This window comes from Urocitellus parryii, chromosome 9, assembly GCF_045843805.1.
Source record: "Urocitellus parryii isolate mUroPar1 chromosome 9, mUroPar1.hap1, whole genome shotgun sequence".
NCBI lineage: Eukaryota > Metazoa > Chordata > Mammalia > Rodentia > Sciuridae > Urocitellus > Urocitellus parryii.
This window is the reverse complement of record NC_135539.1, coordinates 141,515,305-141,659,483: the sequence shown is the minus strand read 5'-3', so window position 1 is coordinate 141,659,483 and position 144,179 is coordinate 141,515,305. Positions and strand designations below refer to the sequence as shown.

The 144,179-nt window shown below is 43.5% G+C and overlaps 2 protein-coding genes and 1 long non-coding RNA gene across 5 annotated transcripts in view; 2 read left to right on the top strand and 1 right to left on the bottom strand.

Moving 5' to 3' along the window:
- Gorab (golgin, RAB6 interacting) overlaps positions 1 to 4,533 on the top strand; it is an 18,173-nt gene extending 13,640 nt beyond the window's left edge. For both annotated transcript variants that reach the window (XM_026405255.2, XM_026405256.2), the window contains one exon: positions 2,387 to 4,533. In XM_026405255.2, the coding sequence (XP_026261040.1) occupies positions 2,387 to 2,834 (448 nt within the window). In that variant the 3' untranslated portion in view covers positions 2,835 to 4,533. The remainder of the gene's footprint in view (positions 1 to 2,386) is intronic.
- Positions 4,534 to 40,085: 35,552 nt separating this feature from the next.
- On the bottom strand, positions 40,086 to 59,596 carry LOC113194221 (uncharacterized). Its single transcript, XR_003302253.1, has 3 exons — positions 59,519 to 59,596; positions 57,973 to 58,071; positions 40,086 to 40,475 (listed from the first exon to the last, which is right to left on the bottom strand). It is a non-coding gene; the product is annotated as an uncharacterized LOC113194221 (long non-coding RNA).
- Positions 59,597 to 63,081: 3,485 nt separating this feature from the next.
- Positions 63,082 to 131,953, top strand: Prrx1 (paired related homeobox 1). 2 transcript variants are annotated; one of them, XM_026405223.2, is made up of 5 exons: positions 63,084 to 64,548; positions 113,905 to 114,080; positions 118,819 to 119,000; positions 122,625 to 122,696; positions 128,706 to 128,791. In XM_026405223.2, the coding sequence occupies exons 1-4, from the start codon at positions 64,308 to 64,310 to the stop codon at positions 122,677 to 122,679; spliced, it is 654 nt and encodes a 217-aa protein (XP_026261008.1). In that variant the 5' UTR covers positions 63,084 to 64,307; the 3' UTR covers positions 122,680 to 122,696; positions 128,706 to 128,791. The 2 variants fall into 2 exon arrangements, with proteins under 2 accessions (XP_026261007.1, XP_026261008.1); XM_026405222.2 differs by lacking the exon at positions 122,625 to 122,696 and having other exon boundaries at positions 63,082 to 64,548; positions 128,706 to 131,953.
- The last annotated feature ends 12,226 nt before the right edge of the window (positions 131,954 to 144,179 follow it).

Here is a 144,179-nt window from a genome sequence, read left to right as displayed (position 1 = left end):
TCTGTAAATCTCTGCTAACTGACTTAGGCTGAGGGAGACCAAAGACTCATAGAAGGGAATTTTGAGTGGGGGAAAGGGCAGTTCTCTATGGAGAATGTTGTCAGGGCTGCCTCTTGCCTTGATGACATTTATAAACAGGATATGTTATAAAATATGGAAATAAGGGACCCAGGTGTTCAACAGAGCTCCTTTAGAATAGTTCTTTTAACTCAGGGGGTACTGAAACACAAATGATTCTCTCATGTTAACTAGGTAATAGTAAAAAAAAAAAAAAAAAGAAATATGATAAGTGAACATTATATAAATAAGAATTTAAAGTGTAAATACTGGGTTCCTAAATTTTTCACAATCTTAATTTTAGATACATGTTTACTAGTACAATAATGATGCTTTTCAATTCTGGTGCTGTGAAGGAAGCTCTGTTTCTTGGGCACTGGGCTAGATGCTTGGTCTATTTGTGCTGTTGAATTTTCAATCATTCCTGTGAGATACTTCATTCCATCACTGCTCTGCAGATAGACCAGGATTCACCAGGGAACTACCCAGAGTCGCTGTGCTGGAGCTGTCAGTCCCTATGTGCCTCCTGCCCAGCCCCTTCCACAGGAATCTGACTGCTTTTCACTGCAGATGCTGAGCTTGAAGCTCCTCTGATTAGAACAAAGATGGGCTGCTGCCTCCAACATGTTAATCCATAGGCCAGACAGTGGCTCGTGGCCACAAACATTAAGAACTCTAAACTGAGATGAATGAGGCCAACCCAGGTTCTCCTGGCATTTACAGAACAGGATCACCGACAGATTGAGTGGAGTGTGATAGGAAAGCTCTAGTGAGAGAAATGGTGTGGCTTCTAAGCTCTGAGGAGAGTAAGAAGCCTTTGATTCTTAGGATTTGTCTGTGAAATTGCCTCTTGTATTCTACAATAAAATTCATTTCCCCCTCATATTAGTTTGGATAACTATTCTTTGTATCCAAAGACCAAAGCAAGTGACACACAGTCAATGGCAGAAGAAAGTTTCAAACCCTGGATTTCTAAAATCAAAGCCTTTATGATTCTCACTATATGTCCTTCCAAGACAGAGAATTGTACACTAGGAGACATAACTGGTTTTTGCTATGACTCTTTCACTAAAAAGTACTCCTTACATTGAGTTAGTCATGACTGGAAAGCCAAAATAGTCTGCACTAGTGCTAGTGGCAATTATTTGAAGAACTAGTTGGGAATCAATGTCTTTTTTTCGAAGATAGGAGGAAACCTCTTTCCTTATTATAAAAAGAAGAGTAATACATTTTATACGTTATGTAGAAAAAGCAAAAGACAGTGAACAAAGATATGACTTTTCTTTTTTACCGTTGTGTTGCAAAAAAAAAAAATAAAAGAATATTTTAGGGTGACTGGCTTCCCTGCTTGAACTACCCTACCTCGAGTAAGACTGGCACTGCCCATCTGTAGGGTGTACATAAGTGTGAACGCCAAAGAGTGTGATAGTAGTCTTGCTGCTGAGTGAGGAGAGAGAACAGCTCAACCCAGGGATTCTTCCCCGGGGACAGTCTTGCCCTTTACAAGATGCTCAGCAGTGTTTGGAGACTGTCCTGGTTGTCCTAAGCAGTGAGTGGTACTGGCAGCTAGTGAGTGGAGCATCCCACAGTATACAGGGTGGCTTTTCACAATGAAGACTTAAAAATGGCCAATAGTACCAAGTGTGAGAGATCCTGCTTAAACCTGCCTTGTTTTCTTTTCTACTGGTTTTTTCTTCTTGCCCTCACCTAGTATTTTGTTGGGTGAACTCTGTTACATATGTTTACCTCCCAACCACCATCCATATCCTCCATCAAATTGTTTTCTACCTTTTATAATTCATTAATTAAAAGATACAGATTTTCTGCTTTATCCAACTCTTGTTTTATTTCTTATAAATTATAACCAGTTCTGTGCTGGAGCTAGCTTGTGCTAGTTCATAAGAGCAGATTTTGTTCATCTCTTCCCAAATCCATATTTAGTGATATCACATTGGTAGCTTAAAATTGGTGGCAGTAGTAGATACATACTGGCAAAGCTACAAGTCAGAGCTCTCCACCTCCCCCACCCCCACAGACACACATTTCAGAGCTTGCACACCACAGAATTAACAGTCTAAGCCTGCCCTCACTCAAGCACAGCTTCGGAAAGAAGAAGAGAGCCCAGAAGGGTGTTGTTAAAGAATGTTGTGAAAGTTTCTGCATCCATTCCTCAGTTCATCTAACATGTAGACAGGTATCTGTGAAGTGTTAATATCCATCTTCATCATACATGCCTTGCCCAATTTTGGAGTTTATTGTTTCTGGCCTTTTTAAAAATATCTTCTTCAATGGAAAACTAATGGCTCAATCTTTGTCCCTGTCCTGACAGGAAACGATTTGACAGGGCTGAAGCTGAGTATATTACAGCAAAGCTAGATCTGCAGCGAAAGACTGAGATAAAAGAGCAACTCACTGAGCACCTTTGTACAATCATACAGCAAAATGAGCTTCGGAAGGCCAAAAAGTTGGAGGAGCTGATGCAGCAGCTGGATGTGCAAGCTGATGAGGAAACCTTGGAACTTGAGGTGGAGGTGGAAAGACTGCTCCGGGAACAGGAAGCAGAAGCAGGGAAACGAGTGGCTTTTGGAGAAAGACCATGTCAGTCTGCTGAGGAGAGTGCGACATTACAATTTGTAAAAGAGGACAGAAAACCACAAGAACAGTCTGCTTCCCTAGAGGTAGGCGAACAGTGTGGAAGTTCCAGCAGGATCCCCTGTGTGAGTCCAGACTGCCCCAACCAAGGAGTTAATGACATGTCAGCTGCTATGGCCACCTGAAGTGCCAGTGTTCTTTTCAGCTAATATCATGTTCAGTGAAGTGTACTCTCTGTTGTAGATTACACCCTGTCTCTAGAAAGAGCCTCTTTAAAACTTGGTTTTTGAATATGTGATTAGTTTTAAGTAGATTAACATGTTTGGCCATTCCAGAGTCCCAAATGATAATAATTTTATATCAGGGGGCATTTTTAAAAAATATTTTTCACTTGTCAATGAACCTTTCTTTTATTTATTTATAAGTGGTGCTGAGAATTGAACTCAGTGCCTCACACATGTAGGCAAACACACTACCACTGAGCCACAAGGCCAGCTCCTCAAGGGACATATTTCACCCTGTTTCAGTCCACTATTCTTTTAACCATTATTACTGGGTTAAAATAAGTGACTTAAAGGATGAAGAATATGAGACCCTTGGCTCGAGTTCCAGCACCACATAAAGAAGAAAAGGGTGGAAGAAAAAATACATGGAGTATTTAGAGTATTACTCTAGAGTAGTATCTAGAGTAATTTTAGACCAAGGAAATACAGAAAGTAAAATAAAAATGACACTCACTACCTAATCCCACTTGTTTAACTTCTCCTGGGAGAAGTGTTGAAAATGGAAGTCTTGTTTTATGTAATCAATTAAAAGACACAAAAATTAATGTGTCCATAGAGGAAGATCAGGTCGAATTATATATATGGATCTTACTAGAGTTGCAAAATACAACTTGGAAATAGTAGTTTATACACCAAACTACATATGGTATAGTATAGTATAGTTTATACTATAATGTAGTAGTTTTATATAAAGAACCAAACAGCTTCAGGCAACATTACTTTTACTTTTAATTTGCCTTTAAATGGTTTTAGTTTACCATTTTAATATTTGTTTGTTGGTTTTGTTGTTTTATATACGTGTGTGTATATAAAAATTCTTTGTATGTGTAACTTTATTTTTAATGTATGCTTTTTTAAAATGACACATTGATCAGTTTAATTTAGAAAAACATTTCTAACATAAGGCTGAAAATAATACAGAAAATCTTATTGCTACTCCTGATTTTCAAAAAAAAATTGATGTATTTTCTTTCTAAACTTTCTTGTAAATGTGTGTTTTGTATGTTGGACATAAATTATCCTGGCATAAATCATTTTATTATTTTAATATAGTTAGTTAATTAATACTTGACCACTACATTCATTGTGCTATATGTGAAGGGGGTGTATAAACATATTGTAGTTTCGTCCTGAAATCTGTGACTATTATATTAAATGATGATCTATTTATCAGAAATTCCAGAAAATAAAAATAATTGCATTTTAAGTCTTTAAAAAAAGGAACTATTATAAAAAGATAAGAAAGAATATAGTGTCATTTTTAAGTGGGTTTGATTGAGGATACAGTCTTTTGGTAATATGGATGATCTTTGTACTTGCATATAATTTAGTTAATAGTATAATTTTCATTACTGACCTCTCTCAATAGATACATTTATATAGGAGTTGTGTTTTATTTATGGATAACATACACAAAAATTGAAACTTCATTGCCCAAGACACTTTTATTTTTCTAAGGAATAAAGCAGTCTGATATATTTATAATGTGGCTTTTTATTTACCTAAAAACACAAGTTTCAAAGAGATAACTGTTTGGGGAAGTGTGTGTCAGTTATGCATTTTGGATTTCCTTGAGGTAGATATAGTAATTCAATTTTGTATGAGAAAATTTATTAACAAATAAAGTTCTATAATATTGTTTAAATATGGCTATGTGCACTGTTAATTTTCAGGCTGACTACTTATAAGCTGAATGGAGAAGCGAGAATCATGAAAGAAATTAATCTGATCTTCTGATCATCTTATTTTACGATGAGGAATGTAAGGGCCAGAAGTTTGACAGTGGCTGATTGGCCAACTGGCTCATTTTAAAGTGCCAGTAAAGTTCTGTACTCCTCATGTATTTATTACATACATCACCTGGTGATGTGCAGCACATCCTTCTGCTTAACAATCTTGCTTTATAATCCATTCAGGGTATGTGTGTGTGTGTGTGTGTGTGTGTGTGTGTGTGTGTGTGATGCCTTTCAAATATGACTATACAAAAAAAAATTAAAAAGGTTATCTTGCTTGGCTTTCCTGGGGTGGTATCTGAGTGCTCAGGTGATGATATAAGTGACAAAACTATATTGCATCAGTTTTATACAAAGGCAGCTGTATCCCATGTGTGGAAGGAACAGAGCAAATGAAGGAGAGCTGGGGGCTCCTTGATAAGAGGACCATATGCACTGGCTTTCTCAGGATAATCCTGATATGTACATCTTTTAAAATACATAGGAAAATTTTGTTAAAAAGATTCACAAGTACACAATAACTGGTAATTTCTGTAAAGGAAATTATTGGTCCAGAATTAATGCTGTGTGTTTATTGGGACACTTTGTAGAGCTGTCCTTCTTATGTTAAAACTTCTCAATTGGATGAAGTAGAAGACTGTTAGAGTTCTGAGCTTTGTGATGAGTAATTGAGGAGCAAACTACTTTGGGGATCTCACTTGTGCTCTTTAAAAGTCTTTTCCAAATTGTAGTAGTTTTCACTTATTAACTTGAAGCAAATTGTATTTGGTTCAACTTGACTTTCTGGATATAGGGCTCTTAAACCTTGATTCACTACTTAAAAATTAGTCATTTCAGAGAAGGCAAATGTTTGAAAATGTGGTTCTCATTGCAATGAAATAGTTCTTATTTTTTTCCTCAAAATTTTCACCTCTATATAATTATGCTGAATTCCAGCACTTGCAGGTGGTGGTCAATCTTTGTATCACTGAGGGTGTAGTGGTTTCCACGTCAGATGATAAAAATCTCTGATTGGAATTCCATGATCTTATTTTATTGCTGGATTGGCATTTGAATTACAGAGTACAGCTCAGCTATAAATGTCTCATTCTTTGGAATTAGCAATATAGGCTTGAGGAGCTTACCTAAGAATTCAGCCACAACCTCTTCTGTGGTGTTGGCACAAAACGGATTCTAGTTATTCTGGCCCAGGCCATTCCCATGACCTTTATAAATGTTTTGGGGTTTGTTTTTATAAGGAGCCAAGTAAGCATTTTAAAAGGCTCTGATAGATATAACTCAGTCTGCCAGACAAGACCTGAGGCCACTCTGGATCCGGGTAATTATATCTCTTCTCATCATAGATCTACCCGGGACCTGACTTGAACTGCTCTCTGGAGGGATGAAGCAGAACACTATTCTCCAGTCTGCCTTCAGTGTTAGGCTACTTTTGCAAGCTTCTAATATCAAACAGCTGTCTTAAAAATGCAGTGTCATCTCTTTATACAGTTGATCAGACAACTTCATGTAGCTACTTACATGGTGGTGATGTTTAAGAGGTATGTGATCTGGGCCTTTGTCCTTAAGCAGCTTATTGTCTAATTGAAGGAATAAGATTTAGACTCACAAAAGGCCAATGGAGGAAATGCTTTAATAATGGTAAGCGAAATAAGTGTTTGGAAAGCTAAATGTGAATATCCCTCCAGAACTCCCCAACCTTTCCAACACTCCTAATTTTAAATATTCTAGTTGTTTGGCAATATATGGAGGTGTCTATGACAGCCATATTTTTTAAGTTAACTTTTAGCACTGGGGAACAATATAAGTATAACCAAAATAAAACCAAAAATTCATGATGGACAACATGTACAGAGTTAAAAGTATAGTTACCAGAGCAAGAGTGAATTAGAAAAACAAAGTTATGTGCATGTTATCAATTTAAAATAGAGGACTCACTGGGATTCGCCAATGCAAACTCTATCAAGTGTTGGGGAAAAAAGTAGACCCTCCTGCAAAGAATTGATAGTACCTTATATGGAGATGAGCATAAAGCTCAGAACTCATGATTATTCCATGTGTTGTTGAACCAAGAAACCATAACTGCTGTCTAAGTCAGAACAGGTTAGAAATGGAACCATTTAAGTTCAAGGATAACTCAACATGGAGTCTTGTTCAAAGATCACACATGAGAGAGGGCTTTCCAAGTCCAATGACTCTAGAAGCCTAAAATAGAGACATAATTAAGCAGTGAGATGTGACAAGGATAATGTTTCTGAGTGGTTCTAGCATGCCTCGGATAAATCACTAGGCCAAAGATTTGTACGAGGAGTGAAATAATGACCTTGTAAGGTGTAGTGTCACTGCTGTTTCAGGGAAGAGGAGATGAATAGTTAGGAGAATCATTTCATGGGTATGTTCCATTGCTGGACAGTGCTGCTATGTGCAAGCACAGTGGCCAGTAGTGCTGTCTGTCCAGCATTTTGAAGCTGTATATTCATACCAGAGCTTTTGTTTAATTAAAAACTCCACAGAATTGGCCATCTCATTTACTCAGCTAAGCAAAACTGGGGAACTACAGTTTGGTAGAATTTTGGTTAGTTGCTTAGACTTGGATTTTATAATTGAAAAATAGCTGAAGCAATCACATTTTCCATATGTTGGCTGATTTACTTCCCATGTTCCCCTTAGAAGTTATTATAAGACATGGCCTCAGTGTCGCATAGATTCAGAAACATCTTGAGTCTTTCTGTCTGACCTATCCCTTCCCTACCCTAGGCTGCTGGCAGAAGATAGTGGGGCTCCTCAAGCTAGTGACAGCTGAACCCCACGCTATCGTGGCAGGTCTTGGTAGGTCTTTAACCAAGACGAGAGCTGAGATTCCCAGTGGCCACAGGGTGGAGTGAGAAATATCCAAACTCTGAAGGAGGCGCTGAAAAGCCCTGCAGATAGAAGCAGGTGTCTTATTGCTGGATTCCTCTGAGTCTGATCACTTCAGAAATTAGTTAAAAAATCTGGATAGAACTGAGGGCAAGGTTTTTCATGGTCCTTAATCTTTCCCATGGAACAGGGAAGTCTTCGTCCTGAACAGAAATCTGGGCAAATAATGACTTCTACAGAACCTAGCCCGTCTTATGAAAAGATCTAAAGAAGAATGTAGGAAAGTTCAGCTTTGAACATTATAGTGCATGAAATAAACTGGCAGTAGGCAGAGTAACAGGAAAAAGCAAAAATGTATTAACATGTCAAACACGGAAGATACTGTATGATTCAGAGGAGGTCAGATAATTGAAGCTTAGGTACTCTTCCTAGGGCAGAGAGGGTGGGGAAGTTTTAGAGGTGTAGTAAATTCTGTTTAGGGGAGACAAATGGACCCAGAAGAACAAGCAATAGCTGGGACAAGGTTCTTTGTGGGCTCTAGGTGTGGTGTACGACATTCAGTTTTCCTCCGTGCAATGAGCCGGCTTCTCTAGTCTGTGAAATTTCAGAAAAAGACTAAAGGTGACCCTGTTCCTCTTTGGGTAGATCTGGTCAAGTAGATAAGGAAACTCTACGGAAAGCCTCTCCCTGTGCTGGGAGGTGGGGTGGGACACGGAAAGCTCAGGGGAAGAGGCAGCTTCTGGGTCTCAGCATGTGGAAGCACCAGTCTTTTGAGGTGTCATTTTCTGAGCCCCAACAATCGTTACTCCATTCTTGGAGAAACTCTGAAGTTGGTAGATAACTTCTCCCTAGAGAACAGAACTATTCAGAGAAACATTTTGTGCAAATGGGAGAGTTGTAAGTCCAGCGAGCTCAGCAAGGGGAGCAGAGCTGCTTTTTATAGAATGGCAGAGTCCTCCGCGTGCCACAGGGTCTGGTTCTTGGTCCAGGCTGGCCTGTCATGAGCTACTACATACCCCTGCTGATGGTCCTCAATCCAAGGGTACTGTATCTTCATTGCCCTCTTGTAGACTGGACCGAATCTGGCTCCCTCCTGACCATATCTCCTCATCTTTCAGAGATATAAGTGTGGTGTACATCTGTTATAGCAGCTAATGGCTGAGGGAGGAGGACTGAAAGTTTGAGGCCTGCCGGGGCTGTGAGTATGTGTCTGTGGGGTGTGTGTGTATGAGTGTGTGTGTGTGTGTGTGTGTGTGTGTGTGTGTGTATGTGCACATGTTTGCTTCAAGTTTTTCAAATCAGTCCAGATCCCTAAAGCTGTATCTCTGTGAGGGTTACAGAGAATATTAGGCTCCCCTCCCTGACCTCTCTAGGACCATGGAAATTTCTCTGAGGCAACTCCAGACTCTTCTGCTCTGGTGCAATGTAAAGTCTAAGAGATCTCACTGAGGTTTGCCATATTTTGGATTCTAACTAGGAAATGAGGTGCAAGCCTCCTGGTTCTCAGACTCTGAAAGCCCACACTCTCCCCAGGGATCAGTGGGGGGGGGGGCCAGAAGAGTGCAGGAGCCCCTTCTCGGACTCAGCAGCATCTAACCCTCTGGCTTTGCTTTGGAATTGTCTCTTGTATCCCAGCCAGGGGAATTTTTATCTACGTGGGCAGGAAAAAAATTGGCTCAAATGGATCAGATATTCTTCCAAATCTTTTTTGTCTGAAGCCTGAAGCTCAGCTTTTTAAACTCCAAAGCCAAGAATTTGTCTCTTTTGTTCTCTGGTTCTGCTGTGACAACCCTCCCTTGAGGCAAGGAGTGACTCATGGTCTAGCTGCCCAGTGGGGGAGGGTCAAGGGTAACAGGAAATCATGGGGAAAACACACTGGTTAATCATCAAAATGTTTGCCTACTTCTTAAGGCCTCTCTTCTCCTTCCCATTCTCTTTTGAATGGAGATGATCCTCTCCTTCCTCCACAGCCTCCTGCATTTGAAGGTTTCTTTGGGATGCAAGTCACAGAAATCGACTCATTTCTGCTATCCTTTCCCCCAGAGAAAATGAAACGCAGGTGCTCCGAGAAAGCTGGGTGGCCAGAGTCAGAGGATGCACTGAAGACCTCAACTGCCCTCAGAACCCGCCTGCTCTTCACCTCCGTTGACTTGGCTCACCCTCTCTGTGGATTTCACTTCCCTTTTGACCACACTGAGACTGAAATCTCTTGCCTGGTAGCAGAACTCTAGTGGAAGGCCTTCTGAAAGGCCAGTGTGGTCAATGGTCACTCAACAGGAGCTGAAGGAGAGCCTGCAGAGAAGGACAGGACCCCTCTGACACTGTCTGTGGCGCACACACCATGAATGCAGGAAGGAAAAGTCTTGAAAAAGAAGAGGCTGGGGACAACCTCTTAGGTGCACAATCGCCCTCTCCAGAGGGGGAGGTGACTTCCCTGCATTGAGCCATCCTGGCATCTTGTATTCCTACCACCCAGTACCTGTACTGCTCATTTATAGAAATGTGTGCATGTGTCTCCTCCTTACAGACCACCAGCAAATTGTGTCCAAGAAGTCCTCTCCTCTTCCCACAAGGCACACACAATGCCCTGCACACACTTGGCATCCAAAAGTGTACATCGAATAATCAATGAATCGATGAACAGAAAAGAAGAAAAAGGTAATTGAACCTATAAATCCAAGCAATGGTTATTATACAAAGAGAAAGAAAAGGCATTTATATGATAGGTCTAATTTTGAAAAAATATCCAAATAAGCAGTGCTCCATTTTCTCCAGGGAGGGAAAGAGTTAAGCATTTTGCAGTGTTCCTGGACTCCTGACATGATATAAAACACTACAATTTTGGCTTTTCCAGTTTAGCTGACATAGTTTAAGTTGATGAATATTTTGATTTGTGCCAGTCTCAGGCTGTTTTAAATGCTATCCCTGTAGGAGTCAAGAAGTCCAGTCATAATCATAACAATATGCTTGTCAGTCAAAAGCACCGGAAGATTGTTTAGGTGCAAAGAAAGCATTTTCCCCTGAAAGGAAACAGGGCAATTGAAATCACCTACTTTTCAAGGCATTGAAGTCAAAACTGTTACCAGCTTCATGGTGTGAAAATCCAGGTCTCAGCACTCCCTGTCAGACTCCAGCATGTCCTGGGGCTATCTAGCCAAAAAACAAGTTACAGTCTAAAGTTCAGAAGAAAATTAGACTAAAGGGAAAGTAACAGCGATCAAGGTTGATTTCCCCATCATTATTTGCAGGTCACTATTTCAGCAGGGAATGTATAATGAATTCTCCTCCATCTTAGAGTCAGTGTACCTTGGGATAGATTTTCCTAGCCAAATAACTAGGAGAATTCATGCCATTACACAAGATCTGGGCAGAAAAAAGGGATTTTTTCCCCCCTGAACAGACTGAGCAAATAATACTTGGTGGAGTTGACATTAAGTTTAGACCATTGGAACTGTTTGCATTATAGCAGGCAAAAATTTTAAATCCACATGGAATTGGATTCATTATATGAAGAGGAAAGCCAAAAGCACTGTGGGAAAAGGGGAAGGAGATACAAAATCCCAGAGAAATGGATTTCCAAATTGAAGGCAGCCCCAAATTATCTAGGTCTTTGGGTATGTTGATGTCAGGACCTTGGTTTTTCACCGTTCGTGTGACCTTAACAATTCCAGCTGCTCAACAAATTTGCTCGGCAACTTTACCCCACCAGAGGAAAATTGAAACACAGACCTGGTGTGCCTCTTCGAATTTTATTACATCAGTTGCAGCTTTTGTATGGAAGGGAACTGGTTAAATAAAAAGTTACTATAATAGAAAGTACACCTTTCACCCCCAAAGAATTCCATACACCCCATGCTGATATCAAAAGAATCTCCTCATGGGAAAGAGCAATGTGGAAAGCAGAAAGGAACAAAAATCTGGTATTCAGAGTCCACTGGGAGCTTCAGACAAACACGAAACAATGACTTCATGCAGTAGATAAATTTCTCACATTCTTTGACCAGTTTTATTAGCTTAATATTCATGTATCCAGTTATATGAACACCAAGAGTACTCAAAGAAGAATCTGCTTGGCTATTAAAAATATATATCTGGGGGTAAAACTTAACATATGCTGGTCTTTTTCCAGTAGTTAACAGAGGTTTTTATGAGTTGGTGAGTCCTGAAGTCATCTAAACACTATCTGTGATTCTCCTGTGTTTCACAGGTAAGGACAGGACAGTGTTGAAAGGTAGACCTCAAAGGGCAGTCCCAGCAGGAGCACCTGCTGTCATGTCTCAGTCCCTTTGCACCCTCCACTGCCCCCAGAAAAGTACAGACACTGTATTTATAAGTTCAAGGCACTGGACTTTGTCCAGACCTTCCTCTTTGGCTCTGTCTTCCTGTGAGAATCATTCTTCTCTTTAAGCCACTTCTGCTCAAGGTCCCTGGACGGGCCACACGCACATCTGTCTCCACACCTCCTGTGCTGATTCCCTCCCATATCATCCCAACTCTAACCTTCCGACTCTGATCTGAGCCTCCACCTGCAGCTTCCCCGCCCCACCCACCTCCCTGCCTTTTGCCATCCTTCCCCCTCCGCAGTCTTCTCACTGGCCTTTGTTCCAGGCCTTCCCTGTGGTGTGTCCCTTAGTCTTTAAAGGCCTTGCCATGTGGTGGAAAATATAGGCATTGAAGTCAAACAGACTTACTGTTTGTAATCCAGGCTCTTTCTCTAATAAACTAAGGTGATTTAACCTCTCCGGGGTTTTGTTTTCTCAGGTGTAAACTGGGAATAATGTTATCCAGTTTGGAGAGTTCTTGGGAGCATCAAATAAGGTTATATACACAAGATGCCTAGTCCTTTACACTGCAAAGTAAACCAGCCTCAGCTTTATGTTTGCTGCTTTATCTTTGGCTCTTAGAGAACTGCCTAGTACAGAGTAGCTGTTCACTGAACACTTATTGGCTGAATTAATGAATAATTAATGCTCAGTAAATATTGGCTCTCTTTTATCTTATTATTATCATTAATTACTTTTATTCCAATAGCCTGTAATTCTTTGGAGGACAGAGCTTATGCAGACATCTCTTGGTACATTCACTGTGATTAGTTGTGATGATCTTCCTATTTATTAGAAAACACCCTGTGGCATATAAAAGTCCACTTATCTTGGCCGTTAATCCATTTGCCTGTGAAACTCAGTGCTACTCACACTGATGAAAGCAGCATTAGAGGAAAACTAAGAATAATTTCAGGAAAAACACGGAGCTGGAACACCGCAAACCTTATCCACCCACGCCAGCATGCTGAGCATCATAGAACTCCAAAGACAAGACAGAGCTGTGGCCTCAAGGCTGCTTGTCCTGTTCCCAGGCCTCTCTGGCTCAGGCTGCAGTGAAATCCCTGAAGGATAGTGGTATTTAAAGTCAGAAGTCTAAGACTCTGTCCTTCAGAGACCAGGCCAGGCTGCCAAATGAGCAGTGTCTTCCTGCTGTCTCTTGGAATGGAAAAGGGATCTGCCTGGATGACCCCCTCTTGATTTGGACCCAGGGGCTTCTCCGGCATGTAGGAGAGGCTGTGACGTCACACAGCAGCCCGGCAGCCGGGCACAGTCAGGACAGGCCTCCCTTGGCCTAATGGAGACCACATGCACCATTATGGATTTCCAGGGCTCCACGGAGGTGGGTACATGTGGCTTTGAAGAGAAGGAAGCCATTTCCACCCACATTTCTCCTGATTTATGCACCAGCCGCGGAAGGTCCAGACAAGTTGGAAAAGGTTTGGTAACTGGAGAACAGGGGTGCGAAAGTCTATTTTGTAAAAGACTGAAAACTTGACTCTCCCTCTAAATCCTGGCCTTGGGCAATGTGTGCCTTACAGAGTTTAAATCATGTTAGTAATTTCAGTCAGATTGAGGGTGAAAGATTACACAGCTCTTAGAATTAGGACTGGATTGTTTTAGTAAAAACATTTCTAAATTGGCCAAACATAAATCAATTCTAACGAGGCCCCTGTGATTACGGGCAGGTCTAATGGCCTCTCTATTCCTCATTCTCATTTTTTTTTTCCTATTTGCATTTTTTTCCAACCAGAAAAGCAGAAAGCAATGAAGATTTTTAAAAATATAAATAATTTTAAAAATGCACACACACTTGTTCTCAGCCTAAAAGAGAATGAAGGGATCTAGAGGGACATAGGGGCAGAGCGCAGGGCACAGGACATTGCAGGGGTTAGCAAGAAGGCAAGGGGTGGTGGCCCTGGACGAGCCTTTCTTGGAGAAGGAAAGGAAGTCCCAGGTTTCATTTGATGTCCAGAAGTTCCCATAAGCTGTCACCTGGCCCCTGCCTGTCCACTTTTCTGTTCCCACAGGGGCATGGCTCATCTTCCTCCTCCTCTTACTCTTTAAACTGTGCCAATCTTCTTGGTTCAACAGATTCTGGTTTCATCTTTTCAGGGGCTTCTACCAGTCTGTGGTAGATCTTCAGTTGTTTGCTATTAAGCCTTGAATTTTGATCTTATTGTTCTTCTTCATGATTGTGTAGTGATTGATAAAGATGGGATAATCATATCAGGGAGGAGGAGAAAGGAAAGCCCTGTGATACAGCAAAGCTATACATAATTTTTATTGAAACTAACTTTTATTATTATTGTTGTTGTTGTTATTTTGGTGCTGGGCATTGAACCCAGGGCCTTGCATGTGCTAAACACAAGTTACACCACTGAGTTACATCCCCAGCCCTTTTTGGTTTTGCTTTAAGACAGAGTCTTGCTCTGTAGCTGAAGTGGAACTTAAACTTGCACCCTCCTGCCTCAGCCTCCCCAGTTGCTGGAATTGCAGGTATGCACTACCATGCCTGGCCTGTTTATTTAATTTTTAATTGATAAAACTGTAGACCTTTATCATGTTAAACATAATGTTTTGATTAAGTGTACAGCGTGGAATGACTGAATCTAGCTAAGCAATTTGTGCATCCTTATCATATTTTGTGGTAAGAACACTGACAATCTGTTATCAATTTTTAAGGATTCAATACATTGCTGTTAGCTGTAATCACCATGTTATATAATAAATTTTCTAACTTATTTCTCCCATCTAACTGGCTAACATCATTTCAGCCTCTGGTAAGAACCATCTACTCTCTGCCTCTATGAGTTCAGCTTTTTATAGGTTCTGCCCATAACTTAGCTCACGTGGCATTTGTCTTTCTGTGTCTAGCTTGTTCTTGACATAGTGACCCCAGGTTCATCCATGCTATTGCAAATAATAGAATTTCCTTCTTTTCTAAGGCTCACTAGTTTTCCCTTGTGTATATGTGCCACATTTTCTTCACCAATTGATTGGTAGACACTTAAGTTAATTCCGTATCATGGCTAATGTAGTGAAGACAGGAGTGCAGCTATCTCTTTGACGTACTGATTTCATTTCCTGACTATGTACTGAATGTCAGTCATTTAACTCAACAACAGCTGAGTGATAAAAGTTGGCTTTGGTTCAATTTGTTTTTCAGAGTTGGTAACCCTCCCCTCAATCCTTTCCTCTTCCAAATTTCTAACTAGTTTTTAGAACTGTTAAGAGATGTATTTTAGTCAGTTTTCATTGCTATGACAAAATACATGAGATAATCAACATAAAGTTAAGGAGGAGACACTTATTTTGGCTCATGGATTCAGAGATTTCAATCCATGGTTGCTGGGTCCTGTTGTTCTGGAGCCACTGCAGCACATCATGGCAGAGGTACATGACAGAGGACACCTGTTCACCTCATGATGACTGGGAAGTGAAAATGGGAGAGGAGGAGCCAGGGTCCCAACGTGCCCTTCCTTACAGGAGGCCCCACTCCCCAAATGTCCCCCCCTCCCAATAGTGCACAGCTGGTGACTGAGCCTTCACACATGGCCTTTGGGGGACATTTAAGATCCAAACCATAAAAAGCTGCCTCTCAGGTTCCTCTGAACACGTTCTCTCTGCCACCGGCACCACCCTCATGCCCCTCCTGACATCCCTCTTGGAGGTTTTCCTCTGAAGATGTGGAGAGTCTCCACTGCAGCCGCCAAGGCCGGGTTACTTCCTGCTGCTGGAGTTGCCACGCCAGGCTCCCTGGAGGCCACCGTGGCCTGCAGGGGAGTGCTCTGAGGAACTAGGGGGACCTCTGGCCTTCTGTCCTGAGGGTGCATATTTGTGCCATGACCAGCATCTTAAAGGGGGCCTCTTGCATTTCTCGTTACTCAGGGGAGTGCTTATTGGCACGTCCTTTTTTTGAAGATTCAAACTACTTCATGCAGATGGTTAAACAGGCCAGTTTCTCTGAGGACTCATGCTTCCCTCTGTCCGATTCAGGCTGCCCAGGGAAATGGGTCCTGAGGAAAGAGCTGCTGGTGCTCCTCAGGAAGGCAGCTCAGAGAGGAAGAAGGGAGTGGGGGGCGGTGACGGGAGTGGCCGCAGTGTCCCACTGGCTACTGCCCCGCATGACCACAGGGTGCTTGCTAGGCGCGTAGGGGTGCATCCCGTAGGAGCAGCTGTGGACAGGCTCTGGTGTGAAGAAGGCTTGGTTTGGAAAAACGTCCCAGTGCACAGTGCCGAAGTCAACCACCATGCAGGCCTAGAAACGCTCCACTGAGTTTTTCCCATTTGTACAGGGCTAACGCGCCGTATTAAGTAAGGCCTTATCGATGTGGGTTTGATTTACAGAAACAAGTAAAGTATCCTCTAAATAATAAAAATAAATTTAAAAAGGAAAAAAGATAAATGATGTTTGGGCTGGGCGTATGGCTCCGTGGCAGAGCACTTGCCTGGCTGTACAGGCCCTGGGTTCCATCCCCAGCAGTGCATGCATACACACACACACACACACACAGAGACACACACATGTGCGCATGCATGAGCCTCAGAGTGGCCCAGGGATGAGGAAGAAGAGGACGTCCACCGGGGTCACGCACACCTGCTTCCCTCGCCCACTGTGGATGCTTGCCTCCTGGCTGGGGGATCCTGTCATCTTGAGGGCTGCAGGGAGGTCAGATCCTGGAGTCTGTTGCACACTTGTGCATGTTCTCCGAGTCAGTAAGTAATGGATGGCACAGACACCCAGGCATCTGCCGGTTGGCTGGGGGAGAGGACTTGGTGTCCACAAAGCAGAATCTGCCCACCCAGCAAAGGCCACTTGGTGGGCTGTGGCAAAACAGTGAGGGCCCCAGGGTGCTCTCCAGCGGCGCTTATGGCAGTGGGATGCCCCCTCACATCTCCACCCACTCTTCCCCCAGTTTCTGGTCATTTGAAATCCACCAAGAACTCCATGATTTGGCAGAGTTGGTTTACTAGAGGTTTGTGCTACATACATACAATCCATGAACTTTTAAGAAAGTTTCAGGTATGAATCAGTTACAAAGCTCTGGATCATGTCTTTTTTTTTTAAACTAAAGTACAGAAATGAACAGCTTTAATTGAATAATGTTTTGAGGGGTTTGTTACATACTTTAAAGATGAAAACAGAAGTATCTAGCCAGGCACAGTGGCACACACCTGTAATCCCAGTAGCTAGAGAGGCTAAGGCAGGAGGATTGCAGGTTGGAAGTCAGCCTCAGCAACTTAGTGAGGTTGTAAGCAACCCAGTGAGACCCTATCTCAAAAAATAAAAGGTTGGGGATGTGCCTCAGTGGTTAATCACTCTTGGACTTAATCCCAGGAAGGAAGGAAGGAAGGAAGGGAGGGAGGGAGGGAGGGAGGGAAGAAGAAAATATCCGATGTCTCACCTAACAATCAAGATGACACCATGAAAGCTTCTAACATAAATAACCTAGAAAAATTCATGTCCACCTTTAAAACGCCTCAGACTTTTTCAAAGAGAGGCAGAATGGATGCCAAAATGTAAACAAACTCAAATAAAAACCAATGTACCCTGAGGGATAAGATGGTTTAGCTCACACGGTGGAATGAAAAGTGGTTTTTGTTTGGGTCTTTCAGTTTGTTTTATTGTTATGGTTTTAAGTTCTCTGAGGTTAGAGCTCTAGTAATTTTCTCCTTTCCTACTTTAAAGAAGATGGTAAAGATTTGATTTCATTCTAATATTTGGAGAAAAAGATCTTCCTATTCCACATTCAGAGATAAAAATATCTCCCAGCTGAAGACTGAGGGGGCGGGGCCAGGTGCCTTCTCAGGAATTTCCTTCCTGAACTTGGCCCTTCAGCTTCTGAGATCATGATGGTTTTTCAGCTTTTAAAAAAATCAAAATATTTACCAATAGGGGTTTGTTTTCTGACACTGCTTGCCTTCTTCAGCCTGTTGTGACAGTTGTGTCAAACTGGCTGACGCTAAGAAGGCAAAGTGCCAGAAGAAAACCTCTGAGGGCAAAGGAAGAGGCAGAAGAGCACCAGGAGGGGCAGCCTGGGCCATCTGACGTGCAGAGGGACCTCATTGCGCCTGCCAGGCCCAGCCCACAGGGAGGAGTTCCCTCCGTTGAGACCCTGCCCTTCGTCTTCCTTAGAATCCATTCCTTTTGGCAAAGCCCTTTCTCTTTAATGCCCTTGATAGAAACTGACTGCTTGTTGCCGTTCATGAAGAACAAACAACAATATTGTAACACCTCCTGATACTGACAGAATAGCAATTGGTAATAAGTTCGACATAATCAACAGTAAATGTAGTATATAACAGCAATAGGACTGGTCACATGGCAGCACCTCCCAGGGGACTGCAGCTTACTGGTGCTGTCCGTACTGTTTTGGGCTTGGTTTCATATTTAAAAATGGATTTGGCAAAATAACTAAATGCTTCTGCCTACCTCCCTCTATCCCATCCAAGTCCTCTTCATTTTAATAAACCGAGATCAGAGAAATTTGGCAGGATACTTAATAATAGTCTGTCACATTTACACGTGAAGAAGGCGGACGTGGAGAACACCTCTGATGTTGGTCCCCAATACACTAACATTAAATACTTAGTAATGGCAGAGCTGGGCAGTGTTGGAGACCCACTGAGGCGGTTTGTGGTGGAGAGGGATCGCACTGTTTGGTGTGTACTTTTCAGATAAGGATAACATCCTTCAGGGCAGACATTCACAACAGGAGAGCATTTCATCTGTGGGCCAACCTCAGGGACAATCTAATACCCTTACATCTTCTTTCTTCTTTTGAAACCACCCTTAGACATAAAGAAGGGTGATTATTTGAAAGGAAGAGAAGGTAGAACTAAGGTTTAAAGAGAGCCCATTATACATCAGACACAGCTAGATGTTCTATGAATCTTATTTCTTTAGTCTTCACAACTTTACCTGGTTCTCTTATTTCTAAATTAGAAATGAGCAAAGTATAGGTTCAGAGGGCAATAATTATCTTGTCCAAGGTCATACATCTGGAAAGAGGGAAGGTACAATAATAACCTCAGAACCATCTTACATTTGCTTCCTGGTGGAAGGTGTGGTACTGCTGCTGCCCAGTTCCCCCTCGGCACTGATCACCCCTCCCCTAGCAAGAGAGTGGCCGTCCTGAAGGGCACCTGCAACCAAAGGCCAGTGGTTGTGAGGATACAATCCCCTCGCCTTGATGAGAGGAAAGGGTGTGTGGGTAGAAGGCCCCCCGGGATCTGCTGAGTCCTTTGGGGTATTTCCGCTCAATCTGCCCCTCTGCCCAGGGCTGCTTCCTTGGCCCTCCTGTAGCTGTGCTCAGACATACTCCCCAGGAAACTTCAGGACACACATCTCCATTTCAGAGTGTGTTTCTTTGAAAACCCTGATTCTCACAGCCTTCTGGGTCCAGAGCACACATCAAAACAAACAACAAATAAAAAGTCCAGATAACAATAAAAATCTAAATGTCAGGACATGAAAACAAGAAAAATAAAAATCACCTTTTCCATGATATCAGTATAGTGCTTCAGTACTGTACATAGGAATATCCAGAAATGACACCTATTTCAGGTAGAATTTCATAAATCATAGGTTTTACGCTTTTTAGATAAAAGAAGAATATCGGGTTCTTTGCTCCTATCCTACCCTCATCTGCCTCCACATCATCATTCAAAAAATAAATGAGGCTTGGGAAGTCATTGCTCCTGCTATGGTCACAGGGCCCTTGGTAGGTTAGGTTGGTAGGTTAGGACCCAGAGCTGTGTCTGAGACCTCACCGCAGAACAGCCAAGGTCATACAACATTTTAACTCAATTTCATTGAAAGGCTTTAATGCTAGATGTCCCATCCCAGTTACAGAGATACTGACACAGAGCTGTTATCAAAACCACAAATGATGGCCCCCTCCGTGTGTGGGAGTAGACGCGGCCATCCAGGACTTGGCGCAGACCTGCCCTGTTCACTGTGCTGAGCGGCCTTTGGTACGACACTCAAGACTGCCCTACTTCACACAGCTTTAGGTAACGCATTTCCTGAGCTAATTTTAATAGATTTCACCACATCAACGATTACTTGTTATCCTCCTCAGAGGGAGTGTGACCAGTGTGCCTCCCAGGGCCCTCGTGTTCCTTTCCCTTGGTTTATAAGCAGAGATCTCAAAACAGAAAGATTTGGTTCTGAGAGAAAACCTTCCCTCCAGGATTCTGCCTGGTGACTGCCACCTCCTCCTTAGACACAGGACCCGTTCTCCATCCCTCCATCATGAGAGGACGTGGCCTTTTGTTTCACAGTGTGGATTAGCACTGCTGCGTTGCTTGAAGGGAGAAAGGACTTTCCAAGCTGTAACATGCTGGACGTGTTGAGAGTGCGTGGTTATGTAACACCATATTTTTTAATACAACTGACAGTCTGTCTTGAGATTTAAGTGTTTTTTGACAGTTTTTATGCACCTGTTAATTCAAAGCTCTTAACATATGCCAGTTAAAAAGAGCCAGGCACTAAAACATCTAACTTTAGAGGCTAAATATGGCTCAGCTGCAGTCTCAGGCCGGCAGGCTGACGGAAACAGTTTCTTCCTCCAAGATGGAAATCAGCTGTAGCCTCCTCTGCGACCCAACAGGCCGTTTCTAGGTGTGAGTGTCTGTATGTGCGCCAGTGTGTGTGTGTGTGTGTGTGTGTGTGTGTGTGTGTGTGTGTGTGTGTTTGGGGGTGAATGCAACACCATTTGATTTCTTAAGAAACAGGCCTCAGGGGGCCAACTCAGGTCTTCAACATGGTAGGTGACTGGATAGTTCAGTGGTGTTCTGATGGCTAGTGAGGGGTTTGGAAAGACGTTAATGTTCCTGTGGATGCTCAGGGTGGTGCTTGAGCAACCCTGGCCCTAGCGTCTGTTCACTGCAGCTCTCTGTGGGTCACCCACTCTTCTGCTCCTCTCCCTACCCACTCACCCACACCGGTAAAACTGAAGGCAAATGCCTGATTTTTTTTTTTTTTAAGAAGTAAGGCCCTGCATTCACCCACAATATAAACTGCAGTATTTTCTGGTGTAAATAAATAGTTCTCATCGACCTTAAATGATTATGAGATATTCACTTTAGCGCCCACCACATATCAAAATATAATCTCTCCATACATACAAAGAACCTGTAAGTCAACAGACAAGAGCACTATAGGACAGAAGCTAAGTAAGCATTTGCTTCTATTGCTTCTGAGACAACCTGGAGCAAGGGGTGGACTTGACACATTGAACTTCTGAGATTCTGGATCAGTCTGGTCCAGCAGAAATACCATGCAAAAATGTAAATGTAAGCCAGGCGTGGTGGTGTAATCCCAGAGGCTCGGGAGGCTGAGGCAGGAGGATCATGAGTTCAAAGCCAGCTTCAGCAAAATCAAGGCACTAAGCAACTCAGTGAGATCCTGTCTCTAAATAAAGTAAAAAATAGGGCTGGGATGTGGCTCAGTGGTTGAGAGCCCCTGAGTTCAATTCCCAGTACCAAAAGAAAAAGCAAATGTGAGCCATGTATGTAATTTAAAATTTTTTAGCAGCCACATTTAAAAGAGTAAGAATGAACAAGTAGCTACTCAGGATGCTGAAGCAGGAGGATTGCAAATTCAAGGACAACTTCTTTGAGACCCTGTCTCAAAAAATAAAAAGGGCTGAGGATATAGCTTAGTGATACAGTGCCCCTGGGTTCCATCCCCAGTGCTGCAAAAATAAATAAATAAATAGGAAAAATAAGAAACAAGTGAAAAGATTTTGGATAATGTGTTTAACTCATATCTCAGATATTATCATTTTGATATGCAATAAATTAATTTTGAAGTTATATATATATATATATATATATATATATATATATATATATATATATACACACAGTTTTTTGTGCTGTCTTGAATCCAGTGTATGTTTTGCACATCTCAATGAAGAATAGTCACATTTCAGGTTCTTGACATTTCAAGTCACATGTAGCAAGTGTAGTTCTAATTTGTCTGCCATGAAAAATTTTCAACAGATAACATTTAATGACCCTGGATAATATTACTAGCAACAAGCTAGTGGCCAGGAAACCTAGAGAGTAATTTAGCAGCTTTTCTTTTTCACCCTATATTATAAACATTACTGTTCCATGTAGTTAATTGTTTCTTTTGCCTTCACAGTGATGGTCAGGATAGCATCTGAGCAGGGTTTTAGTGGTGATCGGCAGTGATGCTACAGTGGCTTTGTGCTGTGTTCAAGCTGCATCAGATCCAGGACACAGTATTTAAGAGCTTGGGGTTTCACCAAATAGATCTGGATTTGAATCTCAGACTTAGCCATCCACATCTGTGCCCCTGGTTTTCATCTGTGTAGAGGCAAAAATTTTTACCATTTTGAGGTCTCCATTTCCTATTTGCAAAATGGAAATAAATATTTCATAAAATTGTTAGAAGAAATAAGTGAAATAATTTATCTATAGCTCTCAACCTATGTTGCAAAAGATATATTATGATTATAATGCAAGCATCAGAAAACTACCTATGGATATTTGACACTAAAGGTAAATTCAGAGTATGTATGCCATTTAAGATATTATTCATTATGCCTCCTATAATGTTTTTCTCTACATGACCATCATGATCCTTTAGACCTAGTTAATGGTAGAGCACGATCGTCCTTTGTGAAGGAGAGTTGGTAACTAGACTTCAGGACAATTTGAACCAAAATGCTTCACTGCAAAATAATTAGTCTTATTTTCTTCATAGGGTGGAGGAAAGAACTAACTTTCATTGAGTGTTATGTTTTATTTCCATGGACCAAGCACTTTCTGGATTTTATCTTAAGAATCTCTGGATATGATGTTCATTTGAGGTGTAAAGAAATGAGGTTCAAGGAGCCAAGGCTCACACGTTCAGTGCATGTCATGGTTAGTGTGTGGATGCAAAGCTGTGGGAGTGGCAGGCTTTGGCCTCACTGATCTGGAGCCTCCAGTCAGTAGCAGAAACTGATAGAGTATTTCAATCAACACTGAAAAGCAAACATATGGTTGATTTTTTGACTGTGGTGAAAATCCTTGTCTCCTAGTCACCACTTTCTACCCCTAAAAGGGATTTGTGCTGCACCTATAGATCACCACTGCTGTCCACATCATGATCCGCTGGGACTTGGTCTCTTGGACTTGGTACAGTACCACTGAAAGTTTCAGCCTACGGAGGGGCTGATGTGGAGCATCCTGGAAATGCGGGCACATTGAGCAGAACAGGTATTTCATAAGACTTCTCTCAGAGGCGAAGGGAACTCTGGGGCAGGGTGGCTGCCTTAGAGGCAGCCTTCCTCTTGTGTCTGTCCCAGCACAACCTGAGTAAGGCTGGTGATGGGGCCGCCTGCAGGGGAGTGGAGTGTCAAGGGAGACCCATATGAAATAGATGCTTGAATGCCACCCCGGACAGTCGTCACTGTCGGCCTATGAGTAGTCACCGCTGGTGTCTTTGGAACATGTCTGTCTCAGAAGAAAACAGAAGTCTCCGGCAGCTGAGGATCTGCACTTCATCAGGTCTGGTCTCCGTGGCTTGCAGGGAAGGGCCAACAAGAAAGGCCTCAGTGTTGCCCTAGTTTTCAGAGAAGCCGAACTTCCCAGTGCTTTGATAACAAGGAAGAGGGGAATGATCCAGTTCAAACTGCATTTGTATTTCTTATCTGGAAAGTTTTCAATTTAGTTTAAACAAATTCCTGGAGCTGGGGGCTGCTCAGTGGCAGAACACTTGCCTAGCACGCATGAAGCCCTGGGTTCAACCCCAGCACTCAGGGGGAAATGTGTTTCCTTTATGTTTTCTCATTCCAGAAGAACTTTTTGCACAAATTATACATAATCACTGATCCTGGTCAAAGGTGAGAGTGGAATTAGCATCACAATGGGGAACTTTCTCTTTGGGTGTCCCAGCTTGCACAGTTCAGGGTGACTTGAGAGTGCTAAGCCTCCCTTGACAAACAGGAAAGTCCAGCAGAACCCATGAGGACAGCGTTAGAGATTCCTAATCACAGACAAGCATTTCAGACATTCATTACCACACAAACCATCAGTGGATTGGATCTAATAAGCCAAATACTTTCAACCCTCAGCCCAAGGCTGCCCAGCTACTCAAAGCAATGCAGAATCAAAACTGGCCCTCTTGCATCCGCCTTGTTTTGAAACAGCTATTCTTCCTTTGTTACAATGGCCTGGAAAAAAAGAAAAATCCAGTGGTCCCAACCTTCTCAAAAGGATTTGTTAGGAGACTAGTTGGAAGACAGTAAGCCCAGACATTGGGTTTTAGTACTTTATTTGGTTGGACACCCTAGGAAATGAAACACACACACACACACACACACACACACACACACACACACTTTAAAACTGTAGTAAATTAGAGGAGGTAGAATTGGGGGAATGTGGAGAAGATGGGGGTGGTCTATCCACTATTTTAAAGAAGAAAAACAAGCCATCTTTTTTATTAAGAAATTGCTAAATATTCTTCCAGAAATAAAAATTTTTATTTTTAAAAATAAAATACCTCTGAGATAGAGGCCAAGTCCCGCTCTGAAGCCATGTGACTCTTTCTCTCGTGCTTTTGTCAGACTGACTCCAAACCATTGTATTCTCTCCTCATTTCTGTCTCTGTTCAGTCTGTTTTGAGTTAGTCGCTTCTTGGCATGGCTTCCGTTGGAGCTGGACGTGCCTGTTCTTTCTTTTTTTTTCCCTCCTCCTCCTTTTTCTCTCTTTCATTTTCAAACATCTCTTTTGGTGTTTTTTCTTAAGAGCTCCACAGTGGCTTTGCAAAAGTTGCCAAGGCCAGAGTAGACAGTGTCTGGATGTCACACTGTCCACCTGCATCAGGCCTTCTCCCGGAACCCAAGGAGCAGCTCCCAGACGTGTCGGAGAAAGCAAACACCAGCTGCCTGGACCCACTGCTCCGCAAGTCTGCGCTCCCACAGCCCTGAGCAGGCCTGCTGCCATTTTGTGTGGAGGATTGCCTTCAGAGGAGCCTTTGACTCTCGGAAGAATTTTTTGGGGGGGAAACCCAGAGAGCAGAGGTTACTATGATCCTTATTTATAGGACTCCTTTATCTTTTATTGAAATGCCTTTTTTTTTTAACTGGGTATGTCACAATGTTTCAAGTTGTGGAAGAGTGGAAAATACCATCCTACTAGTCATATAACCACATATAGACCTGCAAAGAAGATATATATTTTTTAAAATTTAAGCAAACAAGTTTTGAACATATATGGAGTAAGTTTTGAAGAGCATCTTGAATACTATCCTGTAATGTGGAGTGAAACACGCTGCCAGGACACACCTTTGAGGTTTGGGAGCTAGTGTCGATTGTAGCTGGTGGTCAGACTTCAGAAAGTGCACTTAATTTCAGAGTACACTCATGTATGCTTCAGGTTAGCAAGTGAGGGGAAAAAAGCAAAGTTAATTCCTCCAACAAATCGAGAGTTACTTAAACTTGAATTTGATCTGGAGTCATAGGGTGCAGTAGAAACCAGACTGTGTCTGGCTACGTGGCCCCAAGTTCATGGACATTCTGCTTGTGGGGAAGAATGATGGTAAAGTAGGGATCCCCGCTGTGTTCCGGTAACCCTTGAAGTGAGGAGTCTTTCTCTCTAGCTCAATCGACAGATTTTTTTAAGAGATGGAGGAATTTTTAGCTTATGTGCATAGGACTTATAAGCAAGATCGAACCCCCCCCCATTGTATATAGATTTATGTTTTTTCAGGAACCCAAAATAAAGGAATTGATACACACAAATGCAAAGATGGATGGAGGAGAAAGTCCTGTCAGGGTTAGAAGAGAGAAATGTAAACTGGGATGATGAGGCTTGGCTACCTGCAAGAAACATTGTCCAAACCTCTCCCCTTTATTCGTGCAGCCTGGAGAATGTCACTTCAATCACTTTGCAACTGCTCCACCAAGGACTTTTGAAATGCCCTGCCTCTATGGATGCCAGGCCCCCTCAGAAGAGAGGGATCAGAGCCTGTGGCTGTGTCTGCATGATGCCTAACACCTGGATAAAAACTGAAAACACTAGGCCAATACCTTGGCTTCAGACTCGCAGGGCTTTGGCTCTGTAAAGGGAAACAATCCAGATAGCTGGCCACACTTCTCAGTTTTCATTCTGATATTTGTTGTTGTGTGGCTATATGCAGTGGTTTGGTAAGTGTATGTTTTCCCCAACCAAAAAAGAAAAAAGTTCTATATGCAATAGCTGGTCCAAGAGAAGTAAATGACAGAAAAGACAAAATAAGCAGCTCACCCATGGTGCCGAAGTCACTTCTGTGTCTTCATTATATGCAGAAACACACGCTGAAGATCAATAAACATACCCAAGCAGGCCAGAATTCCCCCTCTACCTATTTGATATGTTATTTTAGCCATGCTCATCCATAAGCCAGATAAAGCCTTTAAGCAGAATCCTGGGAAAGTACATGATTTCTGTTTGTAAATCTGTGAAACATTTTTCCTTCTACTACTTGAAATATTGTTGCTGTGGTTTTGGTTATGTGTGCAGTATAGTTTAAAGGCATGGTTCAAACCAGAATGCTCTGAATTGCTATGCTATTTTAGCGATCATATAGATATTGAAATGCAAAAGTTGATATACAGAAAAAAAATTTAGCTTTAATTCCTAAAAATATGCTTAATTTTTTTAATATTTCATTTTTTAGTGTAGATGGACACAATATCTTTATTGTATTTTTATGAGGTGCTGAGGATGGAACCTAGGGCCTTGCATGTGCTAGGCAAGCGCTCTACCGCTGAGCCACAACCCCAGCCCGTGCTCAATGTTTTTAGCAGAAATTTTTATCCAAAGAGTATGTGATTAATAATCTTAAATTAATGCATTTGAAATCAAGATGATGAGAATAAATATTTTGTGTTTTTGTGGCATAATGTATTTGTTAAAGGAGTTCCCTTAACTTACACTAATTAGAAAATGTATAAATGATGTGCTACATTTAAAGTGAAGAAACTCATTATGGTTGATTTTTTTTAAATGGAGTTTTAATGATTTGTAAAATAAATGGAAAGAAAATGTTTAAACTGTTTGATAAAAGTTGCTTTCCAGAGCCAAGTGGTGTTCCACCTACAGACCTTTCCCTGGCATTCCCCGGAGTTCTCCTGCGGAATCCTGTTCATAGCCTGGGCCTATGGGGACGTCCTCATCACACCCAACCTTGTGTTTCAGCCATTAATTTTTCAGGAATAATTCCTCCTCCTGTTTTCTCATTTTTAAGTGCTGTTGCCTGAAGGTCATATGTACATGAGGTGGCATTCATTTTCAAGATATTAAATAATTGAGGTCATTTTTAGATAAGAATCAGCATTTTCAAGACAATGCACTTGATGATCTGTGCAAAGACATATTGTGTGTCTTTAAATAAGGTTGGGATTGTGTGGGGTTATCTATAAAATTGTAAATTACAGTGCTTGAGAAAACAGTTGGAATGGGCACTGAGAAACCATATAATTAAATAAAAGAGGAAAGCTTTGAACATGTGAAGATTACTGTAAAAGGCTTCACAGACATAGATTTCATGTTTTAATTTTAATAGCAATAAAATATTTTGTGAATGTTTATTCACTTTACTCAATTTAGAAAGTATGGCATATAGAGCATTTATGAACATGTTTACCACATATTTAAAGACAGATTTTAATGAGGCATAGATAGAAATCCATTAAGGTTGGCATGTCAACACTGTTCTGTTGTAGAAAAGATTTTCCTTCCTCTATTTCATTTCTGAAAATATGAAATGTTTGAAGAGCAGGGCGAGCAGGAGGAAAGAGTGCTGTGATTCTGAAGGTGGGTCGGCTTCCCTTCTTTTTCTTCCCACTGGGAACAGAAATAAACGTATTTGTGCAGTGGTGGAATGACATAGAAAATGAGAAGTGAGATGCAGGGTTCCTACAGTGACAGTGACGACGGAGGGATATTATGGTGACAACGTTAGCAATCAGTCGTCCGTCCGGCATCACCCTGTATCTGCTGGGTCAGATAAACCTTGGGAGATCTGTTTGTCAGAATATCAACAGAGTTTCATGATTTTGAAGAAGGCAAATTAAAGTGATTGCAAGCAAAATGTTATTGTAGAAAATAGACTTTCAAAAATATCCAGAAAAGAGAAGAAAGAAAGAGAAAGACGCTATAACCTGGGAATGGTATGAGAACATGAGAACGGAGAAATGACTTAGAGGAAGGGCAAAAAAAAGGGGGGGGGATAAAGTTAAAAGCAGATCAAAAGAGTCTGATAAAAGAATGGAACATAAACTTTAAAAATATAGAAGCAGAGTGAACACTCCAAGTACAGCCTTAACAAACCCCAGTTTTCAGGCTTTTCTGCTGCCACACGAAAGTGTATTTTTCAAGAAAATTGGTTACAGCAGTTCCGCGCCTCCCAGCAGCAGTGAGCAGAAATGAGGCGCAGGTCTGAAAGGCTCCCAGAGCTGTCCTCTCCACCTCTCCAGCCCCTGCGTCTCCTCCTCCCCATATGGAATCCATCCCATTCAAGGACGCAGCTTGGAAGAGGGGCCTGAGGAAGCCGGGCTGCTGCTGGCTGTTTTAAGGCATGCCACAGGGAAGTTTTATTTCCAATTGATTGGTTACAAATCAGATAAATATCGCTTCTAATGAAAGCAGCTTTGAACTGCTGGAAATGTTATCTATAGGAGTCTGGGGTTTATCAAAAGTCAAATGTAGCTTTAATCACATCAGCATGCTAATTACAGGCAAACAGTAAAAGCTTTAAGAAATGATTGTGTGCGTTTTATTACTATTGACAGTCACTGAGGTATATTTATTTCAGGAGGTAATTGTCAGAAGACTTTCTCCAGAAAGGCTTGTTTGTATAATTAAGTGTGTGTTATGCAAGCTTATCTGCAGATCGGCTTCTGCTAGTTATGTCCCTGCTCCCCCAATGCCACAGAACACAGAAGCAATTAAGAAGGAACGGCTCAGGGAGATGGCTTCTCAGTAGTTCATTGGTGAGGGACAAAAAAATAAAAGAGCCCACTTGAATCAAACTGTGAAATATGATGTATTAAGAACTATGTAATGTTTTGAACGACCAACAATAAAAAAAATAAAATAAATAAAATAAAAAATAAAAGAGCTAAAATAGCCTGAAGAAACAGAATGTATTAGAATGAGAAATGAATGAATCAAACAGTAAAGGTGAGTAGGAGCCCTTCTTGATCTGTGATGAAAAACAGGAACAATTAGAGTAGAGCATCACAGCTTCACTGAGAGTCAGTTTGGGGTGGTGGGTGGCAGGGTTTTTCTCTTGGGTGTGAAATGATCATTCAGTGGAATGGTGTGTCCAACCTCAACCGTGAGGGAAGCAAACAGAACAAAACAACACGCGACTGTGTTATTTAATGTGGATTTGTTATGCAATTCAAAAAGGCCTCAGTTAAAACTTTTTTGGTTCTAAAAATTTGAAAACAACGCCCCAAGGCTGCACAGACAGACCCTGATGCTTCTCCTTCCAAATAAACAACAAAGGCAAACTAAGGGTTGCAGTTGCCTGCTCTGAGCAGTTTTTTTTTTTAAATTTAATTTAATTTTTTAGGGCAGGACACCTGAAACATATTTTTAAGAACTTTTTTCCATTTTATTTTTAATGACAAACTGACTGCACTGTGACTGGAGCAGAAAGGGAGAAGAAATAAACCTTCCAAACTATAAACTCTTTTTGTGCCATAAAGAATCATTCAACTGCAAAAAGGGGTAAAAAAAATACCTAATTTAAAAAATATCATAATTATATTGAAAGGTGTTGGACTGGATTTAATTCTTTCCATTCCCAAATATTGGACTCAGTTCAGTTTCAAAAGCAATTAAAAATGTGGCAAATCCTTGATCAATTTTTTACCCTTAAACAGGGTCAGTTCTGAAGTTGTTGTCACATTTTAATGGGTTCAGATTCAGTTTATGCAAGAGACAATCAAATGTTTGCTTTTAAAAGCCCTATAAAATGTAAGAGCTTTTAACCTTTTGAATGCATTAATAAAATGCTAATGACATCATGGCCGAGACCACATTTGGAGGTCTCCAAAACTCCAAATGACTGTTGTGAAAAGAAAACAGAATTTTAATCAAATGATCTGTTATTTTAATGGCCACTTACAAAACAGGAGATTTATTGAGAAGCATAAAGTTTGTTTGCATGAGTGGAGGGAAAGCTTTTAAGAATTACCTTCTCCTGGTTCCCTCCACCCCCAGTTGCTTGCAACATAATACTACCAAGTATTTGCCAATGTGACTGAGTCTGCAGTCTTATTTCTCACAGAAAATAAAAAGAGAGGCTGGAGAGTGAAGATGGTGGTGCCAATTTGTCTGCCCAGGCTCTGATTTTTGGATGCAGATTTTTTTCTGTCTTTCTTTCAGGGGAGAAGGATTTAGTGCGAATGTTTCTCCCTTCAGGGTGAGATATCCGATATCCATCCTGAGACCAGTCATCAGGCCAAACTTGCATGCAAAACTGCACAAGGAGGGAAAAATTAAGTCTTTGGGTAACATTCTTGTCTAAATTTGCCACAGATCGCTAGTTTCCGCTGGGCAATTATGGCTCTTTTTACCATTTCTGATTGCAAAACACATTGATTTTTTTTTTTTAAGTTATTCCTGATAACTTGAGAACCTTCGATCCTTTCCCCTGCCCCCAACTCTTCTTCCTCCCCTTTGAATCTCTGTTCCTCATTTCTTTCTCTCCTGTCTAGAAGTGCTATCCAGTGACCCCTGGTGCTGATTAAAGTTTCTCGGGTGACCCCTGAATGCATTTTATTGCACGGCTGGTCATAAAATCTGCTTAAACGGCTGGCTTATCCAAACTCCTGACTCTTCTGTGGATAGCCCCACAGTCAGTCCCCCTCAGACAGAGAAGCCACACCGAGCAAACCAGGGAAAGACAGAGAAGGCTGGAAGGCAGTCCTGGCCAGAACCAGAGAGCCTCCGGCAGGTGAGACAGAACAGCTTGGAAAGACAGCAGACACCTGCAAGTGTCCAGAGGAAGCTGATTTAATACTGTGTAGGGGGGACACCGAGAGGTAGAAACACAGGTAAAACAAGAAACAAAACTCTAAAGTCATATGTTGCAAGATACTATAGTGTGACTCTTGATTCTCCCAAAGGTGTTAAAGGCTTGGTCACCAGAGTGGCACTATTGGGAATTAGGGCCTAGTGCAGGTCTTTAGGTCCATACCCTTGGAAGGGGATTACAGGACCTGGGCCCCCTCCTCACCCTCTCTTGCTTCCTGGTCACGAGGTGAGCAGCTTTGCTCTGCTTCATGCTCCTGTCGTAAGAGGTCCTGCCTCATACCAGGTCCCAAGCAGCTATGGTCTGGAATGTCAAAAATTGCAAGTCAAAGCAAAACTTTTCTATTTGTAAGTTGATCATCTCAGGTATTTTGCTATAGTGATGGAAAACACAGGGAGAAGGTGGGGCATCACTAACTCAGGTTAGTGTAAGATGATCCCCAGGAAGACATTTACTTGGATCTTGGAAACAGAGAGGTTGCTGGAAACCTTACCAAATTTCTGTATTTACTACATTTGGATAAAAATACATATTATTTTATTTACATGATTCAGAAAACAATTTACAGTTAGCTTCAACTTAGCTGTTTGTTTTCATGAGCTGCTGGGTGCTGAAGGGAGACAAATCTGTAACATTCACCACCCTCCGTGGACAGATTGCAGGGGCAGGGAAGGAGCGGTAACGCTTGTCGGAAGGACCAGAGAAGTCACCCTTGAAAAGGAGCATGGTGCTATTCGTAACCCAAGAGTACCCAGCCCTGGGCTCCCTGGCACACTAAGACTGTAAGACTGTGTGTGTGTGTGTGTGTGTGTGTGTGTGTGTGTGTGTGTGAAGTCCAGTTTAACATTTGAAAGTAAGAAGTGTTTTAAATTCCATTCCCACTCACAAAGTATGAAAACAAATCAGCAGGGCCAGTTTTGATCCCTGAGCCAGAGCTGGACACAGTGAATGCTGGCCCAGGGGATCCACCTCAGCCTGGTTTTGATCTGCATCGTCCTGATGATTGGTGATATAGGGCGATTTTCACACACTTGTTGTCTATTTATAGCTTGTTTTAGAGAAACATCTCTTTAGGTGTATCACCAATTTTAAAAACCATATTATTGCTGTTATTTTGCTGTTTGATTTCTTATAGATTCTGGATATCAACCTTTGTCAGAGGTATGGTGTGCCAATTTCCTTCCATTCTGTAAGTTGTTTCTTAACTTTGTCATTTGCTTCTTTCACTGTCCAGGAGCTTTTTCGTTTGAAGGAATCTCATTTCTTCTCTTTTTACTTGTGTTGCCTGTCATTTTGGGGTCTTGTCCAAAATATCCTTGCCTGTTTCAGTGTCAAAGTGTCCTACCTGTTTTCTTCCAGTACTTTCACAGTTTTAGGTCTCTCGTTGGATATTGGATTTATGCTGGGTTGAATTTTGTAACTAATGAGAGCTATGGGTCTAGTTTCACGCCTCTGCTCTCTGAAGAGACTGCCCTTTCTGCAGCGAGAGTGTGTGGCAACCTTGTTGGAGATCAGCTGGCTACAGGGGCTTGTGCTTACTTCTAGAATCTCCATTCTGTTCTCTTTGTCCTGTATCTACTTGTTTATGCCCATACCATGCTGTTTTAATTACTATTGTTTTTTAACACCTTCAAAAATAGTGTAATGAGACGTCTCCTGTTTTTGTTCTTTTTACTCAAGACTTCTTTGGCTATTTGGGGTATTTGTGGTCACACATGAATTCTTTCCTACTTCCGGAAGAATGTCATTGGTATTTTAAGGGGCATGGAATTGAATCTACAGGTCACAATAATGTTTATGCATATTCATGAATACAGGGTGTCTTCCAGGATATCTCTCTTCTTTCTTTAATGTTTCCTAGCTTTCCTCTCCTGAGGCTTTCTGGCTATTCTCAGTCTTTTATGGTTCCATATAAATTTTAGGATTGTTTTTTCTATTTCTGTGAAAAAGTCATTGGTATTTTGATACAAATTACATTTTATCTGTAGATCAATTTGGGTACTATGGTCATTTAAACAATATTGATTCTTCTGATTCGTGAACATGGGATATATCTTTCGTGTGTGTGTGTGTGTGTGTGTGTGTGTGTGTGTGTCCTCTACGATCTCTTTAATCAGTGATTTATAATTTTCATTGTAGAGCTCTTTTACTTCCTTGGATAAATTTATTTCTAAATATTCTATTTTTTAGCAATTGTAAATGGAATTGCTTGCTCAATTTACTTTTAACAAGTTAATTAATAGTATATAGTGAACTCTTTTTGTATGTTGATTTTGTATTCTGAAACTGTACTGAATTCATTTGTCAGTTCTAATGGCTTTTCAATGGAGTGTTTAGGTTTTTCTATAGATGAAATCATGTCACCTGCAAACATGGATAATTTTAATTTTCCTTTCCAATTTCTTTTTTTTTCTTATCTCATTGCTCTTGCTAAGGTTTCCAGTACTATATTAAATAAGAGTGATGAGAGTGGACATTCTTCCTGTCCTGTTCCTACCTTAGAGGAAACACTGTTAGCTCTTTGCACATCCTGTAATTGAAGCAACTGTGCATTCTGTTATTTTCCATCATAAAAATTGTTGCCTCTCTTTTTTTTCTTTCTTTGGTCAATCACTTGAGCTACATGGTGAAATCTGACTCCCCTTTGGAATGTAGTCGTAGATGTCTCTAGCCAGTTCAGTTTTTGTTTGTTGGTTTTAGTTCCTATTTGCATCTTGTTTTAGTCAGCCTTTTCATTGCTGTGACCAAAAGACCTGACAAGAACAATATAGAGAAGGAAAAGTTTATTTTGTTCAGAATTTCAGAGATTCAGTCCGTGATTGGCCTACTCCATAGCTCTGGGCCCAAGGTGAGGCTGGACTCCTCGTCAAAGGTGTGGCAAAGGAAGGCAGCTCAGGACCTGACAGTTGGAGAGCAGAGAGAATGCTCCATGTACTAAGGACAAATATAAATCCCAAAGGCACACCCCCAGTTACCTCTTCTTCAGCCACACTCTACCTGCCCACAATTACTGCCCAGTTAATCCATATCTGCAGGATTAATCCTCTGATTAGGTTATACCTCTTATAATCTAATCATTTTACTCTGAAGATTCTCACATTGTCTCACACACGAGCTCATGTCTAACCACAATGCCTAGTGACCTCCCCTGCACTGTGTAGCCCCAGCCAACAGTTAGCCAGAAGAAATGCCCAAGCATCTCAAGACATGGTCTCCTGACTTCCATAAGTGAATCTGCGGGTAAGAGAGTACATTCATCTTCTTCTAGTCTTTCTCAGGCCGTCCTTCTCACCAGCCCTTTCCTAGCTTCCTTAAGCACATGCACAGCCTCCCAGTCGGCCAGGTGTGCAGGGGTCAACGGCCTCTCTTCGGTCTGACTAGAGTGTGTGCAGTTTCAGCAAGGAATAAGTTTGTGCCAACCACAAGTGGAGCCCCAGGCTAAAAGAGACAAGCTGTTGGCCCTCCTCTGCCCTCTGGCCTCCCATAAGTCACTGATAATGACAACACCACTGCAGTGGGCACCACTCACACCTCCACACTGGTGGAAAGAGTGCTACTTCCCACTCACTGCGTGCCAGCTCTCACAGAGCCTCATGCTGCAGACTGGGGGGACAGGAAGGGCCAAGCCCCAGGCCAGAAGCAGCTGAACTTCTGAAAGTCTCAACTGAACTTCAGCTTTTTCAAGAACAATCATTCTCTGATTGCTGCATGACTTTGGTTGGTTTCCAGAAGCCAAAAATGACCATTTCTGTTAATTTCCCCAGTTTTAGGTTGCTTTTTGAGAGCGGATTTGCCAAATCCCACACTTGGCCAAAGCTAGAAGTTAATTATCTTTACACAAAATGTCTTTATATTTACCCACATAATTGCCATTTCTGGTGCTCTTCTTCTTTTATATGAATCCAAATGTCCACCTGGAATAATTCCTTAAAGTGCAGGCCTGGTGTGACAAATTCTTTTAGTTTTTTTTTTTATATCTGAAAATGTCTTCATTGAACTTTTGGTTTTGAAAAATGTTTTTACTGAATAAAGGATTCTATGGTTGGCAGTTTGTTTTTCTTTTTTAAAAAACACTTCAAAGATTTGCTCTAGTGTTTTCTCACTTTTATTACTTCTGATGCACTGCAGTGCCAGTGCTGGGGAGGCCGAGGCAGGAGACTGAAGCTTGAGGCCAGTCCCAGGGACTTAGCAAGACCCTGTCTCAAAGTTTAAAAAGAAAGAAAGAAGAAAAGAAAAAGTAAAACATCTCTTTTTCCTTTGTATGTAATGAGTCTTGTTTGGCGTGCGTGTGCGTGTGCGTGTGTGTGTGCGTGTGCGTGTGTGTGTGTGTGTGTGTGTGTGTGTTGCTGTGGATTGAGTCCAGGCCTCTGCTCTCCTAGGGCTAGCACTCTACCACTGAGCCACATCTCCAGCCCTTTCTATGTTGTATTTTGATAGAGGGGTTTTCTGGGTTGCCCAGGCCAGTCTCTAACTTGCAGTCCTCCTGCCATAGCTTCTCTTACAGGCATGTACCATCAGACCAAGCTTATTTGGCCATTTTAAATAAATTTTTCTTTATTCATATTTTTAAGAAATTTAAGTTTGATAGTTCTTGGTGTAGTTCTTTTCATATTGTTTGTTTCTTTGGATTCTTTGAGTTCCTTAGATATGTAAGTTTATACTTTTCATCACATTTGAAATTGTTTTGGCCATTATTTTGGCATTACTTTTTCAGTGTTTTTACTGTTTCTTTCCTACTTTGAGGACTAGAATTGTGTTTATATCTGGCTTTTTGAATTGTTTGTTGAGAGAATTTAATAATACTGTTTTGTTTTTCTTTTTCAAAAACATAATTTTTTAAGTTTTTTTTCTCATTAGTCCTTTTAATTTGCAGGTTAGATCTTTATTTAAACTTGGGTAAAATCTATTATTTTGTTTTTATTTTTTGTAGTTCTTCTTCTTCTAAAAAATTCCATTCCATTATTGATACATGGGAATCTTGCTCTATATTTCAAGGTTTTTTTTTTTTTTTTTTTTTTTGGTGTGTGTGTGTGTGTGTGTGTGTGTGTGTGTGTGTGTATGTGACGTGGGGGGGATAGATTTCCACATTTTTGAAATATTATGCTGTGCTTTGTGATATTATTTTTACTTGATATGCTGGGCTATTGCCCTAAGTCTCAGTAGTAACCATCCAGCCCATCAAATCAATGCATTGTTGAGTTCAGAAATTATGGTTTTTAGACACAGGAAGTGCCTTTGGGCTGTATTTAAATCTCTTTAAATTGTCATTTGTCCTCTTTCTCAGCTAGGTGATGTGTTCCACGCATTGTGACTCTCTTCATGTGAGCCACAGGCTTTCCTCAGTAGATCATTTTCATCAAGAGATAAGTGTCTAAGTATGAGCGTATCTCAAGTGACTCCACCCCCCATACACACACAACTTGAAATACAGAGCAGGAGTACCATGTCATGGAACTTCCCTGAGAAGGCGGGAGGTGAAGGAGACTTTACAAAGGGACGGGCAACAGGTGACACTCAACGTGGGCCCATGCCAACATCCCGTGCCCCTGCTCTCCTCTCTCAGTCCCAGGAACAATGATAGTTCGACATGCTCTGCTCCTCCTCAGTTCCTGAAGCTCAGAAGACCAGGTTGCCTCCGTGGAACCAGTGACACCTTCTCCTAGAGATCCACACTCTATGAGGACCAGGAACCTTCTTTTGAGGATCCACAGGTTTCCAGTCTCCACCCTGGGGATCTTGGTCTAATTTCCGGGCTCTCCTGACCACTCAGGGGAAAGCCCTCTGTAGGGCTTCTCTGCTGGGTGTCCCGGGAGCTCAGTCTCCCGGCATGTGAGTGTGTATCTATCAGCCTTAGCAACTCTGTAGCTCAACAAACAGTAGAGTGACATGGAAAGAAGACAGAGAGCAAGCTGCATGCAGGTTCGCCTTTCCTAGAAACTCCTGAGTACGTTCTGTAGAAATTATTCCCACTGAGAGCACACAGCAGAAGAGCAGCAGACACTGGAAAACCAGGGCACCCCACCGGCTATGGACCCTGGAGAGGGAAGCTTGTGCTGCCACCTTTCTCCACTTTTATTTTTTTTGAGACAAAACACAAATCTCATGTCGTATCTTTCCATTTCAGAATGTTGGTGATTTGCTAAATTGTTGACTTGAATACTGTGTGAGCCAAACCAAACAGGACTGCAAGGGGAATTCATCCTGTAGGGTCAGAGGTCAGGATTTATGCCGTAGATGGTTCTTCGAATACAGATGGACACTTCTATGTTTTGTGTCTTGAAAGGCCACTGTCATGCTTTCTCCTTGGGCAAGCTCCTTGGAGGCACAGGCATGACCTCTGCTTACTTCTGGGTCATCCAGGTTACCAAGGAGAGCATAGGATTTATATGGGACATTTAAGGCACATTTAGGAAATGAAGACAGACCACCCTTTATCACTAGCAGAGACTAATAGATCACTGGTCTCTGTGAATATAAACAGTGCTTCAGTAAAGGGATCTGCAATGTGGCAATTGAAAATTAGGAAGGATGAAGCATGAGGAAACTAAAATAAAATTCCCTGAAGTTGATTTTAATGGAGGTAAATTAAATGTACCCTTAGGTGCTCTCTGTAAGACCAGAATATTTTCAAAATTTCAACTGTCGAAATTTTGCACCAAAAATAATTAGCTGGACCATGGATCCCGATTAATGAGGCAGAAAGGAAGTTTTGTCCCAACCTGTTCATCTGAAGTTTTCATAGTGTGACAGCCATCTAAATGCAAAGCCTTATCTACTAAGGCAGAGTCTGAGAATGAGCTCAAAACAGTAGATTTTATTTTTTTCTCTATTTCTGTGCTTCTTTAAGAAAAGAAAACAATGAAATAATTGTTCTGTATTTTATAAAGTATGCACTATATTATAATACTGAAGAAATAATTGAGATGATTCATATGATTTCAAAATAAGGCAGAAAAGGGGGAAATAAGTTTTGAATTACAAATCTACTTAATCCTCGATTGGTCTCTGACAGTCTGTTCACCCTGCTATCGTCTGTTAACCTGAGCCCTATTCCTAAGGACACCCTGCTTTTAGTTTTCCTAGATGGTATCAAGATACATGGGATTAAGTAGACAGCGGTAGGCACACCATGTAACAACTATGAACACCGTATCCCCTCAAGAGTGTACAGAGAAAACGATTTTCTGGGTCCAAATATTAACGTCTGGACTCCAAGGCTTCTATTTTATATTATTATTCTGAAAACAACAATAAAGTGTCATTCTATTGAGTCAGCAACTGTCTTGTGTGTATCATTCAACCCTTGTCATTCTCCCTCCTCCCTCCCTCTCTCTCTCTCTCTCTCTCTCTCTCTCTCTTTTTTTTTTTTTTTGTGTGTGTGTGTGTGGTGATAGGGATGGAACCCAGGGCCTTTTGCATGCTAGGCAGTGCTCTACTACTGAGCTACATCCCCAGTCTCATATTTTACCCCTCATCTCAAAAGTTTTGTTCATTAAGTTTCTCAGAGTTCAAAAACATGAACTTCAAAACATACTATTAACACAATACTAAAGAGTATGGGGAGCACTTGTGCAGGATAGGATCACAATGTGTGCAATACCACAGCCCACACGGCCTGTCACTCGCAGAGAACGGCTGTGAGGTGCTGTTCAGAATAAACGAATGAGACATGATCATCTCTGCCTGGAAATTCCAGGCTCTTGGGTGCCCCAAGAATACTACAGATGGCAGTTTCTCCAGCACTGTCACAGTGCCCTGCTTCCAAAGAGTGTGACACCCAAGGAGGGCACAGCTGTGCCATCATCACAAGTTTAAATTTGACACTGGTGATATCATAGCCATGGAATATAGTCTCTTAAAAATATCACAGCCGAGTTTTCAGATTTCGTAAGTTGTCAGTAAGAAGTGAGCTCCATGGGGCTGGCTGGGCTGCTGGCATTCAAGGACACGTGATGAAGGGAGTCTGCTTTGTTGAGGCCTCAGCTGCACACACCGTGTGGGACTGTAATACCCATTGCCTCACGTGGCCTCACGACAGCCCCTGAGCTGAGCAGTATTGTCCCTCCCCACAGATGAGCAACTGAGGATCTGAAGAGGTCACGTTGCTTCCCAACACAGCTGTTAAGTGACAGCTCAAGGAGGCTCACCAGGTCCCACTGACTCCAAAGCACGTGCTCTTCCCATTACAACTGGAATGTTTGGAATTCAGATTAAATTTCATCTGGGCCTGAATTAGAGACCTGCTCTGGGCATCTCTCAGAAGCCAAATAAAACAGAGGATAATGAAAACAGCTGATTTGACTCCTAAGGAAGCACAGCACACCTTAGCAGCAAGGATCAGACCCCACTGTTGGACTCAAAGCCGCAGCACCACCAGGAGCTCTCTGCCCATCCGTCCGCTCACAGATGCTGGGGTCACTGAGCCTCAGTCACGAGTGTTCTTTCCTGTGTTCCCTCAAATTTAAAGTGAGCAACTGCAATTTCTCTGGAGGATAAGAGGAGGTTGTACATGAACTAATTTCCCACTCGGGTGTTTGGTGGCCAGTCAGATGGCCGCCTTCTGAGGAAGAGCAGCCCACATGTCTTAGGTGTGCAGAAGGCCGTGAGGTGAGAATGGAGTGAGACCAGGGAGGAGTTGAAGGAAGCCTGTCTCACCTTCTGCTTGGGTCAAGTCCTAGATGCAGTATTGAAAAAAGGGAAAAGATTCTGCTGTTCCCTCCTTTGGGTACAGCAGACACAAGGGCTGCAGTTTGTGGCCGTGCCCTTGATTTGAAAGATGTCTGCCTGAAGATGATCATGCTGCTTATGCTGTGTTCTAGAGTAAGCTGATGATCTGAGTCACTTTAAAGTGAAGCACTGGCAATAGGTCTTCTGTGAATCATTTATTTTAACAATTTTGATAACACCGTACATGCAAAGTACAGTTTGAGAACTTAAGAGATTTCTTCCTCTCATGAAGTTTGCCTTTTGAGCATCACTAAGTTTGAAGCATAAATCATGGATTTGACTAAGATTGATACTAGTCAGAAAGCTGTGCAAAAATGTAGAGGGAGACAGTGAATTATTCTGTGTCACTGGCTTTCCCACTCCACTGAATGCCGGGAGCATCATGTAACTAGATCTAGAAGGCACCACAGACGGTAAGGGTTAAAGGACAAGAACCAAATTCCTGCCCAAAGTTGGTAGAATGTGAAGTTCTGTTTTTAAGGTTTCTGAAAAATCACTCTGCTCTTCAGGAGGCAGCACCAAGGGCTGTCACAAGGAGACAAGCCCGTGGACTTGGCAGCCACATTGTGAAGTGAGAGATGGAGGGTCTGGCTCTGCGCCAAGGAGGCCAAAGCGATCAATATGACATTCTGCAAGCACCAATGGATCCTTTGTCCCAGCGCTCGCACTTCTGGGAGATGTGCCAGAAGATTCACGTGTGCACATGTGTGCACACACAGCAACACGATGATTCAGGAAATTCAGTCATATGGGAAGATCAAAAGCACAGCAGGCAATTCCTGTGACTCTGGCATTGGTCAGCAATCCTTCAATGTCCACATCCAAATATGAAGGCCGCCGAAAGAGTCTGCAGATGGAAGAAAAACAGAAACTTGAAAAAGCCTACCAAGGCAGCTTATTTTTCTCCCCTTGTCCTTCCACCTACCATGAGCTGTCCTGGTGCATTGTCAATCATTCTGTCGCACCCTTTGAAGTATGACTCTGTCCCTGAGTCCCACAGAGTGGGTGCCAGCCTGGCCTGATCTCACCTCTTTGAGCCTTCTGCCCTCCGGCGCACTCACAAGTGTTTGGACATATACTGGTGACTGGAGGGAATACGATCCCAGACCCAAGTGGAGACGGCTACTAGACCACGCCATGTGTCTGGCACTGAACAAGAATGCATTGCCAACTGAAAATCAACCAGGTGACCTCAGTTTTCTTGGGGGAAATAAAAAGAAAGGCCATGTGTTTAATGAGAGAATAATGAAAAGATAACCCCTCTCCACACAAAGATCATTCAGCTGAAAATCGGGCCATATTTGGGGTCAGAAAAAGATGTTTAGTGGGTAGCCTTAGCGGAAGGGCCTCATCAGGCTGTCCTGCTACTGTGGTCTCTACAGATAAATTTTAAGGACATGTGGAGCCAGGGAGGAAGTGAATATTCAATTTAGAACATTTTTAAAAATACATTTAATATCTGCTTCTCTCATCATGTGTGCGGTTTTTACAGGCTTTGTTGTGAATAGCTTCTCATCACATGTTGAAGAGGGAGATCATCATAATTACAACCTTATGTTACACAGAACAGAAAGAAATGACTTGGCAAAGGTCGTGTGGCAACGTGGTGTCCTAGACAGCCAGTGGACTGACGATCTGGACGTGGTTGTGAGCTGTGCACTCCAGCGTGCCTGGCAGGAAGCCGGGCTCAGACTGCCCTGTCACTGCCTGCGCTTCCTCTAGGCACGGGTGCGGGGCATGATCATGGCGTCACCAAGAGGAAGTTGAACGTGAGTGGTAACAACATGAGCAAACTTAATGGAAGACATTTCCAAATTACTGTTACTAATATGAACATAGGAATGGGACGGGGAAGGATGAACTGCCCTTCAGTCCTGGTTTAGCATTGAACGGATGCAAAACCGACCCCTAGCCAACAACCTATCCTTTGCAAAGGTGTTGAGTCAGGTAAGGGTGGGTGCTCTTTCAGGATATCCTCCAGGGACCTACTTCTCAGGGTTCTCTGTGGTCCACATGGCTGTGTGGTGAACCCATACTTAGAACCTAGCATACTGTTTAGCAGCAGGAGTTAGATGTTCAAATAATTTTGGAAATGAAATATGAAATCCATAATTTCTACACAATGAATGAGACATTTTCAGATCTTACCCAAATTTAGAGGTATTTTTTCCCACCAGAATTGAAGAATAACAAACCCATCTCCACCCACAATACAGAAGAGAGTTAAGATTGAAAACTCAGATAAAACAAAAAAGCTGTAGAATCAGTATCTTCCAGAATCTCCTTATGAGTGTAGTTGGATAAAAATAAAAGCAAATCAGAAAAAAATCCTGCATTTACTGTATGAACTTTGAAATATTTAAAAGAGAGAAACCAAGTACTTTCTGTAGTATTACAATTCTGAGGCATGGAAGTACACATTTAAACATAAGGTACAGGACAAGAACTTCACTAGGGTCAGGAAAAGTCTACCAAAGGAAAAACACAACCCAAAGTACATAGGATAGACACATCTCCCCTGGCCAGATCTGAACATGTGTCTTCCCCCGTTCCCCATGAAGAAGGATTAAATGTTAATGTTCTGTGTGTTTTTATGTTTGTTTCTAATATTTAAAAGAATTTATTGCAAAATATTCCAAGCATATAGAAAGTAGTATAGGATCACCGGTTGTGTTTCAGCACCTTACGATTTTGTTTTGTGTTAGACCTAATTCTTTGTCAGAAAGAAGACAGAGCAGGAACATGGAAGCCTGCAAAGGAGATTCTCCTCCCCCACAACTGAATTTCCTCCCCTTTCTGCACAGTGTAACCTGAAATGATGTGGGTTTGTTTGATTGTTTGTTTTTGGTACTGGGGACTGAACCCAGGGGTGCTTTACCACTAAGCCACATTCTCCAGCCCTTTTATGTTTTATTTTGAGACAGGTCTCATTAAGTTGCTGAGGCTGGCCTCTAACCCCAAATCACAGGGATTATAGACGGGCACCACCACATTATTTTCATGTTTTATTATATGTGAAAGTATCCAAATCATTATGTAGTAATTGTTTGTTCATTTTAAAACTCTGCCTAAATGGTTCATTTTTACATTCTTTTTTATTTGTTTTTAGCCTTGCGCAGTTTCCAACAGTTAGCCACGTTGGGTTATATTATCTAGTTTAATCATTGTAAACACTGAAATTATCTTGTATGTGTGTTTGGAGGCAGGTAATACCTTTAAAATTGGTGCACTACTATTATTTTTAGTCTTTGTTGTACATTTTATTTTACTGTTTTATTTTGAATTTCCTTGATTATAGTGAGATTCATTTTCTTTTCTGTGATTTTCCTGATCATGTTCTTTGCCCATTTTTCCTCTGGGTTGTTTGACTTCCTGAAATTAATTTGAAGGAGTTTTTTTTTTTTTTTTTACATATTCTAGATACCAATTCTTTGACAATTATTTGCCTTGCAAATAACTTCTTTTTAGCTCATCTGTGTCTTAATTTCTGGACTGCTGTATGTAAAGGCAAGCCCCAGCTCTATTTCTTGAATCAGCCCTATTCTCCATATACAGGTGAAGAGCAAAAAAGCAGTACAGCACCTTCACTTGGCCTTTCCTATCAACCCTATTCCCGTTTGTGCTGACACACATTGCTTCTGATCCATGGCTCCATTTCCTTTCTTTAGCTTCACATATGATCTTTTGTTTGACATTTGAACTTAAATGCTATATATATATATATATATATATTTACATTCTGTGCTTCTTAAAAATGTTGTCAAGCACTCAATCTGTGTCATCTCTGCTGTTTCCCTCTGTGTACAGATTTTTGAGATCTTAAGTAGCTCTACGACTACTTATTCCCATGCTCTACGACTGTGGTAAACCAGGTCCCGCGGTCTAGCATGGAGCTTCCTATCAAATGCTCAGGGATCCTCCCTGATTTTCCTTTGGTTGTACATCTGTATCTTAAACCATCATGCTCATATGTTCTATTGCTTCTTTAGCATCTGTTTCCTTACTCTCCATCAGCCTACAAGAGTTTAAGCTTCATAAGAACAAGAACTCTCTTTTTTCACCATGGCATTCTTGATATTTTTTGAATGAATGAACAAATTCAGATAATATGCTTTTTGCATAATATCTGATCTTTGGAAATCTAACTCTAGCACAAGTCTTTCCAGTTGAAGTTCAATCCCATCCTTGTACCATAATACACAGTGAGTCAACCTTAGTTAATCATTTTTGTTCTTATTTCATTCTCATAAAACCCTGATAAGTTTACTAAACACATTCTTTGTTGAGCTTCCATGAATAGGTTGATTCTACATCCCCTTTTGATTCAGGTGAGTTTGTGATGCTCCCTGGCCCTGAGGTTAGGCGCTGCAGTTTCCACCTTGTTTGTTGGAACACTTGCTCATGGTGTCTGAACCATCATGTAAGAAGTTCAGCTATCCTGAGGCCACCATGCTGTGAGGAAACCCAAGCCGTATGCAGAGGTCACATGGTCAAGGTAGGAGCTCTAGGTGACAGCCCCAGCTGAGTCCTGCCTTTGATTTATCTTAGACCAATTGCCAGACATGTAAGGAGTCTCAAATGATTATGACCCTCAGCTGTCAAGTCTTACCCAGCCACTTAAGTGTCTTCAGCTGAGGCCACATATGCAGCAGAGCAGAGACAGGCCATATTTTCTGTGCTTTGCTGAAAGTCAAAATATACTTGGACAAGAGGCATGCCACACGGATGCTGAAGGCCAAAATTCTGCTATTTAGAGTGGACAAACTGAATCAACCATATCTTTAATTAAGAATTATATCCAAGTTGATGATTATTGGGATTTACTACGAATGAAAATTCAACCCAATATGTCAACTATCCAAAGAAGAAATATTGCTTTCAATACTTTTTGGCTATTATCACATGTTAGGAGAAATAGGAAGAAACATTTTTAAATAGAAGACTCTAGCAGATATGTTTTGATGATTTCCTATTTGAACAAATTATTGTGGAAGTATACTTCATCAAGTTGCCCAACATAACAAGACCCTTTGGCCCAATAGCATCTGGGAGCTTATATAATGAAGACCCAAGACCTCATTAAAATGCAAGGGCCTATTGTTGATCAACATCAGAATACCTGGTGAAGACTCTTAATATAGAAATGATGAAGAGGCAGTACAAATGAACCAATGTCCAGGGCATATTCATGCTTGTCCCTAAGTCCTCCTCTAACACCAGTGGGACACTATCAGCCCATGCTATAAATACCTCTTAGAGGCATTTTGTCCTATTAGTTGTTCTCTTTGAAACTCTCTTCTCCTTGGGAATCTGTGATTCCTGCCAACTATCTAGCTTCATATTCTGCTCTGTGGGTAGACATGTGTACCTTGATGGCCTATGGATGCCCTAGCATTTCTGAAAATTGAATTTAATTTTAGACAGTAAGCTATATGAGAACTTTGTCTGATTTATTCAACATTGTCTATCCACACTTAATAGATTGCCTAATGCAAGAAGGCAGTCACAGAAGAATAGATGAGTGAATGAATAGATGAGTGAATGAATAGATGAGTGGATAAAGTAATTTCAAAACCATCTCCCTCCCAGCAGCACTCCGTGTTTTAGGAATGGAGTCGACATCTCCATTTCCCCAAGTCAGGACCCTCAGTGACCTCTTAGACCTTCTTCTATGAGCCCCAACACACTCAGTTGTTCATTGGTCTGTCTGTTCTACTTTTGGACTGTCTATCCCTTTTCTCCATTGCCATGACCACTGCCCTAGTTTATCACCACCTCCTTTGTCTTGAACATAGCTATCAGAGGGGTCAACACGAGCTGTCTACATCACATCCTACCCAGCACTGCCAGCGAGCTGCAGGACCTAAGATGAGTAGCTTAATCACACTGGCCTTGCTGTGAGTTGTGGTGCTTCAATGCATTGTCCTAGGTAAATGGTTTAGAACAGAGGCTTGGTGATAGTGACCATTGATATCACTCAGTGCTTCTATTTTCAGAGCCCACTATTCTTCAGTGAATCCACTTTGCCCATAGGTAAACAGAAGCAAGTCCAGTTGCCAGGCATGCAAGGCCTTTCCCATCTGATGGCTCACTGGTCCCGAGTCATTTCCCACTCTTCTCCTTCTGAATTCTAGTGATGCTGAATCGCTTTGCATTCTCTGTACCTGCCATGCTTCTTTGTATAGTCGCATACACTGTTGTCATCTCTTTGCAAACTCCTCTTACCGTTTAGATCTCAGCTGTATCACTGTGTTCTCTGCCGAACCTTTCCTGACACCTCTACATGAGGCCAGGTGCTTCCTTGGAAGTGTCCCTTAACTTTGTGCCTATGCCACTTACAGCAGCTGCTTCAAGTGCTGTCATCTTCCTGTATTATTAATTGTTAAGGTAGCATTTCTCTATATTAATGAAATTGTATACTCATTTTAGAAGTAGTAGTTATTCTTGTCTGGCATATAGTATGTTATGTTTAATAATTATTTGTTGAATAAATAAGTCATGCTGTCATTAAATGGTTAGGAATGACCTATATTATTGATAGGTGAATAATATTTTGAACAAAGGAAGACTTTGCCATCACTATTCATGACTCTGCTGACAGTCTGTCTAGTGATTTAAGTATGTACATAAAACTTTTCTTTTGAATAGTCTCTATGTTTTGTTATATAGTTTACCTTCATATATTGTATCTATAATAGGAATATAGGTAGGATTCAAATTTCTGACAGATCACTTTCCTTATTTCTGAAGAATTTCTTCTAACATTTTTTTTGCAAAGCAGATCTGCTGACTGCAAATTTCCCCAATTTTTGTCTGAGAAAATTTTTATTTCTTTTTACTTTTGAAGGATAATCTCATACCATTTTTAAAAACTAGATTAATAGGAGGAATGTCAAGAAAGTAGAGGAAGGCAATCGGGGAGGGAGGAGGGAGATAAGGGGACATACTGGGGATTGAAATGGAGCCATTTATGAGTATGAAAAAATGAACCCCATAACTATGTAAAACTGCAATGTACCAATAAAACATAAACTAAAAAAAGAATTCTAAAATGGTTTTTTCCCCCCAACCATTAAATACACTTCACTCTTCTCTTAGTAATGGTTTCTGGGAAGTCCAGTGTAATTCTTACTTTTGCTCTTCTTTAGGTAGAATTTTTCCCCTCTGGTTTCTTTCAAGATTTCTTCTGTATCTTTGATTTTCTCCAGTTTGAATATTATATGCGCTGGTCTACATTTTGGTTTTGATCTTTCTTGATATTCTCTGCACTTTCTGGATCTTTCGTTTGGTGTCTATCATTAATTAATGAGCATATTCTTGAGCTGAGAGTTTCACAAGTACTTTTCAAGCTTTTCCCCCTTAGGTGAGTGAGAAATCCTCAATCACGATTTCCTCAAATATTTCTTCTGTCCCTTCTTCTACGATTCCATTATGTACTTGCTGTACATGTTGTAGTAGGTCCATGGTTTTTGGATATTCTGTTGTCTTTTTCATTCCTTTTTATCTATGTATTTTAGAAGTTCTACTGACATTTCTTCAAATTCACAGATTATTTCTTCAGTTGTGCTCATTTTTTTTTGAAGAGCCAGTCATAGGAATCCTCCACTCTTGCTAGTGTTTTTGATTTCTAGTATATCCTTTTGATTCTTAATATCCACACCTACACCTAAATCACCTATCTATCCTTGCATGTTATCCACTGAAAAAGCATTAAAGATCTTTCTCCGTTACAGATTCTTGCATATTAGTCATAGTTGTTTTAAATTTTCAGTCTAATAAGTTCAACATCCCTGATGAGAGTCTGGTTTTGATGCTTGCTCTGTCTCTTCAAACTGTGTTTTCTGACCTTTAGTATACTTTACAACTTTTTGTTGAGATCAAAACATAATATACTGAATAATGAAACATAGGTAAATAGGTATCTTGTGAAATTTTTATGTTCCTCAGACTTGAAGTTAGGCTGTGCTTCATGTTTGATGTATCTGTAGATATTAGGGGTCAAAATTTCCTTTGGTATCCTCGTATCTGTTCTCTCTGTTGTCTTTTTGTTTCCCTAGAGGTATCTTCTTAGATAGAGTCTGAGACCTGTGATTCTGTGGGTTGTATTCCCTAGTTGTCCTCTGCGGACTGTACTGATGCCATGGTAAGGTGTGGGGAGAAAGGAACTTTCCTATGGTCCTGTTGTTAGGTCTGGGGGGTTTAATGAGCATGTTCTTGAGCTGTAAGTTTCCCAAGTACTTTTCAAGCTTTTCCGCCTTAGGTGAGTGAGAAATGCTAGAGGGAACTGGAGTCGGATATTTCCCTTCTCCCAGGTCAGTTAGGTTTTGGTAAAAACCCCAGCTGTTTAGACTCAGGTAAATGATTTCTCTGAGAACAGGCCCTGTTGATGCTCTGGGTGAATTTAAATGGCAACTTTTATCCTTTCCTGCTGGAAACAGAAGAGTTTTATCAGATTTTCCCCTACCCTGCTAGGGCTCTTGGAGGTAAACTTACTAAAGCATAGGTGCTCCCCCAAGACTGGGCCCCTCTGGGGTTTTTAACTCCCAAACTTGTCCACAGAGATCCTCAGCAATCTGTCAGTCATAGTGTAAAACTTCCTGTGTTGGTACCGGTTCTTGTAGAAGTTGATTCCTGCACTTTGGCTCTGCTAACTTGTGATTCTCTGTCATCCCTGCCTCTCCAATTTGGGGCAGTGGTTTTCCACATGACCCCAATTTTCTGATGGATACAAGAAGAATTGCTGATTTTCACTTTGTTCATCTTTTTTTCCTTGTTTTCAGGATAAGATTGACATTGTTCAAGTTCCCTACATGCTGAGCTAGAAACCAGAAATCTAGTTTGTGATATCAAAAATTATAAACCATGCTCATGTAGTTGCTAATAGTTTGTTCTCTAAGATAATAGTGACCATTTATTTGTCCAACTGTGCCTAAATGACATGGTTGCGGAGAGATGGGTAAATAATATCCCAGTGTCATCTATAATCTGTGTTGAGTGTTGGTACCACTGTGTCAGATAAGTATTGACTTTTAGCAGCATTACTTATATTCATCGTGATGTGAGAACAGAAATTCTGAAATCAGTAGCTGCTTAAAAGTCTAAAAGAATTCTTATTCTGGTAAGCTAAATTCCACAGGATGACTTTTTTTCCTGGTAAATGATGGGGCAGCTCAGGAATGGCTGCCTTTTGTGAGAGAGGAAAAGTGTGGAAGAAAGTGATCCAAAGAAAGCTGAAGTCCTTCCTTAAAAAAAAATATTTTTGATAAATACATCTTTCATGAGGCAACTACAACACAGACCAAGGCATACAGTTCTCTGGAGAGCAACTACAATTTTTCAATATATGTTTTTTCTTTTTTAACCACAAATCCTGATGTTTGAATAGAATAGAGTGCTTTCTATTGGGTTGTCTTTGCTAATGCTCCAACAAGGACATCACCAATATACAAACTCCATACAAATTATATACAAAGCAGTGAGGCACTGGGAAATCCCCGAGGTGCCAGAGTCTGAAATGAAGTGTGGTTTTGCTCATGCTGTTATCAGAAAACAACAATAGCTGTGGATCATTTTAATGAGCTCAGATTGTACTGAGTTTTTTCTACCCAGCAAGGTAAGGAAGAAGTTTCGATTGGATGTGTCTTCGTGGATGTTATGAACTCTGGTGTTGCCTGTCAGTCAGTGCATGAAGGTGTAACTGGTTGGAGACCACTTGAACCTCAATCTTTTTCTTTTTCTGTATTTTTTACCTTCTCCATATTCAAGATTTCTAGTCCTTCTCTCATTACCTCAGAAATACAATACAGGATAGGGAAATTAGCAAAAATAGACCAAAGTTCTGCCTAGTGTTTCCTAAAAGCCCAAATTTAGGAGAATTCATTGGTTATGGAGTTTGCTGAGGAGGTAGAAAGAACATTTGACAATATGGACACAATGGAAATGATTTCCATTATATTGCTGTCCCCTTGAGCTAGGGGAATGGAAAGAGAAGTCAGAGATCTGTGAACTCTTGGAACGGAAGAGACCTACATCCTGCTTCTCAGGGGCTACAAGAATGTTCTGGAACCTGCAAGAGGAAATGGCTGAGCAGTCCTCAGCAGGGAGCCTCAGCAAGAAAGGATTCTATGCTACGCACATGACAGGAGCAGGAGGAACCTGTTGGTACTGAAAAGGCCTTGTGCACATCAGACTTTCCAAAGGTCAGGAATGTGGCAGAAAGAGCCAAGTCAAGATGCCCATCCCCCACCCTCACCCTATGGAAGAGCCGAGAACTTTGGTGTGACAGGATGGAGAAGTTCAGAACAACTGAAGCCTATGGTTTTCATCTTGTGAGCCAGAGGTCTTAAAATTAAATGGATTTGGTGGTGGCTGTGGGGTTTACAACATTTCTTTTATAGGAAATTTATATATATTTTCATTTTTATTGGATCCTTATGCTCTTCTTTAAAACCAAAGATAAAACAAACCTATCATTCAAATTATTTGAGAGAATGTGTATCTAAGTCTCTTTTAACAGAAATTGTCATCTTCAGGAAATTAATAGACATAGAACATGGAAATCTTCAGCATCTTATACTTTTTTGCTGCAAAACCTACTGTAGATTAGACCCCCATCTAATGAACTGAGTATAAAACTGCAGAAACCCAAGGGAACAAGGAAAATAATGACAAATAAGGAGCTCAGAGGAATACTATGACCCCTAAGACACCTAAGTCCTTCTGTTGGGCCTTTTTGACTCCTACGAATTCAGAATGTTTCCAACGAGGATTTCAGTTTGCCATAGACTTCAACTATACCATGCAGCTGTGACCCTTCACTTAGTAGGTCCACATGCTAATATGAATCAAATAGCAAGGCAGAGCATCCATCATGGGTGCCTTTGAGGGTAATTTTATAGCATAGCCAAGACAACAGCTTTCATTCTGTCCACAGGACGATAGAGATTGCTTGTGAATTTTTTCAGTTTCATTTTATTTATTTTTAACTGACAAGAAAGAATATATATTTATGGTGTGCAACATGTTATATATATGTGAGTATATGTGTATATATACACATACACGTACACACACACACACAGTGGAATGACTAAATCAAGCTAAGTTAAATTATGTGAATTACTTCACATACTTTTTTTTTTTAGTGGTGTGAACTTAAAATCTATTCTCAGCAATTTTCAAATCTACATTATATTTTTCTTATAGTCACCATGGTGATAGCTACCATGAACTTAATTCACTGAAATCTTGTGTCCTTCAACCAACAAATTCCAGATCTTTCCACTGCCCTAGTCTCCAGTAGTAGCCTTCCACTAGGTATATACCATATGTTTTTATCCACCCATCAATGATAGACACTTAGTTTGATTGCATGTCATAGCTATTGTGAATAATGCTATAAATAGCAGGAGAATGCAAATAACTCTTTGACATACTGATCTCACATACTTGGAATATATACCTGGGAGGGAGTTACATGATAGTTATACTTTTAACTTTTTCAAGAGCCTCTATACTATTTTCCCTAATATGCGCACTGCCCCCAATCTATATAAGTGTTCTAATTTCTCCAGTTTCACTGGGCTGACATCAAGGCCAAGGAAGGACATTTCCAATCAGGGGTGGTGAGCAGAGATTAGGTCAATGCAGTTTTTTTAATGAAATATAAATGAATTGTTAATATGAAAATTTGGAGCCCTTATTTCACACCCAGAAGAAACAAACACGGCGCACCTGCTTCTGTAATCCTTACATAAGTGAAGGAAGAGCTGTGACTTAGACTGTTTTGTGGTTTCTTTGGCCTCTGTCTGCCCCCAAAGAAAACAAACACACACACACACAGCTGTTAAAGCACTTGCTTTCTGCTCCAGAGAAGGTTAAGTATGGAATAGAATCCTTGGGTGCCCTCAGACATTGCCTAATAACTAAAAAGTGGCAAACACAGCAGGTCTCTGGGTTCCCAGCAAGGAGGCAATAGTTCATTAAGAAAGCATCTTGCAGGCTGGGGCTGTGGCTGAGTGGTAGAGCACTCATCTACCACCTGTGAGGCCCTGGGTTTGATCCTCAGCACCACCTAAAGATAAATAAATAAAGGTATTGTGCCCAACTACAATATATTATTCTGTAAAAGAAATAAAGAATCTTGCACCTGCAGTGATGGCTGTTCTGTGCTCATCTGTGTGTCAGAGGTTGTCCTTGCATGACTGTGTGAGTGTGATGCCGTGGAGAAAGAAAGCACGACGCTATCCTAAATCCCAGTTTTCCAAGGCTTGGTCCCATCAAGACCAAGAGTGTCTCCAGCTGAGAGGTGGAGAGCAGAGATTAGGTCAGTGGCTTTTTAAAAAAAAATGAAACAAACCAAAGATTTGGGGATTACAAATCATGCAAAATTTAAATCCCTCCAAAGGGTCATACACCTGCAGTACAGTATGGCATTTGGCTGAGGTAAGAGAAGTCAATGAATTTTAACCGTTGCTAACTCTTAGAGTTATTTATTCTCTCCTTTGCAAATTATTAAATTATTATTAGTAGTAGTATTCAATTCTGTAAATTCTGTTTTTATACATCTGCTCCTTTGTGTTCCTTAGCTTTTGTGATGGTTTGGATGTGAGGTGTCCCCAAAGCTCTTGTGCAAGACAATGCAAGAAGGTTCAGAGGAAAAACGATTGTGTTATGACAGCTTGACCCAACTGTGAACTAATCCCAACGGGATTAACTGGGTGGTAACTGGAGGCCTGTAGGTGTGATTGGGGAGTGGGATGGGGGGCGTGCCTTTGGAGTGTGTATTTTGTATCTGGTTAGAGGGGTCTCTGCTTCCTGATCCTTACAGGAGCTGCTGCCCTGTACCATACTCTTCTCCATGATGTTCAGCCCCACCTGGAGCCCCGAGGAATGGAGCCAGCTGTCTATGGACTCAGATCTCTGAAATCATGAGCCCCTAAATAAACTCTTCCTTCTCGATAGTTGTTCTGGGCAGGTCTTTCAGTCACAGCAGTGAAAACAGCTAAGACAGCTTTGGTTTCCAGCTACTCCTAGGGAGTCGATTGTCATTTTTCCTGGTTCATTGGTAAGGCATTTAAAACCATATTGAAAGCATTAGATTTGTCTGGGAACAGCTTTGGTTACATTTGAAGGTGAGATATTGTGTGTGTTTGCTTGCACAATATAGGTGTATTTGGTACTGTTTATTATTACTACTTTGTGAAGTATTATCATTATATTCTTCACTCTTATCTTTTTTGGCAAACATAAAACATTATGAAGGTGAAATATTTTTGTTTTCTGTTCTGTTTTCTGTCCTGTCCTGTTATTTTCCCCTTTCCTTCTATAAAGGCAAGCACTATCATGAATTTGGTATTAACCTGGCAATTCTGTGTTTTTAAACTTTTACAAGTCCACAAACCCAGGAACAATATTCAGTATTGCCTTGTGTTTTTAAATCACCATACAAATGTTACCATACTGATATATACTTGTGCACATTTTATTCAATGCTATTTTTAAAAACTATGCTATTAGTCCTACAGATCAATCAGTGTAGAGATGTACAAATATTGACGTAGAGCAATCATTTACTTTTAGCTGCTGTACAGTATTCTATCTTATGACTAAAACAGTTATTTAAATTGTGTACTTATTAATAGTTCTGCTGCCCTGTTTTTCTGTCTTTAGTTATGATTTTGGTTTAAATATGTCATACATTGGTATTACAATGCTGGATTTTTTCCTTTAAATCTTTTCTGACTAACTATGGATAATGAGCTTGATCTGTGTGTAATACTGTGGGTGCTGATATGCTTAGCTTAATGTTTTATATTAACTATGTACCCTCACATTTTCTTATTTTCTTCTTTCTATTGATTTTATTGTATTTTCTCAACTTTTTATTTTCCCCTGGTGGATTTGAAATTATATGTTCTATTTATATTCTTTTGGTGGTTAACCTCAAATTTGTAACATACAACTTAATTTAACTAAATTTAAGAAAGTCTAAAATTAACCATTTTCTTTATCTTCCTCACAAAGGCCTTAGAATTATTTCACTCCATGCTTTTATTTTCCATGTTATTTTGTCTAGATTTTGGTCAAATTTGATTTTTAAAAAAGCCATTTTAGCAATTGCTTTTATAATTCCTTATAAAAAATTACAAACATCACAAATGAATAAGCTACCTTGAAGAAAAGTCATTGAATACACAAATGGAAATTTTTTTTTATGTTCAACAATGATAATAAATTAATCTTAAAGAGAGTAAATATATTCAAAGTATTAAAAAATAAAAGAAATAATAGAAGACATTAGGGAAAAACAGGAGAGTATGAAAAAGTCAATTAATGTTGATAGTCAATAAAATAAAATGATTACATAGATGGGTGGAACAGCAGACCAGATCTTGCTAAAGAAATAGCAAATAAATTGGAAAATAGATCTGAGGAAGTCATTCAAAATACAACAAAGAGATGTTAGAAGATATGAAGGATGATGCACTCACCAATTCCAATACATTTATAAATGGAGAATTTTATCATGCTTTTATTTCATCATTTGAGATTAACATGTAATTTTTCCCTTTCATTCCAAAGTGGTGAATCACATTGGCTGATTTTTGAATATTTAATCAACCTTGCATTCCTAAAATAAACTCAACTAGAATGTTAAGTATTAGGCTTTGTATAATTTTATTAGATTTGCTAGTATTTTGTTTAGAAGTTTCATGTTTCTATTTGTAAAAATTAGCCTGCAACTTTTGTGTGATTTCATTTTTTTGTAATGTCTCCTTTTGATACTGTTGTAAAGATTATATTGGTCTCATAAAATAAGTTGAGAAGCATTTCCTCTTTCTTTATTCTTCCTCAGAGTTTTTATAATGTTACTATTATTTTTTAAATCATTGGAATTATTGACCCTTACTGCCATCTGAGCTTGAGGGTCTTTTGTGGGGAAAATTACACATTCAATTTCTTGAAAAGATATATGTTTTAATTATTTGTGTCAATTTTGATAATTTTTATGTGCACATTTCTTCTGAATTTTCAAATTCATTAGAATAAAATCATTGATGATCCTCTCTAAGGATTTATTTGAGGACTGGGGCAATGAGAGAGCACTTGCCTTTGAGGAGCAAGGCCCTGGAGGGAGGGAGGGAGGGAGCAAGCAAGGGGGAAAGAGTTACGGATAATCTACAGGTTGATATCAATGTTCCCTTGTTGCCCAATATCAGTAATTTATTCTTCTCTTATTCTTTCTCAGACTCTCTAAGAATTTATTGCTTCTCTTGGTCTATTTGAAGTACCTACTTTTAGTTTCACAAATGTTCTCCATTATACCTTTTTCCCCTACAATATTAATTTTCAACTCTTCCCTTTATTGTTTTCTTTCTTCCATTTTCTTAGTGTTCAATCTGCAGAATTTTGAGATTTTTTGAAATGGATATTTGGATCACAGTTTTTTAGTCCTTTTCTCCTACTATATCTCAAGACTATAAAATCCTCATTAAGTACTCACTTAACTGCATTCTGTAAGTTGAATATATGGGATTTTCACTGTCATGTGGTTCACAATGTTTCTGATTTACATCTTAATTTCTTCGTTGACCAATGGTTAATGGAACTGAACAGCTTAATTTCCAGGCATTCGTTTTTTTAATTAATGCTTAGCTTAATTCCATTTGAATTCTAGCTTAATGACTTAATTGACTAGTGTCAATACTTTAGAAACTTGTTTATGACTCAGCCTATGGTCATTAATATTGTGGGTAAGTTCACCTATGAGTTTGGAAGAACATACAATCTGCCACTATTGACTTCAGTGTTCTGTGTTTGTCAGGTGGGTCAAATGTTTTCCAGGTATCGATCTTTTTTTTAATATTTTTTTTTTTAGTTGTCAATGGACCTTTATTTTATTTATTTGTATGTGGTGCTGAGAATCAAACCCAGTGCCTCATACATGCTAGGCAAGTGCTCTACCACTGAGCCACAACCCCAGCCCCGAGATATCCATCTTTTTAACAAATTTCTGTTTTTCTTTTCTTGCCTGATATGGAGATAGGCATATTAAATATCCTTTATGATTGTATATTTTTCCTCTTGGTTTATCCAATTTCTGAGGTTTATTTTTGGAAGCCTCATTGATAGATACAAAGTTAAAATATATCTCCCTATAACATTGATTTTATTGTCCTTACTAAATATCCTTCTTCATCTCTAACATGCTTCTTATTTTTAAGCCTATGTTATGGGATGCTAATGTCTTTTTGCTACTGCTTGCATGAAGTGTTCTTTTCATTTATTTGCTTTCCACTTCTCTTTGACTCTCCTAGCAGCCTATAGTGGCACAGCACTTAAGGCTTTTGAATTGGTATAGTCAGACTATTTGTTTTTAATAAAATTATTACTATATAGTCCTGTGTGGCTTAAGCACAGGGATGTCTTTTGAGATGTGCAACATTAGGTGATTCATCATTGTGCAAACATCCAGGCACGTACTTACACAGATCTAGATGGCAGGGGTAGATCACTTGATGTGGGCTTGTGATGCGATCAAGATGAGCTGTGTGAGGCAGTGTGTTTAGCACAGCATACCATCTTACAGTAAGCTTTTTTATTGTTTATAAGTAGGCATATACTCCAAGAAACAATGAAAAGCGCGCGACATGTTAGATATGAAAACCAGTATGGTAGTAACAATTAGTAAGTATATGTACTGTACATAATCATGTTGTACTTTTATAAAGTGGGCAGTGAGTTCGTTTGCAGTGAGTTCGTTTACAGTGAGTTTGTGTGTGCTGGGGGAGGCAGTTCCTGTGCTGTCCTGCAGAGTGGGCAGTGGATTCGTAAAATACAAAGGCACGTGCCACACAAGAGAGGTATATAGTGACTTAGAGCATAGAAGTAGTAGGTTTGTGATCTACAGAATATTTAAAATAATATATTATTTCATTTTTTAAAAAAATCAAGTTTCTCAACTCTATTATTTAAATCTTTGTTTGAGGTGATAAATAGCAAGATAAAAATAGTAGGAAAAGATAATGGAGGTAATGAGAGTACAAAGGGTCTTGAAGGCAACCTAGCCTTTTACACTTAGTGACATATGCACTATCTCAGTGCCTCCCTCTGAGGCAGACAAGAAAAAAAGTCTCCAAAATTTTGTTACTATTATTTATTGTGTGGCAACACTTGATAAAAGACAGATGGAAGTATATTTAACAGAAGAAAAACAGGAAAAAAGGAGGGTAAAAATATGTACTTAACCTAACAGGTATAATTAGAAAAGCAACTACAACCAGCCTGGCTGCTTACTCATGAGCTAGCATTTTAGGACAAGTGGAGAACAGGGAGAGGAAGGGAGGGGTCTGCTTAGAAAATTAGAGATTTGTGGCAGGATTTGGGGGAGGAAAGCAGGTAGAGAAGTAGTCTGTGCTGGGCTCCAGATTTATGGGAGCAATAAGCCAAGGAAGGTTATCCAGAGTGGCTCACCCACTGGATACGCCACAAATAAGCAGTAAAGTCAGCCCAAGACCGCACAGGGTTCAACCAGCCAAACCTACTCAGGCCTAAAGCATTTTATAATTGTCTTGTAAGATCCTACCTTACTTCTGCCGAGCCTATAAACAGAGATCCAGGGTCCAAAACTTGGGAATCTTGAGGTTTATTTTTGGAAGCCTCATTAATAGATACATACAAAGTTAAAATATATCTCCCTATAACATTGATTTTACTGTCCTTACTAAATATCCTTCTTCATCTCTAACATGTCAGCCTGGGATCTCTACTCAGATGTCTTCTATAGGGCCAAGAATCTAGAGAGCATGCAGATTCTTTAATTCTCAGAGTAAGACACAAAAATCCCACCAGGAATAAACTCTCTTCCTGCAGGGGATTGAGGGATCAGAAATTGTTTCCCTGTGGCTTTATGTGCTGCTGCTTGCCTAGAACCATTCCCAGTTTTAAGCCTCTCAGTTACCTGCATATGCCCATCCTTAAAGGATTTTCCTAAAATCCTTTCCAGAACTATTAAGAGTTGAGCCACATATTCTTCTAGTCCAAAAGAACCTATAACCTGGACCACCTGAGTGTGAGGGAAAGAACAGAGGAAGGGAACTAACAGCTGTTGAGTACTGACTAGGATGAAGCACTTCCCTTTATTTTCCTTTTTAATCCTCCCAACAGCCATTTGTGGCACATTTGAATTAACCTGGTGAGTAAGGCTTGGTTTCCTCTGGGCAGAGAAGGTATGGTACCTACACTCAGACTTCTTCTGAGGGCATTTGGCAACATCCTTTTACCACTAATTGATGTGTGCTTATATAACATAAGCATACCTAATGTCATACTTCTATACTCACGTGTAGTATGGTTGATTCACCTGCTCCAGTATTACTTAATCTTCAGTTCCAATTTCGTAAGCACTTGTTGATCATTTTGTTGCAGGGGCAGTGTGATAGCTAGACCAAAATAGATAGACCCCAGTGATTAGCTGGATAAGCTGGAGGTGGTGTTAAGAGGGAGGAATTTGGGATAATTCCCTGGTTTTCTACTAAGAATGAGGAGGAGAGTGGGGAGAAGATGGTTTGTCAGTTTGGGGGGTTAAGTTTAAGTTGGTTTAATAAATGTGCATATCCAGCAAGAAGGTAGCTGTCTTAATTTTAAAGGATTGCTATATGCTAAACACTGGGTTAAATGGACTGCATGCACTTTCACTTGATTTGCATAAATATATGTTGTTGGTTTCAGGATTAGTCTTATTTGAATGAGTAAATTGAGAGTGGTAACTTTTCCATTTTGTCCAAAGCAACAGAGTAAATAGGTAATCAACCCTTGGACTTAAAATTTAGACATGTTGACAACAAGCATTAGTTAACCCATGAAAATGTATGAGATCTTCTAAAAAGACAACTTATTTATTGTGATGGACAGTAAGGATGACAGAACTCTGGAGAAGATTAGTAGTTAAAGGGGGAAAATCTACTCTAGGCAGGCCAAAAGGCAGTGGTTCAAGAAATAAGGGCATAAGGTACAGGAGGAGAATTTTGAAAAGAGAGTGCTTGACACTGTCCATTACAGCAGAGGTGTTTAGTGGAATAATGCCTAAGGAATACTTACTACATTGCCAATATACAGCCACTGGGGCCTTTAGCTAAAGCTGTCACAATGGTGTTTGCAAAGCCAGTGTCCAGTGGTTAGAGGAGCAGATGGGTGCAGTGAAACTGCATTAGGTTCCAATTGAATTAACTGGGCTTACCATACTGTGATAGAACTCGCTCCTTGGAAATGTGATTATTCCTGTTTGCTTTCAGTATTGAAAAAAAAATTCAAAATAATGTGATATGGCTATTGGATGGAGTTGGGCATGGGTGGAAAACATTTGGCCATGCATATAGGAAGAATGTTTCTAAAATGTCACTTATGATTACAAGAGCCAGAATTGGAAGGGCAAAGGAGCAGTCGGGCCTAAAGTCTCCTCTTCAAAAACATTTAAAAAATGGGCACCTGCAGAATCCATCTTGCGTTTCACTCTTTCCTGTTTCATTGTTAATGAATATTTACTAGATTCTTAACCATGAGCAAGAGAGGGTTTCCACCCACAGCATGTTTGTATTGGGGAGAAACCGTCTTTTTTGTGTGTCATGTAACCTGTGGCCTGTCATATGTGATTACCTGTCAGCTTATTAACATGTCAGGGAGTGCAGCTCCTGGCTTCTAGTTAGAAGAGAAGCAGAGGGTGGGGGCATTCTGTTAGCCAGATGAGGCAGCCTTCTGCCAGCTTCTAGTGCCAGGGAAGCCCTGGACAGTAATCAGTACCAAACCTCTGGGTAGGACCACCCAAGGCACAAGGCTGTGAATCGAACCTCCTGGCAACTTCTTCCTAGTCCCAGCTTCACTCCCACTTACCTGGAGAGGAATTCCCAAATGGGAATCATTCTAAAGGGGGGGCGGGACCAGAAGGAATGGTTGGAAAGCCACTCTCAGAAGCTGGAAGGGTCCTGAGGAAGAGGGTTCTGGTTAGTTACATCATCCAGGGCTTCAAACTTTAATAAATATTGATTGATGGGTGGAAGTCAAAGCTAAATCTGAAGGAAGGCCTACACATGTTCAAAGATTTTAAGCTAGAAATGTTTTCCTTCCAACTATTCCTAAGAGGAAGTTACATAGGGAAAGCAAAGGAGTGATTAAGGAACTACAGGGGCAGCAGCAGGCCACTTTTCTCTAGGGCCTTCTAAGTTCCCAGACCAGGCCTGCTGCCTGCTTGGGAGATGAGCCTGTGCTGTCAGACAGTTTCTCCTCTCTGGACATCTTTCTGCCATATGTTCCTTCTCGAATTCTGGAGGCACTTGGCTCTCTTGGGTAACTGCAACCTGAGCCTGGAGAACTTTGGTCCACCCCTCTAAGGAGCACTGACTAAAGCCTGGAAGTAGAAAGGATAGGCGCAGTGACCTTTGGGCTTTGGAAGGAATCTCCCCAGCCTGCAGCTGGGAGTGCTGGGAAGAGTGACAGCCCGGCGCCATTCTGTAAATGCATTTGATGCACCTTTGGTTCCTTACTGGGTAAATGTACTGTTTTGAATTTCCCTGTAGAATTGTCCTGATAGTTTTAAATTACAATCCAGAATCTCAACAAGTTTTAAATGTTGTGTGTAAACATAATTAGTGCAGATCCAATACATTTTTAATTGTTCATAGGAAAAAGAAAAGAAACCACACACTCAAAGATCTCACCCCCAAAAAACAGGTGGGGGGACAGTTTTGAGGGTGCTGCTTGCCTTGAGAATTTGCTTCCTAGCGGATGTGTCCAATGCAGCCCACAGGGCTGCCGGACTCCGAGTGCTGGGTGATTGGGGACAGGAGGACACTGCAGCTTAGACCCTATAGCTGAGAAGTATGGGGGTAGTCCGCAAGGAGAAGCCTCTTGAGTGGTGAAGGGTCTCTTGAAACTTTTGAGTTCCGGCAACCTTCATGGCATGCCCAGAAAACACCCAGTGTTGGGAGGGGACCCTGACGCCTGACTTTCCTTCCTGGGTGGCTGCAAACCTGTCCCTTTCCCTGAGCACGCTAAGACTCTGCCCTTGAATTCCAACTCAGAGCGCTGGGAGTACATTCTGTGCCCCCATAGTCTTCAAAAGCCACACCCTTTGCTAGAGCGAGGGTTCCCGGCCTCTGGCTTCTTGAGCTGAGGCTGGAGCTACGTTGCCAGGGCTGGAGAAGCCTTGCGCAGTTGGTTTGCACTTGAACTTTCAGCCCGAGAGACATTTTGGGTAAATGTTGCGCATAGAAAATCATATATAAACATATTTAGTCGACAAATGTTTAGCAAGTATGTCCAGATGTTTTTGTTGAAACCGTTAGCATCCTAGCTGGTATTGGTACGATTGGTTGGTATTAACAGTAGGCGATTTTCAAAACGCGCCTGATCCCTTTGGAAGAAAGTGGCCAAAATAAGTGAAGACGTCTGGCCATGCTTCTAAGTGCTCATCTAGGACCCGTTTTTCCTTGGTCTCTAGCCATGCGACTGCACACTGGGACAAAGTTAACTCCCTTCAAAGGGCGAGGTGCCCCCGACTGACGGAAGTCCCTGGGTCTTAGGTAGAAACAGCCTGTTTCGGGATGCCAGAAGTCCCGACCCCTTACCCAGACCTTTGTCTGAAAGGGCAGTGCCGGTGCCGGTCGCAGAGAAATGCAACTGTGTAAAGGGTGTGGAGAATATGAGAGGAGGGAGAAGCGAGAATCTGCTTCACCGGTCTCGGAAAGGCCGATAAGCCGTGGGACGTGGGGACAAACCGCCGCGGCGTGGTAGGGGAGGGAGAAGGGCCCCTCTGCCTTTCCCCGGAGGACACAGGGCAGGGCGCGGGGTGGAAATGCCTTCGCTAGGTTCACTCGCGCCACCCCAGTGGATGGCAGAAGCTCGCGCGGCAAAGGGCTTCTCTCGGAGGCGGCGGAGCTGGCGGTCTGGGCCGAAGGCAACCCGGACACGCACGCGCGCCCCGGCTCTGCGCCGGCCCATCCCCACGCGCGTCCTACTGGCGGTGCCCGCACGCCAACAGATGTTTATCGCCTAGAGCGGGTTCTGCCGAGACTGAGCGACCTGCGCGGCGCACTGAGCGGCGCTGGCGGGGCTCTGGGCTCCCGGTCGGGGGTACAGGCGGCCCCCAGGGAGAGGGAGGGAGTGGAAGGAGGAGGGAGAGAGGGTGGACTAATGATGAAAAAGTCTCCTCCATCCTGGCTCCTTAATTAAATGCATGGAAAGAACCGAGGCGAGCACATCTGGTTTCAATCTGCAGCCCTTTGATGGCATCAAATGTTCTTTTCCCAGATCAGGGCTGGAAGTTCTGGGCTAACTATGCCGTTTGGAGCCCAGAAACCATTTACACACACTGGGACTCTTCTTTCTCTTAAATCGACCCTCTCGGCTATAGGAGGGGGAAAAAAATCTAGCAATCAAGGGAGTAAGGAGTGTGTGTGTGTGTGGGGGGGGGGGGTTAAAGAATATGAAACGCTATAAATAAGCATGCAATATTTCACTTACTAGTCATATAGCAACTCATTTCTAATGAGACTATTAAAGCTGTTACCAAATTCAGGTCATGAAAAAAAAAAAAACTGCTCAGCACCTCTCTGTCCTCTCTCAGGGCTCAGCAGACGACGACAGAGCTTTGTGCGTGGCCGCGGAGGTGCCTTCGTGGTGGGGGTGCCTTCGTCCCGCTCTCTAACCCCGACCGCACCCTGGCCGGACGCAGAGCAGCGCTGTAGCCTAACGGTACAGCTCGCCCCGGACGTTCTCCTGTCAGCTCCGAATTTGGGCAGTGGGACCCTCTGGGCTTAGTGTCGTCGCAAGAGGAAGCGATCTCGGCATACCAAAAAGTTTTCAAAAATGGCAGGATTGAGGGGACGGTTGACATACTTCTAGAGTCCTTTCCTTCAACTAAATAAATCTTTAAATTTTCTATTGCCTTTGGCCCCGAGATTCCTAACCGCAGGGATAACCACCAATCGATTTGGTGCCTTCTAGTCCCGGATCTGTATTCGGTGCGCAGGAAAAGCATGGGAGAGCCTCCCATTATTATCGCTCTTGTTATTTTATTACATTTTTAATAGGCTGTCTCTACTGAGCCGACTAATATGCTTGTTCTCTCACTCGCTCGTTCTGACTCTCTCTGAACTTCCCCCCCTCCCGCCGGACTATTAGAACAACAGAAAACGTTAAAAGGGGGAAGAACAGAAGGAAAAGAAAATTTGTGATAGTCGTGGATTTTTTTCCCAACAAGTTTCCCTGTAGTTGTTATCAAAACATGCAAATGAGATTTTCCAACAGGATCTTAAACAAATCTGGAGGAGTTAATACCGAAGCAAAATAATCAGCCCGTTTGAAGTGACTGTGGGTTTCAGTTTGTCTTCTCTCCCCGTGATACCATTGCAGGGGAATGATAATTAGACCTTTATAAATCCAAAGGGGCTCTCTCATTCCCTTCCCTCCCTCTTTTCTCCCTCCTCCCTCCCTCTCTCTCTCTTGCTCCTTCCCTCTCCTTTCTCTCTGGCTCTGATGTTGGCAAAGGGGGTTTTCTTAATCAGACTGTTTTTTTTGGTCAGAGGGAAAGGAGGAAGAAGGAGATTGTGATGGAGAAAGGGGGTCTGTAAAACGTCAGGCGCGCACAAAGGCTTTGCCACGTAATTACAGGCTCCTATTAAGTCGAGATCTGCCCTCCCAGGGGTCTCCAATTTTCTTGTATTCCCTACAAAGCCTCCTCTGCATGCCAGTTTGTGCCTTTTGAAGTGCCAGAGAGCTTCTTGATCCAACTGAGAAGGAAAAAGGCGCTCAGCAAGAAGAGGGGGAGAGAGAGAGAGGGAGAGAGAGAGAGAGAGAGAGAGAGAGAGAGAGAGAGAGGAGAAAGGGGGGACCCACGCCACCCTCCTTCCTACTCTTGAAGCCCTATTTTTTTATTGTTTTTTTTTTTACTCCTTACCAAAAGTGAGAATCCTGCTCGCTAATACATCTGCAAGACATCACCCTCTCCTCCTGAAACTTTAGTCACTCCTGAGAATCCACAGGAGTGCAGAGAGGGGGGAACACGTTTTCTTGAAGATGTTTTAAAGCTGGAACAAGCCTTCTTCTGTTGGTGCTTGAACTCTTGCCGGGGAATAACTCCTTTAACCTTTTTTTTTTTTTTAAACCCACTTTGATACTTCTCTCCCACCCCTTCTTCTCTCTTCTTCTGTTTGCCTAACTCCCCCGCCCTGCTGGCCTCCCCTTTCCTCTCTCCCCCTTATTATTATTTTTAGTGTGTGCGTGTGGATGCTTTTTGAGAGTTGGAAGGGATTTTTTTTTTTACTCCTGACTGAAACATAGGGTAACTTTTTAAATTTTATTTTTTGGTGTGGATTATCTCTTTGGATCGCACCGGACTTGGCTTTGGGAAAGCAACTAAGGCTGCAGGAGGCTGCGGGTGCAGAACGCTCAGCTGTGCTGAAAGGGGTCCCCCGCCCTCTTTTCCTTTTTTTTTTTTTCTTTTGGCCTTCCTATCCTTCTCTCTCTCTCTCTCTCTCTCTCTCTCTCTCTCTCTCTCTCTCTCTCTCTCTCTCCACTCCCCCCTCTTTCTTCCCCACTCGGCTCCTCTCCCCCCTCTCGCCCACAGCGTTTGGTGTTGATTCGAGCGGGAAGAGGGGGGTGGGTGGGATTGGAGGGGGAGACCATGACCTCCAGCTACGGGCACGTTCTGGAGCGGCAACCGGCGCTGGGCGGCCGCTTGGATAGCCCGGGCAACCTCGACACCCTGCAGGCGAAAAAGAACTTCTCCGTCAGTCACCTGCTAGACCTGGAGGAAGCCGGGGACATGGTCGCAGCCCAGGCGGACGAAAGCGTGGGCGAGGCGGGCCGGAGCCTGCTGGAGTCGCCGGGACTCACCAGTGGCAGCGACACCCCGCAGCAGGACAGTGAGTGAGGGGCGCGAGCCCGGGGAAGTGTGTGCGGGGGATCGAGGGCGGAGGCCCAGGTAGGGAGGCGGGAGCGCGCCCCTGACCAGGGGAAGGCGGTCGGGGTTTCCTGGGAGAGACGGTGGCAGCCGCCAGAGAAACGGCCGGTCAGCGTATAGGGCGCCAGGGGCGAGGAAAAGAGGCTCCGCGGAGGGCGTAGCCGAGGCAGTCGGGGAAAGGCTCCGTGGCCGGAACGCTCTGAGGCCTTGCGGTCTGGGGCAGGACGCTGACCGCCAGGGACTTCCTTAAGCCCTCAGTCCCGGGCGAGCGCCGCTGCCACGACATCCGGCAGGCGGGGCGAACGGACTGGGCTCGGGAAGGGTCCCGCTGGGGCGCCGCCTGGAGAGCCAGCTCTGTCTGAGGAAAGCCGCGGGTTAAGCTGCTGAGAGGGGTCGGGAAGGCTTCTCCCGGGTGGGCTGGCGTGCCCGGTGCGCAGGAGCCCCACTGCCGCCGCGCGGGCTGCCCACCCTGAGCGGGCGCCCAAGGCCTGGCAAGCCGCGAGCAGCGCGGGTACGCCCGCCCTCAGTCGCTCAGGCTGCTCTCGGTCCCCTTCTTTCGCCTCCACCTGCAGATGGGTTTGAGACTGAGTTAGAAACCCGGTTGATTTGGGTCAAGTCGAGCGAAGCAAAGGGAATGTGCTTTAGAAGTAAATCTGAGATCCCCGTCCGGCATGATTCCGCACAAGAGGGAGACACCAGGAAATCGCGGGCTTCAATGCTGAAGCTGGTGTCACGTTTGAGTAGCTCTATCTGTTGGCCTCTAACCCTCCAGAAAAGCCTACGCTTAAGTGCCCGTCCCCATCCTCGCCGATTGATATGGCCCCCCTCCCCACCACCATGAAAAGCTCGCCTGGCATTAGCCTTGTCTCTAAAACGTAACTGCAAGTGTATTCCATCCTCCCTGAGTCTGTAACAGACCTGTCACTTGGCTCATTCCAGGTGACATAGGCCGAGATATGCTCAGATACTACCTCTCTCCTCCAACTTGCCAGTCTGAACTTGGCTGGAAGTTCCGAAATGATTCATTTCCACACCATTATTTGCTAATAGCTGTTTTTTGAAATTTGGAACCTGTGGGTGCCTGCTACTATTCTAAGATTCTCACAAACATTATCCATCTCTGACTTTCGGAAAATAGACATATAAAGCAAACTGGACTGAGAAACAGTTGGACTCAGTGGAAGTAGGTACCAAGGGAGAGGCCTCCTCTGGGGCCAGGGTACCACTCTTACCCTGCTTTTTTAGCTTAGGCCTGGAAGCCCCTTGGTGATTTTAGCCAGGAGTGACCTGGGACCAACCTACCCAATGCCCACTTACTTTATGCAGAGGGCCTCAGGGACTGACTGGCAAAGGAGATTTGCCTGGCCCTTCATTAAAGAAAGGCAGCCAACTTTGAGGAATGAAGAGTCAATATCCAGAGTAAGGGCTAGGAGCTGCCACAGGTTATTATTATTATTTTTTGAGGGGGAATGGGGTGGGAGATGGGGGGTTTGCAGCTTTGGATTTTCTGCCCCTTCTTGCAGTGCCAGCAGCAGGACCAATGTGTTTGCTAGGCTCTTTTAGCTGTAACAAAATGCACTGTGAAATACTATGATTATTTTAAAACATTTTACCAGGGAAAATGTAAAAAACATGTAAACGCTAGAAGAATAGTAGTTGGAATCTCACAGCTCTTATTCTAATATTCTTACTCTCTGCAATGGCTAATTATTAATTACAACATTTACACTGTCAGAGGTCTGAAGGCTGGACCCCCAACAGTAAACAGGACTGCAAAGAAACCACTGCGTAGACCAGGGTGGAGCAGGAGAGAAAAGTCACTGTTGCTTTGCCCCAAGAGAAGGCAGGAGGATGGGAAATGCAGGACCAAGGCCCTGGCCTCTGAAAGCCCAGGGCCAAGGCCACCAGTGAACATCAGATTCTGCAGGGATGCAGAAGGTGCCTGTGTTTTGGCTTCTTTGAGTGGATGCCAAGAGAAGGGAGCTCTGGGTTTGTTATGGCACTCTAGTAGGTACCTAGGGAAGCTAGGTGGAAAAGCTGGCTACAATACCCAGGAATGATTTGTAAGTCAAAGGAGATGGCTGGGAGACTGCCTGGGATTGGTGAATGGCTCCTGGAGCCACCAAGGCCACACCACACATGTGGCATCTGCTGGGACATTTTAGGGTTGTGGGCACAGTTGGGACCATTTATTCTGGGAGAAGGGTACAAAACTATGGGAATCTACCTGGAGATACTACAGCACACGCACACACCCTACATATGAAGAGTGAAGAGGTCTTGGGGGAGAGGACCCAGAAAAGAATAGACTCCAGAGGCCAGCCAGGGAGAGTATCTATTCAGAGGATGGTCGATAATATGGGAAAGAAGTCACAGAATGCAGAGCAAGGAGATGGGAACAAGATAACCAGCACCTAGGTCTGGGAAAGTGGCTGAGAACATATATATGGAAGGCCTTATTTCCAGAGACATGGGTTTGGGGCTATGCTAACAAATAGTTTGTTGCTTTTCCTCACCTCCTTCCTCTCCTTGGGAATGAGAATGGGAGAGTCTAAGGATGACGGTGGAGTTACTGTCCCTTAGTTCCCGGGCTCCCACCAAGAGTGGCAGAGGAAGTTGTAAACTGCTTGGAAATCAAGACCTGTGGGGTTGAACTGGTCCTCCAGCCTGCAGTGGACCAGAGGCTGGGTCTGTGAAACAGAGGAGAAGGGAGTCTCTGGGCAGAAGAGTGCTAGAGCAGAAGTCCTGGCTTCAAGGCACACTGGGAGTCAGAGGTATTGAAAAATTGCATCAGGAGCCCGGTGTTTCTTACAGCCAGCTGAGAGACTCCTCCAGAGTGGAAAAAGATAATTTCCATTGGAGAGATGGAGAACAATGAAAAGATAACTTTGACTTTCCCAGCTGTACAGAAACAGTTCTTATCCCTGTCCTTTCTAAATTTTCTGTTTGGAGGAAATTAGCAAACAGCCCTCAACTTACTCTTTCAATATTAGCTTCTTACATTTTGCAAAAATTTAAATTACAATGTGGTTCCAGTGTATCCTAGAGGAACTGAGCTGGGCCCAAAGTGAGTGCTTCCTCCTGAACTACCCCACTCCCCATCAGCATCCCACCTCCACCCCTGATGTTGAGATTCATTCTATTTTTCTTTCAATAGAAGGATTTATTTTCCCTTTTAACTGATTCTTCTGACTCAGTATACTTCTGGGCTCTTTAACACCGCTGGGAATCCAGTGGTGAAGGTGGGAGTTCGGTGTGTGAATGGGGGTGATGGCAGAACAGGGATACCAGGGAGAGGAAAGAGGAACCGGTCATAAAAAGACTCAGACCTACCCCTAGAAGGGCAGTTCATCTCGCTTTTATTTCTTAATCTCAACTTCTGCAAATTGTTAAAAAAAAAAAAAAAAAGCGCCTGCCTTCCACGTTCCCAACCCCTAAATTAGTGAAACCAGATTGTCCTAATAGGACCTTTTGTTGGAAACACATGTAGTCATAAAAAGGTAGACGGAAAGTCAATTAGACACGCGCGCGCACACGCACACACTCACAAGCCGCCGCTACGTGTGTACCGGGCGCAGCTGGGCCCCGGGCCTGGCGGGATGCAAATGTACCACAGCGGCGCGGGAAATCGATTTGTCACAAAGGGAGAGGTGCAAACGCGGCGCGAAGGCCTACCCTCGCAATCCTCCAGCCGCACTCGAGCGGCCCAGCTTCCCCAACTCCTCCTCGGCCGAGGAACGCCCAGGAGAGAGGGAACATTTTCTGGGGCGCTCCCCGGTTGAATTCGTATCAAAATAATCTCAGTTCCCCTGTGTCTCAGCATTCGCAATAGTTATGGCGCCAGAAAAGTCTTCAGCGGCACCACCCTGCGACCTCCGGTGCTGACACTCTGAATTTGAATTCTGCTCTCAATTAATTCAAGAGGGGAGCCAATTAAATAGATCGTCTTTAGGGTAGCCAGGAAATTTTTCTTTTTAGAGGGGAGGAAGGTGCAGCCCAGAGTCCACGGCGGTCCCCGAGCCCCTAAGCCGAATGCGAAGGCCGGTGGTGAAGGTTAATTTTGCCTGCAGGGGCGGGGGGCCGAGTGTCGTCCTCTTAAACTGCTGGATGAACGGATAGTTGAGTGACTCTCGCCCGCTTTCGGGCAACAGGCAGAAGACTCGGAGTTTGAGGTGTCAGGGAAATGGGCCAGTAAAGTCCAGGGCGCCAGGCTCCCAATGCTCCCGGGGCTGAGATCTCCAGCGCTGCAGACCGTGGGTCACCGTCCCGCGGCTCGGAGCCTCTCTCCGCGCCTTGGATGCCCTGCGATCGTGCGTTTTGTTTCCCGACCTTATGCTGGTGCACTCCATCGGAGTGTGGGGCCTCAAGCAGGTAGCGATGTGTCTCACCAACCAGTCCGCTCTCCTTCCTTCCTCTTCCCAGGGGCGTCGTTTTAGATTTTACAACACGAGTGCGTAAATCATCTCTAAACCAACAAGATGTCACCCCCCTCATGCCCTGTACAAAATGGATCTTTTTATCAGAAGCAGCAGTGCATTTCTATTTCACCGACCCGGGCCCGCTAGTTTTGACCGCTCCTCCGGGACAGCAGTCACCTTTGGCACTAAATGACAGCTGTAGATTTTCAACTGCGAGTATCTCTAGATCATTTTGATTTTTCATTTTAAAAAGTATGTTTATTTTACAACCTTCTTTATCCTGTTTACCTGCTAGCTCTATTAGCTGGGCCTCACCAGAGCAGATCCCTAGCCCAGGGAGAGCGAACCCGGTTGTTGCAAAAGTCTTACTGCAGGATGCGGTGCGGGTTCGACCCCCGCGCCCCCAAATGTCTCCAGCCCCTGGAGGTGCCCACTCTCTACCGCTTTTGGAATATGCATTTTCTTTTAACCCCTTAGAAGAGATGGATCATCAGAAGCATTATGAGGACTGACTTTTTGAAAATAGGGGAGTATTTACAAAGAAGGACATAAGGCTTGCTTGTGCTCTTGTGCTTATTAATTTTTTGCAAGGTAGAAGAGGTTTTTGTTGTTGTTGTTGTTGTTTGCAGCGGGTGGTGATGGCAGATAGAGCATTCTCCTTCAAAGTAACACCACTGCCAGGGCTCAGCATCCTCCATCCAAGTCTTTGTTAGTTTAATTTCAGGACTCTTAGAGTATTCCTGAAAGCTTGAGACAGACATTAAAAAAAAAAAAAAAAAAAAAAAAAAAGGTCTAGATAAGGGGCAAACTCCCTGTGGCCATTTTGTGTCTAAACATTTGCAAAGCTACCTATGGGTGCACAGCATGACAATTGGAATGGGCTCCAGCTCTTTGTTCAATTCTGTATTTTACTTTGATGAAGCCCAAGAATGATTTCCACAGTTTGGTGCTCTTTAGCTCCCTTTTAAACAAGATAATGAGGACGTATATATCAATAGCATTGTTATGTATCCAGGAGAACTTGAACCCTTGAAAAATCAAATATCTTGGTATTCAGGCTAACAATGCTCCATTAAAAACCAACACTCTCTAACAATATAAAACATCAACAAACTGCCACAGCCTTTTTCCCCCTAAACACCGTTTCTTATTAAACCAGGAAAAATGGAGATGCACTCACTGCCTGCAAGACTAAGGATGGGTCTTTGGTGTTCATCAGCCGGCAGGTTTGTGTAGCTGTGGAAGTTCATGGAAAGACATTTCCACTGTGGTCTGATTATTAGCAGTTTCTTAGCAGTAATTGTATTTAGTGCATCAAACTGGAGGATGTAGTCACACAAACAATTATGGCTTATTGATTATGGGTTTAAGACTTTAAAGATTACTATAGTTCACTGGCTCTGGAACTTAATGATATTTCCTAATGAAAAAATATCTGAGAAGCCAGTTTCGGGGCTGATAGCCACTTAAGCACAGGAGAGGTGGGTGGGAAATAGAGGTATAAATGGTTAAGAAAGTTTTATGAAAGAAAGAATATGTCAAAACAAATCAATTCCACGCACAAGTGACTTCTCAGAAGAGTTAGGACAGTCAGAGTCTTAAGGAGTCTGCAGTCCCGTGGTCCTCATAGACAGAAGTAGAAGTAGAAGTTCTTCCGGTACTGGATGCTCCAGCCCTTTTGCAGCACTGCGGAATGAGGAAGCTCTAATTCCTGAGAACAGTGGGGCTTACTTATTTTTATGTTACCAATTCCACCAAGCTCAGCTTCAAATGAGGAATAAATTTGGAATATGTATGTTCATTTGAATCCCCACTATCCAAATTGTTGATCTAGGTTGCTTTCTGGAGTTATTTGCAAGTGACTGGAAATTTTCTTAGCAGGCAAAGAGAGAAATAACACCCAAACTCAGACGCAGGAATGAAGCTTGCCATGGGGACTGAAGAGCAGTTTTTTGGGGGGGCTCCCTTGTTGGGGGGAGTGAGTGTATGTGAAATGAGTACACGAGGAATTAATTCAATGAAGAATTTTAACTTTTAAAACACAACCCAAAGTATAATTTTTGGTTTTAATGGTCCTGATCCCTGTCCAGGAAAAGATGCAAACCCTCCCACCCGACCTCTGCCCTTTTCCTGCAAATTGAGGGGACCTTGTGTGGGGAACCACCAGCCTAGCCAGATGTGCTTCTGCTTGCCATCTCCCGTCGATAGGGGGCGCAACCCCCAGGCTGAGGTTGGGATGTTGCCTATTTTTAAAAACCCCTGGACCTGGGCAGGAGAGACAGGCTGAAAGACTCCTTTACATTAAGCAGCAAAACATGAGAAATAGAAATAGTGTGGAAACTCTTCGGGGACTATCTGAATCTATGTTACACACATGTTGACAGAAACATGGAGGGAGCTGGTAGGCCGCTGCCGTCCTCACCTCTTTTGAAATGAGGGTGATCAAGATTCCATCCTGAGCAGACGGGCAGCAGGAGGTAGAACAGACTACCGACCCTCTGGAGTCAGTAGCTACTAGAATGGGTGCCCAGGTTCCATGGGGATAGAGAGGGTTTGACCCATGGAGGGGTTTGTGTATTTGAACTTGTTTAAGGAAAGGGGGGCAAATACTTAAGGAAAAGGGACAGACTGACAGATGGAGACCCGGCTGCCAAACTGCTGCAGAGACCCTGAGCCCTCCGGAGCATGGTTTTAGGCCATGGTGTTAGGGTAACCCTTCTTCCCCCCAAGAATATTAATTGCCCCTGATTCTTGTGTGAACCTGAAACTTAAGCACCCAAGCCACTTTCAAATCTGATTCCTGCCCTCCAGTGATCTCCCCTTTCTGGGCAAGAGTTTCAAGGGACTTACAGGACAAATGAAGAAAAATTCTTAACCTCCTTTGTGAATTTTTTTCTTATTGACATTGGGGGTCAACAAGATGAGGCAACCCTGGAGGAAACAAATCCACTGAATGAAGATATTGTCTTCTTAGCATAATGGTGGTAAATACATACCTTCCAGGATAATCTGAGCTGGGCTGTACCCTAGAAGCAGGAGTATGGGCCAGAACTGTGAGGGAAATTGCTTTCCCACAAACGTTTGTCTGAGAGTAAGAACATTCACCTCATTCACTTAATTTCTCATCATCAGTCATGTCATTATAGTTTAAAGGACCTCACAGTGCTGGAAGGTGGTGTAGTTATGAATAAGCATGAAAACAGATGAGTGCTCTCCCAAATACATAGAAGGAGGCCACATCATTCAAAGAGGACTCAGATCCATAACTTTAAAGCAAAGAGGCCCAACTCAACTAAAATCTGAGCCGGATGTGCTGTACTCAGTCAGTCTGACCATGGGCAAAGTGTGAGCCCTAGCCAGCACTTGAAGCACATGCAGAGAGCCACATTTCCTCAAGTTCCCATGTCTTCTTCACACAAATTCAGTGTTGGTCCGGGCAGGGCCTGGTGGGTTGGGGAAGCAGTCGACATTTCAGCCCCCTGTCCTTGACTACTGGCCTTTTTCTTCTTTGTGGTTCCTCAACCCCAACCATCATGTGGAAGATCTGCGTGCTGCAGGGAAAATTGGGACATAAAGGCCAGAGAGCCCCCCTGAATACTGTTTTCTGGAGTCCTCAGAAAAAGAGAGGGCTATCAAGCTCATTTATATGTAATGCATCAGATACCTACATGCAATTTTCCTCCCTGCTAATTCATTTTATAATAGCCCAGCTTGCGACTTCTTGTGGTTTGAGAGATGGGTTATCGTTCTGTTGTTCCTTTCCCAGGTAACTCATAAATAGAGGGGATTTAACATTTCAAAGTGATAGGCATCTGCATATGTCAATATCAATCCAGACTGGGAGGTGATGTTAAATAATTATGTACATTTCGACTTTACTTTCAATTTTCTCCAGTGCTGCTTCCCTAGATTCCGGTCTGGATTACAGGAACTGTATAACTCTGAGACAGCTGTCAAAATGCTGCCTGTGTCAGTTAATGCTTACTAAATAATAGAATGAGCTCCTCGTGTTCTGTTACATGCCTTTCTATTTAGCCAAAGTCCTAGGCACTTCACCCTCTCCTCCCATCTGGTGCTCTTTGCCTGGTACTCTAGGCCCATCGTTTCAGTAACCACGAGACTCCAGTTCATAGCTTTAACACCTCCGCATTGGAGGGTGCAGATCCATATATGCAACTCCCTATTTGACATCCTCATTTGAATGTCATAAAAGCGCTTCAGCCTCAGGAACAACAAAACATGGACTTCTTTTCCCCACTCTGACCTTCTTCCAGACTTCACTGTTTTCCTATATGGCACCACGTCAGTGCAAAACTCGAACCTTTCAGACTCAGACCCATCCTTGACTCTCCTTCCTTTATGCTTCTGTCCAAGCCATCTCCAGTTCTCAGCAAGTTTACCTCCTAAAATTACTCGAATCATCTACTTTTAATATCTCTAGTGCCTCTCCCCTGCTCGATGTACTGCTTTCCTAAATGTGCATCCTCCCTGCTTGTCTTCTGGGTGGAGAGGATGAACAGAGGGTAAATGGATCCTCCAAGCTTATTTATTGGATGATTGAATGATAACTTAGTTTCTTCTATAAACACATTGTTTAAAAATCATAAGTACTGTGTACTTTAGAGTACACAGTATCTTTTCATTCTTTTCTACATCAAGGCTGAATTCTTCACAGTCTACCCTTCTTTCCTGTTCCTTCTTGCCCGTTCACAGACACAGGGCAGATGGGCATCTCTTCCTATTGCCCCCTCGTGTGCCAGCCCTGTGTGTGTCCCCTGTGCTCTGCCTCGGTTCTGCTTCTCTGACTTCTTACCTGAAATGTCCTTACTCCTGCCTCTTTCAGCAAACCTGTCCATGCTACCTCCCGTTCTTGGGAGGCCTCCTCTCACTCCCAGGTCCCAGACTCTGCGAATCCCTTTCCTCAGTGTGTACTCTGGAAATGATCAGTGCCTCCACAGGAGTTGCGTGATTATTGTCTAAATATTTTATGGTGGTTAACTTGCCTTAAGAATTTTCTTCAGACTAGAAACGTGTGGGGGCGGGTCTCTTCCACACTGTGCATCACAGCCAATAAGTTCACAGGTGATGGCCTTGTGTGCTGTGGCTCTGCCATCTTTGCTACCTAGCTGAGAGTCACTTTTTAATTACAGAGTAATACCAAAGTGTGACATATGCTTATTTTAGAAAAAAATACTATTTTACATCAAAAATTCAAATGAGAAACCTGAAAGTAGATACAGTTGCCATTTTCATGTGAAAATATTTTCTTTTTAATTTTGCACCCAATTTTGAATTATATTGTACTAGTATTCATGATGACTGATTTTTTAAATCAGAAATTAATGTCATTTTCAGATTGTTTTTTTCCCCAAATTAAGAAAAGACATAAACATAACTCACTTGTTCTCATCAGGAAAATTAAGCAAACAAGCGTGCACGGTAAACAGGTTTCCCAGGGTGACGGGGCTGTGGCATCATGGCCGGCTCCGTCCCTCCGAGGTTCCGGGGGAACGCTCTTCCAGCCGTGACGTCCTTCAGAGAAGCAGCTTCTTTTTCTTTTCCACTTGTTCTAGCTGGGAGCTTTCCTAGACATGAGCACATGTCTCCTTTTGAAATCGGAAAAGCCTGCGTGATACCTAAAGGGCCCCACGTACAGGGCCTCAATTCACAAAACTGAGTGTTTAAATGGCTTGGTAAGGAAGAGCTCTCAAAATGACCACAAAGTGGGGAGAACATATCATAAGGGACTGAACATTTTTTTATTATTATTGACCCTGGATCTTGAATTTTCCTTTGTTAAATATCTTAAAACACTTTTTTTTTTTTTTAAGGAGGAAACGGCATTCATTTCTCTATGCCTTATAGAATGGTGATTATGATGATCAGTTGGGATAGTGGCATGTTCCAGGACATGGTTGTGTGTTTCCACAGAGGAAGAAGCACTTACAAAAATAAGGGTTGTGTGTTTTATCCAGACATGAATCTTTATTAAAGTGATGATTATAAGGAAGATATAATTTGGTGGGGTACTGGGAATTTGAACCCAGGAGTGCTCTACCACTGAGCTACGTTCCTATCCCTTTTTATTTTTTTTATTTTGAGACAGGGTCTCACTAAGGTACTCAGTCTGGCTTTGAACTTGCAGTCTTCCTGTGTCAGCCTCTGGAAAAGTGTGCCTGACTAAGATATAAATTATTATTATGAAGTTTATCAAAAAATTATTTTCAGGCAAGTTGACATTAGAATATTTGCCAGATGAACACCAATATTTTATTTAGGGAAAGTATCAACAGGTGATATAAAATCGTGTTGAACAAAATTTGTGAGATGCGTCTTCTCTATGTTAAAAATTAATGTGTCTCCTCATGAGAAGGGAGAACAGAGAGTAACCACCATTTCTGAGAGTTTAAAACCACACTTGCCCAGTGAACGTTCCTGCAGTTCTGCACGTTGCGTCTTCCTAAGGAAGGAAAGAGAGAGCCACCCGGAGAGCCGCTGGCCTGCAACCAGATGTGCTGCTCAGCAGCTCCAGGCCTCCGCGTCGGGAGACCACAGGGTGAATCCACAACACATTTAAGAAATAAAATGTAATTTACTTCATTAATCATGGAACTGAAATCTGCAGTTTTGCTAGACATATTTCAAACACCGAATCCCTTCTGACAAGAGAAACAGAAAATAATATTACTGCACACTTGACTCTAACAGTCTGTTCTTAACCGCCCTCAGGGAGGAAGAGATTTTTCTGAGTGTGATCGTTTTTTACTCAGAATATATGGGCCGCTATTTAAATTTTTATCTCCTCTCTTTCTCTCCCTTTTCTGGAACATTTTCCTTTCTTAGGGTGGCAAGAATATCTGTTTTCTGTACAGTTGGGTTTCTTTTCTTTCTTTTTTTTTTTGGTTTGAAGTTTCAGAGCTACCTTGAGCATGAAATTTCAAGGAAATTTAGCCTGTGTTGGGGTAGGCCTTGAAGTACGATCTTTTTATTTCAATTAATATACTAAAGCTGCTGGCTTGTTAGTTCCTTTCCGAAATTACTTGTGTGAACTGATAACTTCCTTTGTCATAAAGTGTTAATTAATATTATGAGAGATAGAATGAGGTGTATAAAACTACTTCACAAACTTTAAGAATGTAAACAAATACCATTATGTTTTATAAAGCCAGTTCTGAGAAATAGGTAAAGTTAGTATAGTTATTTTCATCTTACCATCAGAAAAACTGTAGCTTGGAGACTTTGAGTGGGCTATTGTGAATTGACATGTACCATTTCAGTTGTCTGCACCACACTCCTCTTTTGAGGTCAACCGGATTCTTTTCGATGCATTATTGTCTAGTGACCAGTGTGAGTTAGGATGAGGAGTCCAGCATGCCACCTTGCTGTGCTGTGCAAGTATTTTTAGACTGAATGGACTCACATTCCTCATTATAAAGAAGGCGTGTGATTGCTGTGGCTGTCTTTCCCAGGGGAATGCAATAGGCCAAGAAAAGGTTGTGTTTGAGAAAATTTGAATATTTGAAAAATAAAGGGATACATATATGTGACTAAGAATAAAGGGATAAATATATATTAAATGGCTAAATATATATACCACAGGGATCCATGGAGCATTTTCTAAATTATCAGTAAAGATAAAAAATATAAGAATGCATTTCATTAGAGTTATACCAAACTCTCAAAAAGCAAGAAACCTTTGGGGTTGGGGGTGTAGTTAAGCGGTAGAGCATGTGCTTAGCATGAATGAGGCCCTGAATTCAATTCCCAATGCAAAAAATATTAAAAATTAAAAGGTGGGAAATCTTTACTGTTGATTTATGGACATCGGGAGTTTCCATGTGTTTCACTCTGAGTTCAGAGAATTCTGTATGACACCCTGGCTCCACCATTTATTTGCCAGTTGATTTAAGACACTTTTCTGCATATCAATGTGCTCATAGATAAACTGGCATATTAATATCTGTTATACAGTTTCACTGTTTGGAGGAATGAGACAAGGGATGCTGAGCCCTCCACCCTCTCCTCTTCCCACCGAAAGTGTCAGGTAAACGCTTGCCTTTCTCTAATTCTCCACTTAGCCGGCGTCTCTCACAAGTACCACTCCTTCCAGGCTCGGATGGACAGTCAGTGTGGTTTCCCAGACACTGCTGGAGGCTGATACTGCTCCTGGAATTGTAATATTCCCATGCGCTAGGTCCCACTCAAACAGCGTGTCACTGAAGAGCGGCTAGGCATCGGTTTTTAATCTGCAGTTAGAAGCTGGTGCCTTGTGACTCTTAGCAAAGCCCTCAAGGCCCCAAGTGGAAGCAGAGGCTGGAGCTTTCTGAGAAGGGTCCCCACCCTCTGTCTGTCCAGGGTGAAACAGTCCTGCAGCTTTTGTACTTCAGTTGATGTGGTCCTTTTCTATTCCAACACTGCAGTCTCTCCTGAGGAAGACTAATCCCTTCCTTCTATTTAGCTTCCAGATTTTGTGGAAACGCTATGATACCTGCTGAGGACACAAAGCATCAGCCCGACATAGCAGTAAGTTTCCTGATAGGTCACTTTACCTTCTCGCTGTAGTTTAAGACCTCCAGGGTAGCTCTAACCCACCACTCCATTGAGATTCCTGTGGGGTTTACTTAATTTAATACCATGTTAACTACAATTACGTATACAGCTGCCATTCTTCTGCCAATTCAGACTTCCTAACCAGTTGAATAAGACAAACATTCTGTCCTCAGTCTGATGTGTGACTTGTTTTTGAACATATCATTTTGAAATCTGATATTCGAGGTCATATAGACTGCATTTCTATACCATGAAGCATCCAGAACCCTATTTTTACCAAGCAATTAGCAATCAAGTCTCCCTGGCATTCTTGGGTAATACACTGGCTTAGCTAACAGCTGTGGTCCATGTGGAGTAAACCAGTTCCTGTGGGTGAGGCACTGGAGACAGTTTATTGCAAAGCTGGTGTTCTAGTGTCTAAGGAAGCGACTGACCACGAGGCCATTTAGGATCCAGGCAGCCAGCCCTGAACATGCTAAGTGGTGTTAGACACAACTCTGTTGGGAACAGCAGTTCTGACGTGGAAAAGTGCGTGTGCTGCCTAAAAATGCTGATTTTACTTGGCTCTAGCTCTTATGGTCTCCTTGGGGATGTGGGTAGCTCTGGGTTACTGCTTCCTCATCTAGGGAAATCTGTCTTCAGCCTTGGTTTTCTTCAGTACTTTCTTCTGTCTATATTACTCCCACAAGCAATTAATTTCTCATGACTCAGATACAGAGAAGTAACAGAGCACCCGATTCCTTCCCTAATGTGCTTGTGTCCTAATCCTCTATGGCTTCAGAGTGGGGCCCAAGTCACTTCTTTGGAATGAATGGAGGCATCTTAAAATGCAGATTCTAGGGCCTGATCCATACCCAGTAAACCAGAATCTCCAAAATGTGGGCATTTCAAATATCCCAGGTGATCTCTATGTACCTCAAAGTTTGAAAACACTGACCTAGACCTCTCTTCCATAATGATTGGTATCCAATGAGTATTTCCCATGATGTCAACTAAGTCTTGTGTGTTCTTCTGTTGTTATTTTACTCTCCCTAAGAGTTGGTCTTGTGCCTTTCGTGCATGTAGTTTTGAAAATAACGACAGAGAGGCAGACAATTTATAACTCAGAGCACTTGTCATGGGGTTTTTCCTACTAAATGTGGCTAACAATTATTGAATAAATGAACATATGAGCCAATAAGTGAGAAATAAAGAGCATCAGCCCAGCCTTTACAAGTGCCTGGCAGTGTCCTAAGCACATTGCAAAGAAAAAATGGCTAGTGTTAGGCAATGGCTGTCTCAGCACTTAGAAGAAAAATCATATATTGAAAAAGTGGCAATTGCTCACAAGGATCCTAGTATTTGCAATTTAGTTTTAAGTGTAAGTTCTCAGATCAAAGTACACCACATGAATGAGTTAAAGGACAGTACTTTCGATTTTATAAACTACTTCCATGCTTTCAGATGGTTGATAAAGCACAACTTTTGTAATATTTTGAAATTTGATTACCTATTTTCTATGTGGCCTGATACAGCCAATTTTTAATTTACCTCTTTTCTAGATGTGGACTTATAAAATGGATGTAAATGAAATTTAGCCATAGCTTTTGGAAATGTACCTTGTTTAATGACAATTGAATTTATTCTCTTAAGTTGGCACATACTAAGGTTATATTTTAGTTATCACCTTTTAAGGTATGCTCCAGGGCTCTTGTCCTAAACTTATTATTTTCTATTCAATATCAGGTAGCATCTAATGAGGTCTGTATAGCTGCAGACTGCTGTCCAGAGGGTCTATTTGTTGGCCTGTCTTAACCGGTAGACCACTGGACTGATTTAAAGGTATTCTGTTTAGAAAAGCAGGAGGAGGGTATTTAGTAAGCTCAGAGGAAGAGAACAAGAAAGGACAGCCCTTGCAGAGACGAAAAGGGGCCGAACCAAGGCGAAAGGCTCTCCTGGAGCCAGTCTGAACCACTCCTGAGTTACAGGCCTCTCGGCCCTCTGGGATCCTTGGGTGACATGAACTTTGCTCTAGTGGTTTATGACGTCACTGGGGCCCCCTTGGTGGAATTACAGCTTCATAATTCACAGTGGGCTCTTGTTTATTTTAGGTAGAATCATTTGTAGAGCACACTGGCTGCACCCCCAGGAGCTGTGTGCTCACACTCCTGCAGGCCTCCCTGTGGCCCAGCTGAGTGCGTCAGAGTCACCCAGTGTCATAGCACCCTGTTCCAGCCTGGCAGGTGCTGCGTTTGGTTGGCTGTGTTGAAAGTCAGCCCAGCCGACTCACCTCCCCAGTGAGTCTTCTTTTTGGGGAGCAGTTGCCAAAGACAGAAACTGGCTTAAGTCCACTTTTCTGAGTAGCAAGCCTAATGCTTCCATAGGAAGTAATTCCCCATGTGAGACTGACTTCCACCACAGAACGGTGAAACATGGCTCCAGTCCTGTGGACCCTGGGTATGCAGAGGTCTCAATGAGACCAGGGTTCCTGAGTAAAAAAGGAGACTCTGGATTTTCCTCCAGATTTCTTTGTGTTTGGCTCCAATAGCTCAGAATTGATTTCACTTAACAGAATCTTGGGGCCTCCCAAGGGGAGAAGGGGACTAGAGGAAAGACATTAAGATTCACTAATATTCCAGGTATAGTGGTGGGTGATTTATGCCAATCGTGTTATTTAACTTTTCACAATCATACTGGGTGGCGGATTTTATCAGCCTCAGTTGATAAAGAGGACCCTGAGGCTCAGAGGAGGCTTAATTTGCCAAAAGCTTCAAAAGCAGCTACCCACAAAGTCAGAACTTGTCTTGGCCCCTCTGGCACACTGTATTCCAGTTTCCTCTTATTTATCTTCCAGTGGCTAGAAATCAGAAGGCAGTAGTTCCATTGAGTTGCTTTTCTGTGGCATTATTCATTGAAGGACAGGGCTACTATATCTGGGGCACAAGGCTGTGTATTGGATCTACAAATTTAAAAATGCAAATAATCCTCAGAAAATGATATCTTTGGGGGGGGAGCTCCCTGATGGCCCTAGATGTTTTGATGTCAGTTAAATAGAAAAATTGAAGTTAACTACAGGGCTGAGTGAACTTAAATGAAGGAGTTCGTTGGAAGACAACACTGGGTGATAAACAGGGGTGAGCCCCAATCTGAGGGCTTTCCTGAAAGTGAGAAGTTGATTTCGACCATTTTTCTCCCATGCTGGGGATTCAAGGCAGGGCCTCATGCACACTAGGCAAATGCCCTAACACTGAGTCACACCCCCCAACTCTTGACAGTGGCTTTTCCAAACAGTATGATTGGAACATGCTACCAAGCCCCTGTGAGCCCGTAACCCCGTGGATAGGAATACCAGCATATCTTCTGGACATGTCCCTGGAATACTGATTGCACCAGCTGTGTGTTGGTCTACCAAGGTCCTATTTGGGTCAGCTCTAATGCTGGATTTTAAGACACTGGAGAAAAAGTGACAGTTTTTTTTTTTGTTGTTGTTTTTTGCTGTAGGAATGAGTCTTTTAAAGTTATGAATTGAATTTTGTTTGAAAGATTCAGATCACTACTTCTAATTTGGCTTTTAAGAACTAGAAATCTATTCATCCAGACGCAGTGTTCTAAGTGGTGATGAGGTTCCCAGGCAGCCTCTAGGTGACTAATGAGGGTATGATTTTCACCTGTAGTGTAGATAGAAGCAGCTGGGGTGTCTGCATCCTGGAAGAAGTGGCTTTGTGGCTCAGCGATGAGGAAGAGAGGGATGGTTCTTCCCTCTATTGGTATAGGACCCACATGGGGCAAAATTTGAAAGTGGATCATTTAATCTCTGGGCAGAATTCATAATACTCCCTTGCCTTGGCCACCAGTATCTGAGTTAAGTGTGCATTGTCATGTGGCATGGTCCCATGGTTCCTTTAAGAATGCCAGTGAGGCTTTGGGGCCTGGCTGATTTTGAGTTTGACCATGTCTCCCTGTGCTGGGGATTGAAGCCAGGGCCTCATGCACTCTAGGCAAAGTTAGAACACTGAGTCACACCCCCAGCCCTTGAGGTGAGTGATGGGGAAAAGAGGAGGAGCAGGTTGGATCAAGAACCTCAGGAGGGGACATGTGTGTGAGGCTCTCCCTCTTCTTAGGGTTCCCTGTGAGGAAGATAGACACAGAACGTAGCTAAGTGGGAAGACCTGTCGTGAACTATCATCATTTGGGTGAATGATGTACACGGACACCCCACCTACCCCTGTGCGAGCCCTGTTTTCTGGGACTTGCTGCTATAACAAGTGGGAGGCCTGGGTTGAAGTCTGTGCCTGGGAATGTTGCACAGGTGCAGAAGCCACAGGGCAGGAACAGCCTGTCTGTCCAGGGAGCAGACAGGAGGTGAAGGTGGCCGGAGCGGAGCAAGTGATGGGAGTTGGAGAGAAGACGAGGGAGAGTGTGCAAGAGGGCGGTGGCAGGGGCTTGCAGGTAGAGGACCCAGGACTAGTTCTCAGGTCAGCATGGGGCACCACTGGGGACATCTGAATTGTGGAGTGTGGAGTGTGCTTTGGATTTTCAAAGAACCACCTGCCTGCTGTTGGAGTGTGGATGGTAGAGGAGCAGGAGAAGCAGCTGAGAGGTTTTTACAAAAGCCAGGAGAGAGGGTGGTCTCCTGAACCAGCTGTAAGGACGATGTCCTGATCAGAGTGGGGGGCGCCCCAAGGAGGCATTACTCAGGGGCTCAGGAGGCTAAAGGGAGCCGGCTGAGCTTGGAGATGAAGGAGAGAAGAGGGGCCATTGTCACCAGGGCATGCAGCCTGGCCCAGGGGACTCGCTCAGGCCACTCATTCTCTCAGCCTCATCTTTTCTGTTTCTCTCAAAACATAGAAACCAGACTTTCTTCCAAACTTCTAAGCCTGTCCATGGGAGTATTGGCCAGAGGAGGCAGAGCGGTTGTATACAATTCACGTACTGTCTGGGGTTTTCTCAGAGGAAGCATTCTGTTTTAAATTCCGCAGAAGCAGCCTCTTTGTAATTTATGAAAACATGGGAACATACCTTGCTAAAGATGGCAGTTCAGATGTGTGAAGTAGTATAAGGGAAATGTCTTAGGAATTTACCCGCGTTTCCTAGGCCTGAGCCCCTCCACTTTCAGGTGTGTGCGTTAATAGAGCCAAAGGTCAGAAATTAAGTCTTTTCTCCAAACAGTGAAATTGAGATCATAGTCAAAGTCAATCTGATTTTGATGGGTCGAAATCAGAAAATTTTGCCTACCACTGGCCATTCTGCTAACAGATACTGTGTTCAGGGGTGCAGCACTTTGGAGGATCTTGAAGAAGTGTGTGACATACCCTATTGCCAAAGCAGCCAGTCATGTGGTTGGGGAGATGAACCTAATGCCTAGCTCACGTGTCCCCGCCCGCCCCCCAGGTCCTTGAACCTGCTCCTCCTCCTTCGCCATCACTCACCTCAAGCCCCCCCCCCCCCCCGACCCAGCTCACAGTTGGTACAGCAGCTATCCCAGCCTCTTCACTCTGTGCCTGTATCTAGGTCCGTCTCCCTCTGCTTGGTCACATCCCTCCTTGGAGTTGCTTACAGATGGAACTTTCTATGTCCCTGAAGTAGTTCCAGACTAGGAAACTCCAACCTGTAAGAAGTCACTAGTTGGAAACTATCAGAAGAAACTATTTATTCAGCTTTTCAAGAAGCCTTTGAGACTCGGATATCTTAAGCATTCTGCAGCTTGGAGAGCCGTGAAGGAGTTAAGAAGTGCCTTACTGTCTCGCGTTTCTCAGTGTTCTGAACCTTCCAGCACTTTCCAAGATTTAAAAAATAATTTGGCAAATGACAAGTTGTAGTCAGCATAAACCTTAAATTATGCAATGGATTAAGAGCAGTTCAGTAGTTGGAAGGAAAAGCTGGACTTCATCTAAATTGAACCTTGGAATGAGATAATAGTCATCTGACTTCAGAATGACAATTTAGAGCCTATCAGTTTATTGACTCCTCAGCACAGGAAATTTAATCAATATTTTTCCTAAGGCTGAAATATTGGCTTAGGTTAGGGCTTATCTGAGGTTATTTGAGGCTCCTTCCTCTCTTCCTCTGAGCTCTCACATATGTCTTCATCAATGAAAACAGGAACAGAGGAAATTGGGTCAGGATGAGCCACTGTGTGTTTCCACTGTGGCTGGACCCACCAGGCCTACTCACCTCCTAATGCAAGACACAGGAGGCTGGTCAGGCTGAGAAGCCAGTTAGTGTGGGATCTGACTTGGAAGTCCTTTCAGAGGGCCATTCAAGTTTGGAGTAGCAGCCGAGTGGTCAATCTCAGCTTCTCAGGAAGACATTGGAATCCAGGGGCTGTGGGGGTGATCTGTAAGACCATGCATGTGGGAATTGAAGTGCTGTCACCCAATCTTGGAAATCTGAAAAGTATTCATTTTGATAGAAGGAGACTAAAAGAATTTAGAGTATATGGATTTGGAAAATCAATATTTCAGTGCTGCCTGGTTCTGCCTATGGATGCTACCCTTTGCTCCATGATTGTCTAAATAATAATCTCTGCTTGATTTCTTTCTTTTTTAAAAAATAATAATCTTGGGGTCTCAAGGGGGAAGACTATTAAGGAAAGGTTGTGTATGGTTTGAGGTCTGATGAACATTTCTATAAAGTTCTAGTGTAATGTGAGGGTAACAAACTGCTGTGGACTCAGAGGCATGTTTTTCACATCTTGCAGGGATGCAGACGGAAAGGCTTCTGGAGGAGGCAGTGTTTGAATGGGTCTTCAGTGTAGTAAATTTTTAGAAATTTATTTATTAGTGCATTATAGTTATACCTATTGGTGGGGTTCACTTGGGCAAACTCTTAAATGCAAACAACGTAGCTTTCTTCATCTCAATCCCGGTACTTCCCTTTTCCCTTTTACTTTCTTTCTAACAAGTGAGAATAGTATGAGTTAAGAACAATGCAAACACCAGCGAAGCAAATTCAACATGACATGTACCTGTTCAGTCCCGAGAGAGCCCTCCTGGGGCTGAAGCTAGGCCTTGTCAGTAGCTGTCCTAGCTTCCCTCTGTCACAGCTGAGTCTAGACCCTCTGCCTCCAAGGCTGCCCATCAGCTACCTTTCACCATCTTTCAACTCACCTAGAAATGATTTGAATAGCACTACATTTAAGAAAAAAGAAAAGGCCTGGCAGATTTTTAGTTAAGGGCAAAAAAAAAAAAAAAAAAAAAAACAAGTTGATGTTTGTGTCCCAGATATTTTTTTAAAATATAATTTGGTGAGTGGAGAATGGCATCTTGGGAAAAATGTGGGCCCAGAAGACCAAACTCCTAAAGGGGCAAAGGCGGGCAGCTCTGCGTTATGACCCTGTTTTCCTTTAAAAGGAGCTATGGCAGCCCTGGAGATGAGGGAGAAGGAGGGAAGGAGGACAAGTGGGGAAGAGAATTCCCGTTCAAGAAATCCTGTGGTTTTCAGCAAGGTCAAAAGTCTGAGAGCTCTGTAGTCCCTTGGGGACTGGGACTAAGAAAATGTGACTTGCCAAGGTCAGGATTCCTGACACAGATTCAAATTCTAGCCTTAGGGGGGTAGTATTTCATGAGAACAGAGGAAGAGGTGGCATGAATAGATGACATTTCACATGGGTAGGAGACAGGCAGCCCCGCACTAGTGCAGTGATTCCAGGAGAGACCTTTCCAGAACAAACAGAGTCACCTCTTAATTGCCTGCATCTGGATTTCCCACTTCATGGATTCTTTGAACAATCCATGGTTGACATGTCTAACTTACACACTCTTTAGCTTCTTCATGATCAGTCTACACCCTGAGAGTCCAATACCACTTGCAAACTATACCCAGGCAAAACTGGTGAGAAATGTTAACCCAGGTTCATAAAAATGGAGAAACTACATAGTGTTTTCTAAGGATCAATATACGAAGCTTTTTGACCCTGTGTTGTCTTGGGGGGTGGAACCAGCCTTCGTGGAGTGTTTATTCATGGATACGCTTTGCTTCTCTCCATTATTCGGAATAAAGGAGAATTCACTGGGCACTTTTTCATCCCCAAATGCAGGTCTTCTAGGTCTTCTTACTCAGAGTTGCCTTTTTCAGAGTAACCCCAAAGTTAAACAAGAAGCACAATTTCTATTAAAATCACAGCTTTTTTTTTGAAGGTCACCAAGCCTGCCTTCCTTTCTTCCTCCCTCCTTCTTTCTTTCTTTTCTTCTTTCTCAAGTCAGAGTACAGTGAGTGAGGATATAAGCACTTTAAACCCACATGAGAAAGACCCTTAGGCTCCGGAGAAACCCACAGGACTCTTGCTTGCAAATCTCCTTCCCCTGTCTCCTGGAGGCCGTCTCTGCGGGACTCAGGGTGCCCCATGACTTTTGCAGATCCTCTCCTTTCTTTCCTGTCTTAAGCCAACAGTGGTCGAGCTGGCTCTGTGGGAGAAGCAGGCCTCGTGGTGCAGATGTGGGTTTGGGAAGCAACCTAGGCTCTTTAGTTCTGCAGAGCTGTTCTCTGAGCCTCCCTTCCCTTTTCTCTAAAATGAGCCCCGTTGGCTCCCTTGGAGTGTGTTCTTGTGGGCATTAAATGAGATAATACCTTGACTGTGGTCAGTATTGTGCCTGGCATGTAGCTAGTCTTTGTCAAATGAAAGTTATTTTGTAATAAGTACTTGGATCCTATTTTATAATTGAACAGACACTATGGAGTCTTTTATCACTCAGCCATAAAAGCTATGTGAATATTTCCTTGAAATATTTGTAAACATCTGGAAACAATTTAGTCTGAGGACACTTTAGGTAACTAAAGGGAGTCATTCTCCAAATGAATATATAGTCTCAGAAGGCTCTGAGGTCAAAGAGCAAGTGACCAAATACTTCTGCTCAATCCAAAAAGCTGTGGTGAGAGAAAAGGGAAAAAGAGCAGAGGATGAAAGACTGGGAAAGAGAAATGGATTTTGCTTCAAGCTAAGCGTCAAGATATTTAGACTGAGAAAACTGTGTTTCTTATTCTCTGATTCAGAAGCCCAAGCATCAAGGCTACACAACCATTTACTTGCTGTGTGACCTCCAAGTTCATTGTTAGACTTCTCCAAAAGTCACTGATATGATTATTTTTCTATTAACCTAGAGATCTTGAGAGATAAAATAAATCCTAGAGCTCTCTGTTGACTTTGGAGCCAGAAAGCGACATAAAATAGGAACTTAAAGAAACATTAGCACTCAGAGTACAACGTGGGTCAGAAAAGGGCCATGTCACAGAGTGCTGATACTTATTTCTGTAATGGGACAATATTAGGGCAGAAAACTTGAGTATGATTTTTTCTGTTTTTTAAAAAATTGCTTTTATTCAGCTAATCCTTTTGAAAATCAATATGCTGCTTTAGATTTACTCTGAAAGATAACACAACGTCAGGTATTTTCAATGGCTCATAATTTTTTTTTCTTGAAAATTATTTAATATTCATGCTTTTGTTTATCCAGACTATAGAGATGTATTTACCAGTAAAATTTTATTTTTAAAAATGAGAGCTCTTATTTATATAGCTAAGTGAGGGCATTTAAATGAACCTCCTACCTTCTGCTGCCTGTTCATTTCATAAAGAAAAATAATATGACCGTATGCTCAGAAGAAAACAAGTGAAGAGCTCACTACGTTGTACTTAATTTTCCCCATTTTTCTGGTGGAACTTGAAAACTTTGTTGTTGTGTTTAGTGGGAATATTTGATTGAGGTGTGATTTTTTGCTTCCTATTATTGAAAGTCAGTTGATGATTTTATAATGACTCAATTCAAGTACAAAGATCTTATTATTCTTCAGTTGTGCATCTTTTGGATCTTGGTTCTATGACAATAGAATTGTCATCAGTATATGTTGGCAACTGATAGGACATTTAAAACCAGGTGCAGGGTGATCTGGGCTCAGTGCAGATATGTGAGACCTTTGGTCAGGAACCATTGACTCAAGTCTTACTTCACCCACGGCTCATACCTGTTCCTCATCCAGTGGCTCCCAGGCTCAGAAACCACGACTTCCTGAGGGCAGTGATAGGGACCTTGATTTATTTTTTCTATTAAAAATAGCCTAATAAAAATGTGCTTACTCTCCTCTCCACAGACAAGAGAAGCTTCAAGCTCTTTGGTTGGATTGATTTTGATTCTGTGACTCTGTGGAGAAGAGTCACAGAGAGTCCTTTGGTCATGGTGGGGCACACGGAGGAGCTGCATGAATGGCATTTCTGGCTGTCACAGGCTCAATAGTGTCTCAAGTGGGAAATTTTGACTTTACATAATGCAAATGACAAAATATTTTATTTGGTAGATTTTTTTTATTTAGTAAAACATATTTTATTAGTTGAAAAGGTTTTTAAATGTGGAACCCAGGGGAGAAGACCGTGGAGCTGACAAGATTGAGAACATTCATATTTGTTTTTATAAAGATGTCAGTGGAAACAAGTCTGTGTTTTGAGAGGAGGGTTTGTATCTTTAATTTTGCTTGTGAGTATATATTTAGGTCAAGATACATGATTTTTTAAGCTTTCAGTGTATCCTCAAGATTATGATATTTATTACCCTAAAAACAAAAATCATTTTCATCTCCCAGGTATTTTTCTTGCATTTGGGCACCAGGTGGCGACATGGGGCGGGGCGGAGGGTGCATGGGGCACAGAGTTGGAGTCACAGCTATGGAGGAAGAATGTGGAGAACAAATGGATCAGATTTAATGTGTGTGTGTGTGTGTGTGTGTGTGTGTGTGTGTGTGTGTTTGATTAAAGATACAAACCTTCCTCAAAAGAAAAAAAGGGAAAAACCTTGTGAAGATTTGGTTACATTTAAAAAATTTTTTTTAGTTGTAGGTGGACTGAATACCTTTATTTTATTTTATTTATTTATTTTATGTGGTGCTGAGGATCCAACCCAGTGTCTCCCACGAGCTAGGCGAGCGCTCTACCACTGATCCACAACCCCAGCCCCTGTTACATCTTGACTAAGGTGTAGGAGCCTCTCTCATCTGTATACTAAGCTGTCCTCAATGGATTCTGTACAGAAGTCACTTGAAAAGTCCAGGGGCTACGGTTCTCCAGCCCCCGCTGGCCGTTCTGATCCACCTTTGTCATGTCAGGTCCGTGCTCCTCTTCTTCCTCCTTTAACTCAGCACTCACCAAAAGTCTTCCATGTCCCATGCACTGAGCAAGCCCTGGAACTTCGGCGTCAGATAGGTGCAGTGGTGCTGCCCAGGGGCTCATGGTGGGCAGAAGCAGACCCCACACCAGCCACACGCCATGGTCTGTGGGACGGAGCAAGGACCAGGGCAGGGTGCAGAAGGGTCGTGAAGGATGGAGTTGTCAGTCCACCAGGGAAAGACAGACTTCCTGGGAGATGGGAACTTTGGGGCTGAAGAGTGGAGGATGAGCAGTTCATCACTTAGATTGGGGAAGGGAAATTATTATGGGAGATAGTGTTCTCCTCCCCCCAAGAACACTTCGAGCGTGTGTGGTGTACAGGAGAAAAGTGGGTTGGGACTTGGCATTTATTCATAAGCGCCATCAGGAGCTACCATCGTAGTCTAGTTTCCAATTTAAAAATTTGAGAAAATCCATATTTCATAAAACTCAACTTCCCTCCATCCCTGCATACATGAGAATTTGTGTGACAAGAATCACTGTAATACAACTTGGGCTTTAAATATTTAAGTGTTTAGATGGGGTCAGGAGAGATTAAGTGTAGGCAACCTGAACTACAGGTCAGAGAGGTCCTAGAAATGTGACCACAGGAAGAATATGATTAAATTTAAAATAAAACAAAAGAGCACAGTCCCCAGGATTTAATGTAAAGTAGGGGATGCTAGTCCTGTGCTTGGGGAGTGAGTTTCAGCAGCTGGTTTCAGGGGCTCTGGGGCCTGTGGGGCTTCCTGCCTGTGGAGCCGGTGCTCTCAAGCTGCTTCATCACAACTATATTATTCAAGAAATATCGGGCGCACAATTACTGTGTGCTTGGCATTGTGTTAAGCACTCAGAGGGGTACACAGTTGCTCGTCCTTTAAGAAACTTAAGGGCTTTGGATGGGTCTAGAATCCAGACTCTACCCATATGCACAGATAGTACCAAGTAGAAAGTGACCAAGTAGAAAGAAAGGAAATGACAGTCTGTCCCTGTCTTGCAAAGTCTATCTTGGAGGGACAAATTGGAATAGAAAATATTCTTGTTTCCATTTCTAGGAAAGAATTTGCATTTATGTTAAGGCTTTTCTAGATTCAGGAGGCCTTCCCTAACAAAAGACACAATCCTTATGGGTTAAGAATCCAATTTCTTACTTTCCCGAAGTTGTAACATTTTTTATTAAATCTTCAGTTTGAAGAGTTTAACTCAAAAGAAAAGCCTTAAAAATCCCAATAACTGGAGCTGGTAAGCTGCATGGGATATTCTTTCTTGATTCACTATAGAATTATATTTTTAGAAAGTAGCTAACTTTCCCTTGTAAAGGGTCCCTTTACGTTTTTATTAAATTGCTGAGTGTATTTGGTGAGCAATTGAAGCTGTTTTTTATTTAAAGCCACTAGGGTTCTCTTATTATTTAAGAATTAAATCTGTCTTGGTTATAGAATCTTTTTTTTCAAGATAGGAAATGATAAATCTATGACAAATATTGAGAATTGAAATGGGTCCAATAAGGAAACTTCATGAAAATGAGTGAAAGAAACTCTTACTCTCCCCCGGCCCCAACACACATACCCCTCTTACATTTTTCTGCAACTGAGACTTTAGGAATTTTTATGTCATCAACAATGCTTGCCTTCTGTAGAAAGTCCTTGACCCAGAGGTACCTTGGGAAATTTTAGGAGCTGGTCTAATCCTATATAGAGTCCAGGCAAATTTTGACAGCCTTATTGCTTTTCATCCTTAAGTGATCCTGGAGCTTTTCCTAAATAGTCCAGCGTGTTAACACTGCATCTTGATTCAGTTCCAACCCAACCTCCAATTTATTCCATTTAGACTAGTCATAGCATTCTTCACCACTCCTTCTGTGACCTGCACCTTCCAAGAGACTGCTGTGTGTGCTGTTAATATTTGTAAAGTTCTCAGGAGGCAGGAGCTACAGAAAAGCCTACTACCAGGGTTTTGTTATTACTACTAATCACAGGGCTCTACCTCAAAGGAATGACTGCAAGAAGAGATGAATTAACATTGATAAACGACTTGCAAAATAAAACATGCTGCAGAAAGGTTCTAAATACACTGGAAAAAGTGGAGACAGCATCCAATGTGATTAGGGAGGTGAGGTCAGAGGGTGCAGGCTAGAATATGGGTGTACTTAGGGTCATTGTGACCAGAGCCTGCCGTGATGTAATTTCCTGCACATACCAATCTCAGAAACAGCTCTCAGGAAGCAGGCTGTTATAGGGCATTACTGCCTCACTTATGAGGGGTCCAGAATGGAACAGCATTTGACTTTCTTGCTGGACTGTGATCCCCTCTTTCCCTCTGGCCAACCCTCCCCCCTGCCTCCCACTAAATTCCACTATCACCATTGAAAATAATTCAAAAATGTGTTGTGGGTAAAACTTGCTTGGCCAACTTGTTAAAATAAAAAAAAATTAAATAAGAAACTTAAGTGTGAATGGTATTATGGATAGTGGAAAATGAGGTCCATACAGCCATGTATTACTTATAATTTCTTTGGAAATTGAATCAAAAAGACAAGAATCTTAGACCTTGAATCAGACTAAGTTCACAAGATGAGATGGAGGATCAAGGGCCATGTATTCTTAGAGAAATCCACTCTGAGGCGGGCGGGTGAGATGTACTGGGAAGGCAGTGACTCTAAACATTTGAAACTCTGGGGAGTTTTGCACTTTCAAAGTGAAATGGTCAGGAGCAGTCTTTCATCTTATCAATATGTATTTTATTTCTAATGCTCCTGTTTTCTGCCTTTCAGAAGACCATTTTTTACCACAGATGAAGTAAATAGGATTTTAATTTTTCTAATGCACTTTGTAGGACCCGCTGCCACAGAAGACCTTATTACCGCCTACTTTGCTTTCCAGGTGCAAGTGTGTCCAAATCCCAGGTGCAAATAGACCCAAATTCCAGCACCATAAGGTTTTGTTCTCTCACCTGCACTTATTATGGTACCTGCCATAATAAGCACATGAAATGCAGGAGAAAGCTTGTATCCATTTTTTGTAGATGAATTTAGGAAACAAAAATTGTAACATCAAATCTTTGAATTCAGAGTTGAAAGAGAAGCTAGAAATAATTAAACAAACCTATTCTGGGAGGTGAAATTCCTTCTCTGGTATTCTTGGCAGACAGCACCCATCCTTGCTAAAAGGTTTCACAGACAGGGATTGCACTATCTCACAGACCAGCTGTTTCCTTCACAGGGTGGAAATGATTGTCACAAAAATGGTTTGAAAAGTCTGTATGTGAGCGTGTGTGTCTGCATATTCCCTGCATAGCTGTGCTTTCTTATTCACTAGCAGTTCACAAGGCTGAGAAGTGTGATCATGCTTGTGGGGAACGTAAGAGAACCGAGACAGTCCTTCAGACCTGGGAGGTGTGCCTGCAGTATTTGTCACGGTTTTCAGAAAGCACAGTTCTGTTTTGGTACCAAGCACAACTGTTTTATTGATTCAGGATTTCTACCATTTTACAATGAAAGCAGATTGTAAATAAAACTTTACTGATTCTTTTCTTTTTTCTTCTTTTCCTGTAGTAACCAAATGCCTTCAGCCACTGGAGTCTAATGAGTAACAGCTGTGCTTGAAGGGTTCCTGTAGATAAAAATCAAAACGATGATAACATCTTGAATTTTCTGTTGTTAGAATAACAGTGGGCTTAGGAATTAAGAGGCGGCTAACAGCAGCAGTTCTTCGAACTTGTCATTCCGCTCTTCCTGAAGCCAGCTAGCAAACTGGCAGAGTAGAAGGGCTGGGAGAGCTGCCGAAGCCAGGTGCCCTGCTTCTCATTGCAAGAACTTGCAATGGGGAGGGTTTGATGGAGGGCTTTGGAAGCCTGACATGCAAGATATCCGATAGTGTGACTGAACGCAATAACTGTACCCCACGGACTGTTGCAGTGAGAAGGGCGGCTTTCCAAACACCTCATTTACAAAATGAGGAAACTGAAGCGATTTGCACAGATCAGCTAGTTAGCTGGAGAACTGTAACTGAAACCCGAGTCCCTCTTTAATGGTCATTATGTCCTACCAATGGCTTCCTCACAGTGGCAATATGGTTGCAGCCACTCAAAATAAGGTGCTATGTAAGTACTAGACATCTGAACTTTCTGTTGGGTGTTGGTTTTCCCTTCCTTCTACCAGTCTCTTTGTGAAACGTGTGATGCCAAGCCTCCCCTGTCCACGCACACCTGGAAGAAGGGGCCAGTGCTCTGGGTGGAGAAGTCTCTCTCCTATGCAGGGGCTTTGTGAGATCCACAGCCGCCGTTAGACAGAGGAAAGTATTCTTCTTAGGAACCGGGACCAAAAGCATCTGTATTGCCAGTTTTGAGTTCTTTTCAAGAAGACATATCAACTTCTGGTGAATTATATTTCCCCTTAGTTCAAACTCAGGTTTCCAGGCAACAGGAAATCTGTCAGAGGTCTCTGAGCGTACTTTCTCACACACATTTCTTCTGTCATTAGAAGCTACCTTCATAGTTTTTTTTTTTTTTTCTATATTTTCTGGGCCCTTTGTTAGACTCTCAGTTGAAATCATAGCACATGCCTCAAAAGCAACGTAGGATTTTTTTTCCTGGGGTTGCCAGATGTCCAGTGTGGAGAAATAACAATAGAATGGCTGTCTCTAAATCTCAACATCGAGGCGCTGATGCTTTAGTTCCCCCGAATCGGTGGTGGGAGACATGTCCACGTGCCTCACTCCTGCACTGGTCGCTCGTGTGGGGGGCAGACCAGGCAGGACAGTAGAGAGAGTGGCACTGAGCAGTCCTTGGCCACGCGACAGGTGAGCCTGCCATGCCAGTCTTCTGCTGCTTGAAGAGGTGGCACAGCAGGAGCTGTGAAGGCATTGTCAGCCCTGCCTGGCAGGGACATTCTGTGTTGGAGAAGAGGCAGACCCGAAACCCACTCTCATACTTTATGATTGAGGTTGTGAGCTCCTCGTGTGCAGTGCTCAGAGAGGAATGCACCCAGTATTCCTGTAGTTATGAAATGATAACTCAAAGTGCAGCAGGCCAGCCAGAAAGGATGTGTGGTTAAGCTTCGACAAACTATTTGAAGCCATTTATGAGTAAAAAACCTCACCAAGTGACTCCTACAAATCCAATTTTCCAGTTTAAAAAAGAAAAGGCAATGAACATACTTTTTCCTTTTGTGCTAGAGATTAGTATCCCTTTATTTAAATGCAAATTATTTTAAAAGCTAGGAGAACCTATAAAATTTTAAATATTCCACACCAGGGGCTAACACTAAAAGTCTTTGTCAAATAAAATGAATTCTCCCAGATCTGCTTTGAGCTACTTTCTTTGCCTCTAAGCACAGCCTCTCTTAGAGGAAGGAAACAGTAAAGTTCTCACAGAGAGAGAAAACGTTTACCACTCAGTAAAACTCCCGGGCCTTGCCGTGTGAGAGCTCTAATTTAGCCCGGCTCACTCCTCCATGAGTTAATTTAGAGTGCCAATAAAAGGAGATTATTTTTGGACTTCGAATCTGCCTGGCACATTCTTTGAACTTAATAGAGCTAAATAAAGCCTCCGAACTCCTGTGATTTTTGGAGACGAAGGTCACTCACAAGTGATAGCCCTGTGATAGTTTTTATGAACACAGCAGGCCACATGTGAAAGAGCATTCTCTGACCTGGACAGATGGGGGTGGTATGCATGAATAGACCCACTTCCTAGACAAACATCCACTGGAGAAGACATGGAAGGCGAGTCAGTAGCTGCAGGGCACCCATACCTGTACACATGCACCTGTCCAGAGGCCACAAGAGGAACTGGGCAGCTCAGGAATGAGTGAGACAGGCAGGATGCGTGGTCACTGTCCCTTAGCTCTGGTTTGTAGGTGGAGCTGAGTTCCTCTGGACAAAGCATTTAGCCTCTTTGAACCTCAGTTGCTTTATTATAAAATGGGAACCATGATTTCCTTTGGTGGGTTAGAATATTGTATGCATAAGTTTATTAATTCATAATCCCCATGTAATTATAGTATCTTAGTTTCAATTGTTTTCCTTCCCAGTATTGACCTTTTCAATGTTCTTCTGATGATTCATGCAAGACAAGCACTTCATAGAAAATTAGGGAATAATTCAGAAAGGAAGGAAAGGAAAAACCCATTATTGTAATCTCTCAGAGGTGAATGCTTTTTCAACATCATGGTTTATTTCCGTCTAGTCTCTTTGCTGAATACTTTTTATACAGTTAAGAACATACCATACATGTGTCTGGGATCCTTACTATACACGCACATCTCAGTGTTCTTTCATGTCATTAAAAAGCCTTGGTGAACACAGCTTCCAGCAGTGCGTGGTGGTCTTCTCTGCGTCGGCGTCATCTTGAGATCCTCATCTTTGACGAGGTGCCAATCACATGGAAGCAGTTCACGTGCACTTGGTTCCCACGGATCATAGATGTCTGTGTGCTGGGGCAAATATGGCAACAAAAACAAGAATACTGAAGAGAATAATATTCATCTGTAAGCCTCACTCCTCTGCCGAAACTTGAGGACCATTTAAACTGACTTGATGGCAAGAAGGTGACCATAACACAGTAATGACCCTGTGCTCGGTGGCAGTTAGAGCTAAATGAGGATGCATGCCTATCTGTTTCTTGAGGGAGACCTCTCACCATTATATAGCCACTTGAAAAAAGATTCTTAAAAAACATTTGAACAACTGGAAAACAAAGAATCTCTTTGTTTTTCTGTTCCCAAGGAACGAAATCATTTAAAGATGGTCAGTCCTCCTCGGTGCCACGAGAGGTGCCTTCCGAGCACACATAGGCATCACTCGGGTGGGAGGCCTTTGGCTGATTAAAAGCCACTCTTTTTTCGGACCGTTTAGCCTCTTGAAGCATGGAGGGGAATAACACCACGTCATTCTTCAGCTTTCAGAAGTCGGTCTCGTGTTTTCCTTTCTATCAACGGAGCGCATTCAGCGTGGAGCTGGGGCCGAGGTGCTGCAGACTTTGGCCCGGGAGCCCTCAGTGCCCACTGCCGAGCTGCCGCGTCTTTCTTCTGGCAGCTCTTGGCCTCAGGCTCCACTGCCCCCGCTGAGTGGAGGGAAAGCGCTGCAGAGCAGGAAGGGTCGAGGCAGAAGGGCCCCTGGTCTGACCCCCCTCAGCCGGGGCAGGCCACAGGGACTGTCCCTCCCCTGCGTGCGGTGTGGATGGTCTGTAATCCCATGTCAGGGTAATTGACGGTGAAGTCTGCACTTTTACAGCTAATGATAAATAGGTCTTTTAAAGGTTGTAATTTCTTGTTTAACCAATGCCAGTTGCAAATACTTTGTGCTGAGAAATAATTTCTCTCTGCCAAATAAAACACAGTGGAAGTCTGTGGTGTGCTTTTCAGCTTATTGTTAGTCACAGCTTGCCTGACAGGGCACTTTCTATGTGGGAGATAAATGCCCAGGCCCTGGCTGCCAACTTCAGCACAGAAAGGACTTTTCTTGTGGAAAAGACATTTTTGTTTCTCCAGCAAACATTAATGAAGTTTTTTTTTTCCTTCTTCTTCTTCTTTTTTCTTTTTTATTCTTTTACAAAACCCCTTCAGAGGAGTAAATGTTTGGTTCCTTGAATGAGAAGGGCTTTGGGTTCTAAATATTTCTCCTTTCTTTCTCTGCTGCACTCAGGAGTCTGATTTGCACACAGTCCTCCAGATGAACAGGGGAAGGAGGCTCCCATCAGTTCCCAGATCACCAACTCTCTGGGCAGATTCCTCAGGAGCTGTACACTTCAGCACTGAAGGGCCATTGGCAGTAAAAGGTGCCTGGAGAACAGGGAGGAGGGACACAGGCCTCTGTGGGCCCCAGAGAGACAGGGTTCCAGGATCTAAGCTGATCTACTACCTTTGAAATGAAGCAAAGCACATAAAGACACACTGAGAAGTGTGTAGCTTCAAAGTACAAATGGATGGACTTCTAGGGCTTTCATATATATCCACATAAAACCATATCTACATATCCTACATAACTGTATATCATACAGTTAATATAATCATTTAGATGTCAGCAGAGTTAGCAACTTTAAAATATCATATCATCATTTTTTTAAACAAATGAATTGCCATACCTGATTTTATGCCTTTTAGAAAATTTTTAATGAATCAGATTGCTTGAGGTGGGGCTCTCCAGGAGCCCAGGAAAGCTGCTTCTAGATGGAGTGCTGGAGTGGGGGTGCGCCCAACCAGTCCAGGCTCCTGGGGGAGCACTGCTATCACAGCTGCCTTCTAGAGGGTGCATAGACCCTTAGGATACATGTGTGGACCATCTGGAAAGTCCTTCAGATCTCCCCCTTCTACTTAAAAATTACAGGCCTCCATGTCTTGAATTCATAGTTCGTGTCTTTGGTTAGTGGGTATATGGATACTTCATGGATTGAGAGAGAGACAACCAGGAGCCTTAACAACAGACCTAGACAGGGGATAACATGAGAGATGGGCAGAGATATTATGGTAGACATTTAACAACCAGAGGGGCTGTGTGTCCTGACCGTTAAATGTAGCAGGACAGGATATATTATTAGTCCTGACATTCCGAATCTGCAAGACGTGGTTGTTTGTCTCAAGCCCAGCCCAAATCAAGCACCAAGCCATCACAGGATCTGTGAAAGACCCAGCTGCTCCTATGCCCATCTTTCCCATTGAAACCCTGTACCAACCTCCTGCACTGCAGCATGAAGTCCCAAGGCCTTACCACCCCGTCAAACTCCCCACCACCTGGCTCCACATGCCCTGCTACAGCCCTGTGGTTCTTGTCTCCAAGACCCAGGTGCTCAGCAGACCAGCAGCTGATCCTCACGACCACGCATCTTCACCAGGCTAGTTTTCTGAACCTAAAATTAGGACACCGACACCCTTCTTAGGGCTGTTGTGAGCAAGAAATGAGGTAGAAGCCCACTCTTGGAAATGAGCAGCAGCCTCTATCGTCCCGCTCTGCCAGGCACAAATGGTCTTCTCCCTTCCTTCAAAATCTAGGGCCACCAGTTGCCCAGTTCTGGGCCCCTTTTCTCATGTTTCACCTCATCTCTAAGGAGGAGTTGATCCCTTCTTTACGCCTCGGCTTACAGTAGCCCCTTATTACTTTTCTTAACTCAGTTTTGGAAGTTACTTGCTTATGTAACCGTTTACTAAATTGTGAGCTTTTTGTGGGGGTGTGGCCTGTTGACCTTTCACACTGACCAGTCTTTGTTCAACAAGCATGAGTCACCCCAAACAGAAAGAAAACACAAGACAGAAAATCTAAATCGTGATTCACCATTGCAACTGAATTTAAATTTTATGACTTAATTAAATTAACTTAATTTGCGGGCATCTGATCATTTCATCTGTATTCAGGACAAATGCTTTGCTTGTTTCATTCAGAAATTATAACCTCAGAGTTATAACTTTTCCGTCCTAGAACTAGGAAGTGGAGAACTGTCAGGAAGTGGATTTATCAACCTCCTCTCTGCAGAGTTGGGGGTGCTGGGCGCTGAGTGTGGCGACTGGGAGCGGCTCTGTGCTTCTGCGCTCAGATGTAATCTCCAAAACACAACAACTCAGGAGAGAACCACCCAATGTGGCTTCTTAAGAGGCGACGGCCAGTTCCTTAGGTTGGATTGTCCACCTTCACTTAAGAAGAGCCCACATTTTGATTGGTTTCTTTGTATTTTCCATTGTCTTGTCACATGAGTGTTCTCTGAAGAGTAAATGCTCAAAGTCTTAATTTTATTTTTATAAAGAAGACAGTATAATACGGCTCTCCCACAAATGGTAAAAGCAGAGTATTTCCAGCAACTTGGGATTCCAGAAAGCTGAGGTTGTGGCAGGTGGGTGATTTATGATGCCAAATAATGGATGGGTACTAGATCTATGTGATTACCTCCTTCCCATTGGCCTCACATAATCAGATTTATGCTCCCACGATTCAGAGAGGGGTTTGTGAATGCTGGGTGGATCAGGGGAAGAGTAGAAATATCTCACAGGCTGGAACCTCAATTCTCAAAGACAAACCAAATATACAGATTTTGAAAGTCATCTAATCACAACCCAATCATATCAAGAAGTTGATCCATTTATCTATTTCAATCTCTGGGTACACCTAATACTTTTTTTCAAATTCCTATCCACTTCTTAAATATTCTTCCATTTCTTAACAGCTGTTAGGATTGAAATTTTATAACCTCTGAATTTATTCAAGATCACTGGTTGCTTGGATGCTCAGAAGAGCAAAGGCATTTCAGAGCTTCAAAGACGCGTCACCAGCTGGGGGCCCCTGGCCACGCTGCTCAGCTGCACTCAGGTTTCCTTCTCCTCAGGACAGAGACAGCAGTAATCGCCTAGGGCGGTAATACGGAACAGATTGTGCAAAGTGCTTACACTGGTTCTTAGCAAACAGTAGGCACTCAATAATTGCTTATTATTCAGAAATATCTATTCGGATTTCCTAGGAAATCGTCCTGACGCAACATCATCTTAACTCCTGGGAAGTGTAAAGGAAATCACAAGCTACACTCTCTGCCCTCAGAGTTCATGTGGATGAAGTCTGTCTGAGATGCCTCGTGATGTTTAGAAAGCCATCTTGTTTGAACCGCATGACACAATCCTTTAAGACACCTAGGACTTCTCTTTTCTTTTTCATTTGTTAAGAATCTGGAAGTAAGAAAGGAGGAGTTTGCTGAAAGATGGAGAGTGAAAGTCAGGGCTGGCTCTATGCAGCAAGGGTCTAGCTGAGACTAAAATATACAGAAAACAAAGAAGATAATATGAAAACATGCAGCCAGGTGCTAAATTGTGTGAATCAGGCTCAGAATTAATAAAAGAGAATAATTAATGTACCTAAGTGGGGAAAGGAGAAAAAGCTTTTGATTAAAAGGTAGAAATAATGAGTTTACTATTTTTTAAAATCAGAAATATTACTAAACACGGGTTTCCCTTGTACATTACATTAGATAAATGTGACTTAGTTTTGCCAAAGTATATTAAATTATTAGTTGTTTGGTTAAAATCATATCAAGTGCTCTTTTGTTGTACTATGAAGATATTTGGGATATAAATGAAATACCATCTGTGATGTGTTTTATGACCTTTGGAAGAAAGTCACTACATCAATGCAGCCTCTCATCCCTCAGAAGTTGTGAACCCAATTCCATTTTTTCTGATGGACGTCTCTTTTCCAACTGCACTGAAGTATAGTGGGAACATGGATTTCTAGTTTTTTTTTTTTCTGAAATTCAGAATTCTCCAGGCTATGGTTAACTTTTGGCTTGAGACCACAAAAAACACGCTGCAAATATTCATCATACCCATAGGTGAAGTTGGGTACACAAGATGTGATTGATTTGTTGGCCATCGGTCACCGCTGTCACTGTGAGGACTGTATATAGACTTGCTCTCTTCGCTCTGCTGTGTTCCTCAGAGCCTTAGGAAGCAAGACATTCTTTGACAAGGAAGCAGCATACATCTTCCTGTCTTCTGTCCTTAGTCCCCACACAGGATGACTTGGAGAAGCTCACCTTCCTAACAGTCTTCATTGGAGCAAGTGAAATGGTAGACAGATTCCCCAGTAGGTCTGAGCCCTGGCTGTGCTATCCTGTGCACCAAACTTTTTCTAATCTTAGATATTCGACTTTCACACTCAGTCTGGGGAGCCAATGTTCTTCTGGACCCTCTCCTTTTGGAAGAGGCATCAGCTTGGAATCTGACAAACAGGCCTACATTCTGTTGTTACTGGACGCTTTGTGCCATTATTTTTCCAACACTGACAAGAAACTGCTTTTCTAGAGGGACCCCTAAAACTTACATAGTGGCTCTGGTCTGGACTTTGAAACACTCCATAAATGGTTTCAAAGGTGGGATAGTCTCAATGTATTGACTCTCAGAGTTGATATTGCAGAATCACCTGAGTGATTCATCCTCAGTGTACACCATACACCATTGCTTTCCCCCATTTCCTTTTCTTTCCATGTTGCATCAATGCGTGATTTAAGGTCCCATCGATGTAGTGCTGGGTGGTGCCAACCAGCACGAGTTGGCAATTGACTTCCCTTGGAACCCTGAGTACTCTGCTTAGTTTATTTAAGTTTTAAACATCTGAAATATCTATTTAAGTTTTCTTTTGTTTATGACTGAGTTCAGCTGGCAGTGATATATGAGCCATTGTCTGGGAACTCCCACCAGAAACTCATATGTCAAAGTGAGTTACCAGATACAGTTAGTGCTGGACTAGGTAATGACGCTAGGCCTCAGCAGTTTAGTGGGCTATGCAAGAGCCCAAACAAGTAAATCTTTCTCAGTGCAACAAGTTGGACTTTTCCACTCTGGGCAGTTGGCTCTGCTTTTAGTTCTCATGTTTATAGCACTGTTGTTCCCAGTTTAACTGAGGAATCTCTGAGCTAAGTCACACACACACACACACACACACACACACTCCACATCTTTTAAATAAATTATATTCCTCGACTTTAAACATTAGATTATTTTAAAACTTTATAGCCTTACAAAATAGTTTCCATCTTTACTTTCTTCTCAAATGTTTGAATAACTGAAAATCCTCTCCATTTTTTGAAAAAACTTATCTAAAAGTAAATAAGTATCCATAGAGTGTTGAAATAACTCTGATATCTGCAAAGATCATTGTGAATCTTATTTAAACATCAAAGACATTAAAAATTTGACTACAGAAATTATACAAAATCAATTACACAGTATCTAAATTAATCCATTGTTAAATTCATAGATTTCAAAGTTGGATATAATTTGTACATGAATGCATTATTCTTTACTGTATACCTCATTGAGGGCATGGATTTATTTATTGGTCAGGTACTTAAAAAGAAATACTGTGCCCTTTCTGAATAGCAATAGAAATAGAAGTGACATTCTTAGGATTACACGTTTTCAGGCCAGACACAGGGTGAGAACTCAGGTTGTCTCACTTTAACCCATTGGACAGTCCCCACCTTAGCCCATCATGTGATGTTGTCTTTCTCATAAATGATTTTTTTTACCAATATCAGATTTTTGAAAATATGGAAAAGGTTATAAAATTACTATTGTGTAAATCTGGTCTGGGGCTATGTCTAATTAAACTTTGACATAAAAAAATAGGTTTCTTTCATGGGGCTGGGGATATAGCTCAGTTGGTAGAGTGCTTTCCTGACATGCACAAAGCCCTGGGTTAGATTTCCAGCACCACACACACACAAAAAAAGTTAGATCTCTTCACTCAAGAAGTTAACTACTGGTATCGCTTGATGGCCTCTTAGGATTAATGGGCAGGAAAGTTTAGTGTCACTCAGCCTTGGGAAGCCCCAATATTGGTGCTCAAAGTAGTCATCTACAGGGAAGACCATGATAATCTTTCTAGCCAAGGAAATTTTCCCCAAAACTAACAGGAATATGGTACAGGGAGAAGCTTAATGACATTATTAAGGGACAGTGGCAACTACAAGCCCTGGTACAGAAACATCAACAAACCAGCCGGGGTCTGGACAGCACAGTGGAAAAGCAGGAAACTAGGAGAATACTGCACATTTCTCTTGACCAGAGAGAAAATTTAAAATGTAGCTTGGCATGTCTTCATTTTTGCCTAAACCAGTTAACACACACACAAACATTCACACACATACACACACACACACACACACTGTTTCAATGACTTATGGCAAATGCTATATTTATGAAATCTGGTTTTCTAAAATTCCTTCTCCCATCGACTCACCTAATCAGTATCAGTGAGTCCCTTGAGTTCATAAAATCTTCAAGTTTATTCCTAAGCTATTTTATTTTAAAATTGCTGACTTCTGAGTAAGTTGAACAAATTATTAAGCCCTGTGTTATTTTAATCAAAATTGCAGAAAGAGAAGAAATAAGAAAGCTGGCAAATCTAACCCTAGCAGTTCTGGGGACTAAGGCAGGAGGATCACAAGATCACAAGTTCAAGCCCTGCCTCAGCAACTTAGAGAGACCCTAATTCAAAATAAAAAAATGAAGAGACTGGGGATGTGTTCAGTGGTGAAGCACCCCTGGTTTCAGTCAAAAGAAAGAAAGAAAGAAAGAAAGAAAGAAAGGAAGGAAGGAAGGAAGGAAGGAAGGAAGGAAGGAAGGAAGGAAGGAAGGAGAGAGAAAGAAAGGAGGGAGGGAGGGAGGGAGGGAAGGAAGGAATCAAAGTCTCACAGCGGTTGGGGAATGCTTCATAGTGGAATCAAACATGAGCCTGTCCTAGTCTCGGTTCTACATTTTACTATAAAAGTCCTTAAAACAATTTGAAGTTGGAAAACTTTAAAAACAGAGGAAACCTAAATAAAGGCCCGAGGACGTGGGGGAAGGACTCTGCAGTGGAGACAGGTGCCTGGGGGGGTGCAGGTGGTGGTGAGAGCCCTCCTCCCTGTCCTCGGCTGTCCTCCTGTACAAACCACCCTTCTCCTTAACCAGCAGTGCTTTCTATTAGTCTCTCCTCCGTCCTGGCTTCTTCCTGCTATGAGCTGAGCAGTGCGAACTCCTTGGCCAACTCTTGGAGGATGGGGATTGGGACGTGGTGGTCAAGACATGAGTCACAGTGACACATAGATTACTCATGGGTTTCCATGCCAGGCAGACAGAATCTCCGATTAACAAGGACTTCTTCAGGGCTGTTTGACAGCAGGGGACATGATTCAGTGGAATAAGATTGTTCCTCATGGATTTTTGGATATTTTGCCCAAATCTAACTTTTTTTTTCTCTATGACCTATGACCTTAGTACATCAATTTCCTTACAAGTGAAAGCAGTCACATTTCCCTAGAGAAGAAATCACTGTGGGATTAAGGTTTAGGTGGCTGGCAGGCTGCAGCGTACCTGTATGTTGGAGAATGAATTAACCAGGCTTTCGCTCAAGCTTCTTTGCCAGTGAAAGGGAACAGAAAACCCAGGACTGGTAATGACTAACTAGAAGAAAATATCACCTAAAACTAAACATGTTTTGGGAGCATTGAAACAACTGTGTCAGATCACGCCTTTTGAGACTTCCTTTATCTTTACTGGGAGCAAGATGGCCAGCGGTCCATGTTCCTCATTGTTCTGAGTCCAACATTTATTGAGGGCTACTAAGAGGTAGAGGGCTCTGGCCCTCGCACTGGGTTCACTCGCCCTCAAGGTTTACCTTCTAAACAAGAATAATGACTGAGGTCATTGTGTGGTCACTGATACAAAGTCATGGCCATAGGAAGTACATGGGAGGCCTGGGTGACAGCTTACCCTGGGGACTTTCCATGCCTTTCAGAGACCACCAAGCCTTTGTCCCTGGAAAAGGTGTGTGTCAGGACCTTCGAATGGAAACTGATCCCTGGAAAGAGTGTCTGTTTGGGCGGCTGAGCATGAATTGAGCAGGGTGTGTGGGTAGCACTGTCACCAAGCACAGTCTAACACTCAGTAAGCATACGAAGAGTGAGTGCCTGGAGCGTGAGGCAGCAATGCTAGACGCTGGCACGCCATCGACACCAAGTCCCACAGTTGCCGCCTCATGAAGCTGCTGTCACCTGGTGCAAAGGCAACCAACTAGATAATCAGATTGTCGCTGATGGAGAATAATGAGAAGCCTGTTGAGGAGAGAGGCTTCGTGCAAAGAGTGGCCAGGTAAGTGAGGCCTGGAGTCGGGCAGCTGCAGCCGTAGAGTCGGTGGGAGAGCGAGGCCCAGCACGTGTGCTCAGACAGAAAGAAACCAGCTCCAAGAAGCAGACAGAGGAAAGACCAGGGAGTGTGTGTCTGTGACCATGAGCAGGGCCACCAGAGTGGGCTGAATGCAGTGACCGGCGCTCGTGCAGTTGAGAGAGGGACGCTGAACTTCAAGAGACAGAGAGCAGCTGCAGCTGACAGAGCCCTGTGACCCAGCACTTGCGTTGGCCCCTCTGTCCTCCTCCTGGCCCAGGGCTGGCCCGGAGGTCCCCGCGACGATGGAGAGATACTCTCTGCCACTGTACTTTGCGAGTGCTGTTGGCCTCTCTCCCAGGTCAGCTGTGAGTTCCATGAGAGCAGCCTGCAAGTGACACTTCTCTGCTCAGGGTGCCTCCTTGCCTGCAGGTCCACAGTCTGTTCAGTGAGGGTCACAGTGAGAGGATATGAAAGTCCAGACTGGTTTTGGCCGTGGTGAGTGGCACCAATTTGGGGATTAGCCTAAAGTGGTTGATACCAGCTGTTCTCAGCAAGGTCAGTGCCCACGGCTGCATCCCAAGGGTGGTGAAGGACAGACAAGAGGCACATAGGTGTGGTTACTTCCTTTTATTAGTTTAAAGGATAAACTGACTCTTAGAAGCTTGCTAGCTTTCTTCTTTCTCTATCGTTATAGGTGAACTAATTCATTTATTGAATAAAAGTTCACATCAATTTCAGTCTAGAGCCTTATTCCTGCAGAGTGCTTTGGGCATGAGTAAGTAGGTCACCCTAACTTTCCCAGGCATGGTGATTATAACCCAGTCCTCATCCAATTTGTAACCCCGTCAAAGGTTTCCTTAAAAAAACAAAACAAAAAACAAAATCACCACCCACCACCAAAAGAACATAATTCAGTCATCACCTAAAACAAACAGTTATTGGAAGTTTTCTGCTGGGAGGTGCTGGCATTGTGCAGACTGTCCCAGAACCCTACGATGCTGGACCTGAAGACATCCAGTCCTGAGGCCGGCCTGTGAGAGCCTCCAGGTAGGACACCGAGATACAGACTGGGCCAATAACTCTCCTGCCGTGGAGTCCAGGCCTCCAGTTTCCCAATCTGTGGCCACTTCTGCAGTTGTTCCACCAGAACTAGCACATGCTAAGATGTAAAGCCAAGTTCAAAGAAGTATGTGTCACTAGTGGTTACAATTTGCATAATTTAAAAATATATGTGTTCTTCCACCTTAAATTCATTGTCATGAAACAAACCTTTACATCCCCATAAGATCCATATGTTGAAGCCATAATCTTCAATGTGAGGCTCTCGGCAGATGAGGCTTTGAGAAATAATGGGCTTAATGAGGCCTTGACAGAATCAGTGCCTTATGAGAGCAGAATGCATGCCCTACGCAGCCTCCCCTCATACCTCGTGAGGATACTGCAAGAAGACCGAAGTTTGCAAGCCAGGAGGAGGGCTCTCAGCAGATGCCAGAGAGGCCAGCACTCAGATCCTAGGCCTTCACGGCCCTCAGAACTGCTGTTCAAGCCAGCTAGTCTGGGGTATTTGGCTATGGCGGCCTGAGCTAAGACAGCAACCCATTTTACAGATAAGAAAACGGAAACCCAGAGATGTTACAGAGGGGTACTTTCCTCTAAAAATTTTAAGCTATAAGCAACTATTTACCCTTGGTATTTTCTTGTTCTTTAAAGAGGATTTTAGGGGGTAGGATTGTGGCTCAGTAGGGCACTCAGCATGAGTGAGACCCTGGGTTTGATCCTCAGCCCCACATAAAGATAAGTAGTATTGTGTCCATCTACAACTAAAAAACTTTTTTTTTTTTTAAAAAGAGGATTTGTTGCTTTTTAAAAATTTTTTTTACGTAAGTGGAATTCTAAAATGTCAAGCTTCTCACATTGACCACATCAGCATGTTTCTGTCTTCATGTTATTTTGGTATCCAAGACCAGAGTAACAACCGAGAGGGACTGATTCAATCTCCTGTGCAGACCTATTTGCTTACGCACTGTTACAGAATCACCCTTGGTTCTCTCTCTCTCCATGATGAAAAGCTTATTCTGCTTCCTGAGGTTTCTGGTCTATGGGATTCTTGTCCTTTTAACTGAACATAAAAATGAGGAAGGATGGCAAGTCATGCCTCTATTCTCAAGAGTTCAAATGCCTCGTAATTATTTTCCCTGGTGGTGACTCCCGTCCCTCTGAGAGCTGAGCTCACCCAGTAACTGTGTCCATCTTCTCTTCATTGCTGCGGCTCCCACCAGGGTTTCCCAGGTTTACCAAAGAGCATGGAAACAATGACCAAAAAAGAAATTATTTAAAAATGACTTGTGTAGCTGCTTCTAGTGAGAAGATGCCAGTTTCTGCTGCCGTGTTGTGATCAGTGTTGTGTCTTTTACAAAGTGACAACAGTCCTAACTCAAAGCAGGAAACCCACCAGAAGCAGTCGAGCGGCGTACACCTCCCCAGCGCCCTGTGATCCTGACCAAAGGCCGGGCTCTTCCGAGGGACCACACACCTGCCATGATGCAAGTTTATAAAGATTATTAAGTCTTGGAATCCACTCTTTCTCCCCAAACTTTGCCTTCCTTGATTTCTTTTTATCTTTTGGAATTTCCCAAAGTGCTCAGACATTTTTTAAAAGTCATTGAGTAAACATTGAGTAACATGACCCAATTTTTGGGTTTTTAGACATGTGGCAACCAAATTAGCTAACCCAAAGCAAATGGGCTGGGAAATAATTGAATTTTCATGGCCCGTCTTTAGCCATTGGCCGCCGCCTTCCTTTTCCCCGTGTTTTGTAACAAACCTAATTTCTAATGTGATTACTTGTTCAAGGCATCGATTCTTTGCCTGACTGCTCGAATCTGCTTGCTTTCTGAATATTTCTTTTCAAAACTCTGAATTTAGAAAGAAAAATTGGCTTGGTAGAAAGCCAGGACTTGACTGAGCAGGAGAGGGGCCACATAGAGCTTTGGGGACAAACATCTATGTGTGACTTCCCGTGCAATTTTCGGTCTCCCACCATGCCCCGCGCCTGCTGATGTTTAAAGTTTTTGTTCACTTTCCAGCTCCCTGGTTCTCAGTGATGCTCTTGTCAAGGCCAACCATGCCATATCACCATATCTGAATGACTTTCTTGCTTCGTTGCCAGTCGTCTCATGGTAGGACAGCAGAGTGCCAGCAGTGAGCAGGAGCGAGGGCAGAGCAGTCCTGGCTCTGAGCAGCCCATTTCCCTGCAGAAGTTGCAGCAGCTGTGGTAGCAGCGAGATGTTCACTTAGAAATGCCTGCTCTGTGCCCGACTCTGTGTCCATCTGAGTTCCTTAAGTCCTCCAAGGACCCCGAGAAGTAGGTAGCCTTACTCTCATTTTATTGTTGTGAAAACCAAGGCTCCGAGAAGTGACATGCATCATCCGAGTCCACACAGACGGCAGGGGCAGGGGCTGTGGGACACAGGTTACCCCATCTCTGAGCTGGTGTGCTTTCTACTCCACCCCACCCTGTTCCCTTTCTGGTTATCGTCAGTCGGCTGTGATAAAGATTCTTATTTCCTACTTTTTTTTTGGGGGTATCCTGCATTAAATTGAGAAAATAATGAGTGATTTGTCCATAGAGAAATTGGGAGTAGCTACATGTCTGAAAGTAGACTTGTGTGCCTTTATCACAGAGAAGGTGTCTGTCCAATAACTGGGCTCCTACGACAAGGACACTGATATCTGGCTCCAGCACACCTGGTTATTAGCTTGTACTTACTGGGGCGGACACGAGCTTCAGTAAGGTACAGACACAAACCTTGTCCTCTGGAGTTGTAGTCCAACCTCGACTCACAATCACATGGAAACGGCAGCCTGGGTACCCCCAGCACAGCCCCGGGAGACGCTGCGGGGAGGCCTGCTCTGGGTGGGAATCTGGGGGCCTGACAGGAATTCTTAAGGACAAATCCTGAAGGACTGAAACAGATAAAGCAGGTGGATTGTGCTAACCTTCTTGGCCTGTAGAAGTGTATTTGTCCTACAGAGGTGGACGGACATATGTGAGATGAAGTCCAAAGCAGCACAAGTCACATTTGGCGCCTCTTATTCCCCAGGGTTTTCTGCTTCACAGGAAATCCAGTATGACCAGGAGCTAGCTGAGCGCTGTCCGTAGAGCCATGGTGACTTCACTGAGCTTTGGCTCATCTTTTTGGTCAAAACCATTCAGAATAATGTTTTTTCATACTCTTAAAAGCATTTTATTCTCCAAAGAACATAATGCATCCTCCAAATTGCATTGGAGGTGTTTTAGTGTTACTTTCTGGTCCTTAGAGTGCTGGCTGGCTGAGCCCGTCTCTGCTAGGTGTGCTGTAAAGGGAAACACACTCTATTCTACGGGCATTGCCCAGGCCTGGCACTCTGATGTGATGATGCCTCCAGGATGGACAGCAGCTGCCCAGTTGGGCGTCCATGTTGGCAGAGCCTGGCACTCTGGGCAGGGATGCTGGGATGCTGTGGTCCAGGACCACTGGCCCCTCTGCCCTGGAGAGAGCACCGTGTGCTGCTGACCCCGACTCTGGTTGAGCTGTGCCGAGCACCACTGTTCTGCAACTGTTCCTGGATAAGTGACCTGTGAGCCATTTATCAGGGCAAATATTAAAAAGAAGCTGTCCTCATCTCAGATGAAGCTCAGTGCAGCCCAAGAAACGTCAATGAGTGCCACAGGCGCGTTTCACTGCTTTTCCTAGGCCTTGCAATAAAAGCTAAACAGTTTTTAGTGGCTTTTGCAATTATACTTCCTTTCAATTTTCCAAAGGTTACAGGGCCTGCACCACACAAATCCCATTAAAGTAAGTAGCTGTTGTGCAATATAAGTGCCTTTGGAAACATTCTTCGATGCCCATAAAATGATCAGCGGGCCGCACTGTAGATCTGCTCGCCTGCCATGTTTTCAACCAAAAGGCGGATGAGGAGCTTTGATGTGGTGGTTGGTTTCTGCTACTGAAGCTGGAGTTTTATCTTCTTGCATCAGATTTCTTCCCAAATTGATGTGACTCAGGCGTTGGAAACACATTTTTTTTTTCTGATTTGATTTTATTTCTGAAATATATTCTTACCGTACCTTTAAATTATGCTCGGGTGAACACGGATTTGGGATCTCCGAGTTCCTCCCACAGGACCCAGCAGAAGCAGGCGGGGACTGCTGGGGTGAATGGAAGCCTGCACCGAGAGCGAGGCCTTAGTGCATAGGGCTCCCACATGCTGCCTGGTCCCCACAGTGTGACCAGGTATCACTAGTGCCTTCTCCGCCCTCCTCCTGGGCCACCTCAGCAGCCCAGGAGGAGTCCAGAGCTAGCCTTGTGCTGGAGCGGTGCTAGGGCCTCTGTTCCTTCATGTCCCATCTGAAGGCACATGGGGACTCTACCTTGGGCTTCTTTCCTTGAGAAGAGCCTCACGTGCCTGCTGATCCACAGGAAACACCGTCCTCTCCAACATTTTGCTTAAATGATTCATTTATTCTGTGGTTGTTTTTCACATAAGGGATAAAAGTGAAGTCTCATTCCTGCGTCTCTACAGGAAGAGGATCTCAAAGCTTCCCATCTCTAAGTCTGATACCCAAACTATCTGAAGAAAGAACACTGCAGAAAGCTTATTTTCCCTCTGCAGTTAAAGTCATATAGACACAAAGACAATACCAGCCTAGTTATTGTCTTTGCACTGTTAAAAAGAATAATCAGAATTCAGAAATCACTCACCCTTTAAGATTTTGGATGAATTACTCAGGTTCTAATACTTTGAGCTAATTCTACACCAGAATACCACTCTAACATCTCCAACTTTGTCATTTGATTTGTCAAGGGACCCCATATCTTTTCGATAGGAATACCTGGATGCATTAAGGTGACAGGACATTTACATAAAATGATTTTAAAAAGTTTTTGATGAGATACTAATGTATGTGAGTCTATATATGAATATCATGTATGTGTGGGTATATAAATGTGTGTACACATACATATCATATGAATTCAGAGATGGGGGAGGTCAATATGGACTGGAGCTATCCAGAAAGTCTTACAGAGGAGGTAAGGTTTGAGATGTGTCTCAGGAAACAGATTTTGGGCCTTATCTGAAAATGAAGAAGTGCGAATGTGTTCATGGGGAGAGAGTAGAGATGGGGGTGCACTCCCGTGCTAGGCTGACCCTGCACATGCTCATGGAGGCCCTTGGGGAAAATGCAGGAACCCTGGATTGAAATGGCTGTCCTAGCCCTTGCCTGTGTAATGGCTGTTGTGGTAGGAATGACGTGATACACGCTCATCTTCTTTCTTAGATATAATTAGTATGGAAAGCTCTGCCTGGGTGGCAGCTCCTATCTTACTCTGGATGCTTCATTATTTCTCTCTTACACAACATGGGTATTGTAATTTGTTCTTAAGAGTGGAATAGAGGTGATTTGGTGAGGCCCTAAGCAACTTGGCGAGACCCTGTCTCAAAATAAAAAATAAAAAAGGGCTGGGGATGTGACTCAGTGGTAGGGTCCCTGGATTCAGTCCCCAATACGAGGGGATAGGGAGGGAGAAGACTGGCAATACTTGCATATTTGCAATTAATTTAGACCAATAAAATTATAAAAGCTGCAAGTACTTTGGATTTGAAACATCATGATTTTGATAAAAACACATTTACTCTGAGGCTTGGTGCATCCCAACCATCAAAGAATGAGATGCATCTAATGTCCCATCAGAGTCACTCTCCCTGGACAGTGTGTTTCAAAGTCACCCCTCACTGTAGCTGTTTTCACAAGATGATCCTCCTGCCATGACGAAAGTACACTGTCCACTCCCTGATCCTCAGCCAGGGCCAGGAACCCGAGAGCTGTGTCTACCCAGGCCCTTCAGGTCCCTGTATTTGTAAACTTGTGCAGTTTCTGTTTCCCCGCAGGCTGGTGCAGATGCTGTTCTCTGCTCAGGACGGGATCCGACCAGGTCTGCGAGACAAGGAGCGAGCGAAGGGCAGCCGCTGCAGCGCTCCCTGTTGCCCGCCTGTCGTCTCTTCCTATTATACTTCCACTTAGAAGGACATTTGCCAGATCCAGACTCCAGGGACCCCTGTTATTTGCGTGTCTTTTCTCACCTTCAACATGATCTGGTCTGATGTTTTCATTTGTTAAAAACAACAAGAACGTTCACTGGGAAACTTCTGCTGGCCTGGTTTCAAGTCATCATAGCTATTTATTCCCTGTCATAAACTGTGATTCTCCGTTTCCCTTACTCCCACGTCAGGGGAGTTGGTGGTTTATGGTGGACGGTCAGTGGAATTTGAAAGAACAGTGGAAGATTTCAAAAAACTACTGGGGGATTACGTAGCAGGTTGTAGCACTGAGAACAAAACATAAAGTATTCTTGCTCTTGATTGTAGTTTGGCAACGCAAGAAGAAACTTAGGAAGACTTAGCAAGCAGCATAAAGGATTTAGGGTTTAAGGTTCTACCTGAGAAAGAATTTTATTTGAGGGAAGAAAAGAAATCATGGTATTGACTTAACAAATGATTCCTTTATGTGATTAAAAATAAAAGCTTAGGTATAGTTAGTCTCAGTGGGAAAAACATGGAAGTCAAGGATGTTTTGCAGAGTCTTGTTTATTGGGAGCAGGTGTCAGTACTTGCAGAGCCCTGGAAGAGCCAAGGTGACCTGAAGTCCAAGCCACATAGCACTGTGGACAGAGGGTCTATGAGAAGGAAATGTAAAGACACATGCTTCCAAACATGGAGCTAAGCAAGAGGAGACACATGTAAGACAACAGCTAAAAGGTGTTTGATCCTCAGTGTCTGAATTCCAGGGTTGATATTTCCATAAACTAATTTTACTACTAGCTCAATAGTGGGATAATCAGTGACGTTGGTTGGGGTACTCTAGGCCTGCACAGACTCCAGAAATTGGGATTAAATTGGCTTCATTCTCAAGATGTGGCTGATCTGATATTCTCACTGAGTGGCAGAGGTGCCATCGAGGCAGGCTTCTCGGGAAGGTCCCTCAAGTGTGAAAAACCAGAGGAGACCAACTGGGCACACCCAGGAAGCACAGAGAATGCTGCAGGAATCTGGGTGAGATCATACAAACTCTGGTACAAAGACAGTTTTCTAAGGACAAGAGAAGTTTCATGTTTTCCCTGAAAACACATTCAACCACCGTTTATGCATGGGGGTGCTCTAACTAACTGAGGAAACGCCAGGCTCCCCTCGTGGAGAGACAGCTCTGCACAGAAGGCCTTGGAGGCCTGGCTCTCTTGGACTTGAGCTGCACTTTGGATCCAAATGCGAATCCAGAACATGCTCTCTTTGTAACAAGAGAATTAGAGCGAGGCGGCTGTACTGTTCTTTGGACATTGTGGTTGGTGCGGGTAGTTTTGTTGAGAGTGTTCTGCGGTTACAATCACAGGTCAAGAGACTATACACGTTAAAAATAAATAGCCGAGAGCTACTTTCTGTTGAATTGGAACAAGTGGCCAGGTTCTCTTCTTTCCCATCTTCACTCAAACTCCTTGCAATTTTCTTTGGGCTGAGCCTTTCAGGGGAGAGGTATGGAAATAGAGGGTCAGTTCCTCAGAAGAGCTTTGGGCCTGGGCAGTGGGTGCTGTGGGTCTCTGGGGGCTGTGCAGGCCCTGTGGCTGCTTGGGGCTCCGCTGTTGGCTGGACGGTGGTGTTAGCACAGTGGGATGCTGCTCCGCTGCTTCCCAATCTATCTAGGGCTTGGTGGGGCGGCAGGGAGGGGCACACTGCTCTCTGACGGCCATGCGCAGGCTGTGTGCCTGGCCTTTGGGAGAGCGAGAGCACAGCACGGCGGGATCCTGGCAGGGCAACACTTGGGGCTGGGATTATCCAAAGGTCCCTAAATTCCCAGGGCCCTAAGACTCTCAAGTGTGAGTGAAACTGTTTCAGAGATCTTGGGACCTTGTTCCTCATTCTTGGGTTCTCACAGGGTGAGTCCCAGGCTCATGCTGGCTTGGGTTGAGGGTGCTGGGGCCCTGTCCCCAATCGAGGCTCAAGCCCCGGAAGCAGGCCTGGCAAAGCACCGAGCTGTGGGTGAATGCTCCTGGGACTGATCTGCTGTTTCAAGAAGAGTGCAGTGAAACAGAAATCTCTTTAGTTGGTGTGAACACAGTTTCTTCTCTGCAACTCTGTGTTTGTGTTCATGTTTGTATGTTTTGGAGAAGGAACCAGGAGCTACTTTTTCTACTTGGTTATGAAACTATAACAATGAACATAATATTGTCTAAGACATGGTCCAAAAAATTCCTCCGTCTCTGGTGAAGCCAGAGAATATGGCCAAGAGTGAGATTGTCCTTTAGCTTTTGAAAGAACAGGCTTTAAGGAACATGTAAGCAGAGTCTCTCCAGCTGTTGGTTCAGGTCTGGTCCATGCTTAGAAGCAAAAATCAAGCATCGGAACCACTGGGAGTTCTGGGCAAATGACCTTAGGAGCACCAATGCCAACATTTGCACAAGGAACATAGGACTTTTATAAGGATGCGAGCGAATGAAGCAATCTCTAGAGAACTATCAAAAAAGACAAAGTGCTAACTGGGATCTATAAAGTGAATTTGGATCCTTATCATCAACTTCTCTGTTCCAGATGATCAGCTGAACTCAGAGGAGAAGAAGAAGAGAAAGCAGCGGAGAAACAGGACAACCTTCAACAGCAGCCAGCTGCAGGCCTTGGAGCGTGTGTTTGAGCGGACGCACTACCCGGATGCCTTCGTGCGGGAAGACCTTGCGCGCCGTGTGAACCTCACTGAGGCCAGAGTGCAGGTAACGCCTGCTGTGGGTGGGTGGCAGCGAGCACCCCCGCAGCTGCACAACTGTCCAGACTGCTTAGTACCCACGTTGCAGCTTTCAGACCGAGCTGGTACGACTGAGGTTGCAAGTGGGCAGCACAAAGACAGATGCACGCTTTTACCTGTTTGCTTGGTATTTTTAAGAACCAGATGGATTGTGTTTAGGTGGGGCAGCTTGGTATTTGCTCCAGGTCCACTCCTCCCTGGTGTTATTGACCCTTCCAGATTCACGTTACATACCCTGTCCATCTGAGCATTTGACTCTGCACCCCAGCTTACAATTTGAGCATCAGTTTGGCCAAAGAGGTTAATTCTTCTCAGCTCAGCTCTCCTCCCCAGGCTTTGGGAATATGCACACCTTCCAGAAACTCGCTGTGAGTACACAGGGTGGTGCACAGCCCTGGAAGTGGGAAATGGAGGGCAAGGAAGTAAGAACACATTCAAGTAGGTGACTTTTACTCTTCCCCGTGTCCCAACAAGGACGTGTAGCCAGGGTGAGAGGGAGGAGCAGTTCTGAGCAGCATTCCTGTCAGGACACACTGACTGCAGCCAGACATCCAGAGGACGATCTGGCTGTGACTGTGTTCTTCAGCAGGATGACAGTACAACACTGCGGGGTCCTTGCTGCTTAGTGCTCTTTGATCCCTCACCTCCACCTTAGTTCAATGATGTGGGCAGTCTTCTTTATCTTGCAGGTGAGGAAATGGAGGCAGAGAGAGGTCAAGTCTCATATCTAGGAGGTGGCTGAAAGAGGATCTGGATGCAGATACAGAGATCCAGGGTTATTTTTTTTTATACAACAGACGTGAATCAATGAGTCCCCTGCTTAAATGCCTTTTCAAGGGGTGCTTTGCCATCTCTGCTGACAGAGCTTCTTGTCTTCCACATGACCAGGGGCAGGCTGCTGTTTGGATCAGGAGGGGAGTCAGGTCTCTCGCCTTCCTGAAGGGAGTGATGTTTATACATCCCTGTTCAGTCTGACTTTCAGGGATTTCTTTCTGTAAAGGATAACCCTCTAGACAGATGGGGACTTGAGCCACCTCCAGGGTCTTGACGGGGGCAGTGCTGTGTCTGTCACAAGGCACAAGACCCGGTAACAGATGCTTGCTGAGTTGACTGGAGGTCCTGGAGGTCCCTGAAGCTTCAGAGAAAGTGTGAGAGTTTTTCCAAGGGGGAACAGGGACCTCACCTCAAAAGATCTGCTCCCTAAAAGACAGGAAAAAAATGTCAGTGACAAAAGAGGAAAGTTCACCTGGGCGTGGTGACACACTCCTGTAATCCTAGAGGCTCAGGAGGCTAAGGCCGGAGGGCCGCAAATTTAAAGCCAACCTCAGTAACTGAGCAAGACCCTGTCTCAAAAGAAAACAAAAGTGGTTAAGGATGTGGCTCAGTGGTTAAGTGCCCCTGGCTCACCTCTTTCCAGAGCAGCACTCCATGAAGGCTCCCCTAGGGAGTGAAGGGCCAGTGCTTCTCCCCAAGGGGAAGTTTTACAGAATCCATGAGGCTCCCGAGGACAGTGAGGAGGTGTGAGTGAGGTGAGTAGTTACTGGTGGCAGTTCTCAGGGATCAAGTGAGAGTGACCACAGGGACATGGTTCAGTCCAGCTCTGCCCACCCCACCGTCCTGTGATGAACTGTGATGTCCCCTTTCCTGCCCCCTCTTTCCCTAGCTGCTCATCACACAGTGCTCTGCAGTCCCTTCCGCCTTCCCGAACACCTGCCTCTCCATCCCTCGTGCGCCCCAACCTCAGCCTGCAGTGGAGTCATGGAGAGCTTCAGGCCAGGAATCCACAGCTGCCGTCAAGTCCCCCATTTGCTACGGTGTTCTGAATTTTACAGAAGGAAACCTGAATAATGCAATGGGGGGAGTTAAAAAAAATGTGGAAGTCATGTTTGGGTTGGGAGATCATCTTATCCCTGTCACAATGGGCAATGCATGCAATATACACATTACGTATTATCTATAGATATTATTGACTCATATAACAAACAGAGGATGAGGTGAATGTGGATAGACGGACAGATATGGTGGAGCTATGTTTTCTTCCTCCTTTCCCACCTGCCACTTCCTAGTAACTTTCAGGGCTGTGAACATTCCCTAAGGGGAGGACAGAACTATCCCTCCAGGACCATTCTAACTCCCTGGAGTTCAGCCCTCTCCCTGTCTGAGCCCGCCCTGACTCCAGGCGTCTTCATATTTAGGGCATTTATCATAACATCATGTGCGTTACGCTGAGCTGTCTGTGGCCTGCTTCTTCCACTAGACGGTGGAGTCCTCTTGAGTGGAGGTCACGCTTTAGTCATCTTTGTAAAATTTGTGGGTTTTGGTTTTCATTTTTCTTTTCCCTCCCTTTTTTTCCCCTGAAACACTTATTGGGCCCCAATTATACCTTTGGACCTGCTTTTGGGGTGAATGAGACGCTGGCTTTTTCCCTGAGGGTGCTCTGGTCTGGGGCTGAGAAGACCTGAGGTGCGATCATAGTCTCGATGCTGTAAGGTGACTCCTGCACTAAAGGAGTGTACAGGAGTCAGCCACGGACCAGAGGCCATGGGGAAAGGGAGGGAATGTACACCGACTAAGCACCTCTCTGGGCCACTCTCATCATCCTGGAAGTAGGAACATTAAAGCCAAGGAGCAGAGAACTTAAATAACTCTCCAAGGTCAATCTTGAACATAGTGTAGTCAGCATTTTTATTCATTTCTGTTGGACCTTAAAAGTCTTCTTCCTTCCACTACAACTCTTCAGATGTTAAAGTCGAGTCTTAAAAAATATATGGGCTTTGGCAGCTGGAAGGAGAAGCATGTTGCAGGCAGAGGGGTGTCTGCTGCCATGACGGGTGGGTGGAAAGCTGCGGGAACCATAGAGGACCCATGCTGGAGTTAGATGGTGTGGCTTTGTGTGGACAAGAACTAATTCCCCAACAGGCTTTGGTCTATGGCAAGGTTGTCATTTTATTCTGTCACAGGAGGCCAGTGGATGTTATCAAGCAGGGCAAGGATACAGTTATATTGAATTTTAAATTGATAACTGTAATAGCAACAGGAAGAGAAGAAACAGAAGAGCCAGGTCCTGGAAGTCAGAGAAGGGATGCTCAAACCTTTGTGGATTCCCACTCTGGCCCCCTGTGTTACCCGACTCTGGGGCAACAATCCCATGATGCTTGGGGTGCACGTTGCCCAGAGCTGTCTCTCCACATGCTGAATCCCTCCCCAACGCCTCGCCAGTGTTTCTATAATTGCACCTAGATTATTTATTTTGTGGTTTTCCATGCATACTCCTCTTCCTCTGTAGACTGTGAGCTGCTCGAGAGCAGAGAACACGCCTTGCTCGCCCCTTTCCAGAGCAGCACTCCACGAAGGCTCCCTAGCGAGTGAAGGAGCAAGTGCAGTTCATTGCCTGGAAGGGCTGGGCAGCGTGAGGTGGATGTCCTTGACCTAACTCAGCCACTGGGCTGGGGCTGCAGCTCTGGGGGAGAGCACCTGTCTTACATATGCAAGGCCCTGCGTTCCATCCCTCACTGCAAACAAGAAACAACAAGCAAAAGCAAACACCCTCACCCACCCAAACACAACAAAACAGAAAAAAAGGGACCTTAGCTATTTATTATTTGGGTGAACTTCAATAGCTTAAGCTCATTGAACCTGTTTCCTTAACTTGAAAATAGAAATAACAGAGCATTATTTGGAATTGTCATGATGACCAGAAGTAATGTATGTAATGTGCCCCTCCATGTTCCCAGTCCTGGCAGTGCTTAATGCACAAGTTTATTATGCTGTAATAGGTGCCACCCAAATCCTCAAACCCTACAGATAAACGTAGTCCAGCCAGCTTCTGATGTGTAGCATCCGCATTTCCTTCCAGAACCTCAAGAGACCTCCTTGCCTGTGTTTGGTGTGTCAGAAGTGCTGGGATGTTAGTAACTAATGATTGACAACAGCCAGGGTACAAGTCCCCGGCTCCCTGGCCCTTGCAGGGGGATGACAGAATGTGCGCCACGGTGGCCAGAGTCCAGCGCTCCTGCAGCCGAGCCCCACAGGGGCCTGGCGACGCTCTCTGCAGTGCTTGCTCCCCTGCCTCTCACTTCCCCAGTGGAGTTCCTGACACCTTGAAAACAAACCATTTGCTTCTTAAATCCTCGTCAGAGTGTTTGGAGAAATAGATACTTTTCTTTAAACACCTAGTAATGTGAAAGGAGATGACATTTTCACATTTTGAAGAATTTTGAAAAAGTTTTTAGTGAAGTCATTGTATCTGTGGCGGAGGTCTAATGAGATTTTTCCTCTTTTTCTTGATTACAATTATGATAGGAATGATGCCCACATTCTGCTGTGTGATGTATCAGTCAGAGAGCCTGTCTCAGGAGTCCAGATTAGTGGAAGAACTCCGTGTGTGTGTGTGTGTGTGTGTGTGTGTGTGTGTGCGTGTGCGCGCGCGTGCGTGCTCGCTGGGGATAGAGCCCAGGGCTACATGCATGCTAAGCCCGCACTCTACCACGAGCTGCTCAGCCCCACCAGCCCATAGTCCTAACCCTTGAGAGCCGTAGGCAGGCCCCGCCAGGGGAGGACTAGGGCATGTTCTTTCCTGAGAGGAATCCAGACCCATGCTGCATCTTCTCTGGGAAGGCTTCACACCACGCATTCACATGATCTCTTCCTTCTGTCTCCTCTCCCTCCTCCCTCCTCGCCCTTCTCTCCTCCCAACCCTCTTCCAGGTGTGGTTTCAGAACAGAAGAGCCAAGTTCCGCAGGAACGAGAGAGCCATGCTGGCCAACAAAAATGCTTCCCTCCTCAAATCCTACTCAGGAGACGTGAGTGCCGTGGAGCAGCCCATCGTCCCTCGTCCTGCTCCGAGACCCACCGACTATCTCTCCTGGGGGACAGCATCCCCATACAGGTGAATGACTCACCCGCCCTCCCTTGCTCCACCTCCACACGCTCCTCAGCCATCCGTCATGCTCAAAGCTGCGTGTGCTGACATTTCTTACTGGGTTACCCTCTTCAGAGACACTCAACTTGCTGACATCCCCAGAGTTTCACAGGACATTACTAGTTGCCCCAGGAGCAGGGTTTGGGGCAGAAGAGAGAGGGGCAGGCCATCAGCAGTCTCCTCTTGGACTCAGGAACTCTTGCAAAGGTTTCAAAGATGGGGAAGAATCTAAAAGAAAAGACCAATATTAAGCCGTGCTCACTGTCCCTTTTTGCAGCCGTTCTGGAACAGAACTACCCATTTCTAAACTTCAGATAGGTTATTTCATTATGCTCAAGTAGGGAATTAACATGTAAGGCTTCATAGTGAAATTGATCTTGAATTAAAAGAAAAGAAAGAAAGGAGGGAGGAAGGGAAGAAGAGAGATGGGAAGGAGGGAGGGAGGAGACAGCGACACCGACACAGGAAAGGAGAGCCTAAGCTCATTCCCATCACTTTCAAGACTCAGTCCTTACCCGTTAGTAGGTGGAAATTTCTTAGGATCCCAAATGCTTTCCTGTTCTGTCGCCAATTCTGACCTACTTATCTGGAGATTTCTTTGGGGGTCAGTTGTGTGTGTGTGTAGAGAGAGAGAGGGCACGCACACTTGTGCATGTGCACATGTGTGTATGTTTTGCATAAAAAAGAATGTATAATTTACACTAAACTTTTATATTAAAAAGGTGACATTTTTTGAAGAAGCAAGTGGCAGAGTGCTGTTTCCACCTCATTGAGACTTTGAACCTCAGTTCATTGTGCTGTTCAGAACACACTGCTGATGGCAGAAGGCAAACTGAGACACTGTACTCAGGTGTGCACCCTCTGGCCAGTCCAGGGTGCCTGTCTTTGAACCTAGACCTGAGCGTTCTAAGAAACCAGGTCAAGGCTGCATGTTCTCTTCTGCTGATTTCAATGGAAGAAGTATTCACAAATTCACTTATTGTGCTTTTTTTTAAAAAAATCTTTTTATTGTCAAGTTCATTATGGGCTTAAGGACAAGCTTTAGACTAACAGAGTGTGTCCTGGCAGAAACCTAGCCCCTGAAGTGAAAAGCCACATTCATGAAATGCACATGCTTTCCAAATTTATAGCTCTAATTCAAGCCCAGAGCCTCACCTAAATGTTCTTTCTATACCAAATCAGTTCTTGAGAGAAACACCATAAGTGCATTTGGGAATGTCTTTTATATTCCTTGTTGTAAAATTAACCTGAATTAATTCTGGTCTTTGTACATGGAGACCCCGTGTATAGGAAGTCCTATTCTTGGACCCCATTACTCTCAGCCTTGCTGATTTTGAAAGATTAATTATATCTGTGTGTCCTATTTAAAATGTAGACCCTTCTTCTTTAGGATTTACTAAAAATACATTTGAGGACCACTGTGACATCACACATTCTTTAATATTCCTTTTATGTGTACTGGTAGTCCACAGACTCCCTAAGTAGCCTGTGGATGGTCTAGTTCAAAGCCCGAGGCCCCAAGATCTTGGTGTGAATCTGATGGTAACTGGGAAGCATTGCTTCTCCTTTCTGCCTGCGTCCTCCTCAGGGTCCTTGCCAGGGAGAAGCTGAGCGCAGACCCCTGCTCGTGGGGACGAAGTCCTCCAGACCTAGTGTCGGGTTAGACACAGGCCACAGCAGAAGCCAAGCCTCAGTGCCCACACCACCAGCATTTTGTAGATGATCATCAAACTGAAGCTATTAACGTGGCAGGTCATGTGTGCCTTTTTTGGAAAAATTCTATTTTAGCTAAAAAGATGATGAAGAAAATCTAGAGATGTTTTCAAAAGACTGTACTTCTATCATCTTGATATGGCTAGTTTGTTCATTTCTGCAATTAGAGTTCAGTATTTTATATAGTGTAGGCTTAGTGTACATATTATTTTGTATTCTGCTCTTTTCACTTAAGATCATATAACCTACTACTTCTTACTCATTTCATCGTGTGCTTTTATATCACTTCTCCCTTAGATACAAGAGTTTGTAAAAATTGAAACAGTATTATAGAACCTGATAGTTCATATTCTGTATGAAGAATAAATTAATCTCCAAATTTAGGTAGAAAAGTGATGGTTTAATGCAGTAAATTAATATGATTTTTTTTTTGCCCTAATGTTGTCTGAAGTGTTTATAGTTTGTTTAATTTTTAAAAGTGGCAAAACCCATTTTGTTACCTGGAGGTCTTCTTGCTGTTTAGAATCAAACATGTCATGATTTCACAGTTCAAATCTTGCTAGGAAACATGACTGTTGTTAAAGAAATACAGAAGAAAAACAAGTGATGAAAAGCCGAGGAATCGATAGACATTTTGTGTTATGGAAAATTCACTCGCTATTTCTTTTGGTCCTTATGTCAAGTTAGTGACATTCATTAAAAAGCATTTGTCTTGGTTAATCTTTGGGACACTCCTGTGTGATAACTCTGTCCTTGCTCCAGTTCCAAAGAAGAGGAGGCTGAACACTTGCCCAAGTTTAAGTCTTCAGGAAACAGTGAGAACCCGTGCTTGTGGTCCCTGTTTCTGTCCCACACCTTAGGACACATGACTATTCTCATTCAAATTGAACCTGCACTGTATTGGACGCAGCAAAAAGTCTAGGATTGGAGAACTGTTGAAACCGTTGTTTTGAGGCAAGGTCTGTCTCAGATGGGTGTATGGGCACTCTATGGGACAAGCCCTGTGGCTTGCTCCTGCAACCTGGGGACTGTGAGCTGACAGTTTTGCCAGAGAGCAGCTGGCTGACTTCCAGGGCTCTTCCCTGAGAGGAAAGGAGGAAGCCAAGGCACAGAACAGTTACTATCTAACGCTCAGAACTCTGGACTGGGGAGGAGCCAATGAGTCTTTCCTGGCTGTCATTTGCAGTCAGACTGGTGGCTGTATGCCTTGTCATCCAAACTGGGACACTTTTGAAAGTGAAAGGGAACTGGTATTGATACTTTCCTTAGGATGGCCGGCATAAACTGGGCTTGTCCGTGGCAAACTGAGACACATGGTTTACTCCAAGGCATGACATGAACTTGTTCGTTCCCTTGAGCGTTTTACAGGAGATGACAGGCAGGGCTTGAGTCACCAGAGGGAGCTAAGCATTCCCAAACATGGATGCTTCTTTCTGGCAGGTGTCTTCTTTATTTCCCTGGGGTCAGCTGAAGGAAGCTTTCTGGAACACATACCCACTGCTTAGCTCAGGACAGTCTTCCTTAATCAAGTTATGAGAACAACCCCACGCCCAGGCCCTGCGGCTGCGAGGACTCACTGGTAGAGTGCTCTGCCTCTTGGGTAGCAGTGCCCAGCCAGCTCTTGGACTGCCGAATGTGTTTTGAGATGAAATAGCTAAGACACCCTTCCCCAGAGACCTCAGTGCCTGTGAGAGCAGAGGGCTGGCCCGGCTCTGCAGCCTGGCCCAGAGTGCTGCTTGCGGAGGGAGGGCTAGATGAAAGCGCCAGGGCAGAGCTCCCTCCCCTTCCTCATCCCCGTCACTTGGTGGTGGTCCTGGTGCGGCCTGACATCTGCTGAACGCCTTGGCTCATTTCTCGCTTTCACACTTTCAAACATAGATCCTCGTCCCTCCCAAGATGTTGTTTACACGAGGGGCTTCATAACGGATTCTAACGGAAGACACTGAAAAGGTAACTTGTCAGAGGGGGAAGAGGGGGGCTGCTGGGGGTAGGGCTGAAGGGGAAGCTAAGTGTGTTGAAGAAAGTGGGGCTTCAACTCCTGGAGATGTGAGCAGTGAGGTCCTACAGCGGGGACTGTGGTGAGCATCAGAGCTACCGGAGAACCTGTCCTCAAACCTAAGGGTGGCCTGAGTTGAGAGCACCACTCCTCACCTCTGGCTCTGCCTGGGACTTGCCTGGGACCCTGTGCCTGGAGACTGGGGTCCACTAAGCCTAGGGTGGGCCTGAGATTCTGCATCTGCAAGTTGTTCCACTCCAAGATGATGGAAGTGCCTTCCATACACAGGACGCGCCTTGCAGAGTGAGGCATCAGGTGACTGACTGTAGGGTGTGCCCCAGCAGTCAGAAGAACTAAGTTCTCATCCTGGCTCCTAGCAGATCATTGACTTCTCATGTAAGCTTGTATCAAAACTGATCCACTAGTTTCCCTATTGCATACGAAAAAGAAATATCGAAAAATCTGTACAATAGAAAGATGCAAAGCATCCGCATGCCAATATTTGCATATTTGTGTAGCAGACATTTCTGGAAGAAAAGGTAAAGCTTGCAGAAATATGACTAAACATGTAGTACACCCTGCAGACTGGCTGATGAAATGTGGTCCAGGCATGTCCACTTGTAAGAGCTAAGTATACACCAAAAAGCAACCTCTGAATTTCAAAAACAGAAGTTGCAAGTGATTGTTAAGTTCTCATAAGAACATTTCCAACATGCTGTATGGGCTGTCATTTCAATAGTAAGTTTCCCTAGGAAAACCAGTATTGAATTTTCTTAGAAGGAGCCTCCACTGTTCTTGCACCGCAAAGAACGCACCAAAGAGGCACCCTCTGCCCTCTAAACCACAGAGCCTGGGGAGCTGAAGGCTCTGCAGCCTTTGAAAAGCTAAGTCCCCGCAGAGGAAACCTAGATTCCCAGGAAGACCCACAGACTTCTTAGGCTGACAGATTTGTCTTTGGAGTGAAAATTTAAACAGCTTGTCATCGTTTGTTCTTTGTTCAGCCAGAAGGCCACGTTAAAGTTGAAAACATAGTCAAGTGCTATTATTTTCCAAGCCATCCTCAACTGTTTTGTGATTTTTAGGGTTTACACTACGGGTGGCAAGAAAGCAGAGATGTCCCTGATGTCTCCTGGCTTTGAGATGGTGCCATGAGTGGGCTGCTGGGGGCCTCCTGGGTGTCTGGCAGTTACTTCAGCACTTTTTCCCTCACTACAGCCTTTCGGAGCGGTTGGATGGATCATGAATGATCCGTCCCCAGTGAAAACCATCCTTCAACCCTGAGGGCGGGGCTGGCATTGTGCTGCCTGTAGCTGGGCCACATCTGCTAGAAATCTCCAAATAAGGAGATGGAAACATTCCAAGCCCACTTCAACGTGTCAGCTCTGTGGAAGTCCCAGCACCCCCTATTGAGTCAACAGACGGGAATCAGCCCTTCTTTTCCATCTCCAGGGTTTCCATGCACGTTATTCCAGTGAAGTCCTTTCTTGGTCACAAACACAGAGACCTTTACTAGAACTTAGTAGAAATGGGCTTTAGCTAAACCCTATAAAGTCAGGGCCAGGAATCAGCTTGTATTGCACTCTGCTTACTCAGAAGGTAAGCCCCACTGGTAGGAGCTGGCTCTCTGTTGTCTTATGCTTAACCTACGATGGACATCAGTTTCAGTCTTACCTGTTGACCCCAAGAGTTTGGATAGGAAGGAATGGTCATTTCACATAGTCTGAATGGCCTCATAAATTGGTTGAAAGCAGCTAATTGCCCTGACAGCTCTCTCTCTTGCAAGATGATGTTTCAGTGTTCTCTTTCTTCTCCTGAAGCAGAGCCTTAGGAGTTTCCATGACATAGGACAGGTGGTCACCAACAGTGTCTCAGATTGGCAGCCATGCAAGGCTCTCTTGCATCTGCTCTCCCTTTAGGAAGCACATCCTCTCCCTTGGCCACTGCCCATGCTTAACTAGAGTCTAGGCTGCTCCATGAACACCCACTCAGCAATCCGTCTTGTCTGACCTGTGACAAGTTGTGTCCATCACTGGTATGTCGAAGAGCCACCCACTGCCTGCTGTAAAGCACACATGGAATTGTAAGCCTAGACCCAGTGGAACTACTGGAGGGAAGAGAGGCAATTCCTCAATATGTGTGCAAAATAACATTGCGGTCTCTATTTGAAGGAGGATGCATTCTAAACATCAGTTAAGAGGCTGGGATGAAGGTGACCTCTCTTCTTTTATCCTACATCTCTCAGCCACACAATGCTGGAATAAGTCAGATTGGTTTCTTCGACATTTATAATTTTTCTAAAAATTACAAGTGAAATGTTATTCCTTCTGAAGCTTCGAGGGAATCACAAAACCCATTCATTAATATAAACAGCTTTGTTCTCACACCCCACGAATGGGAGGATTCCTATACAGACTCACCCCTACTGTGGTGTTCCTGTGATGGCACCACCATACCACTGGGCAGGGCACTGTTCTCTACTGCAGAAGCACAGGCTGCATCATTCAAGAGACAAAGTCTTGGGAGCATCCTGTGCAATACATGACCCTAATTCCCTACTAATTCATTTGTGAGTAAAAAAGTGGGTCAACATTCCTCTGAGTTTGGATTTTATAGTCTGGCCTGCATTAGAGAGAAAAACTCAGTATTTCTAAGAAATGTGCTACCTTTTAAGTCCCAGACTAGAATCCCTAATGACACAGGTAGTAGACTATGAAGTAACGAACAAAACTGGCACAGAGTAGATAAAACTTCAGTCACTGCTACTGCAGACATTTCTGGAAAACAGTGGCAACAACTCCAGTAAACTACCATAACCTCCCAAGGTCGCAGTTTGCTTTGTCTGCCAAGAAACAGAAAGGGTGAATTGCTGTTAAGTAGGACTTTGCTTGTCTAGACTCTCAAAGAACGGAAAACACGTCTCCAGAATTTGGCCAAGGACAGTCCTCCATGACTGTCTGCACTTTACCACCAGAGCTCATCTCCATGTTCTGTCATGAAGTTTTACCATGTGTGCTCAGAGGCCGTTCAGTTCCACCCTCAGTACTTTCCAAATGATGCAGATACCCTGTGAGTCCAGCTTCTCCCTGTGTATTTAAAATGGCACCTTCTGTGTATAATCTTTAGTGCTTTATTCTCTCATACTCCTGGTTGGGAAAGGCTAATTTGGCTGATTTTATAATAATCCATGATTTAGGTACATTTCCCAAATCCACTCATCTCTTCGGTCTTTGGTGTATCCGAGAAATTCCTTGACAATGGGTTTTATGGATTTGCACATATTTCTGGCAGAATCTTGAGTGAAAACATGTAATCAGTCTAGAAACTAAATGATGATATGTGTATGAGTTTTGAAAATAAATGGCATTTCTTGGTGCATTGTTAAGAAAAACCTTTCCCTGTCTTAATGGGTTATTCTGGTCATTTGTTTCACTCCTAATGAATCCCACTTAACTGGAGACTCTTCTGCCCGTGCCCTTTGGTGGGGAGTGGGGAAGTGATAGTCTGTCTCAACTGTATGAATATTGGTTTAGTTTTACTATGAGAAGATATTTTTGTGTATCCCAGAATATGCAGTGACCATCCCCTTTCGCCATGTCCTTCTGACTTCGTTCTTTCCATTAGGAGAGCGAAGTTTACAGCAAGGACGACTTGTAAAGAGTGAAAGCACATTGGCCAGATTAGTTTTTAAGAAATCATCACTTATAGCAGGACGACAGAAACCAGTGACAGTGATCAGGAATCGGTTGAATTGTAGCCCATGTGCATACATCTCACTCGTCTCTTCACTAAATAGTTTACTGAGCACCAAGTGTGTATCAGGGGCTGTGTCAGCTCTACCAAAGGATCCAGTTGTGAACCGGCAGAGGTGGTGTCTGGTTCATGGAGCTAACAGCTGAGAACAGTGATAGAGGATGGAGAATTAAATTAAGTGGGGCTGGGGCAGTGCCTCAGTGGTAGAGCACTTGCCTTGCACACCTGAGGCATTGGGTTCGATCTTCAGCACCACATAAAAATAAATAAATACAGATATTGTGTCCATCTTCAACTAAAATAATATTTTTTTAAAAATTAAATGAAGTGATGAAAGCGGAGTGTAGGGTGCTATAGGAGGACCTGCCTTGGAGTAGCAGGGAGAGCATCACGCAGGGGCACTGGGTAAGAATGAGCGGGCAAAATGAGGAAAGGCAGCAGGCCTGGTGGCACACACTTGTGATCCCAGCGGCTCCCGAGGCTGAGGCAGGAGGTTCGCATGTTCAAAGGCAGCCTCAGCAACTTAGCAAGAACCTGTCTCAAAATGAAAAATAAAAGGGCTGGGATGTGGCCCAGTGATTTAGTGCCCCTGGGTTCAATCCCCAGAGAAAGGAAGAAAGGAAGGAAGGAAGGAAGGAAGGAAGGAAGGAAGGACTCTGTAACCCTTCTGAGTCTTCTTTCTGCTGTGCACTCACACACAGTCTCTGTCACACACACACACACACACACAGTCTCTGTCACACACACACACACACACACACACACACACACACACACACACTTGCTCACATGCTTTATACCCGGGAGGCAAGCTAAAGATTTGTATTTCTGGAGAGAGGGAGTGATCCGGAACCGTCTATATTTCTTTATCTTAATTTTCCTGGGCTAATTGCTAGTCACCAAGTTGAACTAGGCTACGATAAGTCTGACTGTCCGGGAGAGGTGTCAGGGATCTGTCCTTCTTGTAGAGCAGCTTCAGTTTTCTCTCTTTCTGACCTTGTCACTTGATCCCAGAACCACAGGCTCCTGTGTGGCTGACAGATTCCACTGGAATGCAGGCCCCAGAAAAGCACATGTCATTCCATTTATAAGTCTGTCTGTCCACCCCGCAGTTGAAAAGGATTTTGCTATCTTAGAAACATTTTCATTTAGTTAAAATTAGTCTTCTTTTATCCATTCAGTATAAAGGAAACAATCTGAGTACAATTCTACAACACCATTAAGAGATTCATGGATGCAGTGATCAGAAACCCACCAGGACAGGGGCTGGGGCTGGGGCTGAGCTCAGCGGTAGCGCACTTGCCTGGCGTGTGTGAGGCACTGGGTTCAATTCTCAGCACCACATATAAAGAAATAAAGTAATTTTTTTAAAAGAAAGAAATCCCCCAATGGCAATTTTATGCCCAGTTCTTGGTCCTAAGAACAGTCTTTGACAATGACAACGTCAAGTTTTTGTCGGCAATATTGACAGTGAGAAACAGTTATCTCTAAGGTAAAGGGTGCTGAAACTGGAGCCTTTGATACTTTATTTTGGAAATTTAGACATTTCCAAAATAATTGAACCAAAAGGCAGCGGGTGCTCCACAGGAAGTTTTGGGGAGAGGTCAGGACATTGAGGCCAGTCGATAGGCACCTCTTGATTCACAATGCTGGAATTATCAACCAGGGAATCAAGAAGGACTGGAAAGTTCCATTGGGGTGCAACTGATTCTCTGAGCACATTACTTCTCATGGTATTTATCAATTACCTATTTAGAGTGAAGTAACAAAATTTCCTTTAGTCGTTTTGTCCCAAACTTGCATTTCTGCGTCACCCGTCCCCTGGGCTAGGGAATGGAGGCAGGGAGATTAAATGCTGTTTTAACTAGTCAGCTGATAAAGCACCTGCTGCTCAATTTGGGCAGCTCTCATTTGTCACCCCAGAAATAAATCATTACTCACTGTACCCAACACAGCAAGTGCCCCTCCCTCCCCGGGTCTCATTCTCCTCTGCTTTCTCCTGCCCTGAAAAACACAGCCACCTCTCCAAGTGCCTTAGACTCATGGAAAGCTCCAGCTGGGAGAGACCTAGCGGTCACCTAGTCCAACCCCTGCCCTGCCTGGCCCTGCCCTGCCTGGCCCCGTCCTGAGAGTGCACCCACCCGGGGCCTGGACTTGCAGCTTCATGAAACTAATGCCTGTTATTCTCCCTGCTTTCTCCTTTGTCCCCACAGCGCCATGGCTACTTATTCTGCCACATGTGCCAACAATAGCCCTGCTCAGGGCATCAACATGGCCAACAGCATTGCCAACCTGAGACTGAAGGCCAAGGAATATAGTTTACAGAGGAACCAAGTGCCAACAGTCAACTGAGGAAAAAAAATTTAAACAGGCCTAAGAAGAAATCAAAAACCATAAGACACCTATCCTGCTCTGTCATTTCTTCATCCGCTGGGAAAAAAAAAAAAGTAAAAACAATCCAACAAACAGAACTAACATATTGGGACCATGGCAGAGAAAAGCAGGAGAGGAGCAAAATGAAAATTAGTTAACAAATGTTCCTCCTCCCTCTGGAATTCCACCACCATTTGTTTCTGTGTGTTTATTTTATTTTTCTTTCTATTCATGCTTTGATTAATATACTCCAAGCTTCTTTGGTTAGGGTCAGCCCACCCACTCCCATAATCCTGAGAGGTTTTGAAAAGGTCTGCGGCAGCCACAAAGCCACATACACACAGGCTCAGAGAGATGCCCCAGGCCTTGTCACCAACCTGTGAGAACCTCAGTGCCTTACTCTGAGCTCCTCCCACTTCTCTCCAGGAGCTTTTGCAAAGCCAAAGTCTTTCTGAAGATCTGTGCCTCCCATGATTCCCTTTTCACTCTCTCTGTGTCTGTCGGTTATGGTAAGATTTTCTTCCGCCAGCTGCTGGAAAACAAAAATTGTGTACAAGTTTGGTCACTGGTCTGTCTGATCAGCGTGGCTGGCTGTGGCTGGCTGTGGCTGGCTGTGGCTGGCTGTAGCTGGCTCACTCTAAGCTCTCAGCTCTAGGTCTGAGCTCTAAGCTATGCACTATAATATCACCAGCAACACCACCCTGCCCCATTTAAACAATCAGTCATCTTGAGTCAAAGTTATTTGTTGTCACAGGCTGTTTGGTAGAGGAAATATGTTCACTGAGAGGGAGAGAAATTTCTCTAGGAAAACAAAGACGGAATTGTGAAAGACATGGCCTACTTCTTCTCTTTGGTGCCTTAAGGGTAGTCAGATGTGCACTTATATATATATACTGTACATATTTATATATATATATATATAAAATATTGCAAGCTTGAGTCTGTAGTTTTTCAAACTCTACAGGAAGCAAATTTCACACCATCACCACTGTCCTGGTCTCTGCAGTGATGAGACATTAGTAAGGGATCTTGCTTCTTATATTCTACACAGAATTCTCATTAAGGCCACGCAGCAATAGGCAGGGCAGTTGTTTGAGAACAGTGTCGTTTTTGCATTAGGGCTTTAAATGAATTACAAATTATTTGAGAGAACAAAGATGTCCTTGAATTTGGAGCTGGGGCTCTGGTGGAATGCTGATATATTCTATCATGGGAATTATACTTAGAGGAGGAAAAGATAGTCATCTGCTTTCTCCACTCAACAGAAATATGAAAGACAGGACACATGTTTTAAGTAGAATATTTAAAGGTTTGACTAAATTCCAAAAACTTTAAAGGCAATTGTGGACTATTTTTTTTTTCCTTAGTGTTTTGAAGTAAAGTTTAGCATCTAGGGTTAGGAGCCAAGATTGATATTTCCCTATTTCTTTCTCTCTGTTTCCAGCCTTGCTTTTTTAACTTGCCCAGTGGACTTGACCCAACCTTATTGCCATGCCGTGCCTCAGTTTGCCTGTTTATAAAATGGGTTTAGCAATACCTCCCTACCTCACAGGGGTGTTGTGAGGCTCTATTCCTGTGCTCCTTTAAAGATTTCTGTGTTCTCTGCATGTCTAGCACTCTAGCCTCGGGAGGAAGAGGACTATAGAAGTGTACAGTGTTCATGGAGTGGTGCCATACCAAGAAGCCTTATTCTCTAGCAAGGAGATGCTCCCTTGCGATACATACGTAAAGCTTTGTATTTGGAAGCAAGAAACAGGTTTATATTTTTAGATGTCTGAGAAATCACACCATTTGACCAAAGAATAATTTAAGACATGCAAAATAGACATATATTAACTTATAGTCTTATCCTGGCCAGCTTGATTCTAATACATTTAGTTACCTGTGATTAGAAATCTTTAGATTGATTTTGGCCAAATATGCCAACTGTGCATTATAAGTGACAGGCAAGAACTTTGGGTGTAAGATGCACTTTTAGCAAACATTTGTATTTCCCTTGGCATATCAGATTGAGCTAATGGTGATATTTTTTCCCAGACTAACAGCCACTCATCTCAAAATGTATTTCAAATGTCCATTCTGTACTTCTTCCAATAATAAGAAGAAAGCCCATCTTAGGTATTTTGCTTTCACAAACTGGTACCCTCTCCCTTTAACCCACTATGAAAACATTTCTTAGGGAATGGTTCACGTAGGTTGGCTGGATAATTCACATTACTTGCTTCTGAGGAATCTCTTGACTCATTCTTCTGTCCCATGCATTTCTGTGGATTACTGAGTTTCAAAGGAATAGTATGACCTTACAGATGGAAACATTATTTGATTTGTGAAGTGAGTGCAATCCAAAAAATTGATGAATTTGAGGGGTCCGGAGTTTGGAGAGAATAGCTAAAGGAAGATTTAGGTTATAGGTAAAGAACAGAAGTCATGCATGGAAAGGGGAGACCCTTAGAAAAGACAGTTATGTAAAACAAAATCTTTTGAAACCTTCATCCTGACATACATTTCCAGTGGTCTACAGTAAATCCTGGCCCCATAAACCCAAATGGTGGGGGAAACTGGGAGGTTCTGTCCGACACCTTAGACAAGCCATTTCTGGGAATTGGAAGTGATTGGTGCCTGTCAGGCATGGGACTGTCCATTGGTAGTAGACCAACACTACAAGCATCCATTATTTGAGCACTTGATCAAGAAGTAAACCTTCTAGTACTAGCACTCGATTTACTATTGATTTTTTTTGAAAACACAAGTTTGCTATGTGATTTGGAGAAGTAGCTTCTGGCTGTTAAACCAGTTTTCAGAAGAAGGTCTCAGGGCTGGACCTCAAGGCCTGGTCATGCCCAGACAGAGATGAGCACCATGAGCTGTTGCCCCACCCCCCCTTCCAAACAGGATGCTGATGTGGAGGGTAGTCGGCAGGTTAAATTAAATCAGAAGAAGTGACCTAATAAAAAAGGGAATGACATAATGGTATAAAGATCTCTTAAGAAATGTAATATGTAAATTATATCTTGCTTTATGATGTAAAATATACATTGTTTGCGCTAGAATAGAAATGTTTCCTTTTCAATAAAATGAAAGAAGGATATTTCAGTGTCTTGTTATGTACATTAGAGGCTACTGATTCTTTTCTTTCTGAACTTCAAAAATACCTATCTGCTAAAGATCTAAAATCACATTCAGAAGAGGTAAGAAGGTAAGAAGTGCTGATAAACAAGAGAACTTTTATCAGAGTATGGTATTATTTCCTATAAAAGGGGGAAATCATGTGTTATTCTTCAAAGACAAAGACAACAGTGGGAGGAACTGGGTAGGTGTGGAGCAAACCTTTTGTGAGAGTCCAGCAAGCTTTTACCAAGGTGTTCAGCACCCACACTACTTGATTCTATGTGACAAAAATACTTTGTATAGAGCACAGCCTTTTAATTTAGAACAAAGAAATAGCACAAGAAAATGCTTTAAAGCACTCTTTGTACCTAGCCCAGGCTTTGAGGTCCAGGGGAGAACAGAGGATCTCATGTGTGGCACAGTTCTGTTTTTCAAAACAATTAAAATCTAATTTAAAGGTAGCTCTAGCAAAGACAAGTTTATACAACTGCATAAGGCCAGTGTCAAACAAATAGAGCCAACAGAAGTTTCCAGAAGATGAGGAAAGAAAACATGGTGAACTGAGAGGAAGAAAGGTTTCCTCGGGGATCTGGGGCTTGAGATCCCTTGTTAAGAACTTGGGGGGAGGAGAGGGGTTCTGGGGAGTGGAGAAGAGGGAATCAGGGCAGGGACACAGGAAGGAAGAGTTTGGATCTAGGGCGAGATGGGCCTGGACAGGACGGAGAGCCTGTTTTAAAGCAGAACAGGAGAAAACACTGAAGACGGAGGCAGAGCCTTCGTCACCAGACAAGGGATTTCCTCAGGCCACAGACATCCAAGGAAGGTTTTTAAGTAGGAAAAAAAAAAAAAAAGCCATGCAAAGATTCAGCAATTTATCAGGGTTGGGTGATTCCTATAAAAAAATGAAAGTGGACCAGAATAGGACCTGGGAACAGGGCAGGCAGAGATTGCCGCAGGGGCCCGAAAACAAACGAAGAGGAAACACCTTGCAAGGAAAGAATGAAGAGGGCTTGTGGGGCAGCAGGAGCACAGACAGCACTGGTCTGAGAGCTGGTGACTAGGGAAGGAGTCACTGGTAACTCCGGCAGGGCCCAGCAAAACCAGGGGAGACCCAGTGTCAGGGAACACTCCAAATGTAAGTACTCTGTCAACACTGTCAACGCAGACATGGAAATAGGTCTTGGTACCAAGGCCAAGGATGGAGATAGAAGTTTGAGACTCATTTTTTAAGGATGTGACACTTGGAGGTACAAAAGTGAATGGGTTCTTCAAGATGAGAGAGCGCCATGTGACTCAAATTATCAATCCCAATTAGTGGATGTTGGGAGTAGCTTCAGCCCCGAGAGCCAGGTTGAACTCTGAAGAATGTCTATAATTGGGCAGAGGGTCACAGAAGTCAAAGGAGCTGTTTGAGAAATAGAGGAGGGTCAAACTTTTCCTTGAATATTCCAGAGTTAAGAAAAGAAAGGTTTCCAAAAGGGGGAATGTTTAATGCATCCAAATGCTACGGAGCAGACCAGCCAACTGGGAATGAGAGCCAGGCCACTGGATTAGTGACTCTCATGAGACCAGTTCAATACAATGTTGGAGGGAGAACGTTGATTTAGCAAATTACGGTAAGAATAAGTGCTTTGAAACAATGAAAGCCACAGCTACTGACCACTTGCAGGACCCTGAGGGGATAAGGATTCTTTCAGCTGCAGGTGGCAGAAACTCACCCAACTAGATAAAGATCACAGAGAGGGTTTATGGGAAGGGCAGCTCACAGCCCAGAAGGTCTGCTGGAGTCAGAGGGGACCAGGGATCCTGGACACTGGCACAAAGCCCAAGCTGGGTCCTGGTCTGGTTGGCTGCTCTACCAAGATGCAGCATAGACACAGCAGACATCTGCATCTCCCAGCTCTGCAGGCTGGAGGGCCCGATGGTGAAGCTCTTCTTCCTGGGCCGGCTGTCCACTTCTGCAGCCTCCTGGGGTGGAGAAAGTGAGCCCTAGTCTTGTTTCCTTCTGATAAGGACACTAATCCCATCAAGGGGCTCCACTCTCAGGGCCTCATCTAAACCTAGTGACTTTCCAAAGCCCCACCTCTGACTACCCCACTGGGAGTAGGGTTTCAACATGCGACTTTTGTGAGGTCACAAACATGCAGTCACACCCTGAAGCCAGATAAGGCCTGCACCCTACCCTGCGTTCCTCCTGTGCCCTCTGACTGTGCTCTCCCCTGGGTGGATCATGCCGGTGCCCTCAGGAAGCCTGTGCCCCCATTTCTAGACCACACTCAGGCACTTGAGATTTGGAATTCCCCGACCAAATTTCACTTTCTAAAAGTGACCCAAAGTCCCACACAGGGACTCCTGGTTCATATGATTGAAGAGTGGCCAAGAGGTCACTGTTCGTGGGGACAGGGGGTGCAGATAGACCTGAGGCATGTAAGCCCATGTCCACTTCTAGTGTGGGTAGGGAAGCAGTGAGAAGTGGACAGACCTACTGACCATCCCCACAGGGCCATGTTCTGGAGTGGAACGCCCAGCAGTCTGGGAACAGGGAACCTGGCTTTTTAGGTTTTAACGAAGGTGTGCTTGTTAAAGTAGAGCACGATCTGTTTAACAGTTTATTAGCTTGATTTCTAACATAAGCATGGAAATCAGAACACAGGCCTTCAGTCTGTCCTTCGGCCCTGAGCACTGGACTGGACAAGGGGTCAACACTCTGTGATTCTCTCCTTTCTCACCTATTTTCTTGTCTCTTATTTTCATTGTTTTCAACTGATTGATCTTTGGGCAGACAGGAAACGAGGCGAAAGGCCACTTGGGACTCACGTTCACGTTCTGTTGAGAAACAAAGTGTCTTCTGTGCTGGTTCTCTGAACAGAACAGTCCAACACAAAGATTCTCGTTGGCCATGCTTGGGTTTCATGGCTTTTTGGAAACTGCACTGTGGTCAGGGCAGTGGGGTCCCCTGAGTGGCCAGAACACTTCAGGTGGGCTCTTCTGGCTGGCAGATCCCCTGGCACCAAGTGACAGTGGTTGAGCGTCAGGAGCAGCCTCCTGGGAGAAGGGGAAGCGCATTGCCAGGGGCGGGGATGACTGGTGGTCGCACGGCACACCCAGCACCGCTGGTCTCAGCTCCCAGGACGCCCACCTTGGTCCCACCGACTGTGTCTTAGCCAAGCATGGTGCCAACAACTCCCTGAAGCGCTTATCCCAGCACTTAGGGGCACACACATTTTCCAGTCATATTTGCAATGGTCTCTTACAACCCTGCAGTCTATAGACAAATTACTGTTTGAACCATCCCCATGAGTGCCGAGAAGAGAGGTGACCATGGTGAATTTCCATTCAGGGCAAAGCAAAGCGGGGCTTACGTTTAGTGTTCACTTCTCATGACATATGACACCGGGAACATGGAGGATCCAGCCCCTTGACAATGGGGTTCCTTGGCCAGCCTGTCTACCTGCTGCCGCAGTCTGGCTGGGCACAATTCAGGAGCCACTTGTCAAAAGAAACTAACTTTATTTTCAGAACTACAAATGCCAAACAAAACAGCTCCTCAGGAAAAAAACCCTCAGAGCCCAACTGCCACCACCGGCTTCCACAAGCCTCTCACCCACACAAACCTCACCACCTCCCACAATCCTCCTGCTCTTGAGGCTGATTGGCTGGGTCACGTGGGCGGAGCCAAAGAAATCCCCCAATGAGCAGCTCCGTGGTCTGAAAGGGCAGGGAAACAGCCCAATGAGCAGCTCCGTGGAGGAGCCAATCAGCTAGATGTTGCTGGGGCCGCTGTGAGCCAATCATCAGCTGGCAGTCTGAAGGGCAGGGAAACAGCCCAATGAACATCACCGCAGAGGAGCCAATCAGTTAGATGTTGCTGGGGCCACTGTGAGCCAATCATCAGCTGGCAGTCTGAAGGGCGGGGAAACAGCCCAATGAACATTACTGCAGAGGAGCCAATCAGCTAGATGTTGCTGGGGCCGCTGTGAGCCAATCATCAGCCGGCAGCTGGAAGTTTGCTGGCAGCTGGAAGTTTGCTCGGGCCCCTTTGGCTGTGGCTCTCAACAACCTGCCCCCAACTTCTGCCCCCTTCCACCTTTCCCACCACAGCCAGGCCCCGGGGACGCTCTGCTGAGAGCTGTGCTGCCCTGGTCCCTCATGGCTTAGTGACACATGCCACCTTTTCAAGGCCTGACTCAACTCTGTTGATTCAGTGACTCCATACCTGGTAATCAAGGCCAGAAATCTCGCCAGGCCATAATTCTTGAATCTGAATCCATCACACTCCACTGTTTTTTTTCTTTTCTAACAGTACTCTGATCTGCTCATCCACCTAGGACCCCAGTTTAAAGACTTCACCCTAGCCTTCTGCTTTTGGACAGAAGGAAGTTTGGGGCCCAGCGGTCCCGCCTCTGTCCTGGGAGCACCCAGCGGACTGTGACTTTCAGCGGGCATTGGTGCTGGGGGTGGTTTGTCATAACAGCCCAGTGGAGAGCTGGGATAGCAACAGAGGTTTGGCAAACAGCTCAGAAAAGAACCTTCCATTGTTTTCTCTTGTTGCTCCCTAAGTGTCAAGACTTCCGCCATATTTCAAACCTCATGCCTTGGCTTGAAGGGGGAAAATGCACTTAGGATTTGGCAGATTCTGACCCCAGTCTTGGAGAGCTGGTGATGAGCTGCAATCCTCCACGTTCCCCAGATGACCACAGGCCATCCGGTTCTCAGCTGGAAGGTGTATAATTGGTAACACTGTACGTTTCAGTTCAGGTGTATTTCAGCTGTAAGTGGCAGAAACCCCAATCAAATCAGCCTAAGATGGTTTAATGAGGATCTGTGGGACTGACAGTCCACAGAATGAAAGGAAGAGCTGTAGGATGAGGGTAATTGAGAACCTCAGGTGCGGGTCTGACATGTGACATCACCAGAATTCTGCCTCTGGCTCTGCGGTCAAGTTTCCTCCATGCAGCATGGAAAGTGGCTCCAGGAACTTGCAGAAGGACATTCACTCAGCTTTGGAAGAAGTTGAGAAACAAGAAACTATTACAACAAGCTAAAAACTGGTTCTATTGCCCTCGCTTGGTTTATGCACCCCCGGGGTCCAGTCACTGTGCCGGGCAGGTGGGGTGGACTGAGTCGCCAGATGGGGTCCTGTCTCTCTCAGACATGGCTGAGCACAAGTGCAGCGCCACCCGTGTCCATCTGCAGACCAGTCTCTACTGCAGTGCTCCTGTGGTATTTTCACCAGCCCAGAAGATAGAACCTCAAATCAGTGCTCCCCACTTTCCTCTGCGGACATAAACTTTTGGACCTTCAGTTCCCTTAGCAATGGGGGCCCCTTGGTCGTGCAGCGTCCCAAATCTATGTGGGTTGAGTAGTGAGGGCCCACTGTTCTCAGACGAAGGAGGAGGGAACCAAGGGTAGGCAACAGAAGTAATGGCTGAAGTAACCAGAGGAAGGAAGGAAAGAGAGCACTTTGATGGTAAACTGTGGTGTTCACTCTCTTCTTTCTCATGTTAACAAACATTTACTGTGAACACTTTGACCAATTTCTTTTCTCTTTCTTATGCAAGACAGAACTAACTTTTCAAGAAAGTCCACTTGCTCTTCTTTCTGGGCCCACGGGTAGTTTTCACTTCCCAGCCTCCTTTGCAGTGAGCTGTGGCCTCGAGGCCAATGCCTAGCTCCAGGCCTGGCCCAGACTCCCGTTTGTGCTCCTTCTTGCTGTCTGCTCCAGCGGGCTGATGGAGATGACCGTCTCTGATCAGCTTTGGGAGGCACATATTAAAGATGGTAAGTTGAAGTGAGCTTGGGACCCCGAAAAGTGACTGAATAAGAGAGGCTGTAGCCCTTGCTGGCTGGGAACCATCCTGGAGTGTTATCGGAAAGAAAAATAAGGTTCGATTCTGTTGAACATGGCAAGGTTTATTTGTTACTGTGGCTCTTCCCATACTAATATGCCCCTTTCCCCTTTCCTACCAGTATTTTAAGGTCCCTGCTATAACTCAGATTTATTCTCTCACATTGTGCATTTAAATATAAAACATATAATTATGAGGCATCATGTGCCCTTTGGATTAGAACCTAAAATGAAGTTGAAAGCTATAGTAAATAAATACACTAGATGTCACTTTCAAGAAATTAACGCCTGACTCTCTGGAGTTCCTGGAAAAAATATCTCAAAATGTTATTCTAGGTATAAAAAAGGCAGCATTCTAAAGAGGAAAATGGCCAGGTCATCCACAAATTGAGGGCATCTGAAAACTATTTCTTAGAGTCACATATTTATTTGCTTAGTGTCACTCAGTTTAGCAGAGGTAAAATAAGGCCAGCAATTCTGGGCGGCTAGAAAAACTTGCACATGTGCACAGGAAGACAGGAACAGAAATGCTCACTGCAGCATGGTTTGCAATAACACAAAATTGGAAATAAACAGAATGTCCATCAATGGGACGATAAACAGAATGTGATATGTTCACACAATGGAATATTATTCTTAAAAAAAAAATAACGAATGACCACAACCCCACAACCACACATATCCACTTTGTTACCCCTCACACATTACTTTAGTGGAGGGCACTCTGCAGGGAGATGTGTCATTGGATACAAAGTTAAGTCTTGTATTGTTTGTGAACACATAAATGTGTGGTAAAAATATAATAAATGCACAGAAATGAGAAATAATGTCAGAAAATTCTGAATTGTTCCAGAAACAATTTTGGTAAATGCAACTTCTGAACCAGAAGGCAGTAGATGGGACTGAGACAGGAAATCTGTGTGCTTCAAATATGTCTGAAATATTTTATTTCTTAAAAATATGAAAAGCAAATATGAAAAAATATTAAAACTCAATAAAAGCTGAATGGTGAGTACAGCATGTTCATTATATTAATTTCTGTACTTTTCTGTGCTTGATGATACATTTCTAATTTAAGTGTTGAAAAAGCATCAGGCATATAGATGTTATAGGTTCTGTGGGGGAGGCGTAGGGGTGCAGTCAGGTGGATGTGATCCTGTAATGCCCAGCTTTCTCTAGTCAAGTAGAGAGGAGAGATGTCATCATATGTTTTTAATTAGAAAAAAAAAAATCCTGCATCTAACTTTACTCACCCAATCAAGGTTTTTAGTACAGAAAGTTGGTGTCTCTAAAAGATTTCTACTGAAAATATCTCCTTCGGTTTACTTCTGTAGGTAAATTTCATCAGAGACATATCCCTGCCTTCACTACCGGTTCCAGAGGTCTCCCAGCTACTCTGCTGTGCAGAGGTCAGGTTCAGCCCCTGGGTGGTTTCCATGGCTTCAAGGCCTTAAGAGTAGGGCATAGATTTGATGCATGGGATGGGTGCAGAAGAGAAGGATGGCCGCGGGTCTGGGAGACCTACTGAGAATAGCAGGTGTGAACGGGAACCAAGGGAGGAATTGCAGAGGATGGCGTGACGAAATGGAAAGCGCGGACCTTGGTTCTAGTCCCCGAACAGCCACTTCCTTTTAGTGTAACCTTGGGCAAGTTGTTTATCCTTTGAGTCTTTTTTCTTCTTTTGTAAAATGATAACTCTGCCATAGATGGGTGGGAGGGTTAAATGAGGCCACACACACAAAACAGGAGCACAGGGCCATATTCTGGTCTGGGCTCCCCTCTCCTTCCCTACTGCCAAGGCGCAGCTCAGATGTGGTGGCCAGTCTGGGCTGGAGGTCAGGAGACCCAGCTCCATGAGGCATCACAGCGGAAGACATTCAAAGACAGGGCAGTGTGGCAGTGTCTGGACAGTGTGGGGCTGCCTGGCTCTTCTCAGAAGCACCTCGAGATGTTCTCCCTGTGGCTCAGCTGCTCTGAACATCCAGGGCTTGAGTTTTCCTTTTTCCTTCCATACAAAAATGGTACTCACAGTTTAAAAGCCCCATTTCCCCAGTCAAATGGAAATTCTACCCAACAGCGACTGAGGAGATCTCTGAAGAATTTCCTTTTTTTCTTTAGTAAGGACACAGCCTAGCCCAAGGCAGCGGAGGGCAGAGTTAGTGCAGGGAAGTCAAGGCCCAGCCCTGTTGTTCCTGGTCTGTGCAATGTCAGAGGCAGAGGGGGACACTGTTATGGTTGACGAGGAGGTGTCCCTTAAAAGCTCAGGTGTGACGATGCAAGACTTCAGAGGTGAGAGGATGAGGTGACAGTGACCTAATCCGCTGACTGATCCACAGGTATGGATTAACAGGGTGCTACCTGTAGGCAGGTAGGGTGTGGCTGGAGGAGGTGGGACCTTGGAGTGTGCCTTTGGAGTTTATATTTGTCCCTGGTGAGGGGAGCATTCTCTGTGCTTCCTGATTGCCACGTCCTGAGCTGCTTCCTTGTACCCACCCTTCCGCTTCACTTAGGGCCCAGAGCTATGGAGTCAGCTGATCTTTCCTCCTCCAAGCTCTAGAGTCAGGTATTTGGCCATAGTGAGGCAAAGACACCTGAAACAGGCGCATTCCCGGGAGTCAGGAGCTGGTCCGCTGTGTTTCTTGTTGGGGGAGCAGACCCTACTCCTCACCTACCCAACCCCTGGGCTGTGGGTAAGTTTTCAAAGGATCTACTTGAAAGGGTCTCCTTCTTCCTCTCAGTGAGGAAAAAACCCAGTCAATATGTAGTCTTGGAGTGAGTCCTCTGACAAATCAGAGAACCCGGGAATCTCTGAACCTAGGAAGTCCATGTCTGGGGCTCCCGGAAGGCCCTGCTCCACGGGCACCTGGCGCAGCTGCTGCCTTTGCAGAGAAAGAAGGCACCTCCTTCCCCGTCTCCCCCAGCACAAGACAATGCTGAGGGGTCGATGGGATTTTTAACAATTCTGCAAATGTGCTGTTGTCAGGAGATGCATCAAATGAAAAGGTAGACTTTTAAAGATTAAAAATATGGGGAAAAACGTATATGTCAGCTGAATCCTAGGCAAAAGAACCCCGTGACCAAATGCGAGGGGCTCGCCCCCTGAGGAACAAGGCCAATAAGCCTGACCAGGAGATGGAGAGTGAAGAAAGGTTCATTTCTCGGGCAAGGAAGGACCACACTCAGGAACAGTCTCAAATCAGGGTCCCCCGAGGGACCTCCATGAGGAAACTCAGGCATATTGGAAGTCTCATCACAAGTCGAGGTGGGCACATTCCTGAGCAAGCTGGGGAGCCTTTTAGAAATCAGAAAATTTACTATGGCAGGATTTCTGGATCCTTCTACTTGATGGCTCTATTCTCAGACTGGTAGATGGAAACTTGAAAATGTTCAAAGGATTTTGAGTAAGTCTCTCATTTCCCTCTAGAAAGAAATGGAGGCGAGTGAGTGAGACCATGAGGAGGTACTCCTGGCTGGGAATTCCAGCAGGTCAATACTTATCCAAGATGATGCTTCTTCATTAACGTGCTTCAGGACTTGGCTGGAGGTTCACTTTTCCTCAATATTTTGCTCAATTACTTGTATAAAATAATTCATGCTTATAAAAGTTCTAAGTGACCAAGCCTTAAAAAATGGCTAGTGCACTCAAATCATAGGATTCGATTTGGGATGGTCCTCATTTAAAATACATATAGACAATGGGTCAGTGGTATCCTAATCCCCACAGAAACAAAACCCACCTGAAGGATGAAAGTGCACAGCACACGCACTATAATGGCTAAAATTAAACATTAAAAATACCAACTCCTGGTGAGAACATGGAGCAGCTAGAAATCTTCTATACCACTGGTGGAAATGAAAAGTTATACAGCCCCTTGGAAAGCCATTGGTCAGCTTCTTATCCAGCTGAAAATATGGTTTCCATAGGACTAAGAAATCCCACCCTTAAGTATTCATTCAAGAGAAATTGAAAAAAACATATGAAGTGTTGTAGGTGACTGGTTGTAGCAATTTTGTTTCTAATAGTCCTGAATGGAGACAACCTCAATGCCCACGGAAGCTAAAGCATCTGTGTTGCATGCCTGAAATCGGTACCCCTTGGCAACCTCAACAGGCTGGAGTCTCCAAATGCTGGGTTGAGCAGAAGAAGGTAGAGACAAAGAGTGCCCAGGTGAGATCCCACGCTGTGAGTCCCCAGGAAAGGGAAATCTAATGTACAGGATAGAAAGAGCTCAGAGGGTTGCCAGAGGCTGGGGCTGGAGGGGGGCACTACAAAGATCACAGGGATCTTTCAGAGGTGTTGGAATTGTTCTCATCCCTCACTGGTGACCCTACACACTTGTCAAAGCTGTACACATAACACGGGCCCATGTCATTATAGAGTCACCCCTTGGTATCCATGGGTGTTGGTTCTAGGACCCTCTGGGAGACTCGGTGGATGCCCAAGTCTCTTATTAAGTGCCACAGCATTTGTATATAAGCTGTGCATGTTCTTCGGCACACTTTAAATTGTTTCTAGATTACTTAAAATACAGAATACCATATAAATATTCTGTAAATAGATGTCACACGATATTGTTTAGAGAATAATGACAAGAAATTTTTTTTTTGCAATTTTTTAAAACTATCCTCCTCCCAATGTTAGCTAAACCTGTAGATGTGAAGAGCTACTGAATATAAATCATGCCTCAATTAAAGTTGATTAAATCAGTATGATTGTAGGACCCTAAGAAAAGGAGAAGATGGACCAATAATATACACGAAATAGAAACAGAGGCCCCAGGACTGCCTTGAGATGAGGGGACTGGGTGCAGGGAGAAAGGAGTCCTTGGACCACAGCGTGGGCTCAAAGCACCGAATGAACCTCACTATGAGGTCGACTCATTCAGTTAATTGGACATCCCACCAAAACATAAAATTTAACTATGAACCCAGAGAATATGATATGTTCAGAATTGCCCTCAAGGCCTAAAGGATATTAGCAGGGCCTGAAAATAAGCAATAAAAACTATTATTATGAAGCTAATTATTATATCTGGTTATATAAAGATAGATACACATGTAGGTATCTTGGTGAATGGTACATTTATATGTTCATTTTGAAATTTAAGTACAGTCTCTTATGGGAAGACCGTAATGTTGATACCAAACATAAACTGAATATGAATTTTCTAACATGAGAGAATGTGCTTACATTTGCTAAGTAGGGTCTCACTGTGCATCACAGAATGATAATGATGAGGAAAACTGTCTATAAAAAGTTAAAATTTACAAAAAGATAAATATTGTACTATGGAATAGGAAATCCAGAAGATAATTTAGATAAAATAACAGATTTATCTCCCTTGGTTCTGCTTAGAGGCACACATCTAGTTGGTATTTCGGAGGTAAGCCTAAAAAGGAGAATTCTATATCAGATTCTGCAGAAGGAGGCACACCAATCTGAGGGATGTGTTAAGGTCTGTAAATAAGTAAAAAATAACACCTGGTATTCTGCCAGAAAAATGTTAGAGTTCGTAAACAAGTCTGGATGGTGCCTGGCAAAATGTCAGAGGGAGTGGTTTGAGAAGTAACAAAAGCGAGCCATTAAGTGTGGAGATTCCTTATTGGTTGATTGATGTATCTAGTTTATGGTAATTAAGATAAGCTGTGCAAAATGTATAAATAGCTCTGTTGCCCTACAATAAATGGCTCCTATTCCTGCTGTATCAGCGTACACAAGTTATTCGTCACCCCCCGGTTATTTTGCTGCAGCCGGACCCCTGCAGGGATGGAAAAGTGACTACATTTCATTCTAAATTTAAATCACATATCTGCATGGGGATAATTTTCAACACCCCTTTTATGCTATTCGTATGTGTTTTCAAAGCCTGAGTGGCCTGGCACCGGCACCGCCAGTTGGAGCTTCCTGTTAACTGACACAGTGCTCTCCTTTAGGTACACTGTGGGCCTTGCAACTCTTGAATTTCTTTGAGTTTTTAAACCTTCTTGTGGAAAAATCAAACTCAAAAAAGTAAGGAAGAAAAAAAAACACAAAAGATTCTGCTCGGTGGGCAGACCCATTACAAAAAAAAAAAAGAAAGAAAGAAAAAAAGAAATAAAAGTCAGAGAAAGAAAGAAAGGAAGGAAGGAAGGAAGGAAGGAAGGAAGGAAGGAAGGAAGGAAGGAAGGAAGGAAAAGAAAAAAATCAGAGCAAGACCTTTAGTGATGATAGATTTCCCTAATTATACCTGAGAACCAGACCCATAGTTTTGAGAGTGGCTTCGTGTGTGCTTCTCAACTTGAACTCTTAGAAATTGTCAAACGGCTAAACCAAGCACATCCTAATTTTGCCAAGGAAAATATTCTATTTTCCTATTTC

What these genes read in the sequence shown, in the direction of transcription:
- Prrx1 (XM_026405222.2), top strand. Translation starts at nt 64,308, where the DNA reads ATGACCTCCAGCTACGGGCACGTTCTGGAGCGGCAACCGGCGCTGGGC. An exon ending in CGACACCCCGCAGCAGGACA is followed by an intron (nt 64,549 to 113,904) that starts GTGAGTGAGGGG and finishes TCTCTGTTCCAG; the next exon opens with ATGATCAGCTGAACTCAGAG. An exon ending in GGGACAGCATCCCCATACAG is followed by an intron (nt 119,001 to 128,705) that starts GTGAATGACTCA and finishes TTGTCCCCACAG; the next exon opens with CGCCATGGCTACTTATTCTG.